The 121,988-nt window shown below is 45.2% G+C and overlaps 13 protein-coding genes and 1 long non-coding RNA gene across 25 annotated transcripts; 7 read left to right on the top strand and 7 right to left on the bottom strand.

The window, feature by feature from the left end:
* Positions 1-5,943: 5,943 nt before the first annotated feature.
* LOC117846198 (probable fucosyltransferase 8) lies at positions 5,944-10,281 on the bottom strand. Its single transcript, XM_034727330.2, has 2 exons — positions 9,823-10,281; positions 5,944-7,551 (listed from the first exon to the last, which is right to left on the bottom strand). Exons 1-2 carry the CDS (start codon positions 10,037-10,039, stop codon positions 6,038-6,040), a joined length of 1,731 nt encoding a protein of 576 aa, XP_034583221.1. The 5' UTR covers positions 10,040-10,281; the 3' UTR covers positions 5,944-6,037.
* A 2,853-nt stretch (positions 10,282-13,134) lies between these two features.
* Positions 13,135-18,145, bottom strand: LOC117839227 (probable fucosyltransferase 8). The gene is made up of 2 exons (XM_034719509.2): positions 17,603-18,145; positions 13,135-15,042 (listed from the first exon to the last, which is right to left on the bottom strand). Exons 1-2 carry the CDS (start codon positions 17,877-17,879, stop codon positions 13,562-13,564), a joined length of 1,758 nt encoding a protein of 585 aa, XP_034575400.1. The 5' UTR covers positions 17,880-18,145; the 3' UTR covers positions 13,135-13,561.
* Positions 18,146-20,827: 2,682 nt separating this feature from the next.
* LOC117856921 (cell number regulator 1) lies at positions 20,828-22,392 on the bottom strand. Of its 2 annotated transcripts, none has more exons than XM_034739473.2 (4): positions 22,157-22,392; positions 21,964-22,035; positions 21,632-21,844; positions 20,828-21,347 (listed from the first exon to the last, which is right to left on the bottom strand). In XM_034739473.2, exons 1-4 carry the CDS (start codon positions 22,332-22,334, stop codon positions 21,334-21,336), a joined length of 477 nt encoding a protein of 158 aa, XP_034595364.1. In that variant the 5' UTR covers positions 22,335-22,392; the 3' UTR covers positions 20,828-21,333. The 2 variants fall into 2 exon arrangements, with proteins under 2 accessions (XP_034595364.1, XP_034595291.1); XM_034739400.2 differs by having other exon boundaries at positions 20,828-21,228; positions 22,157-22,391.
* Positions 22,393-27,953: 5,561 nt separating this feature from the next.
* On the top strand, positions 27,954-29,014 carry LOC117864009 (probable calcium-binding protein CML17). Its single transcript, XM_034747971.2, has one exon. The coding sequence runs from the start codon at positions 28,443-28,445 to the stop codon at positions 28,731-28,733; it is 291 nt and encodes a 96-aa protein (XP_034603862.1). The 5' UTR covers positions 27,954-28,442; the 3' UTR covers positions 28,734-29,014.
* Positions 29,015-30,368: 1,354 nt separating this feature from the next.
* On the top strand, positions 30,369-38,914 carry LOC117841374 (DNA repair and recombination protein RAD54). The gene is made up of 21 exons (XM_034721725.2): positions 30,369-30,868; positions 31,899-32,276; positions 32,499-32,585; positions 32,732-32,972; positions 33,089-33,214; positions 33,318-33,374; positions 33,492-33,578; positions 33,794-33,889; positions 34,059-34,109; positions 34,201-34,275; positions 34,360-34,446; positions 34,832-34,923; positions 34,993-35,125; positions 36,345-36,464; positions 36,539-36,652; positions 36,746-36,829; positions 36,948-37,022; positions 37,115-37,173; positions 37,816-38,008; positions 38,115-38,213; positions 38,527-38,914. Exons 1-21 carry the CDS (start codon positions 30,552-30,554, stop codon positions 38,869-38,871), a joined length of 2,916 nt encoding a protein of 971 aa, XP_034577616.1. The 5' UTR covers positions 30,369-30,551; the 3' UTR covers positions 38,872-38,914.
* Positions 38,915-44,769: 5,855 nt separating this feature from the next.
* LOC117863221 (uncharacterized) lies at positions 44,770-46,039 on the top strand. Of its 2 annotated transcripts, none has more exons than XM_034746947.2 (2): positions 44,770-45,506; positions 45,613-46,039. In XM_034746947.2, exons 1-2 carry the CDS (start codon positions 45,018-45,020, stop codon positions 45,619-45,621), a joined length of 498 nt encoding a protein of 165 aa, XP_034602838.1. In that variant the 5' UTR covers positions 44,770-45,017; the 3' UTR covers positions 45,622-46,039. The 2 variants fall into 2 exon arrangements, with proteins under 2 accessions (XP_034602838.1, XP_034602767.1); XM_034746876.2 differs by having other exon boundaries at positions 45,610-46,039.
* An 18,720-nt stretch (positions 46,040-64,759) lies between these two features.
* LOC117839197 (uncharacterized) lies at positions 64,760-68,005 on the bottom strand. Of its 3 annotated transcripts, XR_004636806.2 has the most exons (3): positions 67,657-67,926; positions 67,459-67,567; positions 64,760-67,196 (listed from the first exon to the last, which is right to left on the bottom strand). It is a non-coding gene; the product is annotated as an uncharacterized lncRNA (long non-coding RNA). The 3 variants fall into 3 exon arrangements; XR_004636805.2 differs by having other exon boundaries at positions 64,760-67,567; positions 67,657-68,005; XR_004636808.2 differs by having other exon boundaries at positions 64,760-67,546; positions 67,657-68,005.
* Positions 68,006-86,189: 18,184 nt separating this feature from the next.
* On the bottom strand, positions 86,190-87,821 carry LOC117835921 (cyclin-dependent kinase inhibitor 1). The gene is made up of 4 exons (XM_034715290.2): positions 87,257-87,821; positions 87,087-87,151; positions 86,778-86,969; positions 86,190-86,582 (listed from the first exon to the last, which is right to left on the bottom strand). Exons 1-4 carry the CDS (start codon positions 87,680-87,682, stop codon positions 86,507-86,509), a joined length of 759 nt encoding a protein of 252 aa, XP_034571181.1. The 5' UTR covers positions 87,683-87,821; the 3' UTR covers positions 86,190-86,506.
* Positions 87,822-93,825: 6,004 nt separating this feature from the next.
* Positions 93,826-97,004, top strand: LOC117839099 (cytoplasmic tRNA 2-thiolation protein 1). Its single transcript, XM_034719356.2, has 10 exons — positions 93,826-94,066; positions 94,408-94,522; positions 94,970-95,112; positions 95,251-95,370; positions 95,453-95,565; positions 95,647-95,739; positions 95,828-95,868; positions 96,173-96,239; positions 96,325-96,436; positions 96,754-97,004. Exons 1-10 carry the CDS (start codon positions 93,950-93,952, stop codon positions 96,892-96,894), a joined length of 1,062 nt encoding a protein of 353 aa, XP_034575247.1. The 5' UTR covers positions 93,826-93,949; the 3' UTR covers positions 96,895-97,004.
* A 641-nt stretch (positions 97,005-97,645) lies between these two features.
* On the bottom strand, positions 97,646-101,995 carry LOC117839092 (phenylalanine--tRNA ligase alpha subunit, cytoplasmic). The gene is made up of 18 exons (XM_034719344.2): positions 101,738-101,995; positions 101,525-101,647; positions 101,333-101,431; positions 101,008-101,064; positions 100,756-100,811; positions 100,572-100,664; positions 100,165-100,255; positions 100,042-100,079; positions 99,914-99,952; positions 99,381-99,457; positions 99,224-99,308; positions 99,052-99,151; positions 98,811-98,907; positions 98,653-98,724; positions 98,494-98,560; positions 98,292-98,417; positions 98,033-98,087; positions 97,646-97,921 (listed from the first exon to the last, which is right to left on the bottom strand). The coding sequence occupies exons 1-18, from the start codon at positions 101,906-101,908 to the stop codon at positions 97,871-97,873; spliced, it is 1,497 nt and encodes a 498-aa protein (XP_034575235.1). The 5' UTR covers positions 101,909-101,995; the 3' UTR covers positions 97,646-97,870.
* A 171-nt stretch (positions 101,996-102,166) lies between these two features.
* On the top strand, positions 102,167-106,294 carry LOC117839108 (methionine aminopeptidase 1D, chloroplastic/mitochondrial). 7 transcript variants are annotated; one of them, XM_034719374.2, is made up of 11 exons: positions 102,167-102,380; positions 102,493-102,562; positions 103,024-103,252; positions 103,652-103,813; positions 103,887-103,928; positions 104,351-104,422; positions 104,677-104,756; positions 105,312-105,409; positions 105,567-105,614; positions 105,737-105,806; positions 105,957-106,294. In XM_034719374.2, the coding sequence occupies exons 1-11, from the start codon at positions 102,284-102,286 to the stop codon at positions 106,003-106,005; spliced, it is 1,017 nt and encodes a 338-aa protein (XP_034575265.1). In that variant the 5' UTR covers positions 102,167-102,283; the 3' UTR covers positions 106,006-106,294. The 7 variants fall into 7 exon arrangements, 5 of the variants coding, with proteins under 5 accessions (XP_034575265.1, XP_034575281.1, XP_034575288.1 ...); XR_004636800.2 differs by having other exon boundaries at positions 102,168-102,380; positions 105,556-105,614; positions 105,757-105,806; positions 105,957-106,026; XR_004636793.2 differs by having other exon boundaries at positions 102,168-102,380; positions 105,556-105,614; positions 105,957-106,026.
* Positions 106,295-106,926: 632 nt separating this feature from the next.
* On the top strand, positions 106,927-110,477 carry LOC117839144 (uncharacterized). Of its 2 annotated transcripts, none has more exons than XM_034719420.2 (7): positions 106,927-107,342; positions 107,424-107,521; positions 107,620-107,761; positions 108,344-108,436; positions 108,534-108,653; positions 108,821-109,083; positions 109,866-110,477. In XM_034719420.2, exons 1-7 carry the CDS (start codon positions 107,174-107,176, stop codon positions 109,974-109,976), a joined length of 996 nt encoding a protein of 331 aa, XP_034575311.1. In that variant the 5' UTR covers positions 106,927-107,173; the 3' UTR covers positions 109,977-110,477. The 2 variants fall into 2 exon arrangements, with proteins under 2 accessions (XP_034575311.1, XP_034575302.1); XM_034719411.2 differs by having other exon boundaries at positions 106,930-107,342; positions 108,341-108,436.
* A 156-nt stretch (positions 110,478-110,633) lies between these two features.
* On the top strand, positions 110,634-111,565 carry LOC117839159 (uncharacterized). Its single transcript, XM_034719432.2, has one exon. It carries the CDS (start codon positions 110,806-110,808, stop codon positions 111,250-111,252), a length of 447 nt encoding a protein of 148 aa, XP_034575323.1. The 5' UTR covers positions 110,634-110,805; the 3' UTR covers positions 111,253-111,565.
* A 1,954-nt stretch (positions 111,566-113,519) lies between these two features.
* On the bottom strand, positions 113,520-120,988 carry LOC117839066 (presequence protease 1, chloroplastic/mitochondrial). The gene is made up of 19 exons (XM_034719314.2): positions 120,580-120,988; positions 119,997-120,177; positions 119,639-119,813; positions 119,414-119,546; positions 119,242-119,312; positions 118,559-118,642; positions 118,139-118,229; positions 117,479-117,999; positions 117,222-117,386; positions 116,901-117,119; positions 116,543-116,670; positions 116,259-116,448; positions 116,013-116,096; positions 115,838-115,935; positions 115,260-115,524; positions 114,996-115,158; positions 114,639-114,819; positions 114,153-114,224; positions 113,520-114,029 (listed from the first exon to the last, which is right to left on the bottom strand). Exons 1-19 carry the CDS (start codon positions 120,869-120,871, stop codon positions 113,888-113,890), a joined length of 3,255 nt encoding a protein of 1,084 aa, XP_034575205.1. The 5' UTR covers positions 120,872-120,988; the 3' UTR covers positions 113,520-113,887.
* Positions 120,989-121,988: the final 1,000 nt, after the last annotated feature.

The raw sequence follows: 121,988 nt of genomic DNA, 5'->3' as shown, positions 1-121,988 counted from the left end.
AGTGGTTACTAGCGGGACTTCAGCATGATATTGCAGGAGTAAGACAAAAGTAACAGCAACATAAGCAGAAGGATAATGGGGGTATTTAGGGGGTGTTTGGATACGGGGTGCTAAATTTTAGTAGGATCACATCGAATGTTTGGATATTAATTAGGAGGACTAAACATGAGTTAATTATAAAACTAATTGCACAGATGGAGTCTAATTCGCGAGACGAATCTATTAATACTAATTAATCTATCATTAACTAATTGCACAAATGGAGTCTAATTCGCGAGACGAATCTATTAATACTAATTAATCTATCATTAGCAAATGGTTACTGTAGCACCACATTGTCAAATCATGGACTAATTAGGCTTAATAGATTCGTCTCGCGAATTAAACTCCATTTGTGCAATTAGTTTTGTAATTAGATTATATTTAATACTACTAATTAGTATCAAGCATCTGATGTGATAGATGCTAAAGTTTAGCATGCGTAATCCAAACACCCCCTTAGAGGAGTGATACAGGCACTTGAGCTGAGGGAATTAAATCTAAGAGGCAGAAAATATACTTGGACAAACAATATCACACGCACAAGAATTAATCGAGTATTCTGCAATATCAATTGGGAATCCATGTTACCAAATGTGTTCCTTCAGCTCAATCCTCCATGGTCTCTGATCACGGTCCAATGCTAATTACTACTGACACGGCCGTTAAAGTATACAAAGATTTCAGGTTTGAAACATTCTGAACACAGATTAGAGATTTCAGACAAGAAGTGACTGACATATGGGGAAACCAGTCAGCTTGCATAACCCTTACTTACGGCTTCACACTAAGATGCAGAGAACATCAAAGAGGTTAAGGCATTGGGCAAAATCTATGGTTGGCAACAACAGATTGCTCCTGGTAGTAGCTAGGTAGTTGATTTGGATACTTGATGTAGTGCAAGAATATAGGTTCTTCTACCTAAGGGTCATAGGGAGGAAAAGAAAAAACTTCATACAATCACTACAAACAACTTCAGGCAGTGTTCATCTACAGGCCGACAAAGAGCAAGAAATTTTCAGCCACTTTCAGCACAACATTGGCAAGGAGGAACCAAGACAACAAACATTGAGCTGGGATATCCTTGACATACAGAGCCACAATTTGCAGGTTCTAGAGGAGGGCTTCACAAAGGAGGAGGCTAAGGATGTGGTTATGGATTTAAAATCAGAACACGCCCTGGACTAGATGGGTTCATTGATCTCTTCTTCAAAAAATGTTGGGAGGTAATAAAAGAGGATCTTATGGCATCTCTGCAATATTTCTACAACCTACATGGCCATCACTTCAATGTATTAAATTCAGCACAGATCTACCTTATTCTAAAATCAAGTGAAGCAGCAAGGGTGACTGATTTCAGACCTATAAGTCTCACAAGCAGCATATACTTGCAACAAGATTATCCTTGGTCCTCAATGAGCTGGTCTCCAGGAATCAGAGTGCATTCATCAAAAAGAGAAGTATACATGATAACTTCCTTTTCACACAAAACTTCATAAGAGAAATGCACAGGGCAGGAAGGCCAACCATATTCCTGAAGCTAGATATTGCTAAAGCCTTTGACAGTGTAAGGTGGGATTACTTGATGGAAGTAATGGAGAGGATGGGTTTTGGATCTAGGTGGAGACAAAGGGTCTCAATTCTACTACACACAGCAACGTCCTTAGTCTTTGTAAATGGGGCTCAAACACAAAAATTTAAACATAGGATTAGCTTGAGATAGGGAGATCCACTGTCACCCATGCTATTTATACTGGTCCTGGAGCCTTTACAAAAACTGCTAACCTTTGCTGAAGAATAGCATCTCTTGTCTTCAATCCAGGGGCGAGTATCAACATTCAGAGCAAGCTTGTATGCCGATGATGCTGCCATCTTCATCAACCCTATCAGCCAAGAGATTGAAGTGGTTAACATGATCTTTCAAATCTTTGGCAATGCATCAGGTCTCCACATTAACCTCAACAAATATGCAGCTTACCCAATCAGATGTGAGCAGATTGAGCTTCAATCAGTCATGGAAAGTTTCCCTTGCTAGATCAGTACCTTTCCATGCAAATACTTGGGGTTGCCACTCACCTTGAGGAAACTGACTAAAGTGCAAATGCAACCACTCATTGACAAAGTGGCAGGAAAATTGCAGAATTGGAAGGGGAAGCTGCTAGGCAAAGCAGGGAGGCTGACATTGGTCAGGACTGTGATGTCTGCAATCCCAACATATTTTGTTACTGTTTTCAAACTGAAGAAATGGGCTGTAAAGAAGATAGACAGATTAAGAAGAAGCTTCCTCTGGAAAGGGTCTGATCAGGCAAATGGTGGCCACTGTTTGGTAAAATGGCAGAAGACAGTCCTCCCAAAACAACTTGGAGGTCTTGGCATTCTTGAACTAGAAGCTTTCGGTAGAGCACTAAGGTTGAGGTGGCTATGGTACCAATGGATAGAAGTAGACCGACCGGTGGGCTCACAAATCCCATGTGATGAAATAGACAAACAACTCTTCATAGCACCTACAAGAGTGACAGTGGGTAATGGGCATAAAGCAACATTCTGGCAGTGTGCTTGGGCAGATGGAAAAGCCCCTCGTGATATAGCACCGAGGCTTTACAAGTTGGCATGGAGGAAGAATAGAACTCTAAGAGAAGACACAACTGAATTAAATTGGACTAGAGGCCTGTGAAGAATGCAAACGATAGAAGAATTGGCTGAATTTGTAACTCTATGGGACTTAGTGCAGGAGATTCAGTTCACTGACCAAGAAGACAGCATCACATGAAGATGGACATCAACTGGACGCTATACTGCCAAATCTGCATATGAAGCTCAGTTTGCAGGTACATACACCACAATTGAGGCAGACACTATTTGGAAGGCACGCATTGAGTCCAAACACAAGTTCTTTGCCTGGTTGTTGGTGCAAAGTAAGATCTTGACAGCAGATAAGATGCTACTCACTATCTGCTCGTTGTGTGACCAGGAATTGAAGACGGCTACTCACTTATGTTTGCAATGCAGTTATGCAAAGCAAGTTTGGTTCTTAGTAGGCACATGGATGGCTGGACAGGTTTCTACTCCAACTTAAGATGATAAGGAAGTGCAACAATGGTGGCAAGGACAGCTGAAGAACTTGAGCACAAAGCAACAACGTTCAAAGGCTGCTCTCATGACAATCACAACATGGCACATATGGAATGAGAGGAATAGGAGAATCTTCCAAAATCAAGAACTACGACCACCATAGATTATGTTGGGCTGCGAAGATGTGCCTGTGGGCACCCTTCTTTGGGCGGTGTATCTTAATTCATTTAGATGTTTAAGACTCGAGTTAAACTTCTTTTATATAATATTGCATTTCATGTAACCTTGAACTTCTTCCTCTTAAATGAATGAGCAGTGCTCCTGCTTCCTTAAAAAAAAAGACTCATGCTATTATGATCATAGGGATTGAACTCAGTTTGCTTACGAATAAGTTAGAGATAGATCTTTCTTCTTATTCAAGTTGTAAGGCAATCGAGTCCTAGATGATCACAATAATATCCATGTAAATATCTTGATGTTTTCACCCTATATAAACATACAATCATGGCTGGCTAGGATAGACAACCACGTTTCCTCTTTTTTCTTGCACTCCACGGTTTCCACCCGGACTGGACAGGCCCAAGATGGGTTCATGTCCATTGCATGCTTCCATGTTGCCGCCGTCATACGGCAGTTTGATTTGGAACACGGAATTATCGAGTTCACATGGCAAACTTGGAAAGGAATCTCCAACTCGCATCGCAAGCCTGTACCATAATAGGAGTTGTTTAACCGAGGGGCATATAATCAGTTACCATTTTTTTTAAAGAAAAGGAGTTGTTTAGCCTAGCTAGAAGTGTAGATTATCGAGAGACTTATAATACTTTTAACTTATATAAATCCAATTTAAGAACTAAACGTAGCTCCATTTTGTAGATTCTTTGTCCTAGTCTACTAGACCCTTCATATCTGGATTTGTTTCTTCGCTTCAACACATTACACATGTACATCGACAGCAACTCAAACATATTAACTTTGTCAATCTCGAAATCTGATTGTCATTCATGCATCTCTCTGAGGCACGTTTATACGGGCATGTGGTGTGTGCACAAGTTTACAAGGATGGTTATACGTACTTGTACGAGCATCCATGCATGTATTTACTATGTTTATTTTAGAAAAGTTTGCAAATCGAATTTGACGTGGAGGTAGGAGAGTTAGGACCTTATTACTACAAATGACTAAAATTTCCCTGGGTAAAACATTAATTGAATTGCAGAGTGATTTGGTACCTTTAGGTTATTTTGTTACTCACAGAAATTTGAGTGTAGCTCATATGGTTGGGTTCCCTCGTAGTGGAATTTGCTCACTCCGAGTATGGCTCTTCAACTCGATGCAAAGCACTCGTATTTATAGTTATTGTCCGTTAGCACAACTTGTCTATGTAGTTCTTTCAAAAATGCATTACAAAGCTCACTCATTTTCCTGCTTGAATCAAACATTTTTCCACTCGTCTTTTTAGAATGGGTGCGCTTATTCTCATTTTTCCGTTCACATGCTTCGGAGCACATTCCTTGGCCTTTTTTCAAGGCATTTTGTTTCGTTGTGATTTAACATGCGTCCGAATAATGAACACTATGAAAAAGGAAATATATTTCTTCTTTAATTGTATAATATTGGGGTCACTGAAAAACTTATTCGACAAAAGGTAAAAAAGAGTCAACAAGAAAATGCTAATTCTAACATAAAACTATCGAACCATTAAAAATGTTGCATCGATAAATTTATGAAAAAAGTTGAGTAAACAAGAAAATGTTAAATGAACATTTCTTGAAAACGGTTGGATTAATAAATTCCGTAACTAAAAAAAATCAAGTCAACAAAAACAATAGACATGTGAAAAATCATAAAAAGGAAAAATTGAAAAAACTAGTAGCCAAAAAATGAAAGAGGTGAAAGGAAGCACCAAAGCTAAGGTCTGATCCCTGGTGGTTGCAGGGTACATGCACATACGCGTTACCAAAATCACCGAAGCTTTTGCTCGGTTATCAAATTTCCCATTATTCCGAGGTACTAATAAACTAATAACCACTAGTTAATAGTCCCACTTATATAAAGATATATTTCGCTCAAAATATAATGCGTGTTTTTATTCAAAACATTCTCTAAAAATTACCTTGAACGTATTATCTAAATATTATGATAATTTGATAGTACAAATAAAACATGAATCTAAAGGTATATTGTTATTATCTTAGTACCTAAGTATTGCTAGGCAAAGTCTAAATAGTTTTATTTTAGAATGTGCACGTGCCTTATACAAAGAAACAAAGGGAATGTATCGCTTTAGGACTTCTGTTGACCAAGAAATTTAAAAAATTTCTTATAGAATTATGTAAGTCAACAATTCAAGACATATTATTAGGTATGACATGAAAGAACTTAAAAAATTAATTGTTTTTATTTGGAATATGCTAGTTTTATATGAATTATTAGTAAATGTGATATATTTTAGATCATGCTAATATTATAAGTTTTTTTATATATATTTACTTTATCAAATAACGCCCTTATTATTTTGCAAAAAATAGCATCCATATAAAAGGATCATTAATATTATGGTATTCAGTATTCTACTAGAACCAAACATCACTAAGCAGTTAGTGAAGTGGTTGTGCTCTATTCACCGGAAATCAAACCCTAGGTTCGACGTCGTGTGTGTCTTATTACCATGGCCAATTTATTCAGTGTCAGGTAACGTACTGTCGATAGCAAGTAGCAATGATAACTTCAGTCTCACGTATGCGTTCATATATAGGTGCAAGCGTTGTGTGCAAGTAAGCTGATGATGTGTGCCGTGTTTTCTAAAATGCAAATCCATACCAAATACTGTTCCGTCGAAACTTGACACTGATCATGTCTTCATTTCCACGTTGGTTCGATCAATCATGCATTTACTTACACAAACTGATTTGAACGCTAAGGCCTAAGGGAACAACTTGAGACCTTTGTGCTCATCCTCACAGTGCCGGGAATAAGGCACCAGAGCTCCAATGTCCGTCCCCTCCGCCACACCGCACATTCGCCTCGGCGGCGCCTGAAGACACGGCTCGACTGTCTTCGACCGGACGCACGCCGGATCAACACCCGCTTCGGGCGACGGTGGCCGCAGCAGCACCCAGGGCCGCACGCCGGCGAGCCCGTGCGCTATGTACCCGAACGTCGACACCGCGGTCGTCACGATGCGGTCGCAGAAGCTCAGCAGGTACATCTCCGCCAGCGCCCTCTGGTTGTGTCCGCGCGCCTCCGTGCGCTGCTCCCTCTCGTGGCTCGGCTGGTGCACCTCCACGTACTCCCCGGTCTCCGTCGGGTTCGCGTAGTACACGCCGCGGATGCGCTCGTAGTAGTCGGGGAAGAGCGACGTCACCAGTATCGAGGTGAGCTTGTGATTCCTGCTCCTCCCCGACGCCATGGCCGACGAGTGGTTGTTGTTCGCCGCGTCGTCCCTGAGCAGTGCAACCTTCGGCAGCAAGCCCTCCTGCTCCGAGCACCGGAGGATCTGGCCGTACATGTTCTCGAACGGCACGGGCATCTCCGGGAACACGCGCACCTGGAGCCCGACGCGCTCGTCGGCCCTGGCGAGGTAGGCCCCGTAGTACCTGCGCACGATGCCCCACACGTCGTTGGACGGGTGGAAGAGGTAGCGCGCGAGGTGGTGGAACATGGCCTCCTTCTCCGGGAACAGCCGCGCGAGCTCGCGCTCGTAGGCCGGCATGAGGAAGAACATGGCGGCGAAGTACACGTCGGACTTGACCACCATCCAGTTGAACTTGGCGAGCACGCGCTGGTCGGCCTCGCAGAAGGCGGCGTCGGTGTAGGACTGGATCAGGTCCAGGAACACGTACGCGGGCAGCGTGTCGGCGGTGACGTTGCTGTGGTCGCCGCCGCTTACGGCGCCGGCCTGCCGCATGTTCTTGTAGCTCGTCGGCGAACCCATGGTGAAAATGCCGGCGAAGTCGGTGATCGGGAAGTTGGCGGGGAGCGTCCAGGAGCTGCCAGGGAAGGGCTCGCAGAAGAGGCCATCGAATTCCGGCGGCGCGTGCGCGAGCAGGACGCGGTTGGTGAGGAGCGCGTAGAGGAAGGTGGATGCGAGCGAGAGCATGCGGTTGCCGAGGCCGTTGATCGGCGTCCAGACGACGTACTGGCACCCCGAGCGCGCGGCGTTGCGGCCGGACCGCAGGTGCTCGACGGCTTCATTGAACAGCGGCGCGCCGGGGCCGCACCGCTTGTGCCGGGCCTCGTACCGCCTGAGGCGCTCCACGAGGTAGGTGGATGGCCGGAACGGTGACGGACGGCGGTAGAGGAATGACTCGTACCGGGAACGGCACGACTGCTCGTCGAATGCCGGCGAGAGGAGCCCGCCGAGGAGGCGGTCTTGGTCGTGCGGAGCCGGCGGGTCCGGTCCGGCAACATGTTCATGAACACCTGATGCTGCGTAAACTGCACAGTACAAATGAAGTTGATTAGTTTGACAGCAGAAAAAAATCTCAGATTTCCGAGGGAATGATGTACAGTTTCATATCATAGCCAGTGCAATTAACATGTGGATTTTTATTTAGCACAAGTGGCTTAGCAGTTATCATTATTGCCATTTGTCATACAGTTTGATTAGAATGATTTTTTCACATATACACACGCTAGAAAAAAGATTGGAGAGCCTACTTCCCTCGTTGCGCAGGAAACACGCAATACCGCTGAACACGCACGCGTGTGCACTCAAAGCGACCAAGGAATAAATCCTGGAAAATCCAACCGAATTCATCCCACCGGGGATCGAACATGCGACCTCTTAGCCCATGCTACTAATGTAAGTCCTACTGACCAATCGGTCCCAAACCCGTTCACAGAATGAGTTTTTGAATCCGATTCCCGTGATATTTATTTTTAAAGGATTCTGTAAAAGGCAACCGGCAAGAACTTTGTCAAGCAGATATTAATAGACAAGGAGCTGAAAAACTACCAACAACACTAGACAGCAAAATAGAAGAAGACAACACCAAAACTATTTTTGGGATTTCGTACTGGGGTAACATTCAGTACGATAAAAAGCCAAGATACAAGGCCGAGGAATCCATCTGCAGCTAGGTTGGCGTCAAACCACTAATCGAAGAGCCGAAGTTCAGGTCTGGTTAATGTTAGTACCTGGCTTTTGGACGAATCCGCTTCTTGGCGACGATGGGAACGCGGGCTGGCTTCCGGCGCCGCCGAAGGCCAGCACGAGAACCGTGAATGTGGCCAAGAGCCCCAGCACGACCACCGCCTCCGCCCGCGCCGGTGCGCGCCACCCCGGCCACCGCCAGGCCTCCTCGTTGCCGCTTCGGTCCCTCCCGGCGCCGAGCTCCCCGCCGGCCGCAACCTTGTGCGCCGCCGCCGCTTCCATCAGCGCACCAGGCGTTAGCTTTCGACGACGCTCAAGCTTCTTTCTCCGCTCTCCCCGCACCTCCGACTATTGGGATAGCCTAAAAACCGAGGACGAGCATCCTCGAGCACTGTTCGTGGAAGGAAACTTCCTAACCTCACGAGTTCTCGATCAACGAATAAAATTTAGTTAACCTCGCAAGTTCTGAATCAATGAACAAAACTCCCTTAACCTTGCAACTTTTTTTTTGTTACTTTGAGCTTTCGAAGCTAACAGTTATTGGCTGACCCTCGAGTGCTCGAAACTAAGTCTCGAGGACCGGGCTTTTGACTCTATTTTTTACTTAGGATCGGAACTGGACTAGACACCACGAGGTTGGACATCTATTTCAGGTTTGAGGTCGAAGGCACGAGGTTAAGGAGCTCGTCTAGCGTGAGGCTGAGGGTACGAAGCTGAAAACCTGATCTGGCGCAGAGAAGAAGTCCAGAGGCTAAGGACATGAAAGCGTGAGAAACGTAACTACACAAGGGCGTGAGAAGCGTGACTACATGAAGGCTTGAGAAATATGATCACGTAGGAGAATTCAATTTGTACACTTTACCCAATAATCTTTATGTATGAAATATCCTAGAAATGTAGTAGGTGTGAAAGAATATTTTCGGGATGTAAATTAGCTCACGGGTTACTAGGAGTCCTACCCGACGTAAGGGGAGTGATTGTTTTTAAAGAGGTTATAAGTGTTTTCCCAACCCATTTGTTGCGTTCGAATTCCTCTGAGATCAACGCCGACCCAATAGGAGAGTACTAAGGCCGCGCGCCCGGCCATAGTGGTTTTGCTCCGATCCGCACGAAGAAATGCACGTCACATTGCTAAAACTATTGTTGACACTGCCTTCCAGACGCCACTTGCAGTCAACAGCTTTGCATCTTGATCATGATGCAGTACAGCAGTAACTCGGCAGCGTAACAGCGTAAGGACTGGTGCAACATTACTACATGAGTAGCTGACGGTTTATATAAAAATAAAGGGAAAGTTATAGCTCACATGACGAGGGGAACACTTGCTCGGCGCGCGCCAATACCCCATAATGAATTTGTGAAACCACAACAGATCAATTGCAATAATTGTTATCGTTGAGCAGCTCTGACTGAAGTTTTGCGTTGCGCCCTTTTTTTTTCTAAAGAAAACAATAATTTCATGTTTGCAAGTTGCAACGTAGTTTTATTAACCACGAAAGGCAATAAAAATGGAAGGAAACAGGTCCAATAACATCGATCTGCATATCCCTGAATTCCACATGCGCGCGTACCACCAAATGAACAACATTCAGCTGCAGTAGTACTAACTTTACCTGTGTTTTGAACGAACTCGATCCCTGGCGACGAGAACGCGGTCGGGCTTCCGATGCCCCCGCCGAATCCCACTACGAGCAGCGTCAAGGTGGCCAAGAACCCGACCGCGACCACCACCTCCGCCCGCGCCGGCGCGCCCCATCCCCGCCACCGCCGCTCCATCTCGCTGCCGCCTCCCGTCGCCACCATGTGCGCACCTCGCGGCGTTCGCGCCATCGGCAGCAGAGCACCCGCTCTTTCCCGGACTCGCACGCTTCCTCTGCCTCCCGCGCTCGCCGACCTGACAAGTATATACCGGAATGTACAATGATTGTGTTTACTATGCAGAAACACGCATCAAATCTCCTCGAACCATTGTTAACGCTATCTTCTAGACACCCAACTGCAGTCAACGGCTTTGCATCATGGCCAGCCAGCCTCTCGCCCGGTTGCTTCTGCGACCGCGCGTGTTTCTTTCGTAAGGGGTGCTTGGGTATTTGGCTTCACGTGTAGTCCTATCACATCGAAACATCGAATACTAATTAGGAGGATTATAAGTCTAATTATAAAATCAATTGCACAGATGGAGACTAATTTGCGAGATGAATATATTAAACATAATTAGTCGATGATTCGACAATGTGATGCTACAATAAATATGTGCTAATCATGAATTAATTAGGCTTAATAGATTCGTCTCACAAATTAGCCTCCATATGTCCAATTAGTTTTGTAATTAATCTATATTTAATACTTTTAATTAGCATCTAAACATTCGATATGACAGCGACTGAACATTATCGACGGTACGTGAGGGATGTGAGATGTGACGGTGCCACAGCAACGCAACTACGGATGCAGCGTGGCCCTGTTGCACGTGGATACATTGTTATTCCTCCTACCTGAAGTCGCACGCACGACAGGTGCTGGCACATGGACACTTGGCATTCCCCTGCTGGGTACCTCGACACGACTGGCATCATGCCGTGGCCGCGGAGGAAATGGCCCGGCCGGCGACTCACTGAGGGAACGCCTGAAACTCCACGGCACGGGATTCACCACCAGATTAAAAAAAAATAACCATCCAATCATCATCTTAGTTTGGTTTTGAGCATCGAACCGTAAAATCAGAAATCTTTGACCACCCAACTCTTAAAACCGTTCATATTCGACTATCTGATGGTTTTGGTGGCTAATTTTGCTAACATGGACACCACATGGCAGTGTGGCCCACTTGTCATCCCTCCTCTCTCCTTTCTCTCTCTCCTCCATCTTTCTTCTCTCCTCTCTCCTCCGCCGGCAGCCACTGACCCCCGAGACGGCCGTCCCTGCGCAAGCCTCCACAACGCTGGCCTCTACCGCGTTGGCCGCCCCCGCGCCTCCATAACCTGCCCCTCCCCCATGGCGGCCTCCCCTGCGCCCTGTCGTCTTCAACCTTGAGCCCTAGCGGAGCTCGCTGGCAGGGGCCCGCGCGGCAGGCGACAGCCGACAGCCCGGAGCTCGGCCGGCGGCTGCCACGCGCCGTCGTCTTCAACCTCGAGCCACACGCCGGGCCCCACCCCCATCCCGCTGGCCTAACGCCGCGGGGGCGCCGAAGACCGCGGCCCGGCTCTACCAAGATCTAGCGCCCCCAACCTCGCACCGCCGCGGGTGCTCCAACGGCCTGCGCCGCCGCGGGCTAACGGGACTGAGCTTGTCTGCCGCCGCGCAGCAGCCGTGTGGAGACAAGCGGCGCCGGCAGGAGGCGGACATGGCAATGGCGGGCAGGGTCGAGGTGGAGCGAGTGAGAACGGAGGTGGAGCGAGCACGAGGCGGAGACCCTCGGCCGACTGGACATCGCCATCCGCACGACGCCCCGATGTTAGGTTAGGACGCAGTGGCGCGAGGCTAGGGCGGTGGTGACGCGAGCTCAGAGCGGCAGCGGTGCAGGACAAGCAGGGTGGGAGGGAGAGCAACGGTGGGGAAGGGAGAGAGGGCTGACATGTGGGCCCCATCCGAGTCAGCATGCTGACATGGCGGGTGAGTACAACGTGGCAGTGAAAACAGTTCAAAACCACCCAACAAAACCGCCCGATGGCTAAATATGAACAGTTTTAAGAGTTAGGTGGTCGAAGATTTCTGGTTTTGCGGTTCAATGATCAAAATAAAAACTGAGGTGATAGTTGGATGGTTATAAATGGAGTTCTTCCTACAAAACCGGTACGTCGTTGTCGTTAACAATTCATAATTCGGGATGAAAGCGGTATGTCATTGTCGTTAACAATTCATAATTCAGGATGAAAGTGGGTTGGAATTGGGCCAACCAGTGATTGACGCAGACTACCCATCAACATTATTTCTGGGCTTTGGGTTACACTAATCCATTTCAACGCTGACCCAAGAGACCCAATGGGTCAACCAAAACACCACAACTGAGGTTATGTTTAGTTCCCTTCAAACTCCCAACTTTAACACTATGTAAAAAGAAGATTCCCATCATATCAAACTTGCGGTACGTGCATGGAGTAATAAATGTAGACGAAATCAAAAACTAATTGCACAGTTTTGTTGTACTTTACGAGATGAATCTTTTGAGCCTAATTAGTCAATATTTGGATAATAATTCATAAATACAAATGAAACGCTACAGTTGCACATTTATGGTAAAATACCAATTTTACCACTCCCGAATTGGGAAGGCCTGAATAAATTATCACGCTGCTGTGCGGGTGTGGCTGCTAATCCTTCGTGCCCAGGACGCCCGTGCGAAGAATCAAGCATTTAACCTCTCCTCTCTAACCGCGCGATGCTGCAGGATGAAAAGGAACCCGCCGCATCTCGGCGGAGAGAGATGACTCTAGCTGTCCGGCAGATGGGACGCAATCCTCTGGAATCAAATCGAGTTACGCCTCCCCCGCCCTCCGCTGCCTCTGCTCCTGCTCTGCTCGCTCGCTTTCCCGGCCACCACTTGCCAACCCGCCGCTGCCCACCGGAGAGGGATGCTGTTGTGCCTGCGCCTTCCTGTGCTTTCACAAACAGACGGAATTCGATTCGCCAGGCAAACGACTAGGTGTGCTGGCGCCTGCCGGAGCAATATTGGTACCTACAGGCAGCACAGGGCTGCTGCAGAAAGGCGGCGCATGACCGGCGAAGGGCGAGGCGCCGCCACCGTTCGCCGTGGAGTCGGGAACTCGTGAGATAGGCAAATGGCAAGGTGGCGAATGGGTTACCCAGTAACCCACGACACTGGACACCAATTGACACCAAAATTGATCGGGCCAACCCTGTAGTTATTTACATCAAATATTTTAGGTATTAGGTCAGTGGGTTGACCCACTAAAATCTGCATATCCTGAAATAAAAAAACCAATTTGTATTCCAGTTGGTAACTGTACGAGAATGAAAGTTAACATCTCTACTGGTCTCTATCATGCTCCCTCCCGTTCTAAATTGTAGGTCGTTTTGATTTTTTAGGTTAGTAGATATTATTATGCACCTAGACATACACTATATCTAGATGCATAATAATATCAATGAACCTAAATAGACTAAAACAATCTACAATTTGGAACGGAAGGAGCAGTACATGCGAGTTATTTTATGATGAACGAATTTGAATACAATGCGGAAAGCCATCTCTGCAACTTCCACTTGTACAGGTAACTAGGTACCGGAAACGAATACAACGAATCTCCAAAAGGCCTACTACTTACTCCACGGCGTACGCAGTTCTGATTTCTGAAAGAGGAACAATCTGATCGAACGGCTGCCCACTCAAAGTCAGCTATCGAACAGCTTGAGGCCGAACCCGACGTCCTCACAGTGCCGGACGTACGGCTTGACGGCGGCCACGTCGACGTCCCTCTTGGCCCTGCACCCGAGCAGGGGCGGCGAGTGCAGGCACGGCTCCACGGACGGGGACCGGACGCACGCCACCTCGGAGACCTCCTTGTTCCAGTCCGGCCGGAGCAGGATCCACGGCTTCACGCCGGCGAAACTGTAGGCGACGTACCCGAAGGTGGACCACGCGCTCATCGCGATCTTGTCGCAGTAGCTCAGCAGGTAGATCTCCGCCAGCGCCTTCTGGTTGTGCTCGTTCGACGTGTACTGCTGCTGCTCCTCGTGGCTCGGCTGGAACACCGCCACGATCTCCCCCGTCTTGGTGGGGCTCTCGTAGTACATGCCCCGGATCTTCTCGTAGTACCCCGAGTACAGGGACGCGATCAGGACGGCCTTCACCTTCCCGGCCTCGCCGGACGTCGTGTTCGCCGGCGGCTCGACGGTGCCGAGCTCCGGCAACAGCCGCTGCTCCCTGATGCACCTCGTCAGCTGATCGTACATGTTCTCGAACTTGATCGGCTTCTCCGGGAAGATCCTGATCTGGAACCCGATCTTCTCGTCCACTCTGGCAAGGTACGCTTCGTAGTATCTTCTGATGATCCCCCAGACCCTGTTCGTCGGATGGAAGAGGTACCGTCCCAGGTGATGGAACACGGCCTCCTTCTGCGGGAACATTCTCGCGAGCTCCTCCTCGAACATGGGCGTCAGGAACAGCGCCGGCGCGAAGTAGCTGTCGGACTTGAGGATCATCCAGGTGAACTTGCTCAGCATTGCCTGGTCCTCGTCGCAGAAGACGTTGTCGGAGAGCTTCAGCTGGAACTGCTCGACGTGGAGGTAGACGTAGGGCGGCAGCGACGACGCCGGCACGCTGCGGGGGTCGTCGTTGCGGACGGCGCCGCTCTTGAGCATGTTGGCGTAGCTCTCCGGCGCGCCAATGTGGAGCTTGTGGGGGTTGTTCTCCGGGAAGTCCCCCGGGAGCACCCACGAGCTGCCCGGGAACGGCTCGCAGAAGAGGCCCTCCTGCTCCGGCGCGACGTGGGTGAGGAGCACACGGTCGGTGAGCAGAGCGTAGAGGAAGGTGGAGGCTATGGTGAGCATGCGGTTGCCGAGCCCGTTGCAGGGGAACCACACCACGTACTTGCACTCGGAGTCGTCGGCGTTGCGCCCGGACTTGAGCTGCTTGATGGCGCGCCGGTAGCGCTTGGTCCCCGGCCCGCACTTCTTGTGGTAGGCCTCGTACTTGCGCAGCTTCTGCGCGAGGTAGGGGGAGAGCGGGAACGGGGATGGCTTCCGGTAGAGGTTCGATTTGTAGCGGCTCTGGCAGGAGGATTCGTCGGATGCCGACGAGAGCAGTCCTCCCAGAAGCTTGTCCGGGGACGGAGATGATGCAGAGAGGTTTTTGGGTGTAACGGCTTCTGGTCCTGCAGACAAGATTCTTAACTGGATGAGTTCAATTTTTTTTACCTCATTACTACTGCAAAAAGGCATATAATAGGTGAAAAATGCCATTCAATAAGAGACTGACTAGTGGACCCTAGGATCATATGTCATCAGCACGATGGTGATTTTTGACCTTTATCTTGCAGCATCTTTATGATGGTAATCGGGAAAAAAATAATACAGATGGACATATGGAAGTGGAACCAGCAGTATGCAGTACAGACAATTAAGCATACAAAAAGCAACATAGATTCTGGAAATTTAACTTATGGTTTCGGTACCCAAATGTAGTATGGCGTTTTCTAACACGCAATCATCGTTTTTCTTCGCAAATCACATCCACATAAGAAAGGTTAACGTCTTTCCTTTTTCTGAAAGCAATTGGTTAGATGCCTCCCATTCTGGCCAGAAACAGGGCCATCACCCATCGAGCTAGTCAGCATGGAATTAGACAAGAAAACAAAGCCAAAAACCCAAAAACATTCAGTTCAAAATACACAAATGGATTATTGCAATCTAAAGGCTCAGCGTATGTTTCAACTCATTTACTCTAAAAAAAATGCCAAAAAGAAAGGGATAAAAAAGGAAATTCTAAAATCTCGTCTATCTTCACTAATGAGATGGGATGTGATCACTAATCAGATTAAAGTGCAGCTCCTCAAATCTAAGTTTCAGTTTTGAGTTTTATCTGCATTATTGCTAGGGATGTATCAATAGTAATGTGGCTGATGCAGAGATGTTTTTGGGTGTAACTGCTTCTGGTCCTGCAGACAGGATTCTTAACTGGATGAGTTGAAAAAAAATAGTGTGGAAATGAAATTTACCTCATTACTATTGCAAAGAGACATTGTAAATCGGAAAATGTCATCCAGTAAGAGACTGACAAGTGGGTCCTAGGACCATATGTCATCAACACGATGATGGATTTTGACCTATAACTTGGAACATCTTTAATTCTTTATGGTGGTAGTGAAAAGAAATACAGATGGGATATATGGAACCAGCTTGCAGTAGGAAAAATTAAGCATACTGGAAATTTAATTAATGTTTTAGGTATCTGAATGTATGGTTCTTTCTTGCACTCAATCATCTATATTCTTCACACATCACATCCACATAAGAATAACATCTTTCTTTTTCTGAAAGCAATTGGCTAGATGCTTCTTATTCTGCCCAAAAGCAGGGCCATCGAGCCGAGCTAGTCAGCGAGAAATTGGACAGGAGAACAAAGCCAAAACCGCAAAACATTCAGTTCAAAATATACAAATGGATTAATGCGGGCTAAAGGCTCAGCATATTTTCAACTCTTTTACTCTCAAAATGCCAAAAGAAAAGGGGGATAAAAAGGAAATTCTAAAATCCCGTCTATTTTCATCAATGATTTGGGATGTGTTCAAGTCTGAACTGGGTACCATAAAGCAAAAATACAGCATATTAAAGTGCAGCTCCTCAAATCTGAAGTTCCAGTTTTGAGTTTATATCTTATCACTTATCAGCATTATTGATAGGGATGTGATCACGGGAGCTGTACATAGGGGCCTAGCTGTAACTTCACTTTTCTTTGGAATGGAATACTCTTTTGTTTTTTAAGAAAAAAGTCCATTTCCAGAAGGCATTAAGGCCTCGGCTAGAGCCTACTTTAAGAACAGTTTGTCTCTTATAGCCAGGGACCACTAAGCAAAGACTTGGCCATCTAGAGGACATTTCGCTGGGGCAAGCCACCGGCATTACCGCAGAAGCTGCCCTTTCAAAGAAACAGTGGTGAGGACGTGAGGTACGACAAGATCCGGGCAATGATGCACCGACGTGGTGGCATCCGCAGACTGCTCATACAGACACAATCAGTCCAGAAACTGTTCGAGCACGCGGCAAGTCGGATCTGAATTTCCGATCCCGGGCCAAAAAAAAAAGATTTGTTCATGCATGAATTAGATCTGTGATCATTCAGGCGAGCCGATTAGTACTCCGCCGTGGCCGTAATCGTAATGGCTCCAATTTTGGGCTAGATTGACGATAGGACTCCTTCATTTCGGCATGTCGGTCCTTCAAGATGGCGGCACTTCGTTTTCTTAGTGCAAATGGATAATCCTCTAATTTGGTAATTGGACTTTGAGTCGGTTGATGTTGTTCAAAACTTATGCGTGGTGTGGCACCAAGCTACTACTTTGTAATAATTACGGACTGGGAGGTTGAATCCGGATTTTATCCATTATCAAAAAATGGCCGTAACCGTAATGCCAATGTACCAAGCAGGCAGGACAAGCACGACCGAATCAACGATGACGTCGTCAAGAATCGGACGCTCAGCTACCTCCTGACGAAACGCCAGTTTTCTCTGCGCCATGAGACGAACGAAAAAAGACGCAGAATTGCTTACGACACGAGCTGCTTGTTCATACGCCAACCCCGTCCGAGAATTGGGGCGCGAAACGCGAGAATTCCCACGCAGCGACGCCGGTCAACGAGCTTCCCGGCCTTGGGTTGGGCGCGATCTCCCAAATTCACATGACGAAACGGAGTAGCAGAGGAGAGGAAGCTTACTCTGGCTCTGAGGCGTCGCGCCGCGGTCGCCGGCGGCGACGTGGCGGGAGACGACGGGCGTAGAAGACGAGGAGGGCGAGGGGAAGGCGCTGCTGCTGCTGCTGCTGCCCCATCGGCCGCCGAAGACGAGGAAGAGGAGGGGCAGCGTGAGGAGGAAGCCGACCAGCACCATCTCCGGGCGGACGCCGGAGCCGCGCCACCCGGCGGCGGCGGCGCGCTTCTTGTCGTCGTCGCCGCCGGGCGGAGCCCGAGGGCTCCGCGACCGCTTCACGTCCATCCCCTCTTCTCCTCCACAGCCTACGGCTCCGCTTCTTGAATCTTGATCCCCCTCGGCGACCTCTTCTTAAGCTCTCGTTTTTGATCCGTGTGTTGACGGCTTGCTTGTGCCGTCTTCTCTCCTCCTTGGAGTTGGAGGAGGCTTGGAGCTGGTCAACCTGGTGGAAGCTACGGGGTGGCCTTGAAATGGAAGGAGAGGGAGTGACGCCGACGTGTGCCCGATCATGCACTTGGAAACACTGTTTGTTTTCTGCAGCGCACGATACTATTCTACTCGCATTTGCAGAGAGTACTTAACCGCTGTGTGTACTCTTGCGCGGGAGTTGTTAGCTTTCCTGATCGTTGAATTGGTTAGTTTTGTGGGTCACAGTGATGGGAACGAAGAGCTTATTTTCTATAACTTCTGCCCTTTCCAAGGTACAAGAAAAGTATGTGCCCTTTCTAGCCTAACTGTAACCTTTTTATTTTATCATTATCATCCCGCGCATCTAACCTGTTTCCTGTCACTTGTTTTTGTGAGATTGGGTTCATCGGGACAGGATGGCCTTCCCAAGGACATGTGATTTGATTCTTCAGGTTTACTTCCCTTTCATGGCCATGGGATGCAGTATTGCAGACTAGGGATCAGCATCAGCACTATTATTGGAGCTTAACTAAATGTTGTTAGTTCATATATAAAGAAAAAACAATGATGGTAGGTAGGTGGATTACTAGAATATGTCCATATGGGCGTCTGAAGCTTTCAATGCCAACAAGCTCTGAAAATGACATGATCGACCATATGCTAGCGGGGTGTGTGTGTGTGTGTGTACTTGCTGAATACTCCACTTCAGCATCGTAGAACTCACCATCCGTCGCCACCAGGGAGAAAGTCCAAGCTCAGGCTACGCGCACGGCACAGACGGCTTCCTGTGTGCGTGGAGGCTGCTAGGCTGAACTGTGTTTCAGGCTATGTCATTTTCAGTCTCTGTGTTGAGGTGTCCATCGCACAACCACAAAGTGCAGCGAGTGCGGGAATTCTCTCCAGAAGCTCTCTGATTTTCTGCGGGGGTAGGCTTGGCTGGTTGATCCATAGAGATGTACTACGCGGCTTGGCTGGTTGATCCATGGAGATTTTCTCCATGTCGAATTCACCCAGCTTGTTTATTTTTTAAGGCAGTACTTGACCGCTAGGAGCAAACTCTCGAAACCCTCCGTCCGTATTGGTCTAGGAGAAGCCTTTCTACTAGGAGCAAGTTCCTGACGAATCCAACTATCCAAGGAATAAACCATGTGCAAATGGTCCGCATCACTGTCTCCTTCCTCGGATGCCATGGTTTCCTAACTTGTAATAAGCACATTGACTTAAGGCATTGATAGGAAATGGGAGCCGTCAATCTGAAGTGGCTCGTCCGAAGTGAAGTGGCTAGTGAGCCTGTCACTGAGAGATGCATGCGGCAAAATTGTCTCGCCACGGCACGAGTAACAGGCCAGGAAAACAGCAGCGTGCACGCAAAATCACGCGTTAGGCCGTGGTTCCATCATCGTCTCCCGTCGGTGAGCGGGCATAATTGTTGCAAGCACGCGTTGCAGCAGCGCCACCTGGAGCTATCCGTGGCTCCGAGTCGAGACGTGGGCGCGGGCGGAGTCACCGGGCATGGACACACCGCTTTTACTGCCCGGCTACACGGGCAGCATGACACGATATCATCATGTCGCTGCCGTAGCGCTCGGTGCCCACATGGGCTTGCCGCTGGGCGGATTCGCACTGTGCGGGGGGCAGAGAGAACAGCCGTCGCCTCTCCGCGCGCGTCGGTGATTACTGGCCGGTTCGAAGAAACTTGGCCGGAACAACGGGTGGAGTGGATGGACGGACGGAGGCAGAGCCCTTGCCGCGTGGCGGAGCTGGGGAACCTCCGCGCTCGGCGGCGGCGGCGCGGCGCCATGATGCTCTGCCTGCCGGGGAAGCTGCCCCGGACGGACGACAGCGGCTCATGCTTCCAAGTTCCAACCCCGAAAGGCCGGAAGCCCCGAAACAGCGTTTGTGACGGAAGCCTGAGCCCAGATAAAGAGCCCAATACAAACAAGAGCCCTGTGTGGTGGGCCGTTGTAAGGGAAATACAGCAAGTGTGGGTCTTCTGAGCCATCCATCCCTTTCTTCGCCCGTCTATCATGGGCCGGCTCCTTGTTTCCTTGACTTTTTTGTTTTAGACCTGATTTTTCTTCTTTCAAAAAAAACTGAAATTTCCATTTAATTTGGGAAACCTTTATAGATTGAATAATCGGCGTGTTCTTGTAAATTAACCCACTGCCACGGCGATCCTCCTCTTGCGAGATCTGTAGCGGGAGGCCAACCAAGTGCCATCCCTGTATCCCAAAATCCTTGTGTTTTGTAGAAATGTGCAAAATCGGGGAGGGAGGGGTTTGTGTCAAATGTCCGCCCACACGGCAAAATTTCGGCCACTGCCCACCATAACAAAACGTGCCATACGTTTACGTTCTAACCTTCGTTACTTCGCGTAACAACTACTTTTTTCATGATTACAAGTAGAAACAAAGGTTTTCTATAGTTTGGTTCACTTGAATTGTGGACCAATAGTTTACAATTACACACTCGTGCCAGGTGTTCCGTGGTAACATGTTTTGTTTTCGTCTTAAATCAAACGTCTTTCACCCTGATGAGTTTTCTGGAAAAAATACATGGACATATCTGCAACATTTCGCATGTAGTGTTTTTTTTTCTTTCCTGAAAGGTGTGGAGTATAATTGAACCACAGTAGGTCAGTACCGGTAACACCAAGGTTGCTAACTTTCTATGCTTTTTTTTTAAAAAAATTACAGAGGTCCTTCATGTTTTGTAGAATCTGCTGAATTTGTTCTTCTCAGAAAAATACATGCACGCATTATTCCAAATGTGTTCGGTATATCCGAACCCCCGCTTGATATCTTGTAAGATTACCTTGAGATCTCTGAACCGAATTGTCAAATCCATACCTTTTAGTACATACGGATTACGGATTACAACAAGCATGAATGGAATGTATGTACACACAACCAAAGCCCACGGCACTACAGAGTACAATTGCAGATGCTAAGTAGCTACAGTAGGCAATACACAAATGCACAACCAACTTAAATACAGGCACTCTGCGATGGGGAAAAGGAAAGAAAGTACATGCATTCTGATCTCCACTCGCAAGACGAGAAAAAGATGAACGACAGTGCAACACAAGGACCACGGAAGTTGGAAGCAAAGCACCGCCCCTTCACATCCATCACCTATCTAATCATGCCGAGCGGCATGGCCGGCGCCCCCATCACCGCGCCTCCGGCGACGCCTCGCCTCTGCCGATCCACGTTGGCATCCCAACCTTCTCGCGCACAGACACGACGCGTCAGTGTTCAGTACGTATGAGCAGTTGAGCACATCATCCACACACCACACCCAAAAAATTGGTGGCGCTGGTTGAAGCTAACTACTCCGTTCGTCCTAAAAAATTTTAAGGTACGTTTAGCTTTTTTTTAAATCAAATCTTTTTAACTTTAACCAACAATACCTCTAAAAATAATTTACTTCAAATAAAAAAGTTATATTATAATAGTTGGTTTCATGATAAATCTACTGGCATTATTTTTATGTCTCTATAATTATTTCTCTATTTGTAGTTAAAGTTAAAATTAACTTTAAAAAAGTCTAAAGGTAGCTAAACACTAGGCCAGCACCTGAGAACTTGAGATTGAAGCGAAGCAAAGCAAGGCAAAGCGAGCGCTTACCGATCCCCAGGTCGAAGCCGCGGTTCTTGAGCTCGCGGTACTCCTGGCACAGCGCCAGGTGCTCGCAGCAGCAGTGCACCAGGAAGTCGGGGCACTCCCCCTCCTCCAGGTCGTACTCGGCCCTCAGCCTGGATCGATAGAGGCACGAGTAGAGGCACCCCATCCCCGTCGAGGCGCAGATGAGCCCATAGAGCAGCCCACTCGCAATACACGCTGCGAAATCAAGATTCAATTTTGCAGCGTTGAATCGGCAACCTCTTTCTTTTTTTTTGATACTTTCGGCAAAATCTTTGAGCAGGAAGTTGAAAGAAAGGAGAAGAGAAAGAACTCACAGCAGGTTCCTTTGTCCACGATGTCAGCGATCTGGCCGAACGTGATGCAGGGGCACAGGCAAGTGATGAGACCTGAGTCCACGAAATAAAATGGAAGTGGCGCACTAGTAAGTAACCAAAGCTTCAGTGGCCATGGCGTGGCAGCCGTTGCTCTGAACTCTGAAGAAGAAGAAGAAGAGGGACGGCGGCTTACAGTTCCCCGGGTCGTCCATGCAGTGGAAAAGGCCGGTGGACCACGTCCTCAGCGCGCCGCCGGGGCGCGAAGGGTTCATGTTCGCCCCGTGCTGCTGGTACGCTGCCGGCGGCGGCGCCGTTGGCGGAGCTCCGGTGGTGAACTTGTTATACGCGTCCGGAGGGGCCGAGGGATACATTGCTTGGGAGTGCGATCTGTTGTTTATGCGCGAGGGGCGACGCGCAAGGCAGGACCCGGTTCCGCTTTTAATGATTCCCTCCGCGTATGAGCCAGGCAGCCAGGGCCCAGGCAGCGACTCGATTCAAAGAGTCTCCTCCGACAGGTCACATACTGGCACTGAATAATGCACCACGGCTGGGCTGAAGCTTCCTCCTCTTTGGATACTTGTGATATTTGCTATAATATGCTGGTACAGTAGCCATGTACGTTTCGTTCAGGTGTAAGCAAGAGTGTGCTCCTTTTGAACGGAAATCTGATGCAGGTGCAGTTCATATGAAAAAAGGGGTTGGCAGGTTACTGAAGAACTGAGCATCATAGCATTGGCATAGGATATTACTAGCACATATGCACATTCTGATGCACCATCACAACATATATTATCTTTATTCCCCTACGAGATACGTATAAATAAGAGGATGGCGCTTGGCACACGTTACATGAATCTCTACTCTAAAAAAAATCAAAAGTCGGATCTTTTTTTTGGTGTTACCGCAGGCGGGCGAGCCTTCGCTACGCCAACTGCGATCTTGCGCCGTGCGAGCAGTGTCCTCGGCGTGCGAGCCATCTCCGTGCCGTCCAACCCTCCCCTCCATCCGACGCCCCCGACGCACGAAGCCTCGCCACCGCTAGGAAGGCATCCGATGGTTTTGCGCCCCCCACGCCCGGCAACATCCGCGACGTGACCGCCCTCTGACGCCTCTTCGACCGTGCCCTGTGCCGCCGCCGCACGCCCTCCTCCTCTCCTCGCTCTCCCTGCGACTCCTCAGCGAGATCACCACCGCGCCGTCGTCGGAGCCATGCCGTCACCGTGACGTCGTCGACAAGCCCTACCAAAACCACCGTGGAACGCCAGCATCGTCGACGTCGAGAGGCAGGCCCTCCTCGCCGGCGGCAACGTCAAGATCGCGTCCTTCCAGCGCAATCTACACATCACCGGAGGTACGACAATCACCCATTATCTTTTCCCCCTCTATGTTTTCCTCGAGGGAGCCTTGAAATTGATGGATCTCTCTGGGTGCAGCATGCCTCAAGAACCTGGTGGCACCTCATTGGGCAATAGGCGTAGGTTTTCCTTTTCTGCATCTGCAGAAGAAAAAACATGGTCATGCCTTGGATTGACAAACATATCTGTCGTAATATCAATAATGATCACTACATTTCATTCAAAAGAAAAGGGAAGCTCAGTTATATGAATATGATCACTTCTCATAAACATCAAATCAAGATCATCATCTAGAATAATGTGGCTGAGGCTATGATCAGTTGATCACTTCACGGTGGCTGCAGCAGAACTGTCACTGAAGGTGGATGGTACTGAGGATGCTCAGAACATATATATACTAGGATGGTTGGTGCGCTAACGCTGTGCTCGTAGGGAAGGCATGGATGGTCTGTGTTGTCAGGATTAGTGTACACATTATACTTCACTTAGCTTCGTACCTAAAACACCGGAACTGAATTTCTTCATAACTCTACACTTTGGAATAGCAATGCATGGACAAAGATGCGACAGCATCTTCAAAAAGGAAAAGAAATATTGTAACTGGAAGTAGAGGTCATGGTGCAAAATAATAAGAGACGGCTAATGCATAAAAACATTGATGTTAGGTGGCGACCTCTTAGCTCGAATGGTTGAGAGTATGTCACCACCAAAGCTGCGAATTAAAGGTGTATGTAGAGGTGGTGCGAGTCAGGTGCTATTCCTCCTGCATATTGATTCTCTATTATGTAAACTAATGGAGCTATTACATACCTAGATGTTTTCTAAATGACAGCAATTTGGGAGGAAGGGTTTTTCCTACATGGGGATAGTGTGGACAAAACAAAGCTCTGTCAGTAGCTCATTTGAAATACTGATTCCATTAACAACTCAAGATTGTTTTCATAGTATTTTCTCAAAATGAAGTGAATAAGAATCAAGTTCAGAGTTCAGGTAAACCTACTCATTGAATGGGGAGATCGATCATGTCATTCACATTTGTGCATGGAGATATCATGTAGGAAAACCAATTTAAACAAAAATTACTGCACTACCAAAGTACGAAAGGAGTTGCAACACACCTTTTTATCCAGCACAAATCACTTATTGCTCATTTCAAGCTTTCAGTTGGCCTACACCTATGGTCGGCTTTGATATCTGGTACAACATCTTAGTAGCTCTGCAATTAATAAAAAGAGGAAGATGAACAATCGATATATAATCAGCAAAAGAGTTAGCAAAGCCGAATGACAATAGAATACAGGATTGGAGCATAACACATTAGAAGGACTATATACTATAAGGTGCCATCTACCTCTATGCCAAAGGGAAAAGATCAAAGCCGAATGAAAATAGAATACAGGATTGGAGCATAACATATTAGAAGGACTATATACTGTAAGGTGCCATCTACCTCTGTGCCAAGGGGAAAAGATGGATCCTGTAACTTGCAAAAACAGCAATCTGGCAGGACAGCTATATCTTAGGTCTATCCAAAACCTGCTTTGAGAACATGTGTTAGCAGATAAAGTGGTCAGGAAACAAAGATTGACGTTGAGGGAACTGTAAAAAAAAATCAATATATGAATGCATTGCTTAGGCAAGAAAATAAACCTTATGAGATAATATAACCCGCACACTAATAGAGTATATGCTATGTGGGTGGAATTAGCTTGATCCAATCACATTTTTAAACAAAGAAATCCTATCAGCAGGAATAGTTCCATGTATAATCAGCAGGCCTGTACCCCTAGGTTCCCTGGAAGTTAGCAAAAACTACATGAGATGTGCAAGCAAATTGGTTAACTGGCAATAATTTTAGGCTCGAAGGTCAAATGAATCTATGGAACACAGAAGGGTTCTAAAAATACCCCAAACAAATATTATAGAGAGCACCCTAACCTTTAAAAAGAAAAATGCTCGACTGCTTAGTTCATTATTTGTAACCTCATTCATACGTATCTTTATCCTCCTGTTTTAGGGAACAAACAACCTTGTTTTTCAAGTAAAACTCAATTACATGAAAAGGAAATTATTAACTTTACAACTAAACTCAATTCTGAGTTTAGACAAACTCAACACACATATTTTAGTTTAGAGAAAAAATAACATTGTTGTCTGAAGGAAAACTCAGCGTACATCAAGTAACAATGAACATCCCATCAAAAATTAATAATGTTCAAGTTACTACCTTGCTGTAGCCAATTCTAAAGTTGAAATAGGATTTTTTTTTCATTCTTTGAAGAAGAACTCAAGAAGAACACTCGGATGATACACTTAATAAGTAATGTGTTTCTGAACATGAGCTATTTGTGGTTGATGGAGGGGTATAGTTTCTGGATGAAGCTGTAGGAAAAATTAATAATTAGTGTGCCTAAACACATGTCAATAAGATTAATTAGATATATAACAAACGTCAACTTGCTGAAATTTGGTTAGCCACGCATTCACCATATGTTAGAACCAGAACCATGAATGGATCAATAAGATTCCACCATGCATGAAAGGAACCAGGTACTTAATAACGGTATTTTCACACACTGGAGAAAAGATTATCTGCATTATTTTTCTGCCTCTCACTTGAATGAATCATATTCATGGGTAGCGAAAGCAGCACTTTTTCATGGCCTCACCTCGTGAACATAATAAACAAAGTAGATGACATTAAGGAGTAAGGAGTGGTGCAGAAGTACGAAAAGGGCATGTACAAGTGAAATCAGCTACAAACATCTAAGTTCTGTAAAAACCTATAAACTGTAAAATACACAAAGAGGGACAATCTACATGTACAAATAGGAAGGCTCATCATCCATGAAAATCAGTTTGGAGCCCCTCGCACTATAAATCGAGACCATTTTAATAAACAATTACAAGGGACAGAGAATAGATAGTAGTGTTCAAAAACACTAACCAAGGTTGACATTGATAAGATGTATCCACGATGAAATTCCTGCTACTTTGAGATGACCCGCATACCCTTGCAAAAAAGGTGAAGGAGAAAAGACAATGTAAAGAACATTCCTTACTTGTCATCTCTATTTTTTAGAGAAAGAGAAAGGGGAAAAGCAGGGTCGCCAACAGCAGATAAGAGGTTCGTGACATATGATGTAACATACTTTACAATTTACAATATGGTTGTGTACTTTACAGTATAGTTGTATTTAATTTGGAGTATTTGTATCCAACAGGTGCCGTAGAATTTTCACATTATTATTGTCTTATTGAATGCTCCATACATTACAATATAAATATTTTGTTGCACGATCCTAGTATTTAAAAAAGGTAAAACGGACTCGTACGATCCTAGTATTTAAAAAAGGTAAAACGGAATAAGCATATTGCCAGCTACCAGGGGAAATGAGAAGTGGATGACTTGTACTCCAACGCAATGAGTCATTGCAAAGTGCTAACCTCATGATTCAGAATCTGACTAACAGAAGTGGAAGACCGACAAAATCCGATCCTCTTATTTAGCATTAACCAGCTCATTTTGCTTAGAGCAAGACCAATAAAAGAGACAAGCACTTGTCTCTAAAAATTGACAGATCAGTTTATATAGACAAGCATATAGAAAGATTGTACAACAACTTGTCTCTTGGTACATCACATTAAATTATCTTTCCCACCCACCGGTCATCTCTCTCGCAACCATCCTTGCATGCACACGCACGGGACCCATGACCTGCATCGAAACTCGTTGCGCTGATCGACGGATGTAGCGCCAAGCGAGCCTTCTCTCTCCTACCCTCTCTCTTCCATGTCAGCAGCAGTGCTGACGTGCTTGGCGTATCGCCCATTATTGAGCCTGCTCTTATGAATAATGCAGTCCTAGTTGGGGAAGGTGCTATCTGCAGCTTAGGGGTGTTTGGAAACACCCTATTAAAGTTTAACACCTATCACATCGGATGTTTGAATGCTAATTAGGAGTATTAAATATAGGCTAATTACAAAACTGATTGCACAGATGGAGTATAACTCACGAGACGAATCTATTAAGCCTAATTAGTCCATGATTTGACAATGTGATGCTACAGTAACCATTTGCTAATGCTAGATTAATTAGACTTAATAGATTCATCTTGCGATTAGCACAGAGTTCTGCAATTAGTTTTATAATTAGCTCATGTTTAGTCCTCCTAATTAGCATCCGAACATCTGATGTGACACTGTTAAAGTTTAGCTTCTCGTATCCAAACAGCCCTAAAGTTTGTCACGAGTTAGGTAAAGATTCGATTTTCTTGAAGTTCTATGTGTCAGGAGACTGAAAAAGGGTAGTACGCGTTGGTTTGCTCGGCCTCGAAGACTGCTCCTCACATGGGAGAAACTTTGGAAGTTCAATACACTACCAGCTGTGAGACGTATTACTTCTTCTATAAGGCAGCATCAACTTAAGATTTGCTGAAATTCTTGACCAACGGTTACCTAATGGCTAAGCCCATGGGTTATTTGCTTCTCAGAAGCAACCTAGTTGTTACGAATCTCTGAGCAATGTCGCGTCTCGACCATCTTCTAGAAACAGAGAATGCTTACTTGGTTACGACTGACAGCATGAATGTACATCCCCTGTATCAATACTTGTTCTCCTTGTCTCGTCATTGCTTCAGCACTTCAAACATTATTGCCAGATATACCACCAAGCACCAACCGAGCAGAAGCAGGCAGCAGGACCACTGCATGACAGCATGAACAATGCATGCGCAGCAAATGTAGAAGGCATCCGATTCTTCAGTTCACCCCCGTGCCCATCCCGTCCACGAATTCTGATGCCGGCCTTCTCGTTTCAAGCAAAGAATCTTAACCATCTGTCGAAAAACACACCCGCCTCCGAGGATCAACTCGTCGATTCTCCTCTGCCTAACAATGCACCGAATTCCACGCCCCCGTGTCGTCCTCGTCCACGACCGGCGTCGAGCTCGCACCAAACGTGCAGCAACCGAACTGCAAAATCTCCGGCGCCTTCCGGCCTAACCACGCAGACCAGGGGACAGTATATATACAGCCCCGTTGGCCGTTGTTATCTACAGGTCACGGTCTCGTGGATACTGGAAAACCATCATCAGAGGCATACAGGAGAGGAGTAGCGTGGCAATGGCGTTCATGCGGTACTACCGCGGGCTGCCGCAGGGGGAGACGACGGTGGAGGAGTTCAGGGCGTGGCTGAGCCAGTTCGACGCGGACGGCGACGGCCGGATCAGTCGGGAGGAGCTGGAGGAGGCGCTGCGAAGCGTCAACCTGTGGTTCGCGTGGTGGAAGGCGAGGGAGGCGATGCGCGCGGTCGACGCCAACCGCAACGGCGCCGTGGACGCTGACGAGATGGGCAGGCTTTACGCCTTCGCGTACAAGCACCTCCACATCAAGATGAGCCAGCTGGAGGAGTAGGGATCGGTGGTTTTCTTTGTAAAAATAGAGTGAAGTACTGTAACGTAAACAGCTAAACATCATTTGTATAGTCGTGTGCTGCGAAAGTTTGGTAATTAACCATTCTCGGTGGGTTCATTCTGCCGTGTTTGCTGAATGCAAACTTTCGTGATCTAGGGCTAGAATACTAAATAAGTCCGAGGAGTAGAAATAAGTTGTAGTATATACTTCATCACGCAACAATCGCTTTTATGAATTTGTACATTATAAAGGTTCAACATTATCGAGCATTAAGTTTCACAGATTTCCTGTGTAAATGCATGCGCGGATTTGTAAATGCAACTTCAGGTAATGACAAGCTAATTCAAAATTTTCAACACATAAGGTCAAGACGACGGCAGACAGTGGCTCAAGGATTGCACAATGGGCAATGGATAAGGTCCATTTCTGGATCTCTAACTGTACAAGCGATTTATGAATATTTGCATCTCTGGGTTCGTATCTCAGAAGTTCAGCTATCTGCTGCTGAAAATGTTTACATCTGGCGTTGGACAAGCAATGGCCAATACACCTCCAAATCGGCCTATGCGATGCTCCATCAGGGAAGCATGAGCTTCTCTGGTTCACGAAGGATCTGGAAATCATGGGCGCCACAGAAAATCAAATTTTTCATCTGGCTTGCATCAAGGAAGAAAAATCTGGACGGCTGATCGGCGAAGGCGCCATGGACTTCAAGCGCATGACAATTGTTGGCTCTGCGACCAAGAACATGAAACAGCAGACCACATCCTGGTCAATTGCAGCTATGCGAAGGAAGTATGGTGGGGAGTTCTGAACTCTGCTAACTGCCTCTGTAGCTTCATGCAGAACCTTTCCTCGCTCGAGTCCTGGTGGCAACATCTGAGAAGAATTCAGCCGAGAGCACACCGCAAAGGTCTAAACTCCATCTTCATGCTCACGGCTTGGCATCTATGGAAGGAACGGAACAGCAAACTTTTTGATGGACAGTCTCTTTCGGCCATCCAACTGCAAGGCAAAATTCTTCAAGAGATGTCAATGTGGGTTGCAGCGGGTGCGACACACCTCGGTGAGTTGGTTCCCCACTGAGATTCAGCGAACCACCGTCTGTTTGAGGGTTGCTCTCTTTTTATGTAATAGTATAATGCAGTCTTAGTTTTAGGGTGAGCGCGAGACGCTCCGCGTTGTAAAAGCTAATGTAAACTCTATTTCAGCCTCATAATACAATGAAGCGCAGCTCTCGTGCGTTTTCGATAAATTTTTTTTCAACACATACAAATTTCCCTGGTGACAAAAGAAGGAGCCCTGGTTTCTGAGTTGTTTGATCTTTTATGTAATCGAACCTTATGTATGCCTAAATTTCGTCTTCTCTCTTAAATGATATGGGCAGTGCTCCTAATGTGGCGAGCACAGTGCAGAGCCACAAACCGCAATTTTTCACGTGGCCCATCGGGTCGGCTACCAAATTTTGGGTTGGGTGGGCCTGCGCGAATTGGATCTTGTACGGAATCCAATTCAGGTGGGCTAGTTAACTACGTTGGGCTGCTATCGGCCTCTAAGGTTGCAATTCAGGAGAGGCGCTGTTGGCCCAGTTACAGCTCCATCTCTCTCTGTTTCCCGCATCTTCCCCTGCACGCTTCCCATTTTCTACCGCCAAAAATTTCGCAGCGCCTCCACCCCAATTCGTCCAGTTCCAGTCCCCAACTCCAATCGAACCCGCCTCTCCACTTTCTAATCCCCCAAGCCGAAGCAGCAATCGAAGCATCCAGAGGCCGCTCCATCCACACCATTTCTGCTGATTTCACTTTAGGAGGCGAGGTGATGCCCTCGAGGAGCAAGCACAACCGACTCGGCGTCGACGGCGGCGAGGAGGAGGAGGAGGAGGAAGAGATCGTCGGCATCTCATCTGACTCTGACGACTCGGAGTCGGAGGCGGAGCGCGGGGCCGAGGCGGATGACGACGACGACGAATACGTGGGGGAAACCAGTGACGCGGGCGGCGGCGACGAAGCGGAGGAACGAGGCAGCAGCGACAGCGGCGAGGGCGGCGACGGCGGGCGGCCACTTCAGGGTGGGAGGCGCGGGGTTATGGCGCCCGATAGGGAGAGGAAATCGCAGAACGTCGATGCTCTGGTCAGGTACGCTCTAATGCCGTCATTTCTGCCGCTGGATTAGTGGATCTCGTCTTCGATGTATGTGTCCGCGAGCTGGTGCTGTACTAATTGACGCAATATCGCGAATTACTAAGGTTTGAATACGCATGGATCTGGATTGGGGGGTGGGGGTAGTCCTCGATGAATACCTATGAATTTTGATGATAGCCTTGTGCGTTTCTGATGTGAGTTCAGCATTCACATTCAGTATCCTTCACTTCAGTGCGTGATACAACTGAGTCCACACCTTTTCTTTCGAAGTGTTTGAATAAGGCAATTCACTTATAGGCGCTTTTAATACTCTTTGCAAGTTTAGCATAATAGTTCCATCACATAAACCAAAGACCAATCACATACAACTGGCTTGTTTGGACAATTATACACTAGGGTTTAACCCCCCATTCCCATGTGGAGCTAAGCCCGTGTAATTGGAAAGCTAAAAATGTGCCGATTGTTCTCAAGTATTTGATGGGTTTAATTCCTGAAGGAATTTGTTCTATAATATCCAATGGCTGAAGCCTTGAATGTGATTAGTTGGTTTAAGCCCTCTGTCTAACTTAATGTGTGCTGGTGTAGTAAATTATGCATGATGAGACAACAATAATGTCAAAGAAGTTTGACAAGTGAATAACATTTCCAGAAATATTATGAAATTTTTTCTAAATTCAACTACCTGATAGCATGTAATGCCAAGAGTTTATCAATTTTCTGAGACAAGGGACAATCTGCAAGGAACATGTTAAACTTAAACAACTGATAATGTTGCACATTTGTTCTATATAATATGCCATGCATATGCATTGCTTTCATTATTATATTGATTGGCTGGTGGAATTCACAATACATGCATGGGCCCCACTGAGAAGTTCTTGGTTCAAGTCAGTAGTCCAATATGCCTACAAAATAGATAATTGTTTGCTAATCAGACAGAAGATGGTTTTTCCCTGATAGACTAAAAAACTAACAAGCACATTAGCATTATCATGTTTGACTATCTTTCTCTGTTTTCTGTCAGGGGTAACCTGGTTGTAAGGAGGCAGCCGCTCATTCCACGTATTCTTTCGGTTTCTGATGCCGCGGCAATAGCTCGCAAGCCATTCAAGCCTCCATGTCAAAATGGATATAGTGAGAATAATGAGCAGCTTGCTCGGCGCCTTTCAGCTCGTAAAAGATTTGTCCCGTGGGGTTCAACACAGACATTTGCGGTTACACATAATCTTCCACAATCACCTGCTGCTGCCAGTGTTAGTTCATCAGAAAAGGAGGAACCTCTTCCACCTGGCATAGAACCATTGATTTTATGGCAACGTGAGGAATGTGACAAGGAAAACTGTGATTCTGCTGCAATCGAAGTTGATCACCTGCTTGTACGTTACCTCCGACCCCATCAAAGGTATTGCGCTCTTCTTCTGTTGTTTTCCCTCTGAGCAATCTTACACACTTGATCTTGATTTTTGGTGACATTGATATGGTGTATTGCAATTATATCTGTCATTCAAGACTAAAGTATGTTTTTTAAGAAAATCTATTTTGTTCTTTGTTGTGAAATCAGTTGTACGATGATAGTTATGACTAACTTCAGAATGCATCTCTTTAAATGTTTGTTCTAATGCAGGGAAGGAGTTCAGTTTATGTTTGATTGTGTCTCTGGGTCGTTGAGTGATGATGGTATTTCTGGTTGCATTTTAGCTGATGATATGGGGTAATAAGCTAGGCAATCCTGCCCTCTCTTTTCATTATTAAACTTTCATGCAATATGCAATACTAGTATACTAACGGTTTTTCCAACTGTTCATTTGATCACTGTGATAAAAAGCTACTTCTAACCTTTACTTTGTACTTGTCCAGATTGGGGAAGACTTTACAGTCAATAACTTTACTATACACCCTTCTTTGTCAAGGCTTTGATGATAAGCCAATGGTTAAAAGGGCTGTCATTGTAACCCCCACAAGCTTAGTCAGCAACTGGGAATCTGAGATAATTAAGTGGTTAAAAGGCAGAGTGCAGCTGCTTGCACTCTGTGAAAGCACGCGCGCCGATGTTCTTTCCGGGATAGAAAGTTTCTTAAAACCCTTGAGCCGTCTTCAGGTTTTCTTTTGTTTACTCATTATTTTCTTTATATAATGCTATACTAAATGAAATTGTAACTGCAAGTTGACGACAATGTATGCTCAAAATATATGTTGGGTATGAATCATCTTCAGGTACTTATCATATCTTATGAGACGTTCCGCATGCATTCTTCAAAATTTGAAAGACCAGGCAGCTGTGACCTTCTGATATGCGATGAGGCCCACAGGCTGAAAAATGATCAGACACTGACAAATAAGGTTCATCAGTTTATGATGTCATTCTATACACACTATTCATTTGTGCTTTGGGTTCCTCTTCAGCTTTGTTTCTGCTGAAAGTACTAAAATCCATAATGTGCAGGCGTTGGCTGCCCTTCCTTGTAAACGGCGCATCCTCTTGTCCGGTACCCCAATGCAGGTATTTTTTGGTATCCACCATCCCCACCCCCACCTAGCAACCAAAAAAGAACGAAAACACCTATTTTGGAACAATTCATTTGAAAATTGATTTATTCAATATTTTCTGATGCTGCAGAATGATTTGGAAGAATTCTATTCAATGGTGAATTTCACAAATCCAGGGGTTTTGGGGGACGCTTCATATTTCCGCCGATATTATGAAGTAAGTATGGAACTTGACATGAATCAGGCTGTACTGCCGAATTACAAGTTACAGCTGTTCGCTCACAGATAATCGGTATTTTCATGTATGCTTAACGGTGTTTTAGGGGAACGCATGATTAGAACTGTCATTAAGTGTTTTTAATTTACTTCTGCGCTTATAATCACAAACTTTTCCTCTCTGTTTGCCTCTATACCATTCACCCCTAAATGAAGGCACCGATCATTTGCGGAAGAGAACCCACTGCAAGTGCAGAAGAAAAGAAGTTGGGATCTGAGAGATCTGCAGAGCTTAGTGCAAAAATAAATCAGGCAAGTCTTTCCTGCTGAGAAGTTTATTCATAGTACAGAGTATTTCACTGTTTATGATGCGCTTGGTATGCTGTTTTACACCATTAAAGTTATTTGGATGTATTCGCTTATGCTGTTTTCTGCTAGCTGGAGACTAATTACATTGTGATGGTTTCTTTATGATATTCAGTTTATATTGAGAAGAACAAACGCTCTGTTATCCAATCACTTGCCTCCAAAGGTATGCTTTTCTGTCTGCTTAAACATTTTTAAAATAGATTTCGCCTTTTTTAAATGCTTTATCTGCCTTGCCTAACATTGTTGCTGTATAGATTGTTGAAGTTGTGTGCTGCAAGCTGACTCCTTTGCAGACAACACTGTACAACCACTTCATACATTCCAAAAATGTGAGGACCTAATTTTATATTGCTTTTGGTCTCAAATGATTTTTATTAGGTAAATGTTTTATGGTCTGTTATTGACCCTTTCAGGTTAAACGCCTGATATCTGAGGAAGCAAAGCAATCCAAAATTCTGGCATACATTACTGCACTTAAGAAATTATGCAACCATCCAAAGGTAAATAATTTTAGTGTTTCAACTGAAGTGTCTTAAACAGTTTACTTTCTGCAGAACAATTTGTTGCCCACTATAACTTTTTCAAACAGTAGGATTAAGCAAGAACAATGTAAATTTCTCCTGATTATTAACACATACTATTCTGTATTTTATTCTGGAATTCTCAGAATTCTAGCCTCTTGACAGTATATAATTTTTCCATGATAGTGTGCTCTCTAACAGATTGATAGCGATATCACTCCACAAAACAGGAAAACAGGCTAGAACTCTGGGCAGAGAGCTTGTATTACTGTTGTTTTCTGGGCATCATGGATTTGTAATTCATCTTTTTGGTTATAAGAAAAATCCATGATATATTTGTCGGTTGCCTGTCTTCATATTGCAGCTGATCTATGACACCATAAAAAGTAACAATTCAGGTGGCTCTGGTTTTGATGATTGTCTGCGCTTTTTTCCACCTGAACTGTTTTCAGGAAGGTATTTCACACTTCTCTATCTTTTTATTTTGCTGAATCAACTTACAAACACTATTTATTTTATGCAAAGATCTGGATCATGGACTGGTGGAGGAGGAATGTGGGTAGAACTATCTGGAAAAATGCATGTATTGGCAAGATTACTGGGGCATCTGCGTCAGAAAACTGATGATCGTATTGTCCTTGTATCAAATTATACTCAGGTCAGGCATTTATAGCGCAATACTTCGATATGATGTCATAAGGTATAGTTTATGTACTAAGTCCCCACAGCAAGATCTGTTGTCTTAGATGAACACAATTTTTTACAGTAGAGGAAACATTAAAGTATACAGCTAACTGGTGACTAAATCTTTGTTTCAGAAATACTGAATGCATCCCAATATAATTGCTACCTAGAATTTTTTCCTATGCTATAGCTCTTACTAGCTACTAAAACCAAAAGGGCAACTGAGGCTCTTGAAATTAATGTATTAATTACTTCTGAAAAACAATGGGAAAGTGGTAAGCCACTACCAATCCTAAAATCTGCATTGCCTTTACTATCTTGTTTATGATCATACCAGATCCTTACAGCATGGAAAACCAGAGAAAGCTTCAAATGATACGTGTTTAACAACTTAACCAGCAGTCCCGTAATTGGCTGCTCTGTCCAATGATAAAAAGTTCTGCTGGTACAACAAGATACAGATTGGCAAGTGGCTTAAGACTAAGCGGCTTGCTGTGCAGCTCTGGACGTGAGGGTCAGAGCAGATTGATGTAATCTTTGGTCCTGACTTCAATGTGATGGAATGGGGCTTGCTCCCTGGAACTCTAAAGAATACAGATTGGGCATGCCTACTTAAGATCAGCACACTGTACTTTGTGTTAGGATAACCAATACAACATATTTGCCTCACAGTCTCACTCTATTCCGGGACATATGTTTGGTTACCTACTTACCTTCTATGACCACAAAAATGATATATCCAGTGTGTTTGTTTGTGCACACACCCTCATTTCTGCACATCTTAAGAAGATCTGCCGACCTCTGTCGTGCATGCTTGTCATCAAATGAAAACATGCAGTGCTTTAAAAGTGCACTTTGTTTCTGTTCAGGGGCGACGTTAGAGTGTGGTAGGTGGTGCACATGGACCAGGGTGAAGAAAAATAAACAGTGATAACTGGCTCATATGGACCATATAAAATTTTATGTTTTAGATATGTAGTGAAGCACTGGTGGGAGCTTTCATCTCTGGGTACGCCCTTTTTTTGGATACGTAGTGAAGCGGCACACCACCAATCCAGTGACCACCATCATTTCGGTCCTAAGCTTCGCCTCTGTCTCTATTCATGAAGAATACTACTTATTGTAACTAATTGCTTTTGGATACCCTCAAAGTTTGAAATGACTAATTGTTGCCATTTTTTCTTTTGCATCAGACATTAGACCTGTTTGTTCAATTATGTCGGGAAAGAAGATACCCATATGTTAGACTTGATGGAGCAACATCCATTAGTAAAAGGCAAAAGCTGGTGAACCAATTCAATGATCTATCTAGGGTACATAAAATCTGCCGGTGTCCTGAATAACTGTTACAATATACCAGTATATCTCAAATTACTGTATTTGGCAGGATGAGTTCGTCTTTCTACTAAGTAGCAAGGCGGGTGGTTGTGGGCTTAATTTGGTAGGAGGAAATCGTTTGGTTCTCTTTGACCCTGATTGGAACCCTGCCAACGATAAGCAGGTTAATATCTATGCATCTCTTGATCATCACCTTTTGAAGGTTCTTTTGCTGTGTGCCTTATCTCACCTATGTGATCTATTGCCATCTGGAAAGGCTGCTGCTCGAGTATGGAGAGATGGACAAAAAAAGAGAGTCCACATTTACAGGTTCTTAAGCACAGGAACCATTGAGGAGAAGGTTGCCAACCCTGGAACTTGTATTTTAGTTGTCTTTTCTCATTCCTCTTCATTGTCTACTCAAGGGATCGTGATTATTTTCTGGTGTTGCTAATTTGATATGCTTCATCCTTCTATAGGTATATCAACGTCAAATGTCAAAGGAAGGCCTCCAGAAAGTTATTCAGCAGGAGCAAACGGACAACAAAATGCAGGTTCATGTACTTGGAGTCTTGGAGTGACTTTTACTTTCCTTCTAATATTTTTAGGTGCCAAATATATTGATTTCTCATCTTACTTTTTGCAGGGGAGTTCTCTTTCAACAGAAGACCTACGTGATCTTTTTACTTTTCATGAACAAGTCAGGTTAAATCTGTTCCTCTGAATATACATCTTATCCTTCTTTGATCATCTTGTTACCAGTAGGGAACGGCATCTGCAAATGAGTTCCGAAAGACAATAGGAACCAGCTGATTAATAAAATTGGACCTCGCATTGGATAAATGGAGAACTGGGTTAGAAAACATAGCTATCTATTTTTGTTTAATTGTTACCATCAAACCGTGCTGACCTTTTTGTAGCCAACCTTATTGTTCATCCAGTTGATATAGAATGTTGTATCAGTTTTCATTCAATTAAGGTGGTGTAATTACCAATAGATTTCACATTCAAATTCGGTTGTGAGGAATTGAGGACTAAGAAGATGGCATATTCTTGTGTAAAGCGCATGTCACTGTAGACTGATAAATTGTTTGGCAAATTCAGATCATTATCGCGCCCTGTACGTGGACAGTATTTTCTTTAGACAACATAATATCGAACCATTAAGCTTGCTATTTTGGATTAAATCAGACTTCTAATCAATTCTCAAGCTTAACCTATATTAACCTGTCATTGCAATTTTTCAACATTTGCAATTGGCCATCTGTATTCACTATTGTTATCAAAATGCAGTACCTTACTCGATACCTTGCATTATATAATTGCTTACCTGCATTTGGTGCACAGGTCTGAAATACATGAAAATTTGAAGTGTAGCCGCTGTAACAAGGATGGGAATTCGCTTTTAGATGGTAATGGTTTTGATTTAGGAGCAACTGAGCATAAGTCTTCGCTGCCAGGAGTGCAAGATTATATTGATATTGGTGGATTTGGAGAGATTTCTGGATGTTTGCAGAAAATGAATAGTTCACATCATCAGGCAAGTTTTGATGAAATCCTATTTGTTTGCTGTCTAACTATACACTTCCGGAGCTGTTTCAAAGCTCAATAGCTATCGTTTTATGTCCTATTCCCACACTTATCAGATTGGAAGACCTTCTGAAGAAGATTTAGGAAGTTGGGGACATCATTGTGATCCATCAACGGTACCTGATACTATACTGCAGAGTTCTGCTGGTGATGAGGTGATGACCTAAGACCTCACTGCAATTTCTATGTCTGACCTACTCCACTTCAGAAGTTACTAGTTTCCAATGAAACTGGATCCACTTGTTTGTTCATGCGTTGCTTCATTAGATTTAGATAGTTTTTTTTTTTAAAAAAATCTTGATCTAGAAGCTGGCCTCTAGGCAATCAACATATTTAATGTGTCTTTGACGAGAAAAAACCGTTGAAGTACAAAGAATATGTATATGGCTTCTGTGTTGCAGAGCTTAGTTTAAGTTGGTTTTCAGACAACAACTACAATAGTTAACAAATCACATGCACATTTTGCAGGTTTCTTTTGTTTTCACCAATCAGGTTGATGGAAAACTCATTCCAGTTGAATCTATGGCACGATCAGCACCTCATCAACCAAATGGAATAGCAGCTAATGGAGACAAGGAAGCGGGGAAAACCAATTCGCCTAGCAAACCTGGAAAACAATCTTTACTTGGCAAGAATTTGAAGATGATGGGATTTAGTTTAAAGAATTCATCTTTGAAATGTCCAACTAGGTCCAGAACCACATCACCAAATTGTTTGCAAGGGTTGAAGAAAACCAGCCCCTCTTTAGATTATCAGCCTCAAACTAAAAAGCTTCATGTTGCTTCTGATATGTCTGATGATGACTTTGTTTGAGTCAGAATTCAAATCTCCGTATATAATGTCATATGTTGATCTAGTGATCTGCTGTCTCTTGTTTAAAAGCTGTCATCTGCTTTGTAAATACCGCATGCAAGCTGGTGAGTTAACTAGTCATTTTTAGGACTTTTCTCTTGTGTTTGCATCACTTTGCAGAAAGTGTAGCAGATATGTTTCTTAAAATGGAAGTGAAGTATAACTTTTTAGATGCTAATCACCTCTTCTAATTTGTGAAACCTGAAAAATACTGAACAAAACATTATCTGCTGACAATCTGTTTATTATTTGCAGTTCATTTCTAGCAGTTCTAGCGGAAGGGCCAGAAGCCCAATTCTTGTAGCATATTACCATAAAAGGACTGCTTCTTTCTATTTTAATTTTCATACATACATTTGTATTGTCTGATGTGGATTCGGTATTATTTCTGCTTTTCTCATCTGATGCAATGCTAAATGCTTTTGGCTATTTGATAAATATTTTCTCTTAGTCTACATCCATGACGTCACAAAATAAGCTATTTTATTTTTAGCATGCATTATAAGTGTAGTTTTGATAAGTTTATCTAATGATTACATTACTACATTACTACATTCTCCACATGGCCTTGGGGATTGTACCCCTCCTGTCCAAAGTTAGTCGGCGTGTAGCGGGTTCCCAAATAAAGGTTCAGAAAAGAGTGAGATCTGCCCCAAGGACAGGAGACCAACTGGTAGATTTAAGCATGCCATTCCGACAAACAACTAGACCAGCCACTTGGATGATATGCTTTCACCTCCAGCTGTCCTTTATTGAGGCCTTTCCATGTGGGTGACAGGCACACTTTTGAGGTGTTCTAAAAGCTTGACGTTTGCACTCCACTCTCCCCCTTGGCATAGTCAAGTCAAACAGTCTTGGCAATTACTGTTCTGTTAATTCTTAGCATGCGCCGCAGGGTTTGGTGTTCCTTAATTACTGTGAAAGTATAATTTTACTGCAGTATACGGGGATTACTTTTGGGGATCACGCTTCATTTTTCTGTTGGTTCGTTAATTGACTTTTGACCCTCCTACATGGTTGAGATCTGTACTCTTAGAGGGGAAAAACTGTTGGTGTTTATTTCTTTTTTCGCTGAGATCTGTAGGATTAAAGGTAGAAGTCAGGGTCACAATAGGGTCGGTCTTCATTCCCATCCCTCACATGTGCAGTCACAATGGCTAAATACATTACTGGAAGAAAGGAATTAGTGCTGTTCATGTGCTCACATGGGTGCTCTAGATCTTAAGAGCTTTGCCTAAGCTCTGTCGGTTTGACCATTATGAGGTATTCTGGGTCTTCATGCAAGTTAGCTTGTGAGAGTCCCTTAATAGACTGTTTTTTACATGAAGCATGGTTTAATTTCACTTGAGGTGATTCTGTACTTCTGAGAGAAGAATTCTCCATTTGTTGTACATATGGCCTTCTCCTTGTAGGAGCATTGGGTGCAGAATCTCATTTCAGATCATGGTGAAAACATAGGGACGTGTTCTCCCACTCCCCTGTTACCTTGTGATTTGGGGGTTAGACAATAAGGCCTAATTTTATCAAGCCCTATGTTCTGTTATTCTGAAATTACTGCACCACAACCTTATGATCTATTTGCACCCATATTCTGAATACCAATAGGCACCCAAAGGACGAGAGTGGAACATTAATAGTTGGGTATGCCAACCTTATGATCTATTTGCCATAGGGTACATTTCAAAGGATTTACAGCACATGATTGTTCAGAGCGGTCGACAAATTAAAATATCTATGCTTTTTACGACTAGCAGGACTGTCTTTTTCTTTAGTGACACTGCTTTGGAACACTGCACAACTGAATCTTGAGCTCTGGGTTAAAAATTGAAAAGAACTCTACTTGAGCTAGAACTCTGCCTTTCTAACTTTTATGGTGCAAGACAATTCTCCTGCTCAGCATAAGAATCATGTTTCCTGCAGTATAGTTTGCGAAATATATTTCATGGCACATGGTACTGGTGAAAATTTAAGAACAGCAATGTTAATCGCTTTGTCCTGCTGCCAGTCAATTTGCCATCCAGGCAATACAACGCTCCAGTAGTTACCATGCGTTTCAAATGGTCCTATTTCCAACAGGGATGCTGTTGTGATTTATTACAAATAGGACCGACATTGCAATGGAACAAGAACTCTTTGACCGGTCCGTTGTCACCTGGTGGCACAAGACCAAGGATTTGTGTTATCATTGCCTGGTCATAGAGGTGGAACCAAAATGGGGAGGATTCTTGGGGATCACATGGTCCTATTCCGAGAGGTCGATGTCGCCAGCTCACCATGGCTAATAACAAACCGGTCAAGTATCAGTCTAATGATTTTGTCACCAACCTCCCCTTGCTTGTGCTCAGCTCATTGCCTGATTGTACCTCCGTACATTTTTAAGCTAGCAATTCTTTAAGTATGCTCGTTTTCATTTTACTATAGTGCCAGGTTAAATTTCAATTTCATAGGTCATGATTTCTTCCTGATCTCTGATGGTTTAAATCGTGGAAAGTATAGAATTTCAGTTTCCATTTGTTTCAGTTTTTAATCAAGTGGATTTCACAACACTGGCACGATCTGGCTTCTCTTAATTCTTTGTATGTGTTGGCATGTCGCTTCACATCTGTACGTCTGTAGCCCTTTGACCCTTGTGGTGAGGTGGTGACAACGTTAAAATTGTTTCCTGACAGATTTATGTTATCCTCTAGAAGGTCGCTTCGAAGTTTACCTCCCTTTTGACGTTAGGACCGTCAAACTTTTCTTATTTTTTGCTTGGCTCTTGTACTCCAATCTGCTTTGATCGCAGATTACCTGCATTTAGAGTTCTTAACTTGGAGTCGCTTTCTCCCCGAACAGCATATTCGTTTACTTCTAATGACGGTCGCTTTCTGGGCTCATCTTGTGTGCTCTTCGTCTCAGGTTCTCAGCAGTGGCATCTGGTCCCTGATCCGCTCCAAGAAAGCTACTGCCGGCCTACACCCCTGCACCGTCGGCGGTTGGACCGTACTGATTTCTTGTTCCTTTGTATTCGGTTCATGAACGAAGCCTTAAATCCCCCCGTCCTGCATGCTTTCGAACAGTCCCCATGTATGATTCTGTGTCGCACGGTGGATCATGGTGGATCGCCAAGTGTTCAATGAGGAAAGCGACTGTTTTCCACGCCTTGGGACATCGCTAATCTCCTCCCCTGCGATTATGGACCAACCTCTGGGAATGCAGGAAAGGTTAGCTTCTTGTTGGTTTATATGGACCACTAAATTATTAGATGTTGCTCGACAATTATTACATGCTTGATCAGCATTAATAATCTTATGGTATTAGTAGTAGAGAACAAAATCTAGACATGATGATAATATCGACTTGGACACCGGCCCTCAACATAATGAACCGTACAGGATACTGATTATTCATGTTGTACTGGAAATTCGGTGAATTGGGCCCTGAAGAGAGGGTGGTACGCAAGAAGAGTCGAGGAGCGGTTTCTGTAGGATTGGCCGGTCAGACCTTATAATCGTACCTCAGGTTCAGGGGTAAGGTAATCAGTTTCAGTTGGTATTAATTGTTTGCTCACCACTTCTAATTCCATCTTGCAGTACGTGCCTTTTTTTTTATCTTGCCAGAGTAAAAAATAATACAACAGCGTTAGATGAAGCCATGAAGGTAAAATGGTAAATGCACAGTCCTCCAGTACTGTAGTACAACAGACTCTGCACAAGCACCAGTTCGAGAAAAGGAGAAGCTACAGCTCACGGTGCCCAGATCCACGTGCGCAACTACTGAGAGGCAGTACCAGAATTCAATCTATCCAACCACCAAGTTGGATTGTAATCCGCATGTACCTTCGCAATATCGCCAAAGAACATGCATGGAGGCCTGAACAACTATAGTTTGACCGTAGTCAAACCAAGCACCAGCACTTGCCACCTATTCAAGCAACGCTGCCCTTTTTTGTATATAGGGAGACGAGAGAATATTTTTGTGACGACGCCGACGCTCTCGATTCTTCCCCCCCACGTACGTCCATGCGTCGGATCCGTATGGAGACGTGTGATCCATCCCTCGAGATTGCGGACCGGCAACCCAGCCTTCTTATCCCAAAGTTGATAGGGGAAAAAAAGGTCGGAGCAGGTTTGGGAATCATTCCATTTTCCTCCACATGCCCGGGAAAAGCTTAGCCACCATGAACTGTAAAACAATAATCAGCTGGCACAAACTGGTCACTCTGTACTCTTCAAGTAATGCGTGTAGTATTCAATATGCAGTGACCACCGTATTATTTTCATTTATTGCTCAAATATGCTGCTAAATTATATCTACCTCATACTACTTCGTTTTGCATTCGCCTAGTTTGTATACCTAGAAGGCACAAAAGTTGCATATAGTTTCATGAAATTGGGCCGTTATTGTTCTTATTGCTAGATATATAGTTGTAGCGTCAAAATTGGTGAATTTTTGTATGTATTACTCTAGTAGCAACCTCCATTTCCAAATACTTGTCACTTTTGACCACTTTATTTGTTTTAAAATATTTGGCACTTCACGTTTTCCAAGAAACACTTTCTCATTTTGCCCTCATACAAATATTATAGGATGTTCTAGAAACACTTAAAGATAGGTTTGTAAGGGCATTTTAGTCATTTCATTCTTGAAAAGTTGAATTGCCTTGGTAACCATATTTGGTCAAAATTGCCAAGTATTCTAAAACGGAGGTTAGCATTAAACTATCTAGTATGCGGATTGGACAAATATTAGAAACAAAAGGATACTTTGAAGTTTGAGAGTTTTACTTTCATTATTATAAAAAATATATATAGCTGACAGATAGAGAAAGTGTTGTATGTAGAAGCCAGCATAAGAGAGGCAGTCATGTAAAAGTCAATTACACAGGTTAGGAGCATCAATTGACCAATGGTCGATCATCTTAATATATACTCCCTCCGTTCCTATTTATAAGACGTGATATGACATGACACGGTCTCCCAAATTATACTTTGACCATTCATTTATCTTATTATATTATTTATGGTTATAATCATTGGAAAGTACGTTTGATTACAAATGCAACCGTATCAAGTTTACATTACAAAAAGAAAAAATTATTGGCTAAATTATTGGTCAAAGATTGTGAAGTTTGAATATGAGTAAAATACATCGGCGGTCACTAAACTTGTCTCGTGGTGTCATCCAGGTCCCTAAACTCTCAAAATACATTTTCATGTCCCCAAACTTGTCTCAAGGTATCATCTGGATCCCTAAACTCTCAAAATGCATATTTAGAAACCCAAAAAAACAACCTGTCCTCATGTTTCATGTGGATCCCTAAACTCTCAAAATACATTTTAAAATCTTGTCACCTACCACTGATAGAAATGCTACCTCTTCGCTCGTTGCCTTTACAACTACGTGATCAAGCATGTGTTGCTTGGTGCTTGATTGGAGATCTTAAAATGCACTTTGAGAGTTTAAAGACTCGGATGACACCCTGAGACAAGTTGAGGGATCTAAAAGTGTGTTTTGAGAGTTTAAGGATCTAGATGGCATCTTGAGATAAGTTTATGCACCTGAAAATGCATTTTGAGAGTTTAGAGACCTACATGACACTCCATGATACTCCATGACAAGTTCAGAAACCTCTTTGAATCTTGATATACGTGTGGGCTAACGGAGGGAGTAAACACTAGTATTACAGTGTTCTTGCTGCCGGAACACTGTCAGCAACTAAACAACGGGGAAAGGGAATACTACTCACGTTCTGGCCTCTGCATCTCAATCATCGCCGTTTACTCACGGCGGTGCTAAACAATTGCATCGCCCATCCACCGGAGACCTCCACGCCTCTCATTTCGCCAAGCCCCCTCCCTTATATAAACCATCCAAACTAACCGGCCAGCGCCCAAACAGTGCCCATTCGGTTCACCGTCTCTCTTCTTGGTTCTTGCCGCTCGCACTCTCACACCACCACTACCACCACAGCACCTTTTAAAAGCCGCCCCACCACATCCTGCAGCGCTGCACGCGAAGCTCAGCTCAGCTCAGCTCATCAGCTCACGGTGGAAGAGGAGGAGGCGCAGGAGAGGGAGCAGAAGCGCGCGAGGAGGTCAGGCCAGAGCCACGACCGCGGGATAATAATGGCGTGCATCAACATGTACAACCCGGACGGCGCGGCGGGGTTCGGCGGCGGGCCGCAGCCGCCGGCGGCGGCGCTGGGCCCGCGCATCTCCTTCTCCAGCGACTTCGCCGTGGAGCCGCCGCCACCGGTGCAGAACCGGGCGATGAGCCTGCGGTGCCAGGAGGAGGACCTCAACTTCGAGTTCTCGGTGGGCAGCCACCCCATGATGGCCGCGGACCAGCTCTTCTCCAAGGGCAGAATCCTGCCCCTCAAGGACAACGGCGCCTTCGCCGGCCGCCCGCCCACCACGCTCCGCGACGAGCTCCGCGGCGGCGACGACAACGAGAGGGCCTCCGCCGCCGGCAAGGGATCCAGCCGGTGGAGGGAGATGCTCGGCCTGCGGAAGGCGCTCTGCGTCGGCGGCGGCGGCAACGGCCCGGCCAAGGAGGACAAGGGCGGCGTCGCCGATGCCGATATGGTCACCGCCGACATGGCCGCGTCCAATCAGGTTTGGCATCGCCTGCCTGCACTGCATGCGCCCGTAGCTGAGCTTAATTTAATCTGGTCGACACCTTGTCTCATCACAGATTTGTTTTAATTGCTTCACGCAGCAGGAGCTATGATGGTGAGGTGACCGATGGGGAGACGAGAGACAGGCATGGGGCACAAAGCCACGCACTCCACATGAAGCTTTTGTGTCCTCCCTCTCCTTCCTGATGCTGTTGATCAACCTCTTGAATTGTGCTTGTCACCATCATCATCATCCATGGGCTAGGTTTTGTAGATTGTTGTGAGTTTGCTTGTGTGCTAGATGGCCCGTTGAAAAGAGCAAAAAAAATTGTGTATTTTTTCCTGCATAAGTGCTCTGATCTCTCGATCTCTAGCAAGCTGTCCACTAGCTCACTCGATCCATCCATGGTCAGTCTTTGCTTCTTCTTCTTCTTTCTTTCTTTCACTTGTTCTTGGCTTTCTCCACCCTGTACAAAGTGGCTGTGTAGATGGGAAATTTATGGTGCAATGATTAGATTTGCCAGGTGGCCAGATCTGTGAAGTGAGGAGGCTGTAGTTACCAGTGATGGAGCCTTTCTGGCCGCCCCTGTGTGGATCAACAGTGCTCTCCTTTGTCTCGTTGCTCCGCTGGACGAGTATATAAAGAGGGACAAGAGCTTCAGAGCGAGCATGTGTGAGGCGACAGCGAGAGCTAGTGGAGGAAGGGAAGCCTCCCTGCCCCTCCTGGCCTGCATAATGATCATTTTTGTTTTGTTTTGTTCCTGGCCAAAATGATCCCCATCTTTTTCAATCTAGTGGACTTGAAGTGTGATCGATCGATCTTTCCTCTGGGCCGCGCTCCCGACAATGTCCTCTGCAGCCTGTCATGGATGCACAGCTGCATCTATGCTTGCAATGCTTTCAGATCCACCGAATCCTCGCGGCCAATCAAGTAAAATAAATTCATGCCCACCCAAGTTTATTTTAGATGCTCCAAAAAAGAAGAAGAAAACTAGAGGATATACAATTCAGCCGCGGCACTATTGTATTGATGCGAGCATGCAATGCAATGGTGATGTTCGATCAACTTTCCCATCTTTACAGGCAAATAGGACTGTCAACAAACAAACGCTGATGTCCCTTTAGCGGATTTCATGGCCGCCTTGTCTCCATTATCGGCCGTCAGACGGTACGGGCGCCTAGGCAATAGTGGACATATAACAGGATAAGCATGAACCACCACAAGATCTACATAAATGATAGACCTATAGATGATGCTCAAGGCCACTTTGCGTACAGTTGGTTAGGCATTACATTCAGATCGAGGCTATGCTTTAGAGTGTGTAGTGGACTAGTGATGGAGTGCAATGCAAACAAGCTGAAGGAAAAAGAGGTGGTAAATGGCATGGTTTTTCTACCACCACGACTACTGCTATCCTGTCTGCTGGCACAGCAACCAAGCACGCGACCTGTGTAGTGAACACACTGAACACCCCTGCCTGTGATGGCATTGGCAAGGCAAGGGGGTGTAGGGCACAAGAGTTCAAAGGGACCCCATAACGAGTCACGGAGGATGTGTCGCGTCAACAGAGCGCCCCAAAAGCGTGCTACAATCTATGGTGTCGTCATGGAACAGCAACGATCCATGACGAGAGCAATTATAACGAGAGAGAAGCCGTGTTGTTTTCCCTCTAATCTGGTCAGGCATAGGCCTTGGGGTGAAGGCAATAATGCATTCCCCCTTACCTATGAAGCTGGACTAGGAAACTGTTGCCACGGCAGGATCACGTGGAAGCTACGCCCCTATCGCCAAATCCTGAGGGAACTCGCGCCGGATATCTTGGCATGCACCCGTCTCCAGTATGCAAAAATTCCAGGTCGTGGTAACATAGTGGCATTACTGCCACTGATGGATAATAGAACCGAAAAGGGCTTGAAACAGATTGTGTCAAGAGAACTTTGGTCACAATGCAACTTCGTGAAGGATCGGGATGGACGAGCAGGGGTGAATGGGAGCCAACTCAAATTTCTTCGAAAACTCTCGGTTTAAATCCCAAACCAATCCACAAACCTCTCTTCTAACAATATCAAGTCCCTTTAGCTATGTAAGAGCTAATTGACCTAGAAATGATGCTAGTAATCAATTTAGAAACTAACGGAAGTAAGAATGAACCCAAGTAAGTGTCGAAATGAGAGATTCGAAAATCAACACAAAAGTACGAAAACTCCGCAAAAAATCTCCGGAGAATCCGCACCTACGGAGTTTCTGGAAAATTCTCCGGAGAATCCGTAAAAATCTCCAGAATTTCCGCAACTCCAAAAACAGCCTGCGTGAAGAATCTGAAACTCGATAAAACGACCTCCAAAAATCACGAAATTTGAACCGTAGGCGAACAATACCAAGGCTATTCCCAAAGGCTCACTTCAAAAAGGCCAAGAATTGGTTACCAGATTCAAAGTATTTGGAGAGGGGCACAAAGAGCTAAAAAAACTCCATGAACTCAAACTTGAAATTGAGTCAAACGGGGTTTAAAACGAACGAAACTTCAACCGTAGCTTCACATATACATGGTGAATCTTTATCCAAAAGATATATCCAAGAAGATCAAGACTTCACCATGAATTTCGTATACTTGGCAAGAACACAAGAGAAAGAGAGTTTTGGGGAAAACCAAATGGAGCCAAATCTGAGAGGGATTGGAGGAGGGAAACACTTCAATGTTGCTCACAAGGGTCCTACCAACAAAAGCCCCCAACAAATCTCACGGATTTCGCAGCCAAACACGAAGAATGAAAAATCCCCAAAAATATCTCCGAAAATACTGAAAAAAATAATTCTCAGATTCAAAGAGGATGGAACAAGATAGTACGAAATTGATCTTTGGATTACTCCACCATGTTCGGTTACAAGTTACTCCTAAGAACAATCAAAGCTAGGATGGCAAAAAGATCAAATCAAAAATCCAAAAATCCCTCATCTCTGTCCCTCTCTCTCACCCAAAGACTTTCACAAATAAAATGAGAAGCTCACCACCAAAGAAACTCCTGAGATCTGTAGCTGCCCCAGTAGCCCACTTTTATATATGAAGCATACAACTCAAATACCCCATAGGGGTAAAACCGTCCAACTTTTTATCGGTACATCGAACTGACCCAGCGCCTTCACGACTCCGTTTCGCCTCGACGCAATTTTCGCAATGGTGCCACGTATCCTCCTCTCGATGCTGTCTGGCCGCACCGGACTCGCCCCCCCCCCCCCCCCGATTTTGAGGCCAAACTGGTCAAACCCTCTTGCACACCCCGCAGGCGTGACTCACCCCCAATTTTGAGGCTAAAATGGTCAAACCCTCTTGCACGCCACACACAAAGTGACTCACCGATGTCAACGAGTGTCCGGCCTCCGCCAAGCCTTCGACGCCTCCAAGTCTTTCGCTCCCGATCCAGGGCTGCCTACTTGACTCACCTCCGTCCCGCTTGACTGGACCGACGCTGTCTTCATCCCAGTATACTCTTGATCTTCCGTGCACCATGTGGATCGCCCATGACTCCGCCCATACTCCCCGGGTCCCTCGGTCCAAGCCTACTCGTATCCATCCTTCACAGCTCTAGTACATCGGCATGAACCTTTCGCTTGACCTTCACCTCAAGCCGTCGACCGCCATGTCGCATCCTACACCTGCACATCACAAGCCAAGAGACACAACACACAAGATATATTTTACACACACCACACCACAACACAACATACACAACATACACAACACAATACCTCCAGTTAGCCGTTAGCATAATCAAGCACATATGGCATATGGACTCAACCGGTAAAGCGTCAAATCATACAGTTAATCACTCATCATAAATAGAACAAGAAACTTCTCAACTTGGTCTCTCAATCTCCCCTTTGATAAGTGCATTGACAAAAGATGATTTGAAAGTAAAAGAGAACTCATTCAAGTGCCCAAAAGCCAAGTAAAAGCAAACACAAGGCCGCTTGATATGAGAATGGATCATGCAAGCTCCAAACAAAAAAACTCTTGGTTCCCAAAGAAAAGGGCAAAGATTTAACACAACCAAAGAGTCAAGCAAAATACGCAAGAGCTTCATGAATCTAAAAAACCTTCAAACGTATTTCAACATTTGTCAAACGCTCATCACAATCAAATTAAGGTTCGTATCAACTTGATTTCTCAATCTCTCCCTTAATGAATGTGTTGACAACATGTAAGCACAAAGAAATGGTTTGAGAGGCAAAACTTGAAAATCTCATCCAAGTGATCAAAAGCCAAGTAAAAACTAAGATCAAAGTCACTTGAGATGAGAAGAACCACAAAAGCCAAGTTGTGAAACCAATTAGGCAACCTCCCATTCAAGTGATCGAAAGCCATGTAAAAGCTATGATCAAAGTCACTCGGCATGGGAAGCATCACAAAGGCCAAATCGACTTGGAAAAATCTCAATCTCCAAAGACATAGGCAACGGCTCGACACAACCGAGACAAAGAACACATGATTCCTTTAGAAAAAGCACAAATGGCTCAACACCAATCATGTGAAGATCAAAAACACATGATCCCTCAAGAAGACGCAGAAATGGCTCAATACCAATCATATGATGATCGAAAGCTCAAACCAAATGTCAGTTCCTCAAGAAGAGGTAAAGGCTCAACACAACCGACAAAAGAGCAAAAGAGAGCACAAAACTCACAAGCTCCCCCTGAACACATGTACTCCCCCTGAAAACATGCCACAATGAAATGCATGCACAAGAGTAGAAGAATGCATGCTCCTCCTCAAATGCAAAACTCCCCATTAAATGTAAGACTCCCCCTTAAATGCAAACATCAAGATTCGCATGGGAGCACAGAATGCATGGTACATGGGGTGTGCAACCTACCAAGCTTCTCAAATATATCACAAAGCACTTACAAAGGCTACAAGTGAGATAATGCACAAGCAGGTAGATCATAAAGAGCAATTGCATTGCCATCAAGAGGATATTATGATATAAGCAAAAGACGAAGCAAGTTGTCAAGTTTTGCAGTTTATAAAAGTATCACCACATGAGCAAGCACCTAGTCATGAACCACTCAAGCAAGAAGTAAACTAGGCCATCAGAGCTCATATAAGGAAGATGCATTCTCAACAAGAGATCATTGCAAACACCCACATATGCATCACAAGTCATGTTTAAAGCTTGTTGAAACCAAGTGCCTACTTTTAGTAGACATCTTGTAACAACTAAGCAAGCAATAATATCAACATCAAGCACAAAAAATTGGTGAATTACTGAATTTTTCTTATCATCATTTTTCATCATTCACATTAAACAAGTATACATGAAGTACCTTTGCGGTACAAAGAAGCCATACTTCTCCAAGGAATGCATCATGGGCTAAATATTTGCAATGATACCTAAATCATAGACCCAATTGAAAAGAACATGAATTCTAGGTAGAATCTAAACATGGAGCTAGCATTCAAGCAAGAGCAATGTATAAACAGGTAGCTAGTCATGGGTGATAAGCATTTCAGAATTCATTGTTCAAGATTAACATTTGATTCAGAAAAGCATTTAGCTCAACATGGTTATGTGACAATATCATCAAGAGCATATGCTGCACATTGCTAACACAATCACCAACCAATGCACTAGCTCACAAATAGCATAAGGAAATTCTAAGGTTATATATGGGAAGCTCATCTAGTGCAAAGTGTACAAGATGCAGTATGATACAAATGCAATGCTAAAAGAGACGGGGTTCAACTCAAAATGAAGAAAGCTTATGAGGGGTCAAACCAATCTAGAAAAAGCTCCGTGGCAAAAAAAAGAACCGCCAAGGATCCCAATTAAGTATCATAGAAAAGATACCAATTGAAGGATCAAAAATTGATATCACTTGAAGAAGATGAACTCAAATTGAAAGATCAAATGCGATACCAATTAAATATCAAAAGCGGATATTGAAAACCAAAGCAAGTCCTTGGACAAACTCCCCCTTGAATGAAGCTGAACTCCCCCTCACACCTAGCAAAAGAAAAGCTAGAAAAAGAAGGGGCAAAAGAAAAGCTCCAACTTCCATCAAAAGGATGAGAAAATCCAAATGAAGGAGCAAAATACAACCCAAATATAAGACAAGCCCAAAAGCAAGATAAAGCTCAATTCATGCTATACAATGCAATAATGATACCAATAAGAGAAATTAAAGTATTGTAACATGATTTCACATTTATGAGTAAAAGTTTAAGCTAGCAAACATGTCAACAAGGTGCAGATGATCATACCAAGATACTAAGCTAAAATGATACAAATGAACAACGTGCCAATACCCAATATGAAGCCTATGTTAAAGCATGACACGATGTTCATATGGATCATCCACCAAGATATATTACAAAGCTAGCATGACAAGATATACATGAACATCACACATGCTAACCTGAAAAGGTGGCTAGCCTACCATGGTATATTCACAGCATGATACAAATATAAAACATGCAAAAGGTCCACTAGTGAGTAATATACAAGAAAGGAAAACTCACTGTACAAAAGCCTCTTAGGGCCATCCAAACGGTGTGGAGAACCATCAAATCTTGATCACTTCAAGCAAAGATCAAGTCCCTTCGAGCTCATGTCCACCCGCATCCCCGCACCTACACATGAGGGGACAAATAAGGCCGAGTCTTGGATCCCAAAGGGTTAGCAAGCATATACTTGGGAATCCAAAACTTGGTCACATGGGTAAAAGATGTACTCAACTTATCATGTGGGTTAGCATGATGCAAATGCTTGTTCAAATGAGAAGATTTTGGAACACCCTTGGAAGCATGCCTCGAAGGAGCAACTTGAGAGGAAGAACGAGTGCTACCATTAGCAAAAAGGCAATGATCCTCCGAGGTCTTAAGAGAAGAACCAACACAAGCACCATGAGAACCATGTTGTGGACCAACACAAGAAGAATTAGAATCATGTCCACAAGCATGACCTAACTCACCAGAAAAGGAGTCATAAAACCCATCAATGCAATGTGACTTCTTACTAGGCTCACAAGTGTTCATGCCATGAGAAGGGCTATGAACAACCAAAGGTCTAGAAGAACGAGCTCGCTGCATTTGTCTTGCACGGCAATAGCAAAATCTCTCTTGATGCCCATCTTTCTCACAATAAGAGCAATGGTACAAAGGTCTATTTGGAGGCATGGTTCGAGAGAACAAATCACCATTCTCATTCAAGTGAGAAGTTCCTTGGGACTTAGAGCAAAAGGTATCAACAACACCACTCGACTTAGTGCCCACATTAGGATCACACGTGCCATGGGAAAGGCTACGTGGCTTCCTAAAAGCTTTGGCATGCACACGTCGCTCATGCTTGACACAACGAAAGCAAAACTCAAATCTTTCTTACAAAAGGTGCAATGAAATTTTGGTTTGGGAGTATGAGTTCCAAAAATGCGAGAAACAATCTTGCCATTTGAATTATCTTAGGCAGTACCGGAAGAAGCAACAAACTTAGGAGTAGCTATAGAGGAGCTATCCAAAGCACTAGCACAAGTACTACCGTACAAAGACTCACGCTCAACAGAAGAAGCCAACTCCGGTTGAGAAGAAGCAATTTTGGAAATATCAACATCGGAATTACAAGAATTGTGGGAATTAAAAGACTTAGCACAAAGACTCTTGCATCTTGTGGTCAAAATCTCATTTTTAAATTTGAGGCGATCACAAGTACAACATGGAGCATTTCTCAAATTATCCATCTCCTTTTCAATGCACTTAGCATATGTGGTACGCATGTAACAACTCTACCTAAATTAAGTGCTTTAACTCTAAACCAGTGAGAAATCCCTAAGTTAAGAAGTGAAATAACCTTTTTAAGCCTAAGAAGCTCTCTTTTGGAGTTTGTTTTTAAAGCTTGAAATTCTATATATAAACTCACGTTTCTGCCCAAATAAGAGTTTTAAAACTTTTAGATTACAACAACTTTTGTTAAAAGCACCTTGTCTAATTCAGAGTGGAAAGGAGTCAAAACAGCAACCCAAGCCGACCTTCCTAAAGGACCCTAATATTTCTTAAGTCCTGGAATTCGAGTTTCCTCCATCTTCGCAAAGCTTTCATCTCCCGTTTTCCTATCTGAACTCGAGTCAGAGCCTTAATAGAAGTTGTAGTACCTCAAGAGTATTCCAGCTTTGTTACTCTGACCTAGATCCAAATCGGACCCGATCTTGTTCAAAATCCCGGTCAAAGTGGGGTAAACCAGTCAGCTCACCCCGGATGCTTAGAAATCCTAAGTCTGGAATTCCAGATTTTTGGCTAACTTTGGTCGGATTTATCTTTGAATCCTTTCACAATCTGAACCGACACCTTAAACAAAGTTTGAAGAGCTACCAGAGTTGAACAAGTTTGTTTAAGGGAGTGTCGGGTGTTGTGTTGAAAGATTCGGAGAAGGATCGCTCCAAAGCTGGTCTGGCTTGCTGCCCGAGGGGAGCCTCGACGCCCGCGCGCTTGGGCATGTTCGCTCGCGCGCCGCGCGCCGCGTGGCCACCGGCCACCAGCAGCTTGCCGTCGCCCTATCCCCAGCGCGACAGCGACCGGACGAGAGCCACGGCGCCCAACCCGCACCCGCGACAGGACGGAGCAAGCGCAGGGCCAGCCAATCGCCGGCCGAGCGCAAGTCGCCTTCCCGCCTGCCACGGCTCTGCTCCGCCAACCCGGTTCCGCCCGTTCGCCGAGAAAGCTGAGAGGTCCCCGACGTCCCGCGTCTCCGCCCGCTCGCCCAACCCCCGCGGTAGCCTTTCCGCCTCGCCCGCCCGACAAACCGGAAGCCCCAAACGCGCGCCGCCCAAGGCCAAACACCACCGAAGACCATCCGGAGCTCCGCCTCTTCTGCCCAATGGCGTCGACGGCCAATGGCCGCCTCGCCCGAGCACTCGCCGCTCCCGGCCTTATCCCTTCCCCACCGGAGCCCCGCCTCGACCCTCCGCGCCACCCCGGCCCTATAAAAGGAGACCCCCTCACCGGCAAGGCCATCTCTTGCCACCGCCTGCACCTGCGCCGCCGCTTTCTCCTCTGCGTCCTGCCTTCTCCTCTGAGCCACCGCTTCCTTCCCGCGCCGCCGCTAAGCTTCCGTGGAGCTCACCCCTTGCGCCACCACCACACTCCGACGACATCGCCGCCACCCGCAAGCCGCTCCTTCCAACACACCAGCCGCCCGCTCCTCCGCGCGGTGCTAGAGCTTGCTTGTGTCCACTAGAAACACCGTCGCCGCTGGACCACCGTCGAAGTCTTGCCGCCACCCAAGCCTTCGTGTGTACAACCTTCCCGCCCCAGCCTGCTCCTGCTCGACCCCAAGGCTTCACCAGTAGACCTGGAGGTAAGCTACTTAACCTCCCTGTCTTTCCGTCACGCCCGACCCTTGTCCGTTCGGTTCGTCCGACCCCTGTCTTTCCGTCTCGCCTGACCCTTGTCCGTTTGGTTCGTCCGACCCCTATCTTTCCGTCTCGCCCGACCCCTGTCCTTTTTCGTTTCGCCCGACCCTCTGTTTCAGTTCGCCCGACCCCTTTTCCTTTCGTCTCGCCCGACCTTTTCCCGTTCGCCTCGCCCGACCCCGCCAAGTTCGCCGACCCTTTCTCTGCCTCGCCCGAGGGCTCGGTTGTAATTCTTTTTCCTTGACCCGAGGGTATCGGTGAAATGTTTTCGGGGATTCCTCTGTGTTGAGTCTGAGGACCTCGGTACGGTTTTTCCTTAAACCTGAGGGTCAGACCCTAAGTTTTCCTCAATCCGACCCTCTCATCCTGCTCTCCACCAACAGAAGTTGACCTCTCCCACCTTCTCTGTAGCTTTGCTACAAGCGTCCGTGTCAAAACATGAGTGTGTCGAAGTAAACATCTAAAATGTTTAACCCCTGCATTGCATTCCGTGTAGAGTTGAATCTCGCCGACGGGACGTACGAGCTTTATCCAGCACCGGAAGAAGACCCCGCCGAGGAACAGCTGTATCCCGGCGAAGGAGAGCCCGAACCAGCGCAAGACCCCGAGGACCCGCAAGCTTTTTCTGAAGGCAAGCCCCGGTGCATGAATCCCCTGTTTTACTTTCATGCCACTTATTGATTACTTGATTGCGCATTTACGTTTCGAGGAGTTGTAATGGAACCTTAGATGCATAACTTAGTACCTTGTTTTTGAATACTAGTTGCTAAGGCCGAGTAATTGCATTGCTTAATAGGTTTCGGTAAAAGTCGAGTGATTTCCTGTCACTCGCGAGTTATAGGAGTTGAATGTTTCAGTTTGTCGCAACTATAAGGACGACGGACGGGGTCAGGCTGGTGTTGGATACTTGGTGGATTGCCCCGTCTGTCTAAATGAAAATGAACTAAGGTCGAAACGTGTCGGCGTTCGTGATCAATTGTTTGAAAGTACTAATCTCATACCTAGTATGGGATGGGGAAGCCTAGTACCTGATTGAACTGGGGCGTGGCATACCTTCCGGCTGTCCTTGGAACGTCGTTCCCATGGTGCATCATGTGGGTGCAAGTGCGGTCACAGTGCAGCATTAGGCCGGGACTGTGGAGCATTGCATGCCAAAGGAAGTTGGCCCTGACACGTGCCTAAGGGATCGATGGGGACGGCTGACAAATGAAGCGACCCTTCGTGGTGCGCGGATGTCGTGAGATTAGGTTTGCCATGCATGGTTAATAAATTCGAATCGATTCGTCTGCCTCTCACAGTTTGGGACTACTTGATCGCTATTCTGCACTGAGTAAAGATGGAACATGATGATGATTTTAATCTTGATGGTTGACAAATAATTGCTTGGAAACCATGTTTGTTTAGTATAAGTGGCAAAGCTAGAAAGGATAAAGAACATAGAACATGAGCTAAAATGTTGAAAGTAAGGACTGACTTTAGGTGTTTTTGGCAAGAAAACCCCAGAGCCAGAAAGCCTTGCATGTCTAAGCCTCGGTCGTGTCCTTCTGACGGGTCAGTCTTGCTGAGTATTAGTTGCTCAGCCTTGTTGTGGCTAATCTTTTTCAGGTAATGTCAGTAGCTTGGGAGTTGGTACCACTTGGCCGACCCAGCTTCCTTCAGGCTGGACCGTCGAGTGGGATCCTTCCTCGGACGGCGAGGGAAGGAATTTTTGATGTCATGATCGGCTCCGTCATGATGTCTTGTATTGACGTTTAAGCTTCCGCTAGTTTTAATTTGACCTCGAACCATGCAAAATTTTCGGTTGAATTTCCAAAAACTCTGATGTAATAAATTGTGGAACTATGCTGTCATGATGGAATGTTGTAATCTCTGTGCTACTCACCCTCGCGTGAGCAATGCTTCTCGATCCTGTTTACGTGGTTTATCGGAGGAAATCCGACGGTCGACCAAGTTGACTTGCTTAAAGTGCAATAACGCATGTCAGGCGACTTAAATGCATTTTAGTCAGGTTAATTTGGGCGGTTCCGCCACAACGCAAGAGTTCAATTTCCTTTTCAAAGTTTGCACTCATCTCATTGTGCTCAACCAACTTGGTGCTCATATCATCGCACATTTTCTTTAAAGCTAAAACTTCACTTTCCAATTCAATGCATGATGTGCAAATAAGACCGCATGAACAAACATCATCATTCACATCAAGCACGATATCATGATTATCACAAGAATTAAGGCAAGCATCATCGTCAAAAATCAGAGAGCACATGCTACAAGGCATAGACTTCATTTAACAAATTTCAGCCCTAGCATGCTCAAGTTGATCTACACATGTGGAGTGAGTCAATTTTAATTAGATAATTTCAGCAAGCAAAGACGTACAAGAAACACATGGTAAAGACGTATTTGCCTTCAACAAAGCAATTTCATTTCTAGCCTTATCAAGATCATTGTTCAAAACAACACATGATTTACATGGCATAGAGGCATTGCATTTCAACATTTCATTTTCAGATTTCAAGCAATCAAGAGAATAGTTCAATTCATTAGTATCAATTGAGAGATCATCAATTAATCTTCTATGAGACTCAAGTTGCTTGTCATTAAGAAAAACATCTGTTTTTAGTTTCTTATTTTCAATGCGCAAAACATCACAAGATTTGCATGATAAAGGTAAGCTAGACTTGCATGAAGTTGAAGTATTCACATTATCAAGTCTAGACATGTCCAAATCTTTCTTAAGCTCAGCAATCGTCTCGCCATGAGCATAAATGCGAGTGATCAAACCGATCATACCTTGGGAGAGTTTACCTCTACTCATCTTGTGAAGGTTGTATCGAAGATCATCTTCTTGAGGCATCTCTTCTAGCAAAAGATGCATTAACACCATCGCTCCATCATCCTTGTTCAGCTTATCACACTTCTTTCTCCACTTCTAGTCATCCTTGGATGCGATCGCACCACATAAGGATAAACAACCAATAGAACAAGAACTTGGTGCCATAGCTCAAAGCACCAGTTAGGATTAGTCGAAAGCAAGCTTAAATCACTAAAACCAAATCCGCAAGAAAAAGCGCCCTTTACCTTGTCGCCGCGTGGATCACAAAGCCGATTAAGATGGTGTGATCCTTAACCAAGCTCTGATACCAACTGAAGGATCGGAATAGGCAACTGAGGGGGGGGGGGTGAATGGGAGCTAATTCAAATTTTTCAAAGAACCTCAACTTAAAAATCCCAAACCAATCCACAAACTTCTCTTCTAGCAATATCAAATCTCTTTAGCTATGCAAGAGCTAATGGATCTGGGAATAGTGCTAGGAACCAATTTAGAGACTAACGGAAGCAAGAATGAGCCCAAGCAAGTGTCGGAAGAAGAGATTCGAAATCCAACACAAAAGTACGGAAACTCCACAAAAATCTCCGGAGAATCCGCAACTTCCGAAGAATCCGCACAAATCTCCGGAGAATCAACACCTACGGAGCTTTTGGAAAATTCTCCAGAGAATACGTAAAAATCTCGGGAATTGCCACAACTCAAAAAACAGCGTGCGTGAAGAAGTTGGAAAAATCCAAAACTTGATCAAACGACCTCCAAAAATCATAAAATTTGAATCGTAGGCTCACAACAATATACCAAGGCTATTCCCAAAGGATCACTAAAAAAAGCCCAAGAATTGGTCACCAGGTTCAAAGGATTTAGAGAGGAGCACAAAGAGCTCAAGAAAAACTCCATGAAATCAAACTTGAAATTGAGTCAGACGGGGTTCAAAACGAACAAAACTTCAGTTGTACCTTCACATATACATGGTGAATCTTTGTCCAAAAGATCTATCCAAGAAGATCAATACTTCACCATGAATTTCATATGCTTGGCCAAGATCACAAGAGAGCAAGAGTTTTGGGAAAAACCAAATGGAGCCAAATCTGAGAGGGATTGGAGGAGGTCAATGTTGCTCACAAGGGTCCTACCAACAAAAGCCCCCAACAAATCTCATGGATTTCGCAGCCAAACGCGAAGAATCAAAAATCCCCAAAAATATCTCCAAAAATACTGAAAAAAATAATTCTCAGATTCAAAGAGGATGGAACAAGATGGTACGAAATTGATCTTTGGATTACTCCACCATGTTCGGTTACAAGTCACTCCTAAGAACAATCAAAGCTAGGATGGCAAAAAGATCAAATCAAAAATCCCTTACCTCTCTCCCTCACTCTCACCCAAAGGCTCTCACAAACAAAATGAGAAGCCCACCACCAAAGAGAATCCTGAGATCTGTAGCTGCCCCAACAGCCCACTCTCATATATCTATATGCATCCAAAAAATAAGCAGAATACCCTTACATGAAGCATACAACTCAAATACCATACAGGGGTAAAATTGTCTAACTTTTTATCGGTACATCGAACGGACCTGACGCCTTCACGACTCCACTTCATCTCGGCGCAAGTTTTGCGATGGTGCGACATGTCCTCCGACTCGACGCTGTCCGGCCGCACTGGACTCACCCCCTGGTTTTGAGGCCAAACCGGTCAAACCATCTTGCACACGCCGCAGGCGTGACTCACCCCCGGTTTTGAGGCCAAACCGGTTAAACCCTCTTGCACACCCCGCAAGGCATGACTCACCCCCAGTTTTAAGGTCAAACTAGTCAAACCCTCTTGCACGCCGCACACGACGTGACTCACCGATATCGACGTGTGTCCGGCCTCCGCCAAGCCTTCGACGCCTCCAAGTCTTTCGCTCTCGATACTAGACCGCCTACTCAAATCACCTCCATCCTACTTGACTCAACCAATGTCGTCTTCATCCCAGTGTACTCTTGCTCTTCTGTGCACCATGTGGATCGCCTATGACTCTGCCCGGACTCCTCGGATCCCTTGGTCCAAGCCTACTCGTGTCCGCCCTTCACAGCCCTAGTACATCGGCAAGAACCAAGAATAGAGGAAGGAAGAGTATTTTCAGGGGATTGATAGATGACTCGGTGGAGATATGTTTGAGAATAACGTGGTCGAATTTGGGGTGCATAGGAGGGCACATAAAATGTCGGTGAGAAGGTGCTTAGGGGCTGGTTTTAGAGGGTCCAGGGACCTTCTTGCAAGAACTCTTTGGAGAGGGAGGGGCTCCTAGTGAAAAGGAAAAAGAAGGGGGAAAATTCCAGGGGCTAAATTGAAAAGGGCCAAATCCCCTTTCTTGCCCTTCAGAACAGAGAAGAAAGGGGGAAGAAAGGGGATTTGGCCCTTTTCAATTTAGCCCCTCCCTCTCCCCTGCCACTTTGCTCTTGGGGGTCCCATTTTACCCTTTATCCTTGGGCAGCGGTGATGGGAGGTGGGACGGCAGGAGGGAGCTAGCGGTGGTGGCGGTGGTGCCCTGGCGGCGACGGTCTGGTGGTGGCGCTGGGTCGAGGGAGGCAGGGGGAGATGGCTAGGGCACGGTGATAGAGTGGAGGGCCTTTTATAGGTCGGAGGAGACGGGGGCCAGGCGGTGCACATGGCGGCAGCAGGCGGTGCACAAGGCGGCACTATGCGCCAGGATGCGCAGGTGTGGGGCCGGCATGGGAGTGGCACGGCAAGGCATGGGAGTGGCACGGCAAGGCATGCTCGGGATAGTGCGGTGTTGTGCTCATCGACGTGCGGCGCGGCGAACGGTGCGTTGGCAGGCATGCGGTGGCGTGCGCGTGCGGCGAGCATGAGCGGGGCATGGCGTGCAGCGCGGGTGTGGGCCAAGCGTGGGAGGGTGAGGGCGTGCGCAGGCTGGGGCGGGGGCGCGCGCAGGTGTGCTGGCGCATGGTGGTGTGGTGGGGCTGGGCGCGAGCATGCAGTGGTGCGATGCGCTGGGCCGGGCAGGAGGTTGGCGTGCACGGCTAGGGAAGGAAGGAGGAGAGGAAAAAGGAAGGGAGGGACAGAAAGAAGAAAGGAGAGAGAAAGAGAACAGGAAAAAGAAAGGAGAAAAATAAAAGGAGATGGAGTAAAAAGGAAAAGGTAGAATTAGATTGTGTGAAAAGTTAAAGAGAGAGGGAGGGAGATAGCGGGGATTGCGGAAGCGGTTGCGGGCACGAGCGCGGCAGTCTTCCGACCAGCACGCGGCGTGTCGCGCGGAGAGGAAAAGAAAAAAAGAATGGACGGTGGTCGGCTTTGGTGCCAGGATGGTGAAATCGTCGGGAAGACAGGATTTGGGAGCTCAAGCGGTGAAAAGATTTTAAAAATGATTTTTAGCGAGTAATTTAATTTGGTGAATTTTAGGGATGTTACATTTTGTGATGCCCAACCCCTGAGCTTATGAGCCAGATGAGCTGTAGGAGCCACATCGAGTAGTTTTTGGTGCTTAGGCCCCCGAGCTTGAGAGCTAGCGGAGCTACTGGAGGTATTCCGAGAAGTAATTGGCGCTTAGCCCCCAAGTTTGAGAACTAGCTGAGCCACTTGAGGTATGCTGAGTGTCCTGGAGAGTCGTCGCCGAAGCTTGAGCTGAAAAAAATACAAACATTATGTAGCATATTGTAGAATATTGAAACTACTGAAATTTATTCAGTGATGAATGTAATGTAAATGGTGTGTGTCATGCTCTTGTTTCGACCATATTTTTTTCAATTAATTAGCCTATTACGTTTAGGCTCTCAGTCCCTATTTAGCCAATACCACTGCGTGTGAGATATTTGTCTCGTGTACGCGTACTGGCACTGCTGCTACGGAGATCTTTATCTCGTGTCCTAACATTTAGGCATGATAGAAGATCTACGGCTTTCATGAATTAAGGCGTGTTCTGCTCGAGGATATTAGTGACCACTAAGAGAAGACATTTAAAATAAGTAGTCAGTATTGTGACAAAAAGGCTGCGCGATTGCGCGTAAAGTAGTCGTTGAGACTTTTCTGCTTTTTTAGTGAGGAGAGCGTATGTTACCGCGCATAGGATTTGTGCCTCCTTAGAGCGTATGTTACCGCTGCGAGCCCCCAGCACTCAGTACACCAAACTTCATGGCAGAGCCTCCTAATTCAGTGTACCAAGCATGTGGCGGAGCTTCCAGAACTCAGCGCACCAAACCCGTGGCGATAGCGTCCGTAATTCGGTGTACCAAGTCCATAGTTGTTGGTCAACATGCCCCAAGAATAGTCAGCGAAGTGTAGCTCTAGAGGGTAATTATCGTCGAGAGGCGTATACAAATAAGTACTCGGTGCATTGGCCAATCATGCTGAAAATAAGTCAGAGAAAATAATTACTACAAAAGTGACTTAGCTTGATTCATGGATGATTGTCGATGAAGCCGCGACGGTTATTGATGAAGCCGACTAGTCGGAGTTGATTCCAACTAGTTGTCGACGGTATGAGGTCCACCCTCGACTAGTTTTCTAGTCAAGACGAGTAGTTGAAGTAATCATTAGTGAGCCGGCATAGACGTCTTGCTCTTGCGGAAGTAGTTGATTGCATCATCGGAGATTTGTTGGCGTTGCCACGCAAGGTGAAGTCCTTCTGGTAGCTTTTTTGTATGCACATAGCTGAATGCACCATTGATTTCCAGCGCCAGAGGGATCAGCGGCAGCTGTTTCTTTATTTTGATGCTTGGCGTGCCTTTTTGTCTACGATCAACAAAGCTAGTCTTCGCTCTGAACTCGACTAAGCAAATCAATTCCCTGTAGGATTCCGTCTTGATATCATCCAATTCTATTCCATCTCGATCTTGATGCTTGGAGACGATCAGCGGTAGGTGAATTGCTCCATTCCGCACACCGTTTCGAATTTCAATTTGACGAGAACAAATGCTACCTCAGAATTAGCCTGTCCAGCGACTTCACCTCGAACTCCGACACTGTTGCACACTAAGTCGTCGATCGGATCGGAGAACAACATTCTTGTCTTGTAGAGTAGATTGATCTTGATGAGGTCCTTCAAGCTCGCCCGGTGATCTCGACGATCACCCCTACCTAACGCGCTAGATGTCGGTGTTTTATATCCGGCAACCTACCAAGGGGTATCCCGAGATAATAGATTGGTTGGTGGGGGATCATCGAACATGGAATTCGAAGATAAAAGCGAGGACACAAGACACGAATTTATACAAGTTTGGATCGCCAGAGTAGCGTAATACCCTACGTCCTGTTTGAGGTGTTGTATATTGCGCCCTGCGCTTGGGTGTTATTTGGTCTTAGGATTTGATCCTTTGTTGTGGTTCTCTATCTCCGATCCAGGAATCCCTGCCCTCCTTTATATGCTCCAGGGTGTGGGATTATTAGTCGGTTACAAGGAGTCCTAGTAGGATTACATGTTATAAGTTCTAGTAGGACTACATAGGAATCCTAATAATAGTCCGTCTTCTTCCTTACTTGCGGGTATTAGGGATCTATCCCCGACAATGCCGTTGACCGCCATGTCGCATCCTACACCTGCACATCATAAGTCAAGAGATATATTTTACACATACCACAACACACACAACACGATACCTCTGGTTAGCCGTTAACATAATCAAGCACATATGACATATGCCTCAATCGGTAAAGCCTCAAATTTTGCAATCAATCACTCGTCATAAATAAACCAAGGCACTTCTTAACTTGGTCTTGTTTCATTCGAGCAGCTCTTATTGGCATCCTGATCATTACCGGATGATATCTTGCGATGTAAATAAAGCTAGAATTGGTGCTAATCATCAGGTCCGGAGGGAGGGAGATGTATCGGAATATGTTGTTATCATTGCCACACCACAGAGCTGAATTCGCCGTCGTCCTCCGCTAGCTCCCCCGTCGCGCTGTGGACATTGACCCGTGGCGGGGCATCTGCTTGTCCTCGCGCACACCGGTCGGTCTTATCGGCGGACGCAACGCGACATCGCCCACACATGGCCGATCCGGTGCAATGATGCGGGCGGGCTCCTTCATCCTTGTCCCGGCGAGGCCGTTGGCCCGTCCGTCCGCCCGGCCGACCTAACGCGCCAATCCCGTCGCGAGCAATCACCAGTTCCGTCGATCCATCGCGTGCCGTTGGCGCGTTTGTCACAGCTGGGAACCAGTAAAGCGACGGCACACGGCGAGGTCGCCGTAGCGTGTCACCGCGAGGACTGCCACAAAAGCGGCCAACACCACCACAGGCATTGCTATTTTGCATCTACACTGCTGCTGCTTTCATCTTGTTAGTGCCCGCACCATTGTTCTGCATTGCCATTAAACTAAGCTATATGCTAATCTTGTGTACACTGACATCCCTCTGACCTTGCAGGGAAAGACATGTGTTTGATCTGCTTTCTTGCCACGGCAGCCCATTGTTCTGCTTTCTCTACTTTCTTCTGAAAGATTGATCTTGTGACGACCGCCCTGGCAAAAGAAACATAAAAAGATATAAACTTTTTACGGAGCCTCGCCATTCGGCACGGCCATGACGATCTCCGGCAGCTCGCGATATGGGGAATAGTTTCCCCACCGGCACCGGTCCGGGCAGGGAACTTTCTTACCGTCATTTTTTAATGTTTGGATGCCCTGCCCGCTCTCCTGTCCTGTCATCGTGTGTGCCTCGCTTGATGGATTTCTATCCTGCCTCACGCACCACACCAAGCATATTCTCGCACCCAACCAGAACCACATCTCAAGTTTATTCTACATAATACTGTATTGCCGAGCAGCTGGCAATAAGCCATCCTCTTTTCTTATATTCACATCTCATATATATGGTTCGTTCTTTTTCCACATACTTTTAATAACAATCCAATATCTCGACAATGCTTCATTTTTGTTTGAACTTCATAATATTCAAATATTTTCATATATTCTCACATCTTTTCTGGCACCAACCCAGTATTTCAACACGTTCTCAAACCAAATAAATGGACTGTTTTTGAATCATTCATGCACATACGTATACCCACGTCCCAAATAAATATAATGGACTGTTTTTGAATCATTCATGCGGGTATGTCCCAAATAAATGGACTGTTTTTGAATCATTCATGCACGTACCAGATCCAAACTAGAGAGACGAGCATACAATATGATCCGTACATATCAGATGTAAAAATTTGAGACTGGAGGTTGACAGAAGAGCTACAAGCCTACAATGTGATCTGCACACATCAGACCTGGACTTTCCAAATATGTTGGTCCTCAGAATCTATGCCACCAAAATGAAAGAGTTCTTGAATCTGTGCCACCAAAATGTCATTAAAATCCATTTACCATCATGTCATTAAAATCCATTAATGCAATCACAGTCTGCAGTCCATATTCCACCCTGAAAATGCATCTGTAACATCCAGTAATAAGTCATGTCGGTTCAAATCTATTTGTATGGAGAACAAAAAGCATAAAACAAAAAAAAGGATAGAAATTGATACGACTCAGAAGGAAATGGTGTCATCCAGTGCCTGTTATTGTTTGACGAAATACAAGAGTGCAAGTGCCACCAGTTGCATGCTTGACCTTTTCTTTCATCAATGTTTGAAGTAAAAAAAAATGTGTCATTTAGCATATAGCTTAGCGCTGGACACTTGTTTACATATTATTTAGCATGAGCAAATAGCCTGTTCAAAAATAACTGTTGCTTTCAGTGTGCTTTAGTATATAGCTTGCCACTTTGTACCATCACACTTTTGAACCAGATTAGGGCATTTTCATTCAAAATGGTGTGTACACTAGCACATATGAACTAATGAACTAGAACCAGAAAATGATGCAATTTACAGGTAGCGTCTGCCACAACATTCTGAATTGCATGCATTGTGTATATATTTTTCAACTTTCTAAGGTTAGGGAAAATCAACGACGCATGGTTTCCTTTGAGTTAACAGAAAGAAGTTCCATAAAAACCTTACATACTTGAAGGACTATACGCCATATGTACGATTGCAACAGGCAAGTAACTGTCCACCATGTGCAAACCTAGCATATTTTGGTAGTTAAGTTCATTGAGGTATGAGCTTATATAACCAAAACTGCATGAAGACATGGTTCTAATTGAAGACAATGAACGACTTGGATGGTGTTTCATGATGAAAAAGGCAATAATAGAACAAAAATATTGTGATCTTACATTAATAGGGCAAACTGGTTAAAACTTGCTAACTCAAACAATCCAAATGGTAACAAGTGGTACAGGAAGGTTCATTCAAATGGATACCAGATTGTTGAATAAAATTTTGCTACAATAAACAGTTTGTTGCCACGTACAACAAACAACAATAAGTATAGATATGTAAAAGTTAAGAAGCAGCACCTAATTGTATGTAACCAAATTGAGGTTGAAGTAGTACATTTACATAATTGTAAAAAGATAATACTCTAACATGGTTAGATTAAGTCACAAATTACTTTGACTTTTTGCAGCATGCACATATTGGAAACATGTCACAAGAATAATTTTTCAAAATGAAGAAAGCAAGTACTGGATTGTGCACACCATGTTTTTTCCACATGCTGTTACCATGATTTGTTTCTACATGATTTTTATAAACTTCCTTGGGGTTTTCAACAGCTTATAGCTAGAAACATTTCAATGAATATCCGCAAGTAGAAAAGGTTATTTGAAAAATATAAGAAAACCTAGTAGCTCAAATTTATGAAATGAAAAAACTTGTTTCAAGATGATGCGCAAATTTGGGGATCTCAGGGTTACAAGAAGAAATTTTATTGAAATGGAGAAACATCTATGCATATGCATCTTCTTTTTATAAGCCCAGGGCCTTTTTTTTCATACATGGACAAAACCTGAAGGAGATCAAAATGGTACCCAAACAAAAATCAGTCCACACATTATAAAAGAACAAAAGAATTTGGTATACGCAATGAAAATGCTAAAGCAGACACACAATGGATGTATATCATCTTGTAATAAAATTAGAACACCCAGGTGGTTCAGATGAGAGAGATGTAGAGACAATAATTAAGTGTATTTGGTGAGGGTTAGTATACTACTCCATTATAGCTCAGTTTCGCTGTTGTGCTTCTTTGTTTAGTGAATGAGAATAATTCGGAACATAGCTTGGTTTTTCATATGGATTGTTTACTGTGAGTATCCGTGGTGATATAATAGCACAAAAATGGTACTACATCATGGTACTGACCATTGAACATTGCAAAAAACATAAGAAAAACCAACAGGAAAAAAATGTAGAATAACAAATTATCTATAGGTGTGTTTTATTTTGTATAAATGATTGCTAATTGTGTAACAATTACAGGACCATGTCATGAACCAACATTTATAAAATTAAACCTAAAATGACTAGCATTTGGTTTGAGAGTTATGCAACTGAATGCCTTTTGATATTCATACCAAGATCTTCTTTTCAAAAAAAAAAATCCATCTCCATGCGAACCTGCAAGAAACATGGATAAGATGGGGAGTGGAACCACTAAAGGGGAAAAAATGTATGTCCTAATGAACAAAAAGAATACTGAGAAGATTGTTGTTTTCCTTGCCCATTCCCTGTGCTCACAATGCCCAGTTGGGATTAAACATGTTATCAGAGATCTAAAAATCTAAAATCCCATGCTCAGCAAGAACAATAGCCAACGAAAAAAAAGAAGAAGAAACAAAAGAAGCAAGAGAATGGGCATTGGATGGCGCCCCAAATGTACCTTCTTCTGGTACCACTTTCTCAGACGTGGTAGCGTTGTCGAATCGGCTAGGTAGCCCCGGGTACAGATACTTTCTTGCGCCAAAACCCTAGGGCATATATGCTTGAGTCTAGATCGACAGCAGCAACTTCACCGTGGGAGACAAAAAAGGACACAAAAAATCCGTAGTGGATTGTGCAATAGATTTGAGATCGGTACCTTTGCCATTGACGACACCAAGATGGATCTTCCCCGTAGTTCATCTTCTGCGGTGCTGGTATCATCTCTTCTTTCCGGTATTGATTGAAGGCGCAAGCTCCGTTCATCTTGGATGTACCAACATGCCCACCCTCCATGGCTGACATAGAGTGAGCGAGAGATGCGAGATCTTCACAAATGCGGGGGCAGCGGCATGGAGGAGAAGAGGGAGGGGCAGCAATCCTCGCGGCGTGCCTGGTCCCTTTGGCTGTGCCTGGCGATGCAGCCTCAGGAGCTCACCAGCTGGGCCCTGCGGTAAAAGTTGGTGGGACCAACTTCTCTCCTCACATCACGCCGCACGATTATTGGAGCACCATCAACGGTTAGAAACTTGCCTGCCCCAGCCGGTACCGGTGGGAAATCCACTCGCGCCGACTTTTTTTTATTTTAACCCTTTTCACGATATTTTTTTATAAATACGTCCCGACGGAACTAATAAAAAAATAGACCCACAGCTTGGTGCTAGAATGGCTGGCGTCAAGCTAACACGTCTTGGCGTCAGCCTCCATGGCGCCAAGGTCCAGCCCCTAGATCTTACATGGCGAGTTGCTGATGGCTTACATGGCGAAGCCTTGGCGCCAAAGCTTGGCGCCAGCTAGCTTGGCGCCAGCTAGCTTGGCGCCAAGCCTGCTACCACAGGAGCTCCATCCCTTTCTTTTTTTGCTTCTTCATTCTAACTTTTCCTGCTATCTTGCTCCTCCAACGCCGCCGCCCGTCGCCGCCGCTGCCCTCCACGCGCGCTGCCCTCCAGGCCGCCGCACCCCTAGGCGCCCGCCAGTGGCCGCCCGCCCCCACCCCTGGCTGCCGATGGATGCCGTGTGCGCCCTCCCCTGCCGGTGGATGCCGTGTGCGCCGTCCCCTGCCGGTGGATGCCGTGTGCGCCATCCCCTGCAGTGAGTTAGGTAAGAATAGTTAGTTAGTAGAATAGTTAGGTAGTTAGTAGAATAGTTAGATAGATTGATTAGTTAGATAGATAAATAGATAAGAAGATAGAATAGTTAGGTAGAATTTAGATAGGTAGGTAGAATTGTTAGATAAAATAGTTAGATAGATAACTTGATAGTTAGATAGAATTGATTAGTTAGATAGATAAACCCTAGATAAGAAGATAGAATTGTTAGGTACAGTTTAGTTTAGATAGGTAGGTAGAATTGTTAGATAAAATAGTTAGATAGATAAATTGATAGTTAGATAGAATTTTCTTCGTATGTAATTTTGTTTACGTAGTTAGATATATAGCTATATTTAGTTAAGTAGTTATATACTTAGGTACATATTAGCTGACATAGTTAGTTAGTAGTATTTAGTAGTTAGTAGTGAATTGATAGTATCTCATTTCATACTAGAGACCTTGTACTTAGAATGCTTCATTTATTATGGACTAAATGAATTGTGCGTCGTTATGTTGATGTACTAGATGGATAACGTAGTGAGCATATATCATGGAGGCACTGTGGAAAGGGATGACTATGGATGTGTTAAGTTTGTTGTCATGCAATGCGAGGTTGTGATATTCGATGAGAAGCCCTCGTTTAGTGAGTTGGTTGCAAGGGCTCGGGAGGAGCTACATTGTCACGGAGATGATGACATCGCAGTCGAGGGCGTACTTCTCCTAAATTCCCTTCTCAATCCAAAGGAAGATGGTCTCAATTCGGTGTGCAGACCAGTGGGAGAAATATGTGAGAATGGTTATAAACGGCCATTCCCCAAGTATGGAAGTGATTGTTCGTTGGGTGTTAGTTGATCCAATTCCTCGTCGGTTTTTCCGACCAATGTCAGCGGGCACACTTCAACCCTCCTGTCCTGAAACCTGTTATGGACGTGGAGGTTCCACCTACGGTTCCCGATGCTGCCCCAATGAGGTAGTTGGAGATGTTTGTCGGACTGTTGATGATATGGTAGATTCTTCTCATGAGATCTTTTTGACAGAGAATCATCCGAGTAAGTGTCTTATCAGTTTCTCTTCTTGGGAGCTAACCCCTCGTTCCATCAATTTATTCTTTACTCATATTTCTACTTATGTTGCAGAAGACATTCCTGAAAATGTGGATGTGCCTCCATTTGCTGCGCAAGTGCAATGTGGAGATGGATTGCATGGCTCCAATAGTGTTGAAATTATGAATGATGAAGATGCATATGAGATGGGAGTGGATCTTGATTCTGATGATGATCACCCTATTGGAGAGATGACAGAGAGTGATGTTGAGATGTTCAGGCGTATCTTCCTCGGCCGCCATGATCCGAGAGTTCACGAGTTCAGCAATCTTACCCATTCCGATCAAGCGTTTGCAGAAGGACGTGATGATGAGCTCCTAGAAGCTCCTGAGGTCGGCTTAAGTCACTTAGTAAGTTAGTGACTTAGTGAGTTAGTAAGTTAGTGACTTAATCATGTAGTGACTTAGTGAGTTAGTGACTTAGTGACTTAATGAGTTAGTGACTTAATCATTTAGTGGTTTAGTGACTTAGTAAGTTAGTGACTTGATCATTTAGTTATTTAGTGACACAGTGACTTAATCATTTTGGAAATTTGTTGCAGGGTCGTACCCTCCAAAGCTCGGTTAGAGACATTAAACATTTCCATCCTAGAGTTACGAACCATGAGACGTGAAGTTTTCTAAACGTAAGATTCAAAATATTCTTTCAAATACTTTGTTAATATGTTACATTCTTTCATTTAACTAGTTTTTGCACAACAGCGACTATCAAGTGGGCTTCACCGTGCGGCTGCTCATTGTGATTGCAGGACAGCCACGACGCTAGACGTGCACGTTCCATCCCCACGCGGAGGAGGCGTTGGTTCGTCTAGGCAAGGCCCATCAGGATCCAGAGCAATTGTGTCCGAGGATGAGGATGACGACGATGACCACGACAACGGGGACCAGAGGCTCAAGGAGCTTGACCCGTCTCAGCTGCAGGACACTCCCTTAACTCAGCCTACACAGGTTGTAGGCACTAGACTATGTCGCCCACGTTCTCCTTACACTTCAGGTACTGACACTCTTGGTCACAAGGGTAAGGGTAAGACTAGGAGGTGGTGAGGGTACTATTACGGACTTTGTGGTAGATGCTAGTGTACTATTATGGACTTTATGCTAGATGCTACTATACTATTATGGACATCCATTATGGTTTTTATGGACTTTCATTATCGACTGTTTCGGACTTTCATGGACTTTGTAGACTTTTATTATGGACTATTGTGTATATGGACTTTCATTATTTGATTATTGTGTGTATGAACTATTGAGGACTTCCATTATGAACTTTGTGGACGTTCATTATGAACGGACGTTCATTGTTAACTATTCTGGACTTTCGTTGTGAACTATTGTGTATATGGATTTTCGTTGTGAACTATTGTGTATATGAACTTTCGTTGTGAACTATTGTGGATTTTTATTATGAAAGTGCCACATGCTTGTATGTTTGTATTTAGGTTAAGTATTCATCTCATAATTATGTATGGATTGCATCAAAAAATAGGAGAAATTCTGCGAAAATTTCACTAAAGAGTACAACTTTAAAGTGTATTACGTCGCAAAATAAACATACGTCATCTACCACTTGTATGCCTATACTTAAAGTGCATTACATGACAACATAATGAAAAGTCCCACAGTAGACAATATTGTTCATAAATAAACCATAGAATTAGAAACTAATGAAGACTACTGAGTGCAACGAGACCACTTTCCCTTCCTCAAGGCATCGGGATTCTCCTTAATCGCTGCTTTCGCTCGGCGCGCACGTTCAAACTTTCTCTCCTTGTCTTCCCTTTCCCCAGCAACACGCCTCCTTTCCTCCTCATCCTTGTGCTCCTTTTCGGCAACCTCCTCTCTGAGGCTCTTCTCCATCATCTCCTTCCTCTCTGCATCCCAGCGCAACATATCCTCCATCTCCTCCTTATCTTCAGGATTGATCTCAGTGTCGATCCACTGCTCAAAATCACAGAGCGGTGGAGGGGTCTGCAACAAATGCAATTGTTAGAAAACAAAAAAAAATGGAAAATGATTATAACACAACAACAATTCCTTACCAACTTGTTAATGCGGCGCTGATGAAGTGTAGGCTCAAACTCAAAGTTGGAACACATCCAATACCTCTACCTATACGTGTCATGTTCATCGGACTTGGCTACCTTGCAAGGATCGCCGCAAAAGCACATAGGCACTGGAACACCAATAGGCAGAGGTAATGGGTCGAAGGCATTTCCGATCAGCTTGGCACCATAACTATAATTTAGTTTATTTTGTTGTAAGAACTGAAAGTACTTAACAATAAACCTACAATTAGAGTTTCCCATTTGATTCACAACAATGAACACATAACATAACTGCGTGCGCTGAGGTTACCTTGGTTTCCTAGCTTTTCCACGTCTCGGCATCCTACGTTTGCATGAAACCCTAAGTTCAAAAATCCAACTAATATATAGCGAATCGATGTGAAAAAAAGTTACGAGGGACAGATGATACCTTGCTCTTCAAGATCCATGAACCAAATCAAAGTTTCTTAGGTCAAATATGCCGATTCGTAGTATAGGGCGAAGTGGGGAGAGAAAAAACTCGAGAGGGGGGAGAAAGAGGAGGAAGATGGCTCGGGCAGGAAGAAGGGGCGCGGCCCTTGTGTTCGAAGCTTGGTGCCAGCCAGCCTAGCTCCAAGCCTCCACCACATCAGATACCCCGTCAGCCGCGATGGCTGGACCTTGGCGCCATGGAGGCTGGCGCCAAGACGTGTTAGCCTAGCGCCAAGCTATGGGTCCATTTTTTGAATTAGTTCCGCCAGGGGCGTATTTGTGAAAAAAATTTATGAAAAGGGCTAAAATAAAAAAAGTTGGTCTCCGCGATATGGGCTCCTCCTCCGCGTGGATTTGACGTGTGTGTGGAAGTGGAAGAGTGACCCTTTTGCAGCGACAGCGACGCAGTAGAGTGCCGGTGTGGTGACGATGGGCCTGTGCCTCTTGAAAAGCTTCGATTTGTTTTTGAGAGCAACAAAAAACATATCATTAATTCCAAGATATGTTCATAGGTACATTGAGAAACTCCTGTGGCCAAAGAAGCCAAATATATCTACCCGAAGCAAAAGTACACACACTCTTAGCTACATTATGGGCTTCTCCATTAGAAGTACTACTTTCATACTTAAAATGGAATTCCCCTAACAGTCTTTTCCTAGAGTGAATTTCATTAAAATAGCACTGTAGGGGCATAAACTCTTCTCCTCCAAGTTTCTAAACACCTCCATACAATCAGTAGCAATGAGACACCTCGATAGGTTGCAGTTCAGAGCTAAGGATAAGGCCTCATTACAAGCAAGAGCTTCTAGAGTAGCTGGTTCAGAGATCCCATCGAACACTCGTGCACATGCAACTACAAGTACACCTTGATTATCTCTGTAGATGGCTCTAACAGCTCCTGAACGTCCTGATCTTGCCACAGCACCATCAACATTGATTTTCATGAAGTTGGAGGGGGGCGCCACCCATTTAGGTGCAATAGTTTTTACCTTGCCCTTCATTTCCAGATCGATAGTACTATTTTCATATATATACATGTCTTTAAGAAATCTGTTAATAATAGTATAAGTTGATAGAGGACTCTGAAAAAAGTTCTCATGAATTACCTTCCTACTTGTGTCCCAGATAGCCCAGCATGTGATTAAAAGTTTGATAAGATCATGCTGATGTAAGGAATCCAATAGTGAAAATAACCATAATCAAGGATCTTCTTCTTTTGCTGCTGCTATGTGCTCCATCAGCTCCTCATCTACAAGTGCCCACACGCACTTTGACATATTACAAAGTAGTAAAGCATGTCACCAAGTATCTTGGTCAGCACCACAAATTTTGAAGGCCGTTGATGTTGCCATATTTCTACTCTTTAAAACAGCATTCACTGGAATCGAATTACTCCAAGTAAAAATACGAAATTTGGATGGCACTTTAACCTTCCATAGCCTCTTCCAGTGATCAGCCTTCTCTTTAACACCAGAACACTCATCATTGCTCTCCAGCCAATTCTCGTGTATCATCTTAGTATGGACCAACATTCTATATGCAAACCTGACTGAGAAAGATCCTTTCTTTTCATAATGCCATGCCCAAAAATCCGGTTGGTTTGTTGAGCTCAAAGGAATATTTTTTATTGCTTCGATATCCATCTTATAAAAAGAACCATTGAAGCACATCCATTCTCCAGCAATTTGAAGTCAAATCAATAAGTTCGTTCACTCATGTTGGAGTTGAAAGGTCAAAAGATTTAGCTGCTACTGGACGCAGAAGGCCTAAGCGAGGTATCCAATTATCCTCCCACACTTTAGTTTCCCTGCCTGTACCAATTCTTCTAATAAGAGCCTGCTTCAGTACATCTCTCCCTTCAATTAGTGCCCTCCATATCTGAGATGGCCTGCTACCCAATGAAGCTTGTAAAAAATCACCATTTGGGTAGTAGACTGCTTTTAACAAATGTGCAGTTATACTCATTGGGTTTTGTAAAATCCTCCATGCTTGGCGAGCGTGCAAAGCCAAATTGAACAACTCAATATCTCTGAAACCAATTCCTCCCATGTACTTTGACTGAATCAATCTCTCCCATGCCACCCAATTTGTTCTACACTTCCTATTTGAACAACCCCACCAAAATTTCCGAATTAGGGAATTTATATGTTGACAGAGGCCTCTCGGCAATTTAAAGCAGCCCATGGAATATGTAGGAATTGTTTGGACCACTGCTTTGATTAGCACTTCTTTTCCTCCCGCCGAAAGAGACTGCTCCATCCATCCTTGGACACTTTTCCACACTGTGTCCTTGAGGTACTTGAACACCCCATTTTTTGACTTGCAAACTTCTGTAGGCAAACCTAAGTACTTCTATGTTAGTGATTCGTTATCAACATGTATCCCTGCTTTTATCTCATATTTAAGAGCTTGCGTGCAACCTTTACTAAATAAGATAGAGGATTTGGAGAGATTTATTTGTTGGCCAGATGCCTTGCAATAAGCAGTCAACAGTCTATTCACTTCTTCAGCTTCATCTATATTTGCCTTGAAAAACAAAAGACTCTCATCAGCAAACAGAAGATGAGTCACTTTAGGTGCTGTCGCCTCTACAGAAATCCCAAAGATTACTCTCAACCCTGCTGTTCAACAAACAAGAAAGGCCTTCAGCACATAGAAGAAACAAGTATGGGGAAATCGGATCACCTTGGTGAATGCCTCTCGATGGTTTGAAACTCTCTAATTTTTCTCCGTTGAACAGTACTGAGAGTGATACAGAAGAGACACACTTCATTATATTATTTACCAATTTGTCTTCAAAACCAAGTTTCTGCATTATGGCCCTCAAATATCCCCACCCAACTCTATCATAAGCTTTTGCCATATCTAACTTTAAAGCACAGTAGGCATTTTGCTTTGCTTTGTTAGTCTTCATATAGTGGAGGCATTCATACGCCAAAATAATGTTGTCAGAGATAATCTGACCTAGTGGAAAGCTTCGAATTAGTTGGTGTTTCATGCATGCAGCCACTGAGATGTTATGGGCCGGCCCAATCAGCTTACCACAATACCACGCCAGAACCGGGCCTTGCATTTGAATGAAGGCCTCACGTACGCTAATCATACAGGCTCGAATAACATGGTCTCAAATTACAATGCTGATTTTACAAATACAACATTTATCATGAACAATGTTGAAAACTGATATTTACATGTGTGATTTTTAATACCATTATTGTGCATAGCGACCCATAACCCGCACACTATTCATATGATGATTTCTCTTTTTGTTTTTCCTTGCACAAAATTGTTTTTATCCTCAAACTTTGCATGAATTTAGATCATTGCATCATCTATAAACATATTTCTTATTGAATTTATCATGCACATTTCCATGTCTATTTTTGGTGGAGTACAGGATTATGTTTTTTTTTAAAAGAAGGAGAGCACTGCTCATTCATTTAAGGGGAAAGAAGTGCATGGTTACATAGCGTTCAATATTACAGATATGAATAAGTTCCCGTCTCTTAAGTATAGAAATAAACTAAGATACACTACCCAATTCCGGGTATCCACAGGCTCGACGTCTCAGCCCAACATCTTCCTGAATTCTATGAAAGACTTACATTGGCCGGAGCTTTTGACCTAGGAAGATTCTTCTGTTTCTTTCGTTCCAAATTTTCCATGCTGTTAGTGTCAAGAAGGCCGCCTTGGATCTTCTCTTCTTTGCACTTACCAGCTACAACTACCAGCTGCAATGCTCTTGTCCACCATGCTTCGACATCTTGTTCTTCATTGTTTGGAATGGAGATCTCTCCCCCCATCCCATTGCTCACTAGGAACCATACTTCCTTCGAATAGCTACATTGTAGATACAACTGAAGTGTTGTTTCTAACTCTTGATCACATAGTGGGCAGGTGGTGTTACACTACCAATTCCTGGCAGTCATTTTATCCGTTGTCAATATCTTGTTTTGTATGAACAGCCATGCGAAGAACTTGTGCTTAGATTCCATGTGGGCCGTCTAGATTGTGGCACAATCAAATGAGGTGTATGTTCCTGTGAATTGAGCTTCATAGGCAGATTTGGTTGTGTACTATCCAGAAGTAGTCCATCTCCATCTGATTTGGTCATCTTCATCAGTTAGATGTATATCATGCACCACATCCCATAGAAGTAGAAACTCTGCCATTTCTTCCCTAATTTGCATCCTCCATAAGCCTCTGGTCCAATTATGGTTAGTGATATCTTCTCTCGGTGTCTTCTCCATACCAATTTATAGAGGCTTGGAGCAATATCTCTTGGTGCTCTTCCATTTGCCCAAGAACAATGCTAAAACATGGTCCTATTTCCATTTCCCACGATCACAATTGTGCTTACTTTGAAAAGTTGCTTATCTACCTCATCACATGGAGTATCTGATCCCACCCAAGGTCTCTCAGGTTTAGTCCACTGAAACCATAACCATCTCAGTCTAAGTGCTCTACTAAAGGCTCCAAGTTCCAGAATGCTCAGTCCTCCAAGATTCTTTGGCAGTGTTATTTTTTGCCACTTGACTAGGCAATGGCCTCCATTTGCTTGATCTGATCCTGTCCATAAATTTTTTTTGATTTTATCAATCTTCTTCAGTGCCCATTTCTTGAGTTTGAAGACTATCACAAAGTATATGGGCATAGATGACATGGTTGATCTAACAAGAGTAAGACGTCCAGCTTTGTCAAGCAATTTGCCTTTACATGTCACTAACTTCCATGCCACTTTATCAATCAGTGGCTGAACCTCCACTCTTATTAATTTTCTAAGGCTTAATGGCAGCCCCAAGTATTTGCATGGGAAACATTTGATCTGACAGGGGAAGCTTTCCATTACTGACTCCACATCCAATTCTTCATATTTGATAGGATACATAGCACTCTTTCTCAAATTTATCTTCAATCCTGATGCTCGGCCAAAAGCTTGAAATATTGTACTGATAACATCCATTTCCTGTCTAGCAGGGTTCACAAAGATAGCTGCATCATCTGCATATAGGCTACCTCTGAATCTTGCTATTCTTCCTTGGATTGGTGACAATAATTGCTCAGTCTTTGCCAATTCTAACAATTTTTGCAATGGTTGCAGGGTAGAATGAACAGCATAGGTGACAATGGGTCTCCTTGCCTAAGCCCAGTTCCGTGTCTGAACTTCTGTGCTTGAGCCCCACTCACTAACACTTTTGATGTTGTAGTGTGCAAGATGGATACCCATTCCCTCCACTTAATCCCAAATCCCATCTTCTCCAAGACCTCCATCAGATAGTCCCATCTGACACTATCAAAAGCTTTAGCAATGTCTAACTTTAGAAAAAGTGTAGATCATTTGCTTTGTGCATATCCCTAATGAAGTTCTGTGTGTACAAAAAATTGTCATGTATACTTCTCTTCCTGATAAAGGCACTATGATTTCATGACTCCAATTCAGTAAGTATTGTGGAAAGTCTTGTTGCTAGGAGCTTTGAGACTAGCTTAGCTATACTGCTTGTCAGACTGATGGGCCTGTAGTCTGTCACCCTTTGTGCTTCACTGTTCTTAGGAATCAGTACAATCTAGGCAATATTCAGTAGGTTAAAGTGTTGCCCATGTTGATTGTAGAAAAATTGTAGTGCGACCATGAGATCCATTTTTACGATGTCCCAGCATTTCTTGAAAAAAAATCCCAATGAATCCATCAGGGCCTGGTGCCTTTTCTAAATTTTGGTCCATAATAACTGCCTTGACCTCCTCCTCTATGAATTCCTCTTCTAAGGCTTGCAAGTTGTGGCTCTGGATGTTTAAAGCTATGGTTTCTTCTTGTCCAAGACTGTTCTTGAAATGTTGCAGGATGACTTCTTGTTTTTCTGCTTGTAGTTGGACCTTGCCTCTTGCTGTTTGCAGGGATTGTATGAAATTCTCTCTCCTCCTCCCATTGTCCCTTAGGTAAAAGAATTTTGAGTTGGCATCCCTAGTTTTGATGTAGTTGAGCCTTGACTGTTGCTTGAATCTTAGCTTTTCAATAGCAGCCATTGCTAGATATCTGTTTTTAAGGTCCCTCTTTAGTGACAATTCATCTTGGCTCAGGCTCCTGTGTTCTTGGACAACATCAAAGATCCATATAAGTTGCCTTACTGCCCTTAACAGAATCTTATTATTACCAATCAGTACTTTAGACCAGCTTGTCAGCCTTTTGGCTATTCTCTGCATTTTTGTGTGGAGCCTTAGAAAAGGGTTTTGGAGGGTTACAAGCTTATTCCATGCATCAGCAACCTCATTAGTGAACCCTCTAATCTTTGGCCAGAAAGCTTCAAATATGAACCCCTTATACTTTTTTATTGCACTCTCTGCAGTGATGACCATGGGACAATGATCAGACACCAAGGAAGATTCAGCTTGAAGCATAACATTAGGCAGCATACATTTCCAATTAATAGTGCAAAACACTCTGTCAATTTTTGTGTGTGTAACATTGTTGGTCCATGTATATCTTCTTCCTCTTAGATTTAGTTCTTTTAACTGCAGATCCTGAATGGCAGCCCTGAATGCTCCCATCATTCTTCTATTGATGTTGTTGTTACTCTTGTCTTCTGCTTGCAGGATCATGTTGAAGTCTCCCAATAGCAACCATCTGTCAACAATTTGACCTGGTATATTTCTAATTTCCTCTAAGAATTGCAACTTTGCATTATCCCCTTGAGGTCCATAGACCACTATTATCCACCACTTTACTGGAGTTGTTGTTGCCTCCAAGCATGCTATGACCGAATTATCTCTAAGAAAAAATTCTGTGATTTTGTAGTAGTCTTCATGTACTGCAAGTAGTATTCCTCCTCTTGTGCTTTGTGCTGGCAAGTAAGCAAAGTTTTTGCTGAACTGCTGGCCCAGGCACTCAGTCACTAGTAGTTCAGTGATTTCTTCAAGCTTAGTCTCCTGGAGGCAAATGATTGTGTGTTGGTATCCTTGACAAGGTCTTTAACTACCTTCCTTCTTGCTTTCGCATTCAATCCTCTCACATTCCAATTTAGCACAACACAGTTCTGTTCATTCATGGAAAATAGAGTTGCTCAAGCCATGTGACCTCTGATGATGGTCGTGTCTCTGTTGTGTGAACCTTCTCATTTCCTTTGCAACTGTGAAGCTGGAGTTATTTTGCATGATCATGACACACACACATCTTCTCAGTGACTGGCACACCCCCACACCCCCCCCCACACACACCCAAACACACACACACACATCTGTGGTTAAATTAGCAAGCCTCCCCCTCTAGCGCCAAGGCGACAAGGGGATCATCTCCCTACCTTTCAGTGAGCCTAAAAGTCTCTCTGAAATCAGCAACCACCCTGGCGTTCGGAGGATCCACAAATTGTTCTCTGAAATTTTTGTGATCATTGTCATCAGCTTGTTTTCCCTCTTTCAGAGTTCCACATTTCTTCATTAGCAAGACAGTTGCTTGCTCTTCTATGGTCATATTGATTTGTGGCCGCCCTGCTATTCTACTGCTTCATCTGATAGATTCAGATTCTTCCTTGTGATTAATCTCTGCATTCTCCTTTCCCTTTCTCTGTCTTGCATACTTCTTCTGGTTGTTTGCTTCTGATGCTTGTGGTGTTCCCAGAATGGGCTTGGAGATCTTCTTAGTGATTGGTGTATTCAAACCCGGCAGGGCTGTGCCCATGTTTGCTGTAGCACATCCGACAATGGCCGATTCGCGTTCATTAGCTACTATAGCTATCTGGTGAGCGCTTTCCTGGCCATGAACCTAGTTTGTGCCATTCTCCATGCCCTTTTTGTTTTCTATGGACTCCATTTTCCTAATTTCTCTGTCATTCTGTTGAAGCTAAGACTGAAAATCTGCCATCTGAACCTGTGGGCCTTCTTGCGCTACCTGGGCTGCCATTGTCAATAGGCACTCTGACAGGGCTTCATTTCTTTTTTCCTTGGGGTGTCAAGGTGACCCATACCCTATTGTTGCACTAAGAGCCCTTTCGCCGTCCTGAGCCCAAAGCTGCCAGTCCTGCTGAGTACCCATCAATGCTGCTTCCTCTGCCATTGGGTCTGCTCTCGTGTTCTTTACATCCCTTTCATCAAAGAGCAAAGTCTGGTCCTGACCATCAGAAATTGACTTGCATAGCTTCTGCTCTAGTTCATTGCTATCCTGGACGGCTTCTCCGTTGAGAGTATTGTTCCCCGTCACGGGCTCTCCCCCACTCTGATGGCAACAGCCATAATTGTCGCGCCTGTCACCATGGCTGCTACTGCCTCCCGTGAGCCCTCCATCCTCCACCAAATTCAAATTGTGCCAATTGGGCAGTGGGTGCTGCATCTGAGGCCGACCACGGGCCCCTCCGCCTCCCGGCGGCGACCTGTCATGGCAGCCCCCAAGCCTTTCTTGCACTAGAATACGGCGACGAACTACTCGATCATCAGGAACTCCATAATGCCAGCTGAATCGATGTTTAACTCACCATCCATCCTCATACCGGTCATCGGGCAGGCCACTAACAGCACTATGATAGCTCCTTTCTGTCGGACTACTTGGCAATGGTGAATAATTGAAAACCCGGTCCAGATGAATGGTCACTTCATAGTCTAACATCTCTGTTGGCCCGGTTCTTGTGGTTGGGAGCTCAACATCGCCAATCTGCCAGTAGTATTCCTCAGGATATGTGATAGGTTCAGCAATTTTCAGGGTTAATGTTTTGGCTAAACCATCCGGGTTAGAAGTCCATACCCATAGGCAGAGGCAATCTTGCTCTTTCTCAGTCTCATTGTCATTATCAAAATCTTCTATGAAAGTTGGAGCATTGAACAGTCTAGCTACAGTTTCAAGCTGCTGGGCATGTTTTGGAATTCCCTCTATGCAAACTCTTGCTCGGTAGTGGAGCTTAGATGCAGTGGCATTGACCTGACGCGTCCACGGCATGAGCCGAAGGGCGGTGCGTCCAGCAGCAAGGCCGCTAAGGCGTAGTGTCGCAGTGCGCTGCTCGGGGGTGGAGAATTGGAGCAGGAACGTCGATGTTGTCAAGCGCTTCACACCCAAGTCTTGCTCAGGGATGCAAAATTGCTGCAGGGCATCACGACACATGACTTGACTAGAGAGCTTTGCCCGGTCGTCGAGCTGCACGCCGACGAGCGCTATCAGAGACAACTGTCTCTCTTCCTCCCTTGCTGCCACGGAGCGCGGCACACAGACCGTGACATGGTCTGACCTTCTACTTGCCTCTCTAGGGATGAGCTCAGGCTCCATTTGAGCCCCAGGCGCTCTCCCCCTTGCAGCTGGTGGACGGCACGCGGAGTACGATGCTCGGTGGCGCGTTGTTTGTTCACAGTAGGATTTGGCAGTGGAGGCAGTAGCTTATGCAGCGGAGGCACCGGTGTTGGTTGTGGCATTGGTGCGGAGGGTCGGGAAAGCAACGACAGCGGGGCGGGGGGTAGGACAGGCGGCGACGGAGCTGGGAACAGAGGAAGCTGAAGCTGTGGAGCGGCAGCAGCGAGCCTTGTGTCCAAAACTCAGACACAAGATGCACCGTGGCGGATCCCGACAGTCACCAATGCAGTGGTCAGGTGCGAGGCAATTGAAGCACCGATTCCCTGCTTTGGCTTTGAGTAGTTGAAGCCAGTGCTTTGAGGTGCACGGCTTCGAGGCTTGAATGCTTCTCTCTCCCAGGCCGTCTTGAATGTGTCTCTGACCAGCGCCCAATCGGAGCCAGACCGAAGCAGCACGCTTCCTCGACGGCGTCCTCCTTCTCACTTCATGGAACCACCCGTGCTCGGCGTGATCTGACGGCACGCGTGGGAAACTTGGCTTGAATGTCCTAGGCTTGAGTAGGACGTCCTTGTACGATACCTTGTGTGAGCGCGGCCTGACCACCACTGAGGGAATCCGGCGAGGGGCCTCCTTTGCCGTGTCGCCGCTCATCTCGTCCTCGGATTCCAGCAGCCTTGTGTCTTCCGTCACCTTTGTGTCGCCTATTTTGGATGCGTTCGCGTTGATGCAACGAGAGCATGGGCTCTCATCCTCCGCCTCCGAGAAGTAGTGTAGGTCGAGGGCTTCCGCCGCAGGGAGTGAGGGAGACAGCAACCCATTATTTTGTCTGGTGGTTGGGTGTAGTTGTTGCGCTGCGGTGGGGCTGAGCCTTCGCCAGCAGGGTGCCGAGCGGCGGCGGCGGAGGGGTGCCAAGCGACGGTGGGGTGCCGAGCGGCGCTAGGTGCTCTCCCATCTCTCCCCTTCCCCGGGCACCTGTCTCGGTGCTTTCTCCACTTCAGTACTGGAAGTGTTCTCCGCCAGCTTTGCTCCCACCCTCCTTTTCCAGCCTGATGTTTTGGTCTGTTTTAAGCGACAAACTGGAAATACGTAGTTTCCAGGCTTTTCCATGCACTTGAAATACTGTTTCCCCATCGAAACAAAAATTCAGTTCCCTCAAAACAAATTCAGCTAGCTACATTAACCCCGTCGTAAATGCCCGTATCGGATCCAAAGACGTAGCCGATCTTCCCCTGAGCACCTACGGATTTCGCACGAAAACCATCCACTGCTCCGTAATTGCAAATCCAATCCGTTCTCGTACACGCTACGCAAGTTGCGCAGCCAGCAGCCAGCAGCCAGTACTGAATGCGCCAAACAACAGAAACAAATATGCGGCACGTACGTGCGCATCAAGTACCCTCGACACAGTGCTGAAACTGAAAGGAACATGTGGTTGCCTCGCACGCACCTCGCAGCTATCGTTCGTAGCTGCTTGCTCCAGCACGAATCGTCCTTTGCCTGTACTCCTCGCCCACCCGCTCAGCGCTATTGATTGGTCGATCTGCCTGTCGCTTTGCCTGAGCCGATCGAATCATGCAGATAGGAGTAGGTGATTAGTTGCTACTCCACCGGAATTTGCAGACATCACAGTTAATACAGTATCCGTACTCGTAGCACCAGCAGATCATGAAGGATCCGTCGAATTGATGGCCAGCATTTGGGCGTTAACTGACGCCATCTGCCCTAAACTCTGCTCATTTCTTATTACCCACTGTCACAGCAGGCTCCACTTTTCGAATTTATGCCAAGCAGAGCAACAGACTCCCTCTGGATTCAGCAAGTCAGCATACAGTTACAGCATCGTCTTCTAAACAAAGTTTTCTTCTAGATGGGAGCTGCAGATCTTGGCAGACCTGATGGCAGAGACAGGCAGGTCAGCAAGTGACAGGAATGAACCCTGCCAGTCTGTGCCACTACCTGACCCCCAAAGCTAGGACCCAAAACTCCAAAAGGGCCAGACGGAAGTACTAAAAAAAAACCACAGTTTCAGTGCCACCACTTGATGGTTTTCGCGGAATGTCTCACCGGCATGGGGATCCTCACCTTCCTCGGCGCAGACTCCAAGGCCGGCCACGCTTGCTTCCCCAAAGCGTACTTACCCTTGCCCCCCCTGATTATCATACGGTTCTTGGCGTTTTTCTAAGCAAAGCCTTGGCTTCCCCAGCCCGCTGCGCTGATGATGCTCCCCGGCTGGCTGATGGGATGCGCTTGCCGCCCGGGTTCCCAAGATCGCCCCCACCATCCGCGGATCTCGGCTTGCCGCTAAGCCTGCTTGTTTATTGCAGCCATCAACGCTGGAACGTGACGTGCTCTCGACTGCTGGATCATGGCGCCCATCTCCCCCAATCATCAACCTGACTCTTTCTTCCACGTCTGCTCAACATTATTCTTCTTCTCATCTTTCATTTCCTATGCTCTCAACTACCACCATGCCAGAGTTTCCAAGCGCTCATCTTTCATCTTACTAACATCATTGCAATGCTATGTCGGCCTTTAATGTATAGTGTTCCTGGCCAGTAAAGCCACCATAATGTTGCATGAAAAAACTCTGCATAATCTTTATTTTTTTTATGTCAGTTCTTTTTCAGATGTCTGAAAAAAAAACACATTCTGACACTGAATACACTATTTAATTTGGACGACGATACACAGGTACCAGCTGCACAAAGAACCAGCGGAGTGATTTTTTTTTCCATATTGGGCTAGACCTAGACTAGCAACCGGCCAGAAAGGGGAAATTTGCTGTGGGACATCGTAGAAACGTGATATTTGCTAGCGGATATCGTTCAACACTAAATTTGCTAATGGACATTTGCTACTTTGTACATATTTTCTGTTAGACACTGAAGTAAATAAAATATTAATTTCTTGCATTGGATGAGAGAGAAAGAGGGAGTAAAGTCAGTTATACCCTTGCTAAAAAGGGTCCCGCAAGTCAGTTAGCATATGTTAGTTTCTGCATCTTGCGTTCTGCTGCCCTCTATTAGCTTCTGCACCTCACGACGTGGCCAGCGGGGCTGCGTGATTTATTGTGTAAATGGCTTGATGCTGCTTGCCATATCGGCATATCGCGCGCTTCCGCAGCACTGAAAGCCAGCGTCATGCGCATGCGTACACTCACCGCGCGCAGCGCAGCGCTGTGCGGGCACAGATTTAGCGGCTCCTCGGCTGTTCCCGGCTCGGAAGATGCAGCTGCTCTGCGATGCACATTGACTAGCACTACCACACGCTAACACGCACACGCTGTCGATGAAGCGCCGAAGCTGCTAGCAATGGGCCGCTCCAGTCCGCCGGCATCCACCAGAGCCCAAAGGTAGGGAGCACCAGCGGGGGCAACGACAATGGCGGCGCTGGGACTGGCTCTGGCTCAGCCTCGCCCCCGGTGTTCCCCGGCAACGGCGCCGCGGGCTCACAGCTTGGAGTCTTCGTGGACGCGCGCCGACGCCGCTGTTGCTGTCCCAGCTATAGACGACATCACCCCGGGCCGAAGAACAAAAGAGCAGCGGACGAGATAGAAGATGAGGGAAACCTGACCTGCGGGGCCCACTCTAATAGGGTAAAATCGACTTTCCAGCCTCTTTCCTCCCACCGAAGAAAAAATAAATATTTTATTCACTTCGGTGTCCACCGCAAATAAGCACAAAGGACCAAGATTCAACGATGTTCACTGGCAAATATAAGTTTCTACGATGTCCCAGGGCAAATTTGCCTGGCCAGAAAACGTTGAGCCAGCCAGCCCATGGGCAGGGGCATCAAGGTAAACAGTGGTCCAGCATTAGAAAAGCCCCACTCCCTTCCAGTGCAAAGCCACCAAGCGGCCGGCAGTGCAGTGGCGCCGAATCAGAATCACCGTCTGCTCCTTCCCTGGCCTGGCCTTCCTAGTTTTCACCAACCTACTGAGCAGCCCAGATCCCGATGGCAGTAACATTCCTTGCTCTCCCCCCATCCCCACTTGCCACCCTGCCCACCATGTGCTCACATGATCCAAAGCCATCTCATCTCACCTCATCTCCCAGTAACATGTGTGCTGAACACTTGTTTAATTGCGGCGGTCACCACGCTAATCATGGTTCGCGGCTTACTCCAATCGCGATTTACTGCGTAACCCCGCCTTTTTAACTGCGCTGATGCCTGATGATGGCAGGCAGAGGTGACTTGCTTCCACTAGCTAGAGCGCGCGATCCGCCTCGGCGAGAGCCAGGGCCGCGCGCGGGGCCCACCTCGCCGTAACCTTCTTTCCACGGCACGCCATAGAAGCCTCCACTGCAGTTTGCCTGTCCTGGGATACAGTGGTAGATGCATGGACGGATCGATTATGCTGCGTGTACTACTGCTTCGTGTCAGATGCAGGTGATGGGGATAAAATTAATCTCGCCGAGATCGCTCGTGTGCGCTGTACATCACCACAAGCCTATATAGCGAGGTAAAAAAAAATTAACTTTGCAGATTTGTTACGAATTTGCGGGTTGACTTCTGGATCCATAGAAACGGATGGTAAATTTTCATTTTTCACCTTAGGCCGGTACGGTGAGGTTGATACGAAACGAAGTACTACGATCCAGATGGATGGAACATAGCGTGATGCGGAAGGATGATCAGGATTCAGGACCAGCAACGCAAAGGGAGAGGGGAGGAGGACAATATCCACATGGGGGGTGGTTAACTCAGATAATAATCAGATTTGCAAGAAGGCAGCTAGCTGCTGTACAGTAAATTAAATTCCATCCGAAATACAGGAGAGCAATTACAGTAAGCGGATGATGATCTATAGGGGTCAAGATAACCTCTCTGAATAAACAGTAAATTAATACTACTGCGATTCTACATGTTACTCCAGGGAAAAGCAAGGCATGAACGAAAAACAGTTGAATGGTGGTTAGGCTATGATGCTTCTTCTTCTTCTTCTTTGGTTTCTCCTTTTTCCGTTATTTTTTTGGGGCATCCTTTTCTTCTCTCTTTCTAGCTTCCGATCCCTTTGTACTAGCTGCACGCTCGCTTCAGATGCTGACCACCGGGGTCCACTCGAACCGGCCGCCGTCGAGGGGCACGCCGCGGACGACGTCGAAGTTGTACCTGCCCAAGGGGGGAGAGCGCAGGCGCGCACGTCAGATCATAGCACGCCGCCGGCCGAGGCAAGTCACGGCACACGCCACGAAGACGAGGAGAAATTTTGCGTGCGGTAAAAGCCAGTAACTTTACGCTGCATGCTACTAGTAGCACGCGGTAATTTTCTGGACGCGGGTAGCTTGACGACGACTACGAACTTACTTGGCAGCGAAGCGTTCGGCCTGCGCCTTCTCGGCCGCCGCGAAGAACTCCCTGATCTCATCTGCCGGTGGCGTGATCAGCTGGGGAGCCGACGTTGTCGCCGGCGACGACCGGGCGTTCTTCTGGTCCGCCAGATCCGACTCCAGATCGCTGACCTCGCCTTGCGCCCGGCTCGATGGCGTCGTCTCCCTCCTGAATTTTCAGAAACAACGAGCGGAACGACGTCAGGAGCACGCCGGAAGGCATAATTCAACAGGACGGAAGCATAATTCAACAGGATTTGGGAGAAAACAAGGAGAATTCTCCCACCTCTCGCGGCCCGGGTCGTTCCCCGAGTTGCTTGTCGAGATCTCCAGGATGTGATCCCCGCCAGCCTGTAGAGCACCCAAACCAAAGCAAACCACGAAATTCAGCAACGGGAGGCGCTGGAGATCTCGAACCATTTCCGAATTTGAATTCTAGGGTTTCCCATCTCTCACCTCCGCAGTGTCGGAGCGGCAGGCAAGGCTCCTGTCCTGGCACCCGATGTCCACCGACGACGCCGTGCTGGAGCAACGGGAGAGCCCGGCCACGAGCGCCGCACCCTGGCCGGCAGCAACAGCCTCCGCCGGCACCGGAGCCCTCGGCGCCGAAGGCTGCTGTTGAGGCGGCGCCATGAACAACGTCCGGCTCCGCAGCTTGATGTAGCAGCTTCCGCCGTCCCCATCAGCGCCAGGCTCCCCCGCCGCCACGTTCGGTGGCGTCACCGCCTTCTTCCTCCTCGGGGCGACCTTCGCGACCCCGCCGGCCACCGCCGGCGCGGCGGCGGTCCGCGACCTCGTCCGGACGCCGACGACCTGCGTGACCTCGACGCCGGCGACCTCCTCGCCCGCGGCCCCCCTGCACTTCCTCATGTACTTCCCCATCTGACCACGCACGCCGCCGCCCTGGCCTTCCCTCGCTTCCCCCCCTTGGCCGCTTCCTCCTCTTTTTTTCCTCCCTCTCACGCCTGCGCGGCGCTGCCTGCGGCTGCCGCTTGCGCTTTGGATTCTCTCGACCCCCCGTCGGGCGGTCGCGTGCGCGTACAAATATAAGATGCCGCGGCCGCGGTGATGGGAAATGGGATCCGTATCCGACGGCCAGGATCGCCTCCCCCCTGACGGCGCCGTTAGCCGGATCTGGCCGTTGGGCGGCGGACGGGATGCGCCGCGCGGTGCCGGTCGCGTGCGGCCGGCCCCACCTGCCGCGGCCGGTACGCGGACCACGCGCCCGCGGGGAGGCGCGGCGGCGACGGGGTGCAGCCGGTGGGAACGGCGCGGCGCAGGCCCCCGAACGGAAACACAACGTAACGGAAGGAAGCTTCGGCGCCTGGCACGCGTATATTTACCAGATAGGCCCCCTCGTGCCTGCGGCCGACACGTGTGACGTGGCGGATCCGACGGTTGGCGTGCCGTGCCGTTGGGGGTGGGGTTCGGTGTGGGGTTTCAAATTCGAAATCCTAACGGCGAGGAGGAGCTGAACGGTGCCGCGTTTAACCGGCCGCACCGTACCATACATTCAGTTTTTATACGGAGAGAGACGTTGCGAAACTCGCGTTACAGGCTTTGTTCCCGTCGATAAAAACGTTACGGGGTACGAATAACGGGAGAGAGGGAAAAAAAGGAAAAGAAGTCAAGAAGACATGAACGTAACAGGCTCTGGTGCGATGCAGCCTTTACCTGAAGCACGAAAGAAACTTGGGCTAGGTGCTCTGCGGTTCTGGTCTGCGGCAGACGGAGCAGTACAGCAGTGGAGTAACTCTCGAAAGGTTCTCTCTGAAAAAGCGTGCTGTTTGGCACACAGCAGCAGGACGGGCCCGGTCCAGCGAACAGTGCAGGAGGCTGCCCCTGCACCTGCACCTGCTCTGCTGCAATCGTCTGCCGTACTACGCCTGTACGCCATGCGAATTGGGAACTGGAACGGTATCCCGGTGTCAAACTAGGTAGGTTTTGAATTCGAAGCAGAGTGCTATCAGATGGGCAGTGAGCAACGGAACATGCCCATGCAGGCACGCACCAGACTGTAAATGGCAAGTTAGCAGGGCGGCGAGGCAAGTTGGCCGGATTCGGGCGCTGATGCCCACCGGCCAGTCGGCCACCCCGTACAGATCCACGCAGGACGCGGCCGTCTGCCCGTGTCGCTTTTACCGGGCCGTGCTCTCCTTCCTCCTCGAAGTCCCAGACCCAGCAGCGCCTAGCCCGTCGGGTTCTAGATCGGACCTAGGTGCTTCATCGGAGTTTTTCTTCAATTACGTTCAGATTAGCCCTGAGTTCGCTAAAGTATACACGCGTGCGCATAAAGTGGTACTGCACGTTCCGGTGCTGCAGATGTTTAGTCCTCCCAATCTCTTCCATAAGTGTGTATATGGACGCGCACGCGTGTGTGTGGTATGAATGTGGAATGCGTTACTTGTGTGCATCTTGTTGTTAAAAAAAAAAGCAGCAGCCGGATCGATCGCAGTTTTAACAGTATTGGCAGGGCAGGGTCCCGTACCGTCCCGGATCAACCCGCGCGGACGGGAGCGCCGCGCGCAGAGGTGGTTACTGCTTGTCTCGCGCCCATTGGACGGGGCCCCCGCGCCACGCCGAGACGAGTCGGCTGAGCACATTCCGACGGGCTGCGGGCGTGCACGTGTGTCATCATGCCCGGCCCCGGCCGCGCTGGGCTTGGAGGTCTGCGGGGGTCGATGCGTGCATGGCTCCTTCAGGTTGGATGCGTTGTGTTGTACTCTTGCGTTTTTGCTGATCTTGGCGAGATCGACGGCAGGCACAGTAAGCTGATCATGCCGTTTTCCACGGTTTTCGCGGTGCAATGCACCGTCCGTATTGTTTTTGGCCGGGCGTTTGTGGTCCAAATGGGCACCCCAGCTATTGACAATTCTATTTCCACCTCTATTCCCATGTTATTGTTACGTCTGTACGGTGTATTGCTTGCAGTATCTTTGTCCAACCCTCTTTTTTTTACAAAAATCATTTTTTTCCAGAGTGCAGAAAAATAGCATCTAAGAAAAGGTCATTCGTTGACCACCCATGCGTATACATGCAAGGCAAGTTGTTTTCTTTTTTAGGACTGACGCTTGAGGGGAGTTGACGGGCATATATACCAGTGGTGGACAGCGACAGTACCTGACTCTTATCTGCCCTTGCTTGTACGCCCTCCAAGGAATGAAGGAAGACAAGAAAAGAATGTTGTATGCTATGCTCCAACCTCTGGTGTAGTGCAAGCCTTGGATTCTCTCCCTCCGTTGTGTTTTTATAAGATGGTATTTCGTCTCATAGTCCAAATGGATCCGATGCCCCTTACCACGTCACAAACGGACACCTCGCCATAGGATACACTAATAGCCGACGCATACGGATTGGGATCCGTTTGAATGAAAACAATGGACAAAAGGTAAAAAGACAGATTTCAGATTGGGCAGTCTGCGGACTAAACTTTCAACCACTGCATGTGTGAAGAAAACAAGGAGCAAATTAAAGGAAGATCTGCTAGTCACATGCATGGCTTCGATCTGACCAATCGAAGTTTTGTGCCGTCTTCTCGTGTATCATGTGGCTCACTAATCGCGACAAATGGTTCGATCCGAATCGCAGTTAAATTATCAAGTAACGCTATCATCTGATTGATGAGCTCCTCCCGTCAGAGAGAAAAAACAGAGCAGTAGTTGATGGAGTTATCCGGTAATAGGGAGGCTCCAGAATAGTACAGCCGATTTAATCCACGGTAATATTTTGGACAAAAGTAAGACCAAGCCATGAGTAAATTTACTTTCCTGCTGCCCTGCTGGAAGTAATCAGAGTATTAAACAGTAAAACTGAAGCCAAGTAACATCAGACTATCAGAGTCAGGCAGGTCCTACTTATCCATTTCCAAATGACAGGAGCACACTAGCTGCGTCCAAGAAATATACCAGACCTGCAAAGCATATACCGGATCCTGCATCCAGGAATCTCAGAGGCACTACTGCTAAAGACACATTGACCATGCCTGTAGCAGTGCAGCCCAAACAATGCAGTGTCAATTAGAAGGATTAAAACAAACAAAAAAATTCTGCAAGTTGAATAGCTGCTCTAATTAGAGAGATTGTTCTTTTGGCAGTAAGTAAGCCAGTAATTCCTATAGCTGACAAAAATTACACCGGTGGCAGAAAACAGTAGTAGGGGGTACCAGGATCAGAGTTGAACAGATGTTACAGACTACAGAGGCGAGCAAACATCAATGAAAACCCGGCCTGAGCAGTCTGGCAGTAAGAACCTTCTCTTTTGGCCCTTGGCATCCCTTTCCCTGCGCTAGATGGTCCCTGGCGTTCTGTGCCTGAGCAGTCGCCCCAGCATCCATCCATGGGACGGGGGTCGGGTGCAACCCAACGCAACGGATCAGTCAGGGAAGGACAGGGACAGTGACAGTGGCGGAGCAGCGGCGCCACAGTGAATCGGCATGGGCTGGTGAAAGCGGATTGCATGGCATGGACGACGGGGTCCTGGCAGTTATTCGGGCGGTTTGTTCTTTTCCTATCCTGTATCCTCCCCGTGCCCCGGACCGCTCGTCGTACCCGCATCCTCCGATTGACAAACGCTGCTTGCCGTTTTCCGGAGGAATCCGATGCGATTGCTCTTGATGCCTCGGCTAGCTAAACCGCTAGTAGGAAGTAGCAGTAGAATCATCTGCTTCGCTGTCCATGCTTGGCTTCGCTGCAATCTTCTTGGACTCATGCAGGTCAATGTGGGTTGCAGGCAAGTTGAGCATGTAGATTTGCTTCAATGTAATGGCCTCTCAAATCAGGCAATCTTATCTCGAAACGGGTGGTTCACAGGAACTGCTCGTGCCGGTTCAGAAAATGGAAAAAGGGTATGGGGTCGCTCTCGTTTGCTTGGTGGAGACGTCGGCAGCGAGAGGAGTGGACCAGACGCGGAGACGGCGGTCGGTGTCAGTGATGGAAGGCGAGGGACACCCGCATGCACAGCTGATCGAATCCAGTAGCTAGCAGCAGCGGCGCGTGCCGCGGCGGCCCAGCGCGACCGCGGCCGTGGGAATCAACGGCATCCTTTCCAAGGGGTACTTGCCGCGCCGCTGTTGCGTTGCTTTCTGCTCCTGCTGCCGGTCGAGATCGACCCATGGATGGACCTCTGGCTGGTGGTCTCAGCAGTCAGTTTACTCCCATGTCCCATCGTCCCATCCCCTCTCAAGATTCCGTTCCAAATTATACTAGCTAGGGAACGATCCAAATTACTGGCATCTCAACAGGGTGCATGGTCCGGATCATCTGCAGAGACTCGATCCATCCGTCGATGGGGGCGAAACAGGGATGAACTGCTGCCGTGTGCAGGGGAGGCGACAGCCCAGGTCCATGGTAATGCGGTTAGTTGTCGTTAGTTACCGGGACCAGTGGCGATGGGGCACGGACGGTGCTCCCTCCCACCGTCCGACGCCACCGCCATGAATTTGCGCGTGGGACGGAACGGAAGGCGTGATCCCGTTGCCGTCGCGCCGCACGGGGCGGGCCCCCTCGTGATCTCGTTTACGGCCACCATTTATGCCAGCGGAGCGGGGCGTGACCTCTCCTCACACGGAGGCGGAGGCCGGGAAGAATGGAAGCTTGCCATTCCGCCGGGCATTCATGGCCCTCATGCGCACGGGGCTTGGCCGGCGGGAGGGTGGTGGACGGGGGGCGCGTTGGGTTCCATGCGTAAATGGCCTCACGCACGAGCCGTCGAAACCGGACCGGGCCGTGCGAATCCACCACCTTTGAGATCACACAGCGCTTCCTCCTTTAATTTTCGACACGCCGTAGGCTAAAAAGCTTGGCAATTTTCCGCAGGGTTTTTTTAGTTAGGTGCGCTGAAATGCATGGATGGATGGTGAGATGACTGGTAAGACCAGTAGCTACAGCTTTGTGATGATGATGATGATGATGATGATGATGATGAGAGAGACGGGCAAAAGCAAAGGAAAGGTGCTCAAAGAGAGCTTGATTAGTTGGGGGAGAGACGAGATGGATCGCGCAAAAGCGTCATATGCCATGATTTCGTGCATGATAGGGGTGGATGGGCAACGAAAATATTCCCTCCTTTTTGGCCCCCGGTGGTAGGAAAAAGCTACGTGTGTCCAAAATAAAGATGAGGGGGGTAAAAGCAACCTCCTTTTCACGATTAGCGTAAAAGCTGTTATGCTAATCATCGGCTTGGCTAGCACCTTGCTGCCATGTGCAAATTGTAACGGCATAACTCTTCGTGCAACAAAGAAAAGGACGGAGTGACAAAAAGGAAAACGATAAGAAAAGTTCCTTCTTACTGAATTGGCATAGCAACAGAAAATTTTATCGTGAGAGAGAAAAGACCTAATGCATCGGTCGCCTTACGTTAAGGAAACGGTCAGGCTCTGAACAATCGAGTCATACATGTCATCTGTAGCACGGTAAGAAAAGGCCAGCGTCTTCATTTTGTCAGTCGGCGAATTTTCAGCTAGCCGGGCTTCCTACGTCAGGTACCCGGTAACAACGTTGCATCTTTGTTGAGTCTGAAATTTCCAAGGCAAGAAACAATAATGTGTCGCTATCCCATCGTGTGTGAGAGGCTACCTCTACGATCTCTTAGCTGCTCCTGGCGCAATTCTTCCCATTGTTAGCAGTTACGGAACCACGAGGGTCCTGGGGCTCGTGATGGCTGATGGGCCTCCGCCACTGATCTTCAGACTAGGGCTTTCACGATCTGATGTCTTTCTGCGTCGCGTACCAGATTAGCTAGCGCGTCTCTGTCAGTCCCATAATCAGAACCGACCACACGTAAACTGTAGTGGCACTGCCAAACTTTTGCTATAGCACCTTCCTATGTGCAAATTGTAACGGTATCAGTATCACTCTTATGCCGATAATGAAAAGTATCTCGCAAGACAAAAGGAGGTTCATAGAGAGAATCGAGAGAAGGCTTTTCAAGAGCGACTGAGAGATTGGGTCGGAATCCACAGCTTATAAAGGCCCACGAGAACAAGAAAACATAGCTAACACAAATAAATCGGCCTCTTGGGGTCAAAAGCCCAAAACCTGGAGCCCACTTCACTATTCGCGCCTTTCCCCCAAACTGCCGCACCCTCCCTCCCGCCGGCGCCGCCACTTCGCTGCCGGCCGTTTCCTCGAACCCGTCAGAAATTCTCCTAACATGGGCAGCTCCTCCGCTGACGGCGCGAGGCTACCGCCGTCGAGGGCGGGGAGCCGCCTCTGCGTGCGGTGCGGCGAGCGGAAGGCCGCGCTGAAGCGACCCAAAACCCTAGAGCAGGTGAGCCCCGTCCCATCGCCACGCCGTCGGTGCAATTTTTTCAATGTTTTGAGAAGTTCCAGCGCTGGATCCAACTCTGTAGATGTGGTAAATTTAGTAGGATCACAAGGATTGCTATTTTTGCGAACTTTGGGGTGGGGGGAGCTCAGGGGTCGTTGCTTGATCTTATGATGTGCAACACAAGACTGTCAAAGCTTGTGCAGTTCCTGTATAGACTTAAGTTTCCTTGAACCTCTGCTATGTAGAGTCCTATAGCCGAACTCTTGTTTCGTGGATGCTTCTAGTAAATATTGTGAACTTATTCATCTGCCATAAGAGTACTTAGATATATCTTGTTTTAGATCTGTAGGGAATGCTTCTACATCGTCTTTGAGGACGAAATTCATCAAACTATTGTTGACAACACTCTGTTTAAAGCTGGTGAACGTGTGGCAATCGGAGCTTCTGGGGGAAAAGGTATGTGCAGGCTTGTATGTGTCATCAGTGATTAATGAAGTAGCAGTTACTTGTTATGGTACTCGGTACACCTTAGTTTCAGTTTTTATGCATTTAAAATGATTAAATATATAGATACACTTCATAAGAATTGCTTATGGAGTGGTGCTATAATTATTTTGTAAAGTGAATATATGGCTAATGTGGAAGGAGTTACTGTCTTCTTGGGAGCTTTATGCCTGCGTGCCATTGCTCTATTTTCTCTAATTTTGATAACAGTAGATCAGATGATGCTCTACCATGAATATGATAAACCATTCATCAGGGTTAGTATCAAGCCATTAAGCCTCCGTCTAGTACAAAGACGTGTTTGTTATGCATTTATAGTCACATACTTACATACCACACGCTTCTTTCCTAGTTAAATTCCTGCAATTTCCAACACGTCTTTTATTTGCTGTTATGCAGATTCAACTGTGCTTGCATATGTGATATCGGAGTTAAACCGTCGTCACAACTATGGTCTTGATCTGTTCCTTCTATCAGTCGATGAAGGAATCACAGGATATAGAGATGACTCGCTAGAAACTGTTAAAAGGAATGAAATACAGGTTCCCCCTACACACTGTAGCAGACATTTGTTCAGTTCTTCTTGAACCTTAACTGTCAAAATTCCCTCCTTCTTCCTCTTCTCTTTTCTGCCGACATTTTGAGCCCTAATTCATTAAGTTCACCATTTTTTATTGTAGTATGGCCTACCGCTGAAGATAGTTTCCTATAAAGATCTCTATGGCTGGACAATGGATGATATTGTGAAAGCAATTGGTCTGAAAAACAATTGTACTTTCTGTGGAGTTTTTCGACGTCAGGTAGTTCTTACCTCCAAAACTTGCACGGTGTATTTGTTTTTTTAACTAGACCCAATCTCACTGATAATCTATTTCATTCTAGGCACTAGACAGAGGTGCTGCTCTCCTGAAAGCTGATAAGATTGTAACTGGCCATAATGCAGATGACATTGCAGAAACAGTCTTGCTGAACATTCTGCGTGGTGATATTGCAAGGTATGTGTCGGTTGCAGGATAAGCTATTTTGCTAAGTTTCCTTTTTATACTTTTGGTTGATGTTGTGTTTCTCTTTTATAGGTTAAGTAGATGTACATTCATAACTACTGGTGAAGACGGGCCAATCCCAAGATGCAAGCCTTTCAAATACACCTACGAGAAGGAGATTGTCATATATCCTTTGTATGAAATATCTCATATTTTTGTTTACTATTATGTTGGCTTGATTTGAGTTTATTTTGAATCCTTGACTGTTCGACACGTATGCATACTTCAAAAAGCTGGACTACTTTTCCACAGAATGTAATACCTGGTTCTTTTGACACTCTGTTCTTGTCATTTCCTCTGCAATTGAAACATACCACTTTATTCCAATATCCAAAGATGTTAGAATGGTACTTCAATCAAAATTCCAACCATCACTATCTACTCTAGGATCTTAGTTTATACCATGTTTTTATTTCACTAATACTATACACATTTGTATTATACAAGCCTTCTCAACTTCATTCCTCAACAATTGATGCAATATGTACCACAAATCTATTAGTTCCTTTGACCCGTGCTAGAATTGAGAATTTGCTTATTTGATTCTATCTTGATTCAGGCATCTATTCACCAAATGCATACCGGGGTTTTGCTCGTGAATTTATTAAAGATTTAGAAAGAATGAGGTAACGAAGGATGTTTCCCATATAATCTTTGCATGTTTGCTTGTTAGTTCAGTACCCTTGGCTCAGTAGATGATCAATGGTGCAGGCCTACATCTATATTGGACATCATAAAATCTGGTGAAAATTTTAGAATCTCCACAACTACACGAATGCCAGAGCAAGGAACGTGTGAACGCTGTGGCTACATTTCTAGTCAGGTATTGTCACGACATGATATTTAATTCTTATTGTGCATGTGAATAATTGAAGACTTATGCTTCTGCTAGGACACAATGATGACTAGTTTTTCTTGAATCATGTGAATTACATACATATAATGGTTCAAGGCACCTCTTTTACTCTGTAACCTACTCGTAAGATGTTAGATGTGCCTATAGCCTTTGCTTTGTCCTCACGACATGCAAGAACTGTTAACCCAAGAATCCAAACTGCATGAGCCCTGGTTAATTATCTTTGGTAATACCTAAACATTTTCTATTAAAGTAACTCAACATGTGAACTTCTGTTGCGACAGAAACTATGCAAAGCATGCGTCTTGCTGGATGGATTAAATCGGGGCTTGCCAAAACTAGGCATTGGAAGGACTAAAGCGGGTCCTGGAGCTGAGAGGAATACATCGAGGCTACAAGGGAAGCACGGGAACTTCGACTTCTAGATCTTTACTGCAATTTTTCTCAAAAAGGCTGTAATGAAATGTAATGTAATTTATATCATTGTTTTACTGGTCACTGATTATTTGATCAATCCGATTGTTGTGACCATTCATTATTGTCTGACTGCAGCCGTGAACCACAAAAACAGTAGTTCCCTTACACATGCTTGACTGCTTGACACTATCTTTAGCTAGCTTCAATCCCAAAAGCTGGCTCCTGACTCGTGAGGTTTTATTCTACGTTGATGCAAACTTGATCTTGTAAGATACAAAAATGATAAAATTTCAGCTGTACTAGCACTACTATGAATTGTAATTTTTTTCTAACAAATAAGATAAAATTTGAATTGAAGTGAATGTAGAACATACGCTAACCTAGAACTGATCTTTATTTTTTATATAGAATTTTGGAGAAATAAAAACTAGGTCTGTATTGAACTTACGTTAATATTTCAAACTAATGCATTTGAAATTATGTTACACCTGCCTCGTAACGTTATTTCCATTTTGACAGGCAAATGGGGTTTCTAAAGTTTTCACGTCGGCTAATTTATCCAATCTTGAATTTTGATTGCATTTACCCTTATTTTAATGTCCGAGCTCAAGAAGCAAACGAAGTATAAAAAATAAAAAATTGATCAGGAAGCCTTTGCCACCACAATTCTGCAGATTTTAAAAAAGTAGGGAAACGGCTGCTTCTGTTCACAAGGATTGGACTTACAACTTATGACATGTAGTAAAACATTCAGAAAGATTGAACATAAACAACCTTTTCTTTTGGGTACCAATCCCGTATCATTCAAAATTGTTAGTACACAAACTACAGACTTTCAACACAACAATCTTCCCGCTTCAATCTACAAATGGATTTGTTACATTTTGCGATTTGGACCTCCTCTGTCAAAAAGTACAAGTGCTGGGATTTCAGCTTCAAGGAAGTACAACAGCAAAAAAAGGCCTTGCTGCGTTCCCCAACTCATTATAGTCCCAAACGGCATAGTGGGTTGCTCTTGATGAGGTTGAAATCAACCTGGAAAGAACAGGACATGAATAGGCTCATATTAGCAAGGATAAATTTGGCGGACATAAATAGGTTCATATTAGCAAGGATAAAATTTCACGAAACAGTATAGCACAATACCTTTGGTCCAAACAGGTCCCTAATGTTGTCAATTCCATATAGAATCATCGTTGGCCTGAATGAAGAAACAGAACACAGCTAGTTAGATAATTTAATAAATCTCCAAAAACATATATCGATCTTATTTCTCCATGGCCTATCAAAAACAGAACACATTTCTCATGATCAATCAGCCGCTTTTGTAATTATGGTATTTGTTTTGGAAAACACACTATCCTAAACTACTGCAACCTTAATGTGAGCAAGCAATGCTATATACCTTTCAAGCGAAAGACCCCATGCAATAACATTAACACCTTCTGGCAGTCCCATGGGAAGCAACATCTCGGGCCTAAACATGCCTGAATTACCAACTTCAACCCATTTCTTTAAACCATCATGGTAACTGAAAACAGAAGAGCTACAACGACTCAGAAACGACAAGAATCATGATACTAATAACAAAGCAGTTGTTTAGTGACCTGAAAATTTCCATGCTTGGTTCAGTATATGGATTGTAGGCAGGCTTGAACCGCAGCTTTGACATGCCTAAGAACCAGAACAAAAGATGTGAATATAATTAGGGCATGATATTTGCATGATGTATTATGATTTATGATAAAGCAGATGGGATTTAGCACCTAGGCTTGAGAAGAAATCTTCTAATACACCAATCAGATCACCAAGCGTCAAACCATAATCACAGATAAGGCCTGAAAAAGAGGCATTGCATGTCAAATATGGTTACATGATACATTTATGGGAAATCAAATAAATAACCATATAAGACAGAACAGACCTTCTATCTGGTGGAATTCAGCAAGATGAGTCCGGTCAACCGCTTCATTTCTGAAAACCCGGTCAATGGAGTAATATCTCTTTGGAGCAAAAGGTTTCTGAAAGGTAAATGATAATCATATTAAAAAATGTGATCAACCACACAGTAGGCATGGCAAAAATCTAATGACACCAAGATTGGCAAATATGCAATACTAGTGATTGCAATGTAGTTAGCAGAACTTATCAATTTATCAATTTACCTCTTGAGCAAGCTTGTACAAAATTCTCGTGGAAACAGCAGTTGTATGAGTACGAAGAAGATTTTTCTCTGCTTCATCCCGTTTCCAGTCATAACCATATCTGCAGATAAACAATCATTATATATCTGCAGACTTTGGAGGTAAGGTGCAACACTAATATCAGATGATATACCCTTTGGAGCCATAGCCCCCAGATTGGTGAACTTGCTTTACTTTCTCAAGATAGTCTTCAGGCAGCTGACTTGTAGCTGCAGGGGCTGCAAAATTTGACGGACAACTAAGATAAGCATCCAACTTAATCATGAGGCTGTACAATATCTCAAACATACCTTTCAGGAAAAATGTATCATGTGAATCCCGAGCAGGATGCTGTTGTGGCTGGAACAGTGCATCGAAATTCCAGAAGCTAGAAAAGAAAGAGCACTCAGATGCAGTATTTAGGAATATAGGTACCCTTACAACAGCAAACAGCAAATCTTTACATTGCCCTTAAAAGGTAATTCTGTGTTGTCTCATGGAAATTTATTGAAAGATCACAGGTTAGTACTGCTAAAATGTTGCATGTAGAAAGCTGCATTTCTTGTATTATTTTAGTGCATATCATCATCACCATCACACGGTGTACTACGGCTCTGTTTGTTTCCGCTTCTCTCAGTCATGCTTGGATTATAATCTAAGCAAGGATTTTCTCGCTTCTCGCTTTTTGATTCTTATAGTTCAAATCTCTGAAGCGGCTTACCACATAAGCGAGAATAAGCGAAAATAAGCAAGGTGTTTGGTGGGAAATCTCTGAAGCTTCTTATAAGCGGAAACAAACAAGGCCTATATGTATATGGTTGTTTTTTGTTGTAGGAGAACACACCTGCTTTCAACGAAATTGTTGGTTGGCATCTCAGTGAATCTGCACCGCCAATACAATACAATGAATATACACTTTCTGAAAATGCCTAGATCAATATAAATATGACAAATAAATTATTTTTTACTTACCCCATCATAATAAATATGTTCTCAATTGCCTCACGAACCTGAAGCAAATCACAAATTATAGTTTGGAGTTACTCAATTTATCAGAAAAGGTGGCATGGTAAACTGCACAAACTATAGACATACCTCCATCAAAGGCTGCACATAACCTTTGGCAATAGGTTGTCCTTGAGCTCCATAATTATAATCTTTGAATTCAAGGTCCTTCCAGTCACCACTAAAGGGCAAAAAATTCATTCCAAAATGATAACTTCACAATTTGCACAGATAATAATGTAGCAAACATTCCATATCCTTATAAATTCATTCAGAAGCAGATAACATATGCGTTGGTTGAGAAACAAGCATTAGTTAAAAATGCCAAATTTAACATAATAAACTGATAATACCAGGCAGGCAACCTAAAAAAGCAATCTGGAGTACTAAATTTCGTATATAGAGTATACCAAGCTAGCAATTTAATCATATAGTCAACAAACAGGAGAATCTGCTCAATTTTGGAAACTAACTTAAAAGAAATGACATAAAATTACCTCCTAAGGTGTTCTGTTGTCACATCAGTTGCCAAAGTTTTTCTCTTCACAACAAACTCAGGCCCTTTCTTTAGTGAGTACCAAATCGATTTCCTGTTGAGCATCAAGGTAGATGAACAAATTTGTAAGATCACAATAGTACATATATCAAAAAGAATCTCATCTCTTCAGATCATGTACTTACTCTTTCGTAATAAGCTTTCTTCTCTTCAAATCATCAATCACTCTATCAGGAACAACCTACATTCAAATGCTTTTCCTTTATAAAGGGAAGAATCGACAGTAAAATGTAATGAAAAAATAGCAAACAATATTTTTTTTGGCACATGCTGGACAACTATTTGTGCCGTGAAAACACAGTCCAAGTCCAACGACTGATTCCATGAAAGATGTGAATTATAGGGTCAAATTGATGAGCCACCACCAGTACACAAACCTCGCCATTCTCTAGCCTTTTAAGCTGCTCTTGCAACTCATCCTTGACATTCTCAACCTGAATACAGGAAAAGGAAGAGGAACTATTAGATGTGACATAATCACATAGAAACTGATGGACTAAGATAGAAGCACAAAGCCCACAAACCATCTTGAGCGAACAGACCTACTTATTTGCGGTACAATAATTTTTATAGCTTGGGTATAGGCACGAAGATGCTAAAGCAGAAAAACCAATAAATCCATGAAAGCCACTATGGCAAACAACATTGCATATAAAGCTGCCGTCTACATACCCACATTGCACAATGAGTTCAAATCCATACCTTTCTAAGGACCAAGTCCTTGTTCCCCTTCTCGAACCCTATCCACTTGTTCCTCGCAGCAGCCTTCATGCCCACATCAAAAGCATCCCCCAATTTCGCCTATTACACAACGAATCTAAACATAAGCATTCGGCAAAAGCAAAACCCTCCAGTCATGTCGAACAACAAAACCCTATAAGCAAAAAACCGCACCTTGAGTGCGTCCTTGGAGGCGCCCTCCGGTGGGATGGCGGCGACGAGCTGCGCCTCGGGGGATCCCCTGGCGGCGTAGCCCTTGGCCTCGTCGGTGAGCACCCAAGTCTCCTTGATGATATCCTGCGGTAAGGCAAGCAAGAGCCTGTCAGGTCACGGGGTTGGGGATAAATCTTGGTGTTCGGGGGGGAGGAAAGACGGGGAGAGGCTTACGGTGCTGTCGACGATGCGGAAAGCTGAGAGGCTCTTGATGACGCCCTCGAGCTCGAGGTGGGAGACGCCGAGGGAGGAGGCGAAGGCGCGAGAGTCGGGGACCTCGCCCGTGGAGTTAAGGTGGGCAAGGAGGCCAGCCTCCACGTCGGCCGCCGGCGACTTCTCAGCCATGGCGCAAGGAGGTGGTAGCGGCGGCGGCGGCGAGGCTTCCGAGAGTCAGATGACAGAAGGGCAAGCAATGGAGTCGTCTTGCGAAGTTGGGGTTCCGGCCTCCGGTTCATTCTAACAGTGGGCTAACTTGGCAGCCAAGTTTCCACCCAGCCCAAAAATCATTTGGAAGGCCTGGAATAAGTGCCCGGCCTAAGCCCACGGCCCACTATGCCAGTTAGAAGCGCGCGCCCTAGAGGAGGCAGGCCGGCGCGGCGCCGCGGCAGCCGCCACACGGCTCAACCCGCCTCGGCACCTCGTCTTCCCAAACCACACAGAAGCCGCACGCCCGCCGGCCACACACAGTAGAGCTCTCGCGTTGGTTCCGCTCGTCTCCCCATGGCGAGACCGTCGTCGCCGCGCCTCCTCTCCTCCTTCCTCGGCGACCGCCTCACGCTCTCCGCTAGGCCGCTCCTCCTTCGCTCCGCTGCCCCAGGTACCTGCCCGCAGCATCTCCGGCTCTGCCACTCCGTGGCTGTTTCCGTGTTTAAGCGCGTCGGCCCCGGGCAGCAGTTCGCTGAGATGTCAGATGTCTCTCTCTCTTGCAGGCAGCAGGCGGGTCGCGTATCAGGCGACGAGAACGCTATGCAACTTAGTGGATATCTTCTTCAACAGGAGGTGGGCTTTCATTCCCATCAGACGCGTCGTATTTCCTGCTCTCGGTTTGTTGGATTACTAGTACAGATTCTGAGCTGCTCTGAAGTGTCCTCCTGGGTGGCTGGTATATGGAATCATAATTTTCTCCTAGCTTTACCTGTCAGTTGTCACTCACAGTACATATTCTGGTTTCTAGAGTTATTTTGCAACTGAAGGTTGAGCAGGGGACCATGTGAGTCATGATATTAAGAATTAAGAAACAATTAGATGTAATCGTTTGGTAATCCAATGTGACTGACTGATTTTCTTTCTACAAATATTGTTGTGTTGTTTTCAATTTACATGTGCAAAAAAGGGCTAGGAGTGATTTACGACTTACATAGTTGGACTAGAATTAGATATTACTGTTGGTAAGTGTCATTTATGTATGAAGTGCACATGTGGATCCTCACTCATGTATTTCTGTAACAAAACTTTCGCAGAAGTCGTGATGATACACCGGAAAACAACCCTAGACGCCTACGTCCTGGGAAAGTATCTCCACGCCTAAGTGTTCCCGATCATATACAACGGCCTCCATATGTCAATTCTCGTCAAAGACCTGGTGTAAATAATGGACCTGAAATACATGACGAGAAAGGGATTGAGTGCATGAGAGCTTCTGGAAAGCTTGCTGCACAGGTTTTGAAGTTTGCTGGGACTCTTGTAAAGGTAATGTTGTGTTGCTACAAAAGCTTGATTATTCTTTCAATCAGTAAATCATTATTTTCACTAGAGAAACCTCATTTCATTCAATAATTTCAAAAACAGTGTACTGATTGGCCACATATAGAACTGAATCTACATGATATATGCCTATAGCTTTCTCAAGTAGAGGTGCCTTCGCTTCTAAATTATCACCCTCATTTTCTCTGGCATGGGCAATAACTCTTGCTGCGCCATCTGTTTCTTGCTGTGATCTGTAACTAGGATACAGAAATAGGTAGCACATAAGGAAACCAGACCGTTAGTTTTCTTTCCATCTGATGTATGACAGTGGTTGTTATTCTTGAACTGCATATGCTTGGTCTAAGATTTATGCATCAGAGAATGATTTTATCTTATTGACAGCCAGGCATAACAACTGATGAGATTGATAAAGCGGTGCACCAAATGATAATCGATAATGGAGCATATCCTTCACCACTTGGTTATTGCGGATACCCAAAGAGTGTCTGCACTTCAGTGAATGAATGCATCTGTCATGGGATACCAGATTCTCGTCCACTTGAGGTTAGGCATCCAAAATCAAGGCAGCACCTTTGAGTACATAGAAAACAGTTACAATTAACCTTCTTTGTGGCAGGATGGCGATATCATCAATATTGATGTTACTGTCTACCTCAATGTAAGCCACTCAAAACTTATCTATACCAGCTGAAATGACTGTCCTTTTGGTTTCTTTGAAACTTCTTTGCTTCCATCACTAAGGAAAAAAGAAACAAATCACTTCGCTTACTTAAACGTCATCAATGCTTTAGATTTTTTTCCTGAATAACCTTTTTAATGATTTCCTTGAGAGATATCTTGTTTTTTGATTCCTTGCACTGTCACGCACAACCTTTCATTAGAATGGTACACAAAATCTACACATATGCTAGAGATTTTTTTTATTTTTTTTATTTTGGTTCATGCCCATATCAGTTCAGTCCCATCTGTTATGGATATGGATCACTGCAATTTTGATTTTTTTAACACGTGTTGTTATGCTGCAGCCATTTCTGAGATGTTCTATTGCAACTGTATGATATTTATTATGTTCTATTCCAGGGCTACCATGGTGATACATCCGCTACATTTCTCTGTGGCGATGTTGATGATGAAGCTAAGAAATTAGTTCAGGTGATCTCAACTAGTGTTCAGTCTTAAGTAATAAAGTACAATAGAATTCGGAATACTGTATTCTATTTGCAAAAAAAATTATATCGTGTATTTAAGAGATATCATCGATGATAGAATGTTAGACCAAGGTACTTTTGTTTTCCTTAATTGATGATTTTCTCACAGTTTCTTGATGATAAAAGTTTCTCTTATCTAAAAAAATTATTTACTATGATGATTGATTCTGAGTTTAATGTAACCTTTTGTCCAATCAGGTGACAAAAGAATGTCTTGACAAGGCTATATCAATCTGTGCTCCTGGGGTGGAGATCAAACGAATTGGTAGAACTATACAGTATGTAAATGAGAAGCTATATCACTGGATTTGCATATGGGCTTGTATCTTTTTCATCGTTATTTTTTTATACAGTGCTTATTCTTGAACTATTTGGTTAAGCTCTGAATAAATCTATAAGTCGACACTTTTTGGTTATGGTACATCTATCACAGGACTTCACTTGATTTTTATACTAGTGAACAGCAACCAACAACAACAAAGCCTTTTAGTCCTAAGCAAGTTGGTGTAGGCTAGAGATGAAATTCAAATGACCATGGGAATGTTTTTTTATTTATAATAATCAATGCTCTTGAACAGATGCACGGAGTATTTTCATTATATTATGTTAAAAACAACATACAGTTTATCAATAAGTTGTATCGTCATTAGCTTTATTATTGTCTTAGTGTACAGATTTCTGATTAATTGACACTGCTTTGTTGCAGACTGTATGCTAGTGTAGTGTTGTTTCTGTAACAGATTTGATAATCAAAATGAACTCTTATTCCTTCTGTAGACTTCTAGTCATTGATTCATTAGCAGGCTGATACTTACGACATTTAATCTTTGAAGGGATCATGCAGATAAATTCAAGTTTGGTGTAGTCCGGCATTTTGTTGGCCACGGGGTAGGAAAAGTGTTTCATGCTGAGCCTGTTGTGCTTCATTTCAGTGAGTTTCCCACTTTAAGAAAACATCATTTTACTAAATGCTGGCTTATGTCTCAACAATCTCGAGCTTCTAGTTGCACTGCTTTTATATTGTGCTACCATATCAGCATTAGGATTTAATATCTGTGCTGTGGAGTAATGACTTAGGGATTTTGCAGGAAACAATGAATGGGGTCGTATGATGTTGAATCAAACATTTACTATAGGTACATGTTTCCACAGCTTGCCCTTGTTTCACCTGTAACTAAAATTGTTGCTCTTGTCCATCGACCTGATTAAAATTTCACATTCTGTCATGCCTAGGGCTAACATGTTTAAAAAATAACAGGTACATTGCATTTCTTTCAGGCACGATCTAAGATCACACCATTTGCTCACTGCCATCTTTGTGCACACAAGTACTAGTTTTTTTTACTCTTGAGCATAGTTTTTTACACTACTGCCATCTAGTTGTTTTAATGGCTAGAAAGCATAGTTTTTTTTACATTACATACCGCAACAAGACAAAGCATATGAAGCTCACTTCATCACCCGTTTTTTGTCATCAGAGCCCATGCTAACCTTGGGGAGCATAAATCCTGTCATGTGGTCCGATGACTGGACAGCAGTGACGGAAGATGGCAGCTTGTCAGCACAATTCGAACACACCATACTGATTACCGAGGATGGTGCGGAAATATTGACACAGTGTTAACGGAAGGTGGAGAAAGAACAATTGATAGTCGGCTGGCTGGCGAGATCTTGCATTTTTATGGGCTAATTGGTCCAACCTAAACTCATGCAAACTAGCAGGCTCGTGTTATAATCTCGCCTAATTGGCACAATGACATGTATAGACTTTGTACTATTTTGACGCTAAATTTGAGTGGTGTTCAATTAGTGTTTACTTAAATGTCATCAGGCGGTCGAGTGGTTGCAAGTAGGTCTGACAGTTTAGATTTGAGTTGGTTGGTGGCTGGGCTTGCCGAAAGGCATATCTCGCCGCATTTGTTAGGCCATGACGGGCCTTTGCTTGGTTCTCACTTTTCCACGAGCGACTGACCAACTATATCCTCAATCACTCGAAATGTCAGAGACCAGGTTGGTCGTTGCTGTTGCTTGTATCCACCCCCCCCCCCCCCCCCCCCCCCCGAATTTTGCTCTGCATGACGCCATGACTGTAAAGCAATGACGGGCCTGCTTGGGGGATTCTAATACCTCCGAGGCAAGTTAACTGAAGCTTCCAACATTAAACAATGCAGCAATTTGTAATCACGGTTGCTAATGATTGCATTCAAACCAATCAATCCAGTGTAGTGTCTTCCCTGCATTCCTCCGTTCTCGTTCTCACTGCTGAACACAAACAAAAACCTCCTGTTATTCTACCTCGAGGCTCGAGCTACTCGCCTGGCCCGAGTAGAAAAACAAAAACATAACCTGACAAGTGGGCCCAAATGCTAGCATCAACGAGCGCCCACGTGACAGGCAATGGGACAGCCGAAAGCCCCACAAGGGATTGCTTCATATTCCTACTTCCTTTACCGCCGCCCCCGAATTCCCCCTTTTGCACTTGCGGCAACGAGAGAAGGAGCAGCGAAATCCTGTGCCCCGGCCGGATTCGAGAAGTTTCTAGCACCACGGCGTCGGCGGCGATCGAGCGTAGCCTGCGCATTGGTCATTGGTCTTTCCTGCGGTGCGGCGCTCGGGCGAGATCGAGGCGGGGGCCTCGCGAATCGGAGACCAATGTCGCGTCGGTAGGGATGGCGGCGGCGGCGGAGGCAGCGCCATGGCGAGGGGCATAGCGCGGGCGGTGTCGTTCGGGGGCCGCGCGACCGCGGGGTGGTTCTCCTACCGGCGCGTCACCGTGGCCGTCTGCCTAGGGAACCTCGTCGCCGCGCTGCTCGTGCTCCGCTCCCTCACCGCCCCCGCCTCCTTCGCCCCGACCGCTCCCAACAGTGAGTGGAATCTCTCGCCATGCTTGCATATTTGTTTTTTTCTTTGATCTTATTGAACGTTATTTTGATCTTAACTCGCAGACGGTGGATTGGTGCCGTACACGGAGGAGCAGATTAAAAGGGTGGAGGAGTCGATCCGGATTCGCCGCGAGGCGGAGCCTGTTGAGCTCGTGCAAGCGGTACTGTTAGTGGACAACCTTGTGTATTTAATAGATTTTTGGTTTATTATTAGTTCTCAATACTGCAATCTAATCCACTGAAATTCTGGATGCCAAAGGTTAAGAAGCTGCAGAAGGTTTTTGCGCGAGAGGAGAAGTGGCGGAAGGAGCTGCCACTGGTGCTGAAGCAGAAGATCTCGTATGATATTGTACGACGGCTGCAGGAGTTGGGGGGTAATGGCAGCCTTGCACAGCAAAGAGGTATTATGCTTTAGTGCTACCATTTTATGTACTAGAGATAGGGCATTGTCTTTACTACACGTACTTGGCCTTAATGTATATCTTATCCTGCTCTTTGTTGCCCACTTGACATCCATTTGAGTTGAGCAAAGGGTGGGTCAATTTTTAAGCACGCCATTGATGCACTCAGTGGATAGCTGATTTTTTTAAAAAAAACAATTACTCAGTGCTTATCAGTGCTAGTTGCAGTTGTGACTTGAGCTAAATGCTTTCATATAAGTGGCTCCGGTTACTTTGTTTAGTGGTTCTTTGCACATAAAGAGATTATGGATTAGCCTTCAAGCAAAATAATGAGGTAGTGGTCCGAGTCATTTGACATTAGCATTCCTGCAGTTTCCTATGAATTTGTTTCTGCTATGTTCTATGTTACTTTCAAAATTAGTGCTAAAAGTGACCCTTTTTTTTGGCTTTGTGCAATGCCTGCTTGCTCTTTACTTTTGCAGCATGCAAGATCTAGATTAATTTGTGACCTAAATGTAGTCTTGTAGTATTGTACAGATGATTCAAGTATTTATATATCTTTTACCTAATATGTGACAGAAGTTGTTGAATCATGGCGTGCTGAGAAGTTGAAAGACATCAAAAGTGCATCTACTCAAAATCAGACAAATTTGGACCTATCCAGTGACGAAACTAGTACGTGAGCATTGCTTTCTAATAATTGGGTATCTTTGGTTCTTCTACATATTTTGATTTCTCAACTGTAGAACTTGAATTTGATTTTTCCCTATAGGAATGTTAAAACGAGCCCTGGAGTTCAACTGGCGTATGCTTATGGAGGATATTGGCCTTTGGATACCAGAGGAAGTCACGCATACTGTACATGATGACAAACCTGAAAATGAACCAGAAGGTTAGTTCCCTACTCCTTACATTGTCCTGCAGTGAGTCCAAATTGACTTATCATGTTTAGAGCACATAAGGTGTCAAGTTGGACCCTTTGTGTTTTTTACTTAATGAGTTTTGAATTGCCCAAAGAAAGATTTGAATTATGATTCCCATTGTTCTCTATTGTTGCAGAAGAAGAGATAATAGCAGGTCCACCTTTGTCCCCACAATGTAACGCTGAGCTACATACTGATTACGATGGTGCTGCTGTTAGATGGGGCTTAACACACCACAAAGAATCTGCTGCTGATTGTTGTCAAGCTTGTCTTGATCAAGCTAAGAATGCAAAGCCAGGGGAACTGAAGTGCAATATATGGGTTTATTGCCCATCGGAATTTGGATGCTACTCGCCAGACAAATATGAACATAAACATCAGGAGTGCTGGTTGAAACAGGTATCATGTCTGTTTAATCTGTATTTTGCAACTATTGCAGCGCTTTGATCTTTTTCACCTTTACCATTTTTAGCTTTAGATGACTGTTAGCACTGTCTGGTTCTTTGTTATTCCTAACTAAGGACCTCAGTGTTTTGTGCATTCTATGTGTATCACACAAGTTAATTGTTAACTGTATTAACTGTATGGAACTAAGGAGATATTTGTGTATTCCTTCCCAAGTTAAAGAGCACTGTACTCTTCCTATAACTAGTGTCAAGTGATTTGAATAGCACAAGCAAAATAAAAACATGGTGTAGGACATGTAACATGTAGTCATTACATTTGTTTTCGGCTTTGATTGTAAGAGTAATCTGATTTTTCCACATGCTTGCAAAACATTGCAATTTTGACCTAGTCTGGATAATAAGCTAGGATGATGTAGGAACAAGTTAGTGGCATATTGGTTGACATTCTTGACTTTATGCTGAGCCATTTGTCTGCGCTTGGCTGCTTGCTTTATTTTAGTTTTTAGCTATTCCTTCTAAAAAAATCATTACTCATGGTAACAATCAGTTTTCCTCTTATTATATTGGACCTAAATGTTTTTGTCTGAGTTAGGATCGATTGTTCGTTTGAGGAAGTCACAGGTTCCTTTCATGTCAGCGGTTTCAAGGACAAATATTTGTCCAAACATCTGACTGATTGAATTTATCATTTGGGAGCACATGAAAAAAAAAAGGTCATTTTCGTTTCCCTGGCAAATATATCTCACTCACGATGGTTTATGCTGTTCCTTGCAGGCTGACCACCCCAAACTGAACTTCAAGGACAAGTATTCAGAGTCTTACAGAGACGCTCATCCCACTGCTCCTGTTGTTGTGCCATGGATGTCTGGTGTCATCGGTGCATGAGCTAACAGCCTCCCAGCAGCCCCATTGAGGCCCCGTTTGGTTCCCACCCCTAAAATTTTATTCATCGAATGTTTAAATACTAATTAGGAGTATTAAATATAGACTATTTATAAAACTCATTGCACAGATGGAGATGGAGGTTAATTCGCAAGATGAATCTATCTGTGTAATTAGTTTTATAATTAACTCATATTTAGTCCTCCTAATTAGCCTTCGAAGATTCGATGTGACACGAATTAAGGGAGCTAAACATCCCCTGAGATTCCTGATGCAAATGCAACTTCAACACAGCCATACAGTTTTTCTTTTCTTTTTCTTCTTTTTTGCCACTATACTGCTTTGTTTTCTCCTTTCTGACCCGGTATATACGATGTAAAACGTAGCTTAGTCGACTTGGGAGTTGGGAGCAAAAGTTTTTGAGGGATGATGTTGAAGTACAATTGGAGTTGGTGGTGGTTAACTCAATTTAATGATTCATCTATTGGTCATCTTCCAACTTTACTGGCTCTGATCGATGTTTGTATGATCATGATTTTGGCGACGCCCGTTTCTGATCGCGAGCTCTCCCTGAACGGCTGAACCAGCTCTCGTACGCCCGTGATGTCGGTCGTGTCACGTGCGGTGCGATTTCGACAGGGCTCCAACACGAGGGGCGCACGGCAGCGATACGCAAGAATCGGGCTCAGACCGGCTAGGACTTCGGCGCGCCACGCTTCGCGGTGGGTTCGGTTCGTTTGCTAGCCCAAACTCCCCCTCGCGTCTGACCTCGTCGGTTCTTCCTCATCGCTTACGGTACGCATCACGGCAGCCACCACCACCACCACCAGCAATGTCAGGCGGCGGCGGGCGGCGAGGGTGGAGCCCGTTCGACGCGATCCGCAGCTTCCCGTCGACGCCTGAGTCGCTCATGTCGCAGATCGACGCGGCCATCGCCTCCACCGAGTACGCCTACGCCTGCGCCCTCCTCGACCCCGCCCCCGCCCCCGCCTCCGCCTCCTCGCAGCCGCAGGCCACGCCCGAGGAGGGTCAGGGTGAGGGGGGCGCGGCCTCGCCTCCGACCTGCTACGACGCGAGGGTCGCGGACGAGGCGTACCGCGCGGCGTGCGCGGCGCTGGGGGCGGGGCGGCCGGACGCCGCCGTGCGGTCGCTGCGGGTGGCGCTGGCGAGCTGCCCGCCGGAGAAGACCGCGGCCGTCGCCAAGGTGCGGTCCATGCTGGCCATCGCGTCCGCCCAGCTGCACAAGCAGCAGCACCAGGCGCAGCAGAGCAGGAAGTGAGGTGCTGCTTCGAATTCTCCGTAGCTGCAGCCTGCAGATGTGACTAGATATCGTCAAGGCATGATTAGATTCATTGATGTTTCAAATTAATGCATCTTGCTCATTTTGCAACTGCCGCAAATTATAGATAGTTCAGTTCGATATACTCTAGTATGGAAATCTCCCGCAATCCATTTGAGCAAATCTCATCATCTCTTCTGCATATTGTGTCAGAATTACATCTGATTTGTTTCAGTGCTGAGCTAACATGGAGAAGCACAGCAGAACGATCGATCTAGCATACACTACTATGACTATTGTGTTTCGCTCATCACTCTGACCTAGTCATTGCATCCAAAATTGCTTGGCAAGTCATCATTCTGCTACTGTGATGGAGAGGGAGCTGTTGCCAGTAAGATGATGTTATATTGCCAGAATTTGGCATTCATCCGCGGCGGCAAAGGTCTAAAATGCCAATATCAGGGTGGGCAATCCGGTAAGCGGATAAGGAAACTGGATGATGTTCCGCATTGCAAATTTGCATTGCTAGGTAAAGAATCCATCAGAAGAACGCAGAACAGTATGCCAATCTATAAGCCTGGGGTCTGGTCTCGGCTCACAATGACAGCCTAGAAATTTAACAAAATTCAACTAATTTACAGGGCCAAAGCTTGAGTTGAGTCTCGGCAACAGATGTACCATGTTATCTGATCATGTTATCCAACGAGGTGTACGTCTGATCATGCAGCAAGAGATGTAAATGTGTTCTCCTAATGGCTGATTAAGGGGGCGCTTGGTTCCCTTTGCTTATTTTTAAGCAAGTGTCACATCAATGTTTAGATACTAATTAGGAGTATTAAACGTAGGCTATTTACAAAACACATTATATAAGTGGAGGCTAAACAGCGAGACGAACCTATTAAGCCTAATTAATCCATCATTAGCAAATGTTTGCTGGAGCAACACATTGTCAAATCATGGACTAATTAGACTTAATAGATTCGTCTCGCCGTTTAGCCTCCACTTATGTAATGGATTTTGTAAATAGTCTACGTTTAATACTCCTAATTAGTATCTAAACATTCAATGTGACGGGTGCTTAAAAATAAGCAAACGAACCAAACCAGGCCTAACTCACCCAAGAACAACCTGAACCTGCTTGTATACCTGAATGTCTGAATCCGCTGCGCACGCCTGCCTCTCCGCCTCCATTCGCATCTCCTCGCCTCCCTCTCGGCCCTCGGCCATTCACAATTTCATTTCGTCCCCCCAGCCAGCAGCCACACCCTCTCCTCCCCGGCTTCGTCTTCCGGCACGGCGAGGGCTGCCGTGGTTGGACTATCTCGAATTGCGCCACCACAAACTCCAATTCCTTCAAATCGACCCCCAAAATCAGCGCTTCGAACTTCCAATCTTCTATCAAACGTTCCGGGAACCTTTCCCAAACGTGATCTCCTCGTCGCCGCATCTGTTGGACTGAAGAGCGGCAAAATCAGAGCTCACTAACAGACCTTCGAGATCTCCGCCGCAGGTAATATGTTGTGCGCACCTCTTTTGCCACCGTTCACCGGCGGGCCGTCGCCGCGCGCCCCGACTCAGTCTGCTTCAGTCCGCCGCCGTTGATCGTCGCACCCGAAATGGGGGTGTTTTTGCAAAATGTTGGATCGCGAATATTAATCGCGATCCAATATAGGGGGTTTTGTGTAAATATTTGGATCGCGATTATTAATAACGATCAAATTTAGGGGGCTATTTGAAAAATTCGTGTACCGCAATCCAGCATCCCGGGCTCCCGGCGATTGCGGCGGCGGCGTCTGCTCGCGCCGCCCACGTTCCGGCCGGAGATGTCCTCCTCGGCAGGGCCACGCCCTCCGCGATCCCTTCCGCTCTTCGCCCACCGCGCTACTCCCGAAAGCGAGCGAGGCCTCCGCCCTGGGTGCTCCTCCCAGCTACAACGCGAGGGTCGCCGCGCTACTTCTCAACGGAGCGGGAGCCGTGGCCATGGCTTCCGCTTAGCAGCACCAGGCGTACCACTAGCAGTAGCAGAGCACGAAGCCAATTTCACCATTACTGCAGTTTCCTCTGCTTGGATATCTATCGCTATTCAGAAAGATGCATTACAATTTACAATTTACTCGTACATGATTTGGCAGATTCATGTTTCCTATTTGTCCGGCTTAGTCAGGATAAGGAGATCATAGATAGCAATCTCAGTGTGAGCGTGTGATCAAAACATTCGTCGAAAAAAATTGTGATGAAACCGGTTTGCAATCCATGGACAGGGTGTATTCAATATGGAAAACCCAAAACAATTTGAGCAAATCTCATTCTCTCCTTTTTCTATTCTGTCTGAATCATTGTCTACATCCGACTTGACTGAGCTATAAGCTTACATGGGGAAACACAGCATCGCAAGCCGTGAGAAGTCTAGCACATACCAATGTGCTTCGCTCCTCGCTCTGAACTAATTATTGCCTCCCAAAATTGCATGGGAAAAGAGAAGCCAGGATTCGGTTACAGCCATTGGCGTCGAGATGTTGCTCCCGCCATGTGTTACACTGGCAGACTTGCAGTCAAGGGTGAAGGCCTGAAGTGGAAATTTCGAAGAAGAAGAAACACCTCACGACTAATCCTGCAAAGGCAGGAGCGGAGGACCTCACAGGCACTTCTTTACTTCTGGGAATACCTGCTTCTCCTTGTTTGCAGCTTCCACATCATTAGGTGATGCAACAGCAACCACAACCCCGTTGTCTTTGATGCTTTCGACTGCATCAGCAAACTCCCTGAAATCCTTCAGGCTGCCACCAGAAAAAAAACAACACAATCAATGTTCCTTGTGTAGAAAACATCTCGCTTGAGAATCCGACAAGCAGAAGAAGAAAAAAAGATTTCTACTATGTTTGTATCTTGGATTTGCTTACTTTGTTGATAGTATCTCTTCACGTCTTTGTTGACGTTCCTCGTCCGTGATGCCCAGTAAATATCGCACTAGACTGAAAAAAGGTAATGTGCGCGATTAGTACAATCACATAGTACTATATAAGAGTATTTCCAATAAGACACTGTACTATATAATCTACTAGATGTGTTCAAAGACCAGGGTGTACCAGTAGCAGGACCTATTTCCCCCAAAAAAATCAGTACATTTAATTCACATTTTTCAGGCTTGGGCCTACTGCACTGAAATGAGGCTGGGTCACAGAGAGTGTTGCTGGGCTGTACTGCCCGTGTGCATACAAGTGACAAGACACCGGTTTACAGTACACCACTATTGGTCTTCATCAATATACCACTATTGGTCTTCATCAATATAGATGTTTGATCAAAACCACCAATAAGGTATATCATCAATTATTGGTTGATTTGTGCTGTACGAGAGTACGCAGCACAAACAGAGGTTTACATACCTGCTGTAACCTTTAGCATCCGGTAGCTGGTAGGCGTCAACATCGCCAATGGTTCCAATAATAGCTTTTGCGAGCGCATCATCATCCATTTCTAGCTCTCTAAGGAATTTTGCTGTCTCATCATAGACTTCTAGTGTTTTCAGTAAGTTTGGGTCACGATATGACAAATAGGAGAACACTCCTGCAACAGTAAACAATAGTTAGCATAATGTGAATAATTTACCCAGCAGGAAGTGTAACACAAAACTATAATAAATATAAAAGGGAGGGCAATGGGACCTAGTTTTCTACCATTTTACCTGTTATATGGGAAAAGTTGAAACAACAGGTCAAGAAACAAAACTAGAATAGAAGTACCTGAATGGGTGTCAAAATCACAAAAGCCTCCATATGCACCACCACTAACTCGAACACGGTCCCATAACCATGTATTGCTTATGTGCTTCGAGATGACATAGGCACTTCCATTGAGCTGGTATCCACTTTGGTAAAGGTTTCCAGCTTTGCCAACATAATTTACCTGAAAAAACAGAATGATATTGAAAATTCACTATGCCTAATTCCCAATGAGGAATAATCTCTCAATTATTGTTGTAAGCCATTCAGACTAATAGCCCTTACCTGAGTTGGGACAACAATGGCTTCGTTAACATATGGTAGTCGAGAAAGCCATGGATCACTTCCAAGGGATGGGCTACTTGGGAGTGAATCAAGAAATTTAGCAATATGTTGGCTTGATTTTTCAAGATTTTTCCCATCACTTGTTAGGTTGATCAAGCAGCCATTCTTGGAAAAAATAGACTTTCTCATCTCCTCAAGTGAAGATGATATGCTGTCCCAATCTTGATCAATCTTAGTTTCCAGGTCCCGCAGATACTCGAGATAACTGCCAATAGCAGCATACAAATTACAAATAAATGAATATCTTGGCATAGTAGCATGCCGGAAAAAAAAATAGAGAGGCTACATGGGCGGAAGACAATTGTGTTTCTTACAAATGGCTTATCAAAGCAATGAAAAGATTCACACAAAAGAAACAAAAAAGAGAATAAACCAAGAAACCATATCATAGAGGTAAACCTACAATAGGCTACCGCAGAGTAATGCAATATGCCTAGGAGGAAGTAATGATAAATTCCATTCCGGGAGACAGCTGACTTGACAATCTGCATATGTGCATATACCATAAAGAATATTACCTAACACCACCCATTTGTTCAGAAATCCATCCAGCTGCATTTAACTTAGCGTCCATTCTAGCAGCTGCTATGCCATGGCCACTGCCCCTCAAGCGATTCTGTATTGGACAAATCGTTACGTGACCACATCAAAGGAAATTTATGACAATTTAAATATAAAGAGATAGTTTAGTACCTCCATTCTTGCTTTACTTTGAGAAACAAACTGCTTGAACCTCTGTTGTTCTGTGAACTGAACATCTTGAAGAATGGTATACATCTGAAATACGACAAAAAATGTTTATTTCCCTTATGCAATATGCGAGCAGCGATTGCACAAGATCAGTTCTCATGCAAGTTAACAGATTAAGTAGCAAGCATATCTTCTGCACCCTGGCATTCCCTTTGGCAACATATATATAGAAAATTAGCAAAAGCATACCAGATTAAACAAGTCTTCTACTCGTGTTGCCATTGCCTTTCCCCGAACGATGATGCGAGTAAGAGGATCTTCTTTACCCCTAACTGGTGATGTGAATGGATAAACTGATATGCCTCCAGTTTTTCTTCCAATTAATTGATTGAGTTGCACGAAGTCCATGTCTTTTGTTCCCATCTCCAGTAAGGATTGGCTGGCACACATGCTCATAGTTAGTTCAAATGCCACATACTATACAGCAAATCTTCATGATAAATCAACAACAATGTATCGATCAACCAGCTCACCAGAACAATGGTAACAACTGTAGATGCTCTTTCTTCATCGAACCCATGTCAAATACAACTTCAGAGTAGATAACGTCATTGGTGAAGAGATCGTGTTGCAAAACCTTGACACCGTTTATCTCTCCAACCTGCATATATGCAAATGCCATTTATGGCCATTTTTCTAGTCTAACTGAAACAGTAAAAGGAAGAAAGCTAAAAATATATAACCCACTCAGAAAAAACAAATGTTGGGCCATTTTTTAAGCTCTGCTGGAGCCAGAATTTTGGGCTAAGCTGGCATCTGAGCTCCAAATGAGGTAAATAGAAACCCAAAATGTTGGGCCAAATATGTCATAGTTGCAAGACAAGGAAACACCTCTATTGGTACATGAATAGGCTTTTTGGGGATATCTTGCAATGATAAACAAGGGACAGCCTTGAGAGCCTCTGGAGGATCAGGTGTTTCTTGTTTTTCCTTTAGCTCCTTTGTAGCGCGTGCCAACTCTGCAAGATCCTCCTGAGTCATGCTAGCTTTCACTTGTTTTAGAATTTCTTTCTCAGCTGCTTCATCACGTGATGCTTTCTCTGGATCAGGCTGCACATTAAAGATTAAATTTGAAGTAAATCTGAGGCATAAGGAAAAGGCTATCTTAACTTCTTAATGTAACCAATCTGAAGTGAGAAGTTCTCTACTGACCTGCATTTCAACTGTGACACGATGTGTATTATTCAAAATAAATTTTTCAATGAGTGGTGAGAACACAGCTTTTGATCCCTCCTCTGCAATGCGCGCTTTCAATTGCTGCAATGGCTGTTCATATTTCAAAGGCTCAAAAGGGTCCATATCATATATCCATTTGGCCTGCAATTTTTTGTGAAGTTGAAGGTATGACATGGATATGTTGAAACATATGCCTGTTCTTAAAATGAAAGTGATGAGATAGTTATTCATACAATCGAACGAAGCATCAGTGATAAGCCTCGAGGGAATGATCCTGTGTTGTTCTCCCTAAGAGCAAATTCGATTGTGTTCATGGAAGCCTCCACTGCTTCTGATGCAAAACCTTCTTCTGCCAAATTCTTCAAAGTCTGCATAACCAACTCTTCAACTTTTTGAATGTTATCCTCTGATACACCTTTCAGGCCTATACTAAATTGTGGTTGAAGGAGCTCATCCTCAACACCACCCCCCACAATAGCATCTCCTAAACCACTCTCAAGAAGAATCCGTCTAAGTGGTGAAGCAGGAGTCCCCAGCAATAGATGATCCAGGAAACCAAGTGCGAGCTCAGTTTCTACATCTAGTGGTTCCTCCGACAACAGCCAATTAGTGCACACCATATATTTCTTTGTTAAATCACCTTCTTGACCAGCAGGGTACTTCTCTATGACCCTCACTGGTTCTTTGAATAGCCTCTGTGGCCAAACCTTCGATTCATTAGGAGCAGGGCTGGCTTCAAACTGGTCAAGGTATTCTAGAAAAGAAAGGGGTAGGAAAAGGACATAAGTTTTAAGAGGGTAAGAAACAGGAAAAGTTGGAGCATCATGAAAAGGTGGTTCAAGAAATACAACCATGTGATAAGATGAGCATTTGCTCTCAGATTTGCAACTTACCACTTAGAACACGCAGCCGCTCTTTTGGGTCATCATCACCGTAGAACCAGATCCTCGCATTGCTTGGATGATAATACTTACTGTGGAACTCCTGGACACAAGACATACAAAAAAAGTGAAAACTAATAAGCAACAAACTAAAAATTAAAATTAGATTAATGCTACTCCAAAATACAAAAAAAAAAAATTGGTGGTGCTACAATGAAATCAGGTGCAGTGATCTAGCACTTGATCTTTATAATTTTAGCAAAAACCACCAATTGTCGAAACCCCTAACTATAAAAGAGTAAAGGGCCCTTGCTGGCCCATGTAATAGCTAACAGCTCAAAAGACACCATGAAGCACTCCATTGCTGGTACAGAGCATGCAAAGTAACTAATAAATGAAAATCCCAAATTTGGATCCAGACTAAGATCAAACCTTGAATTCTTCAAAAGTAAGCTTTGGGATTTCATTTGGGTCCCCGCCACTATCAACACCATATGTGTTCTCGGGGGAAAGTGCCTGCAGAAGGTTCCAAAAAGTTATGCATTCTACTTCTACCAACTGGCAAAACAAGATCATGAAAAAGAGAGACTATGAAAAAATGCCTTAGGGTTCTCAAGATCATGCAAAATCGGGTATCCGGGCCTATTAGCACAAACAGATAAACCAGGAAAGAACCCATCAATTAAGCATATAATAAGATAAAGTTACAGCTCCCTTCTGTACTAAAGTCTAAAATAAACCCAGCTGAAACAAGAAGCAAAATGATATCAGGAAAGTGCAGCATCCCTGGACCCAGGTTCATTGCAATGCTTGGTTAAGCAACTCATCAGGAAGAAAAAAGGAGCAATATACCAACCCATGAGTCTGGATCTGGTTGAAAATAATGACAGTATAGAAGTTAACCCAAAAAATCAACTAATTTATATGGTCAAAGTTTAAAGTCAGCAATAGATGTAGATTGTAAAAAAGGCCAGATCGTGTTAGGCCCTCCCAAAAGGTATCTCAGGGCAATATCACGAAGTACAATAAAACATGTAATTGGGTTCTCCAAAAATCTTAGAACTCGAACGTAAAGGCAAACATATTAAACAACTGAAACAGAACAATTAATTTACCTGCTGGGATACACGTCCCATTATGTTATCGGGTTGAGAGTAAACTCCTTTCATCTCATTGAAGACAACACCTAAGTGACAGATTGATGTTTATATTCAAATACTTTTTGAAGTATAAGTAACATCACATATAAATGTGCTTGCTCCATTGGGTTCAAATTAATAACCAAACCTTTGTACGTTATCTCTTCTTCAGGGTTGTCAAGCTCATAGTGCCAACCTTCTTGTTGAAATGTTTGGAAGTCCTCCACACATTTAGGGAAAAAGACAGCATCAAGGTATACATCTACCAGGTTGTAGAAATCCTGGAAAAGGAACCAAATGTGCAATGATGATGCTAAACAAAGAGTTTACTAGGACAAATGACTGAAGCATATCTGTAATCATTAAGTATTACCTTAGTGTTTGTTGATGCAACTGGATAACATGTCCGATCCGGATATGTGAATGCATTCAGGAATGTATGCAAGCTTCCTTTTAGGAGCTCAACAAATGGTTCTTTCAAAGGGTATTTTTTTGATCCACAGAGAACACTATGTTCAAGGATGTGGGGTATACCAGTCGAGTTTTTCCTGGTAATAAAAAGATACTTCTTTAAAACACCACAGTAAGCTTACATGCATTGATTCTTTTTTTTTTCTATCTATGTTTACGCCTGACTAGCTCATTTTTGGACAAATCCTATGCTAAATGGACAACAGGATACAAATTTACCATCAATAAAAACAAAGAAAACAAGGAATAGATTCACTTACGGAGGGGTCCGGAAAACAATGCCAAACACTTTATTCTCATCGTCGTTTGCCACAGACATCACTTCAGCACCCGTCTTCTTGTGCTTGTAAAGAACAGCAGTTGACTTGCACTCATCTATAATCTGTTCAGAGACCTTTTCAAATCCGAGCTTTGCAGCATACTCATGCACATCATCTGTATCTGCTTATGTCAGAAGAAAGAGGTCACACTCTTATAAAATATAGCCTTGATTTCAAATAACAAAAGGACGTAGTTTGAATGATGGCTTCCTTTTGAAGTAGTGCATTATCAAATTCAGCTGCCCCATGTCAAAATTATGAGCAAAACAACATAGCAAATGCGCAGTTTTTATGAGAAAAAATTAATCTTGAGACCTGAATGGTACGCAAAAGGAAATCCCGGCATACACTGATACACTAGCCATCACAATGCAACTTTTACATCTATACTCACAATCAACTATGTGCTCCCAAGCCATTGAATGCATTTCTTTCTTTTGCTTCGGCAATTGCAAGTAAAAGAGCACACCTCACTACCCTTTGCACTACGGATAAGCTCGAACACAAGCAGCTCTGTTCTCACCATAGGGCACAGGGGAGGGCGATGTAGAGACGGCGGGCGCGGACAGCCTCCGCGCCAGCCGTGGCGTGGCGGCCGGCCAGTACCGCCCGGAGCAGTGCAGCGGCGCGGCCGCGGCCAGGAATCGCGCGCCGCCGCCGGGCAGCGCGGAGTAGCCGCGCGACGGGAATGAGGACGGCAACGTCCGGCGCGCCAAGGACGAGGAGGCGGCTGCGGGGACGACGGCAGGCCTACCCCCGCGGCAGCGGTGTAGGAGGCGGCGGCCTGAGGTGCGGAGCAGCGCCACCCGCTCCATGCCGTAGGTGTCCAGCTTGCCGGTGTGCCTCTGGGAAGGTCAGGATTGGAGTTGGAGAGGAGGTGGGTGCGGCGACGTGGGCGGCGTAGCTTGTTGCGATTAGGCTTTCGGTTGCTGGGCTTTTTCGGTCGCGAGGTTTTGCTTGGGCTTAAAGAAGGTGAAGAGAAGAGAAAAATCTTCGATTTTTGTCGGACTCTCTGAGGTTTCTTTTAGGGTGGATTTTTGGATGGCTGGGATTGTTTGGTGAAATTTCGTGTGGTTGATGGCGAGTTGGTGTGAATTGTGGTACACGCCAAAGCGTGTTGCAATTTTTTGTCGTATATGGACGTGTCTCCAGCATGGACATGGGAGTGATCTAGTAGAGTTTTGCAAGTCTGTCTTGGGAGTTCTGGAAGTAGAGTTTTTCGTTTGACATTTCAATTTCAGCTTAGAAGAAAAAAAAAAGACACACTCTCTCTCTATCTCTCTCCTCTTCCCTGGAATGTGTAATTTCCGAAGAAAAAAGATTACGAAATTTGGAGTTGGGCTTCTCACACCCAACTACCCAAGTGCTGTGCAGTTAGCCCATTGTGAATAGTTGGCCCATTGGCGGCCCCTCTCTCTCTAGTTATCGACTACAAAAGCGAAACCAACCCAATTGGCAACAGTTCCTCGTAGTCGTTCGCATTAGTCCCCGCCACGTTCATATCCAACTGCTCGCTCCGCTTTCCTTTGTGGCTTCCCTCTCAAAACCTCCCCGCCGCGACGCGCATTTCCAGAGACGAGGCCAACGTCGCCATGGAGCTCATCACTTCCGCCGCAAGAATTCCTGGTCGGCAGCTCAGCCGCCGGCCCCTACAACCCAAAGTCCGTCACTTCCGCCGCAAGAATTCCTGGTCGGCAGCTCAGCCGCCGGCCCCTACAACCCAAAGTCCGCGATCATGAACCCGCATTGCACTAGCCCTTAAAGAACACGCTTGGCCAGACGTCAATATTGACACCTAGGATGTTGTGAAGGTCATGGTTGACAGAATACAGTTTGATAGGTATGTATGAGATTGCACACTGATTTAAAATACCAATTCTATAATCTTATATGTATATATCTTACTTTTTTTCTATATAATAATGATTTTGC

Source organism: Setaria viridis, chromosome 1 (assembly GCF_005286985.2).
Source record: "Setaria viridis chromosome 1, Setaria_viridis_v4.0, whole genome shotgun sequence".
NCBI lineage: Eukaryota > Viridiplantae > Streptophyta > Magnoliopsida > Poales > Poaceae > Setaria > Setaria viridis.
This window is presented reverse-complemented; position numbering and strand designations above follow the sequence as displayed.

What these genes read in the sequence shown, in the direction of transcription:
- LOC117846198 (XM_034727330.2), bottom strand. Translation starts at nt 10,039, where the DNA reads ATGGCGCGAACGCCGCGAGGTGCGCACATGGTGGCGACGGGAGGCGGC. An exon ending in CGAGTTCGTTCAAAACACAG is followed by an intron (nt 7,552 to 9,822) that starts GTAAAGTTAGTA and finishes TGTACTGTGCAG; the next exon opens with TTTACGCAGCATCAGGTGTT.
- LOC117839227 (XM_034719509.2), bottom strand. Translation starts at nt 17,879, where the DNA reads ATGGACGTGAAGCGGTCGCGGAGCCCTCGGGCTCCGCCCGGCGGCGAC. An exon ending in CGCGACGCCTCAGAGCCAGA is followed by an intron (nt 15,043 to 17,602) that starts GTAAGCTTCCTC and finishes TCTTGTCTGCAG; the next exon opens with GACCAGAAGCCGTTACACCC.
- LOC117856921 (XM_034739400.2), bottom strand. Translation starts at nt 22,334, where the DNA reads ATGTATCCCTCGGCCCCTCCGGACGCGTATAACAAGTTCACCACCGGA. An exon ending in CATGGACGACCCGGGGAACT is followed by an intron (nt 22,036 to 22,156) that starts GTAAGCCGCCGT and finishes TCGTGGACTCAG; the next exon opens with GTCTCATCACTTGCCTGTGC. An exon ending in CGTGGACAAAGGAACCTGCT is followed by an intron (nt 21,845 to 21,963) that starts GTGAGTTCTTTC and finishes TTGATTTCGCAG; the next exon opens with CGTGTATTGCGAGTGGGCTG.
- LOC117864009 (XM_034747971.2), top strand. Translation starts at nt 28,443, where the DNA reads ATGGCGTTCATGCGGTACTACCGCGGGCTGCCGCAGGGGGAGACGACG.
- LOC117841374 (XM_034721725.2), top strand. Translation starts at nt 30,552, where the DNA reads ATGCCCTCGAGGAGCAAGCACAACCGACTCGGCGTCGACGGCGGCGAG. An exon ending in AACGTCGATGCTCTGGTCAG is followed by an intron (nt 30,869 to 31,898) that starts GTACGCTCTAAT and finishes GTTTTCTGTCAG; the next exon opens with GGGTAACCTGGTTGTAAGGA. An exon ending in CAGGAACCATTGAGGAGAAG is followed by an intron (nt 36,830 to 36,947) that starts GTTGCCAACCCT and finishes ATCCTTCTATAG; the next exon opens with GTATATCAACGTCAAATGTC.
- LOC117863221 (XM_034746876.2), top strand. Translation starts at nt 45,018, where the DNA reads ATGGCGTGCATCAACATGTACAACCCGGACGGCGCGGCGGGGTTCGGC.
- LOC117835921 (XM_034715290.2), bottom strand. Translation starts at nt 87,682, where the DNA reads ATGGGGAAGTACATGAGGAAGTGCAGGGGGGCCGCGGGCGAGGAGGTC. An exon ending in GCCGCTCCGACACTGCGGAG is followed by an intron (nt 87,152 to 87,256) that starts GTGAGAGATGGG and finishes GGTGCTCTACAG; the next exon opens with GCTGGCGGGGATCACATCCT. An exon ending in AACGACCCGGGCCGCGAGAG is followed by an intron (nt 86,970 to 87,086) that starts GTGGGAGAATTC and finishes CTGAAAATTCAG; the next exon opens with GAGGGAGACGACGCCATCGA.
- LOC117839099 (XM_034719356.2), top strand. Translation starts at nt 93,950, where the DNA reads ATGGGCAGCTCCTCCGCTGACGGCGCGAGGCTACCGCCGTCGAGGGCG. An exon ending in AAAGATTTAGAAAGAATGAG is followed by an intron (nt 96,240 to 96,324) that starts GTAACGAAGGAT and finishes TCAATGGTGCAG; the next exon opens with GCCTACATCTATATTGGACA. An exon ending in GTGGCTACATTTCTAGTCAG is followed by an intron (nt 96,437 to 96,753) that starts GTATTGTCACGA and finishes CTGTTGCGACAG; the next exon opens with AAACTATGCAAAGCATGCGT.
- LOC117839092 (XM_034719344.2), bottom strand. Translation starts at nt 101,908, where the DNA reads ATGGCTGAGAAGTCGCCGGCGGCCGACGTGGAGGCTGGCCTCCTTGCC. An exon ending in AGGACTTGGTCCTTAGAAAG is followed by an intron (nt 101,065 to 101,332) that starts GTATGGATTTGA and finishes TCCTGTATTCAG; the next exon opens with GTTGAGAATGTCAAGGATGA. An exon ending in AAAGGCTAGAGAATGGCGAG is followed by an intron (nt 100,812 to 101,007) that starts GTTTGTGTACTG and finishes ATTTGAATGTAG; the next exon opens with GTTGTTCCTGATAGAGTGAT.
- LOC117839108 (XM_034719366.2), top strand. Translation starts at nt 102,284, where the DNA reads ATGGCGAGACCGTCGTCGCCGCGCCTCCTCTCCTCCTTCCTCGGCGAC. An exon ending in GATATCTTCTTCAACAGGAG is followed by an intron (nt 102,563 to 103,023) that starts GTGGGCTTTCAT and finishes AAACTTTCGCAG; the next exon opens with AAGTCGTGATGATACACCGG. An exon ending in AAGCTAAGAAATTAGTTCAG is followed by an intron (nt 104,423 to 104,676) that starts GTGATCTCAACT and finishes TTGTCCAATCAG; the next exon opens with GTGACAAAAGAATGTCTTGA.
- LOC117839144 (XM_034719411.2), top strand. Translation starts at nt 107,174, where the DNA reads ATGGCGAGGGGCATAGCGCGGGCGGTGTCGTTCGGGGGCCGCGCGACC. An exon ending in CTGTTGAGCTCGTGCAAGCG is followed by an intron (nt 107,522 to 107,619) that starts GTACTGTTAGTG and finishes TGGATGCCAAAG; the next exon opens with GTTAAGAAGCTGCAGAAGGT. An exon ending in CCTATCCAGTGACGAAACTA is followed by an intron (nt 108,437 to 108,533) that starts GTACGTGAGCAT and finishes TTTTCCCTATAG; the next exon opens with GAATGTTAAAACGAGCCCTG.
- LOC117839159 (XM_034719432.2), top strand. Translation starts at nt 110,806, where the DNA reads ATGTCAGGCGGCGGCGGGCGGCGAGGGTGGAGCCCGTTCGACGCGATC.
- LOC117839066 (XM_034719314.2), bottom strand. Translation starts at nt 120,871, where the DNA reads ATGGAGCGGGTGGCGCTGCTCCGCACCTCAGGCCGCCGCCTCCTACAC. An exon ending in CAGTTGTTACCATTGTTCTG is followed by an intron (nt 116,449 to 116,542) that starts GTGAGCTGGTTG and finishes CATGTGTGCCAG; the next exon opens with CCAATCCTTACTGGAGATGG. An exon ending in GAACAAATGGGTGGTGTTAG is followed by an intron (nt 115,525 to 115,837) that starts GTAATATTCTTT and finishes TGCTATTGGCAG; the next exon opens with TTATCTCGAGTATCTGCGGG.